This window comes from Apteryx mantelli, chromosome 14 (genome assembly GCF_036417845.1).
Source record: "Apteryx mantelli isolate bAptMan1 chromosome 14, bAptMan1.hap1, whole genome shotgun sequence".
NCBI classification, from domain to species: domain Eukaryota; kingdom Metazoa; phylum Chordata; class Aves; order Apterygiformes; family Apterygidae; genus Apteryx; species Apteryx mantelli.
In genome coordinates, this window is record NC_089991.1 from 15,050,375 (window position 1) to 15,194,553 (window position 144,179).

Consider the following 144,179-nt stretch of genomic DNA (forward strand, 5'->3'; position numbering starts at 1 on the left):
GTACTGAATCTAAGGTGCTCATTTCTGATTAAAAGCTTTAAGATATGGAAAACCACACTCTCTTCCCAAGTTAGTTTCTCTAGTGGTTAATTATCTATCCTGTTAAATGCTGTCCCTGATTTCTATCCTGGGTTTGTGCAGTGACATCTTCCACATATTGCATTTCTGGTGGATTGGTCAACTAATATTCAAATTTTCATCCATATGCTTAACTCTTCTACTGTGAATAGTTCCAACTATTTTTTATTTTCAGAAGTGACTCATAGCTTTCCTAACTTCTTTAAATTTCTCAGGAAAAATTTAGATTAGTTGAGCTTTTCAATGCTTAAAAGAAAAAGCAGCTCTCAAAAATTCCAATAAAATGTGTTGAACAAAAGTTAACAAAAGAATAAATATTGTAAAAAATAGTTTAAAAGGCACTTTGTTATGGAGCTGTTTCTGTAAAAACAAATAATGTCATTGCTTCTCTTTGAAAAATTATTTTTCCATTCTGTTTGGCAAAAACCTTTTTCTAGCCAATATGAAGCTCGGTTCAGTGACTGTGTTTTTGCTAGCTCAGTATTAGCTGGCTAACTCCATTTAGCAGGCAAATCAAAAGCCGAATGCTTCTGCCCACTCACGACACTGAATACATCTTTAGGACTTCTTTAGATCAGTTCAGTGATCCTTAAGCCTCAAGTGACTGTGCCATTTCCTCACTTTGAGGAAGTCACAGTTCAGATCAGAAAAGTATCTGAGCTGGAGCTCCCCCCAGCTGAGAGAGGCGCTGGCACCTTGCTCATGATGAAAAGTCCTTATTCTTAGAACACGTTCCTCTCCAGCACCTGCTAGAAACACGACTTCTTGTCTCTAAGAACAAACAGCTGTCAGCTCTTAGACTGAGAAAAGAGTGATCCATGCTGAAAAAATAAATGACTAATCCTGTTTTGTAGGTTTTATCTGATGTGATAGTCACCTCCATATGACTGTTTCAGCTCTCTGCACAGACACCACCCCCTCCCACACCCAGCGTGGGCCAGTGGAGATGGTTACCTAGTTGCTTAAAAACTGCTTCTTGCAGACTTGTCCCCAAATGTTTTTCAGTCTTACAAAAAAATCTCCAGTTTACTGCAATTGGGCTAGTAACTATCATCAGGCATTCAGTAGAGGCACACCACCCTTGCAGCACTCCTAATTTGTCAGCTCATTCAAAATATTCAAAACGCCAAAAACTAGTGTTTTGTTTTCCTGAATGCAGTCTTGAATTTAGTTCTTAAAATAAGACTGTCTAACATCGCTTAGCTTAATGAAAAGGAAGCAGGATCTGAGAAAAATACAGGGAGCTTGGTGGGAAGAGACGATTTTCACCTTGTAACGAATATTTTCTGACATTATGACAAACTGCTAAAGAACAGATGAGCATTTAAAATACCAGTCAGTTTTTGGATCATATTCTCCTAATCCCTCAGATTAAACCAGGAATTTGACAGTGTGGCACTCCAGAAGTAGCTATTGCTATAGTTTGCCAAAGACTTCAAAAATGCTTTTGTTTATGTACGCCCAGTTCTTTTATAAGCATGTTGTTTCAAAAACTAAGGAAGCTGGTCTGAGTAGGAATAAATTAATAGAATTTGATCATGACTGCTTAAACTTTACGAACAGAAGCAACTGCTAAAGTGATGTATAAGCCATTAGCTGGTGTCAACATCAGAAACAGGTCTGTTCTAGCCAGCGGCGCTGCACAGAGCTGTTGGGAATGCCCAAGAACAGGGTCAAGACATGGATTTTACGTTATGTCAGAATTATGACATTTCAAATTTTAACCTAAGGTTCAGCAGTACATTATGAATAATCCTGCTTTGTAATTTAAAGTTTTTCTATTTATGTAAAAAAAAAAAAAAAAAAAAACCATTCCCAATACCCCCCCAAAAAATAAAACAGAATTTTTGAGGAACTAGTCCCTAGGTTGGTGCACTCTTGAGCGTAGTTCTGAGGAGCCTACATCTTGACATTAGTTTTGCTCTCCTCTTGGTCCTCAATCATGAATTCCTGCATTTTATGAAAAGCTGATAGCATCATGATCAAGAAGCTCTGTCCCCAGTCAAGTTGTAGGATGGGTGCAAGTCTGGCTTTACACAATCTTTTTAACTTCCTGATGCTAGTTGCAGCTCTCAAGATAACCTAGAATTTTATTATACCTTAGTGCTTCTCTTATGGGAAGGATACAGCGGGTAGGAAGAAGAGAGGGGAAGTCTGGCACTGGAGGCTCAGCAAGCAGAAAGCCTGCTGTGGGATAATGCTGAGGAGAGAACAGAGCCAATGCACAGCCTGCCTTTGGAGCGATGCAACTTCCCTAGGGACCCAAAAGGAGACTGAACAGAATTTGCTGTAACCAAGCAAGCCACTGAATCATTAGTCTGAGTGTGAGCCTAAAAAAGACATGCTTAAAAAAATGCATAAGTGTGTGTGCGGGGAAGATTAGTTGTATTCCTATTATGTCTCATTGAGAGTTGTTTATTTTCAAAAAGTTTTAGTCAGTGCTCTCATAAAACTCCATTTTGAAGTTTCTAAACCATTTTGGTCATTCTGATTTGCTCACTACAGAAGAAAATGCCTAGGAACTCACACTCTGCTCTGGCCAAATTGGGTCTTAGTGAAGACACACTAATACATGACAGTCTTGACAAATTTGGCATTAATAAGACTGTGCTGTGGGAAAACTGATATAGATGTATGTAAATTTGTATACAATTATTAGTCTGGAAACGTGAAGCTTCACAAACACAGCACGAACATTTAGAGAATAAATCGGGTCCTAAGAACTAAAGCAAATTAGGATGATGTTGTGCTACATGCTAAACCAATACATAGTTAAAGAATCCCAGCTTTAGATTGTCTAAATAAATGCGAGGGAAGGATGGTGTGCAAACAAATGAACAGAAAATTGAATGAGCTGGACAGGTCTCAGTATATCAAATGCATGGTACCTTACTCTCCATTCCCTGCTCTTTAAACCAGGCTGCCTCTCACACTATAGCCAAAACTAACAATAAAGCAAAAAAGTGTCAGGCTGAACCAAGCAACAAATTCATCAGTTTTTCAGGATGTTTTCAGTTCTCTATTTCTGGCACTATCTGCTACAGACAGAAACAAAAAACATTCAGTTGACAGTTATGTCAAAAATTGCTCAAACCTGTAGATCTCACATTTAGACACTTTGGACTCTTTAAAAAGGGGGGGGTCATTATCATCTGCAAAAAAAAAAAATCACAAAAATAGAACAAAGAATGACATAAAATAAAAGGGCAAATATAATCACAACAGGAGTAGGAGGTGAACCACAGGCTTGTGAAAAAAGTTGTTGATGCAGACTTGGAGTCTTTAAAAGGTTTACTGCTTTTTGTCAGGCTAATGGCACAATTATTTTTAGTAGAAGTGTTTCTATGGATATGCAACTTGCAATTTCATTAATCAGCTCATGCTTTTTGGGGAATCAAATGCTTTGATCCTGGTTCATATGTCTAAAGTATAATGTATTGCACTGTCCTTTATGAGCCAAGCCTACCTCATCTCACTCTTGCAGACACTTCTACTAAATTTAATGAGGAAGAAGAGAAGTTCAGTAGAAATTACACTGCATAAAATACTCTATTGGTAAAAGGTTTTGCTTGAAACATTCATAGAGCCAAAGGTTGTAGCTTTGTTTCTACCTCTTTCAAAGCTGAAACAATGGTCAGCCTAATTCAGGCCACTATTTATAAAATAATGATACAGCAGTGATATTTAGACCTTAAATGTTGTTCACTGGCATGCAGGAAGTGATTATACAGCAAATACCTTGTCTTGACACTGCTTGTGGGAATTAGAAATTTTTGCTTGCCTTAGTTTCTTTCCAGTTGAACCCTATTCTTTATAGAACAGAAAAGCCTAAAGCCAGTCTCTGCAGTCAGGACACTAGTAGGGCTGAAGAAAGATGCTATTCCCTATATGGTACATTGGAAAGGACAGTATTAACTACAAAACGGCAAATATTGTTGGAAGGAGGAGTCATCAACAGTCATGCTTTCTCAGGATTGCTCAGCTCTGAATGCAAAGTATGGAGCGGTATTAGTGGAAAATAAAACACTTTTCCCACAAAATTATGCTGCAACAGTCTAACAGAGCCAGAGGAACAAGTGCTTTAAAGATGGAGAGAAATAACTGATATTTGGTGAGGAGGAAGGTGGCACAGGGAGAACAAGGACAGCACAGCAGGTCAAAAGAGCAGGCTAGGAAGAAATCCTTTGCCCAAATGGAAAATGGAATAGTACAAGGGAAACTGTCCTCATAGAAACTAAGAAAAAAAATAAAACCTTATTTTTTATGCTGCTCATTGGAAGATAGAAGACTGTCACAGGATGAACTGGCAGGTGAGAAGACCACAGTCATTAAGTACTGATGGAAGTTTGTAATTAATAAGTCTCATTCTGTATGATTAGTTTTGAAATGAAAGTAAGTTGTCTTCTGCTTTATTCTAGAATTGAAGTGACCCATTTCAGTACTAGAATTGGACAAGTTAACTATAGCAAATATTAATTTATTTTTAAATTAATCTATGAATTAATTGAACTTCAAAGCTCTACAAATTTTTTCCTTTGAAATTATTTAGTGACTGGTTTATGTACAGTAATTACCTTCACTAAAAAAGTAAATGTTTAATTTAAGTTCATCATCTAGACACCTTGGACATATTGACTTTATGTTAATAGAAATGACAAGCCTACCATAATGCTGTTGGAAGTGGCCCTCTCAGTTGACTAGAGAGGAAGTCAGATTTAGATGATTAAAATTAAGCCAATGAATTCTACTGTAAGTCATTCCCTCCATGAATGGAAATTGAAGAATGGAGAGCCTTTATCTTTAGGAAATCCAGCAAGCTGTATGGACTAAAACTTGGTCTGATAAACATTAAGAAAATGCTGTACCTAACCTTTGCTCAATGCTAGCTAAATTATCCTTCATGAACATCCTTCAATGCATCTCTGATTCAGAAGGTGAAGAATGTTTTAACGTTACTTCTCAAAATCCCAGCATTATGTTGCTGAAAAGCCTTGTGCTAATGGAATGGCATAATCTGCCTGGTCTGGATGTAGTCTTCCCTTCACCTTGTACCCAATTTTTTTTTAATATTATACCATTAGAAAGTGGACTGGTTCCCCATGTCTAATATGCTGCTGTAGCTCAGCAAGTTCTTCAGATTTCAAAGGAAACTGAAAATAGAATTTGGCCTACTGTGTCTCAGCTGAAAATCACCAGCTGTCTTCAAACTTTGATGTTAGCTACATATGCCATTTTTATCACAGCTACCCTTCAGAAATATATAAGAACCAAACATGTACACATTCTGGCCAAAGAGGTAAAAACATCCATGGAAAAAGAACTTACTGAACAGATCTGATTTGTGTTAAATCTGCTTTTCCCCTTACACACTTCTATCTAAATAATGATATATGTCACAGAGATCCAAAAGGGGTGGAGAGTCTCAATATAAAGCCATACACACTCCTTTTGACAGCCTTCAGCACAGAGGACATCAGGTAGGAGCAGCATTGTGATGATGTCCATCTGTTAAAATAGCCCCTCAGATTACCACAGCTGGCTGTGGAGCAGCAGGCCCCAGGGAGCTCTCATTTACACCTGTGATTGCAGTGCCCAGCACTAACAGTGTGATGGAAAACCGCTTTTCCCATAACTGCCATCTGTTTCTTCACCAAGTGTAATTCCACTGACTCAAATGGCCCCTAAAACTTACCATACTTATTTTACACAAAGTATGAAAGTCTTTAGTCACAGCCTGTAGAAATCACTTAATGATAATTCATTAGATTGCAATGACCATTATTTTAACGAGCTGTGATTATTTCAAATTTGTTTCAAGGTGACTTTGCTCTATATCAAAAAGAAAGAAAACAAAGAAACAGAATAAAAGCCTAAAAGCCTCTCCCTATCAACTCACCACAGGCTGCTGTACCCAGTCAGCCCATTCTTTTACTGGTGACGGCTTGAATTAAAAACATGTTCATCTGTTTGTTGAGAACATTTTGTCAACTTAGATTAAGATTCTGTTTTGTCATCCTTACCCGGACCAGTGAGTAGAGGCATGTGTGCAACCAAAGAGGAGAAATAGGATTGGAATCTATAAGACTTTATTATGAGCCAAGTATTGAATTTAGCCCAATCATCTTTTCATTGTGTAAATGGAAGGTGAATGCTCGCTGCATATAGATTTTTGGCTTTGCAAAAAGAATAGCTTTGCACTTAATTTACTGCATGCTAATATAGTCAGAAAGAAGAAGTATTTGTGATCAGCTTAATGTCACTCAGCCTTTCCGCCAAGACAAACATTCAAAGGAAAATTGCACCAACTTATGCACAGACCTGAAGAGTATTAGATCACTTTCTCCAGGTATTCAAATATGGATTTTATTTTATAAATCATTTGCAGAAAAAATTTGGACTTTTTTTGAAACAGTCCAAAGTTCTTCCAGATAAATATGTAACAAAATTTCTTTCAGTAACAGATCAGACCCTTCAGATTAGAAAACACAAGGTAACAAATTCAGGGAATATTCCTCCCTTCCTTCACCCTCCTTTTTTTTGGTTTTGTTTTGTTTTTTGATATCTTAGCTCCATTAGGAGGAGCTCTTGCAGTATGCGCCCTAGATGGGATCCTGGTTTATCTAGTAACATTTGAACTAATTATTACCCAGTAGAAAGGGGCATACGCAGCTTTAAAAATCAGAGGGAATACATTTTAAGAAGTTCGATTTCAACCATACAGCTTACATTAAAATTACCTACAGATAATAGCTCGACCAGTGGAAAGCAACAAAAGCACTATAACTAACAGTACTGCCCGCATTTGTGCATTTCTGGGCACATGCACACCTCCACACATTCCCACAACATGCCAACCCTACTGAAAGCACTCTACATATGTGCTTGAAACATAGACAAATGCCAGATGATAAAGTATCGGCATAGTCAGTCAGGAGCCATACCTTTCTGTGTCCATAGTGAAAATGCATCTTCATCAAAAAGTAACGAGACACCCTGACATTGCAGCAGACACTACAGTAGGGCATGGTCTGGTTTGTCATACGCTTGCTAACTCTAGCACATGCCCTGATGGCGCTGACGTGGCAAAGTTCAATGGACAGTAATATGAAATCATACTCATCCCACTCTTACCGGACAAAACACAGGGATGTGTGCGCAAAGCCTGATTCCTGCACTTTCTCTAATCACAGCACACGTGACCACTGCACATGGGACATAGTAGTGAGACAACGTTCAGCCCAGGCAGCACTAGAACAACAGATGATTTCAGTACTTCCAACTTCAGTAGACTTAACTACTATGCAAAGGCTACTGCTACCAAGCATATCCTCTCCACTGCTTATCTGACTGAAATATTCATAACTAGCTCATGAAAAACAAGTGAATTTCCCAAAATATTAAGCTTCATAGCATCTACTTCAGGTTTCTTTAGATGCATAACTGTGTATAAATCAGGGGACCAAAGCTGGAAGTCTAAGTTCCTTCATACAGTCTACTAGACATGTAAACTTCTTTAGTTCTGACATACCTTAGTTCTTTAAAATGACCTAGAATAGCAAGTGTGAACCTATTGAGTCCAAATTACAAAATTTCTAGATGCAGCAAAAGTTATATATTTCATCTAATGCTTTTAAAATAATTTTCATTAATATTTCAAATTTTCAGTTTTGGCTGTGGTCACATTCAATGACATGTTTATCTGCATGGTGCTTCTATTTAAACTGCAGTTGACAATTGTGAACCATTAGCCTTCTCAGTAAAACAGCATTTCCTGCGCTGTTTGAAGAAAAACAGGATATAGCACTTAATAAAGCTGTCCAGTCTGATCAAAATGTCTAACAAGATGCTATTTCAGCTGGTGCTTGGGTTTTCAAAGTTTCTCACTTGAAGAAACTTACATTTTAAGTGTTAGAATCGAGATTATCAGTAAGGAAAAACACTGTGGGAAAAAACATTTTTCAGTGCTGGAAGCTGTTATACAAATATATCTGCTCAAGTTTTTTTCCTTCCTTTTTTTTTAAAGCTGATATTGTATCCAAGTCTGTAGAAAACTTTCTAGGCAGTGGTTAGTTTTAATTGCTGTCTCAGGATCAGGATTCCCATTCCACAGCATATGTACTGAAATATAGACCTAAGCTAGAAGAGCAAAATACTGAATCAACAGGGAAAACTGCAGGTGAAGTTTGGTTCAATAACCTTAACGTGCATTTTCCATAAGTGATCTCTGATTCACTTGCCTAACCTAGCTTATTTTTTCTGTAATTATAGAGAAAAATCTCTAATATTTCCCTTGCTTTTCCCTATTTGCAAAGGCATGTTTTGATAAAAAAAGAATTGACAACTTGTGAATGGGCAAGTATCTAATAGTTACACTGCCAGGACATTTTCTTCTTAGAGAAAACAAAACAATTTTTCCACCATGCACTATCACCTTGGGACATATAAATCCTCCTCACTGTGCTATGCAGCAAGGTCTACTGCCTGTTATACTTGACAACAGCCTTTCCACATCACCTCAAGTGATGCCTCACCCAGTCTAAATCCCTGTTTCTGGGAGCAATTCAAAATATCTACAGGCTAAGAGGGAGAAGGAAAAATTAGATCTAGTATCTCTCACCACTTTTCCCCCTCTTCAGTTCCTGCCATCTGCTGTATTCTATTAAATCTTCTCAGATTTCATCAGTTTCAAAGATTTAATCCAGAATTTGTGTCAATAGCTTTACCCAATCTCTGATTATATTTTTTTCTTATAGATGTATGGATATCTGGTAAATTAATTTTTTTATATAGGTTTTTTCTTTAAACACGTTTTAAACATGTTTCTTCATCTTCTACAGACCAAAGAGGTACCGACACTCATAGCAAGCAAACTCAGAACAAAGTCTGCAATATCAAAGGTCTAATTTCAAATGCAGGAACATGCATATTTTATCTCAAATATCTGTGCACAATCCAGCAGGATACAGATAAGAAACCTGACAAAGAAAAAATCCTTTTTAAAGTACTTCGGCAATTAGGCTAGCAAGGACAAATAACGAATGGGTTAAATTTTAGGCCTCCTACTGAATTTAATCTGCATTTGTTGATTCACAGCAAATTGTTATTGAAATTTTAACTTATATTTTTGTGGTCTAGTATATATAAATAACAATGTTAATTACTTTCAGATACCCTGTTCATTTTAAAAACTCCAGATACATTGGTTAGACATTATAAATTATTCATGTAATCCAACTTAATGTGAACATCATTTCTTGCATGACAAGTTACGCAGAATGTGAATTGCCTAGATGCTATTTTTCTCTTTGACTCAGTACAATTCCTTTGAAAAATCCAAGGTAATTTTATGCTTGATAATATTTTTCAGAACCACCATTTTCATTAATTAAATAAATGTTTCACAAAGACAAGTCTAATGAGAGATCATATCTTGTGAGACAAGTTAAAAGAATAGCCCAGTCATTTCCATAATCAGGACTCCTCTCTAATTAGATTTATATAGTGAATGCAGTGCTATTGTCAAACATCAAGTACTGTGAAGTAAAAGGTCCAGTCATAGGAGCAATAGAATAACTATAATGTTTTGATTTATGAAAAACACTGGCTCCCTCCAAAATGAAGAGGACAGCAATAAACTACTTATTGACAATTAAAAGCTTTTGACAGAGGATGATAAAGGATAGATTTCCGAGAACCTCCACTGAGGCTTAGAATAAAACAGCTTAGTCACTTCCTAGAGACATTTGGGCTGGTCAGTGACTATCACAGTGAGCAAAGGTGAAGATAGTTATAGATGATGTTTCAAGCTCAGTTCAGAATATGTTTACATAACAGTGCTCCATATTTCACGGGTTCTGAGTCTGAAATGCCTTGAGGACACAAACTAACGATGGGATAGTATTAGCCAACATGTTTGTCAGTATTCATAGCATTTTAGAAAACCAGCTAGTGTTCTTTTTAAACATTTCATGAAGTAAATTATTAGAGAGAAGTTTCATGGTTAAATATAACTTTTGTGCCTCATGGCTGATTTGGTCAAATTGAAATCTCAAAAATAGGAAAGAAAGAATTTGGAAAATTGTGTAAATATTATTATTAAGAACAGGTTTAGTGCCCTCCAGGATGAGGAGGAGATGGGCAAGGCTGCAAGGGAAGTACCTGGGACAACACACCCTGTGCCCTGCCGGAACACCCGGAAGAAGCGGCAGGTGATTGTTGTGGGGGACTCCCTGCTGCAGGGGACGGAGGCATCTATCTGCCGACCTGACCTCATGTCTAGAGAGGTTTGTGGCCTGCCGGGGGCTCGTGTGAGAGATGTCATGCAAAGACTGCCTAGGCTTGTCCATTCTTCAGACTATTACCCACTGCTGCTCTTCCATGTGGGCGCCAATGACACCAAGGGCAAACTGGAGACCATCAAGCAGGATTTCAGAGCTCTGGGGATGGTGGTCAAGGGTCTGGGAGCCCAGGTCATCTTCTCCTCAATCCTGCCAGTGAGGGGGATGGATGAGAGAAGGAGGAGACGGACTTTCCAAGTTAACGACTGGCTCCGCCGCTGGTGTTGGCAACAGGGTTTTGGTTTCTATGACCATGGGACCCTGTTTGAAGATCGACAACTGATGGCGAGAGATGGGATCCACCTCACGAGGCAGGGCACGCGGGTCTAGGTGCTCTAGGTGACCCTGCTTGAGCAGGGGAGTTGGACTAGATGATCTCCAGAGGTCCCTTCCAACCTCAGCGATTCTGTGATTATGAAAACATGAGTTTAGACAGATGAGAAGGACCCAAAAGCAGCCTTCTTGGAGAAATAACTGTAAATTAGCACCCTATACTCTCACACCCTATACTCTCACACCCGACAAAATTTCAGAGAAGTGACAGTAGGAGGAAAGGCTTCAGTGTTTTGTGCTCAAATCATCAGATTTGTATCTGAGGAAATATTTTTTAATAATCACATAACTCTCCACTTATTGAAGGCAAAGAGAGTTTGAAGAAGAAAGGGATAGGTTTGGAAAGATGCTCCCAAAGACAACGATAGCCATACAAGAAAGCATTGGTTTGTTTGAACATGCAGATTAGAGGCTGACATATGGGGCAGGATGTGCAGATTGATCTCTTGATTCTGACTCACAGATTATGGAAAAGATGGCTTTAAGTGAAAAGTGCTTTGAAAAGAGAGACAAGCAGCTTTGGTGAAACAGGGAAGAACAAAGTAGATTAAGAAAGGCATGAGGTGATGAAAGCAACTGGCAAGGCAAATGAGTTTTTACAAAGGTGTTCTGGATATCAAGCAGACAAAACTAAATGTTTTCTGCCAAATAAAACATAGACTACAATAACCAGATGCCAGAGGAAGAAAGTGGAGAAGAGCCTTAGCTGACTGCATAGATAAGAAAAGATGTCCATGATAGCTATCGCATAGATACAAAGGCCTAGATAAAGGTCTGAACAAAAAAATATGACGTGCAGGAAACAGCTTTTTCAAGCTGCAAGTCTTTGGGAATGAACATAGAAAGGGGGAAGGCACGTGTGTGTTTTTGTGTAAAGAGGAGGTGGAGTCATGTGTGAGGACAACTCAAAAACATCAAGAATTTACATTAAGCAGGTGGAGTCATGCTTAGCTGCCACACTAACAGAGGGTTGAAAAGCTTGTGTTTGCAGATAAGAACATCCAGAAACATGGTAGGAAACTAGAAAGATAAAATAGCAAGAGTCTGAGGGAACATACACCAAAAAAGACATGCTTAAGAAACAAGCAAGAGGAGAAAAGAGTCAAGTAAAGATGACAACAGCTAGCATGGTACATTTTTATTACAGTGAAATATAGAAGTAAAGAAAACAAATTTTGCTCTATCACCTTCTTATCCTTGTGGTACACTAGGATGCTTACTCATGGCAATTATAAAAAAAGTTGCTTCCTACTAACTAGGTTAACTTTTTTCCTGCTGTTTTTAATCATCACTGAATGACATGCTTATTCCAAGCCTGATCATCTAATTTGTGCCAATATCCAGTCAAAGGCTTTGACTTCAGGTTCTTTAGTGATATCAATTGATTATGCTGCTTAATAATAAACAACCTTATGAACTAAATTATCAGTCCATATGTGTACGCTGGCAATATCAGGATTTATTCTAATGGATATATCATCTGGGCCACTTAGAGCCATACAAGATGAGCAACCTTGTTCATGATAAATACATAGTACTATCAAGCTGATTATTTCTAAACATTTCATTAACCCTAACCATTTATAAGAAATATCTGATTATTCTACTGAGTGTTTTCTTACACTAACTACAAGAGAAGGGACATCTCCCGAGTGTAGTGAATAAAACAGTAAGGACTTGCAGTGGTAGGCCAGGATTTCAAGAAAAGCAAATCCGTTCCCCCAAATGGGTATTCACAGAGGGTATCAAGATACTCTTGTTTTGTGATTTCACATTCCTGAAAACTTGCAGAACTGTCCTCTATTTGGCTTTAGCATTTTGTAGAAAGGTTCCTACAAAATTGTTATTGCTGCCCATTATGCTGACCCTTGATGAAATTTCTTTGCAAGTGGGAGACTCAAGAAGGCCTGACTTTAGTGGAAAGAGATGATTAGTCTAATTAAATGAAGACTGAAGAATTGTGAGTTTCTATTTGAACTTCTGGTCTCTTGAAAAATATTTTAAGATCCTCAGAGTTCTTTTTTGTTATAAGAAATACACTCAAATCCAATTGCCAGGCGAAGTTAAATTAAAATAGAAACCAATAACAGTCCAAGAAAAGTTTGTGAAACAATTGAATCTCATTATAGCAAGAAACTTATGATGACTTAGGTAGGAGTATCTAAAGCAAGAAACTTGAAATCTTTCAGCCCCATTCACTGTAATCTTAGAGTTTGCTATTTCAATGAGATTTCAAAGTGCTGAACTCATTCTTGAAAATGAACGTAGGCTTCCTGAGACATCAAGATGTTGTGAAAAAAACATACTGTTAACTGTTCTAGATCAGAATGAATTCTTTGACCACAGATATAACAGTTTTGGATTCTCCTTGGTCTCAATGTGACCCTGGCAGAAATATGCAAGGTCTCAGAAAAGCATAATTCCATGATTGCTCCATAATATACTGTCTAGCTTGTACATTCACTAACATTACATCACAACAGAAATCATCTTACAAAAAAAGAAACTATTACTATAGAGTCTAGTAATGACTGTATGCATTTAGAGAGGAAAGTACAGCTTTGGCAAACCACTGATAGCAAGTAATCAAAAAGCAAAACAGACATACACACACTCTGAAGGCAAATATGATTAAAGCATATAAGGGTTCCAAGTTTCCAATACATATTATTTCCAAGCCTATATATAATGTCATTTACAAACTTCAGAAAGAGTTTGTCATTCATCAAAGGTAAACTTTCTGCATTGTCTTTTCTCTGAGAATCTCTTCAACAAGATGATTAATTAGTGCTATACAGCAAATTATTTCTCCCTTCCTAAAGTATTAAAGTTACAATAGAAAAGATATTATGCAATTTTGCAGGAATTATGTAAAACCAGAAGATTGAATCTAAGTAATTATTAGAAATAAGCCACTTTATGTGAATGCATAAAAAGACTTAATACTTAATCAAATATTCCTAACGCTGTTTATAATTGGAATACTTCTGTTCCAATCCTTTTCAAATGTCATTCCAATAAATATAGTAATTAAATTAATCGAGTCTCTTCCTTCAAATCTATGTTGCAAGGAGCACTTGGCAAGCCATTTGGAAACAGAATTTCCTTCACATTGAACCTATTTAATCATTGTGGTGTTGCTGGGTCATGCTGTTGCTGTACACCTTTATAACACTGATCTTAAATGTTTCTTCTCTTTTATGTAGCCTCAGAAAACTCAGGTAAGATGGATATTATTACGCCTGCTTCACAGATGACAAAACTAAAGAGTGAATAGTTCATTGGTTTCTTAACACTAACCAATGAGTTAGAGCTAAAACTGAACTCAGAAATGCTAATCCCACAGCTTGACTGCCAATCACTCTTCCAGGAAACACATTACTATAATGCAGCTCAACATTTATTGTAGTGCTGTTTCATACATTTAAATACAGTCTACACATTTCCTTCAGCACACTACTTAAGAGCTTGCGACTATGGAAAGGTTATGCAATTTAACATATTTTGGGGAGATACCTACTCTCAATGAAGTTACACTTGAAAGTGAGTGCAAAAATGGGAAAGGGAGCAGAAAGGGTGTTGTTTTAAAAGGAAGTTTCATCTATGGTGACATCTAGAGTGACAGCAAAACTATTGGATGACTTCAGTGTTCATACATTTAGATGCTTCAGGGTAATCAGTATAACAGTAACAGCACTTGTGCTAGACAGTTTGTAAAAAGACATTACAGCATAAACAGTTCCTAAATCAACAGTAGACTAAGTTAAACTATGATTTTTTTCAAAGTAGAGTTTAAATAGAATTATAATATACCACATATTATTTATAATCATTTTTTCCAGACTTTTTTGTAGTAGTCAGATCATAATATATTTCAAAAGAATGATAGCAAATCAACATCACCTATGAAATAAGAGGGAAAATTTCCCCTAATTTTTGTTAAACGGTGCTACTAAATTCTCCAAGTAATATTACAGGTCTAATGTGCATTGGTTTTCATGCTATTTTTCCATTTTAATTTTCTTTATAAGAAATACTTTTGACCATTCTATTTCCAAACCACCAGTTTTAGAACTCTCCAAGATTTTTAAGTGCCCTTTGATTTACTACTTTAACACTAATATTTGGCTATTTCACTTTTTGAGATTTATAATCGTAAGGTTATAGAGAAAATAATACAAAGAGAATTTCAGTGGGAGCTGTTATCCAATTAAGTATTCCTTACTAAGCATGGACTTCGTATAAACAAATATTGACACCTAAAGTATTGAGAATTATCTCTAATATTCCATGATCTAAACAAGTCTGTCTTATCTTCTTGTTTTAAGCTTATCTGCATTATTTTAAAACTTTCATTTACTTATCTTCCATTTTATGCACTTCTGACCTATGCAGATCATTCTTTCCACTGCTTGGTTGCATGTAAGGACTGTGGCTAGACATCCTAGCAGAAGCAGGCTAAACAATGTGTTATTTAGGCATTACATCATTTTTATTTGGTCTTATTTAATTCTGTGATGGAGTGCAAACTACTGGTCACAGTAACAGCAATAAACCATAAGACTTTCTAGGAGGAATAGAAAATGCTCTTACTTACCTTAGACCAGAGAAGTAGCCTTCGTTTCACAGGAGCAAAAAGCACTGAGCACTCAGATTTATTCTGATTGCCCCTGGATGAAAACTGAGGAGTGTGAGAAGTCATGGTAGATTGGAGACACTAGAGAAATCAGAGGTAAATTAGAGACACTTGGAAGAAAGGCTATTTGAGGGATTTATTTTCATAGGTCTTTAGCAGAGAAAACAAAACTGTTTTGGCTTTTATATTTGGTTAGGCATCACCATACAAATACAAAGGGGGCTCCAAAACAAGATAACGAATTTAAGTATCAGCATGCAAGTACCTCTAAAAATATGTAAACAAATAAATTATTTATTTTTTAAATATGAGAACACACTTTTGACTCCTATTAATTTAATCAGGTTTTTCCTGTCATAGTTGCTCCAGGAAATTAGTTTTGTAATAATTTAATATTGATCATACAACTTTACTTTTCAAAATGGCAGGTATTAACTACTTTCTCCATATTATAAATCCATATTTTTTCCTCAAAACCTTTTGCTACTCAGGATAAAGAGAGCAAGTAGTCATAAGAGCTGTTTGAAGAGTTATAGTCAAACTTCTCATATAATATAAAACAGATTGGTTTCAACTGTCCCTATAAAATTTTCAACTAATACCTGAACTAACCTGGCTATATATGTCTCCTGAATATATGTTCTGGCACCCTTTTTAACATTCTAATCTATTAATACAATACAACTAATTCCATTTAGCAGGTTTGCTGCTGCTTGAGTAAGTAGACCAGGGGAGCTTTAGTTTCATAGAAAAATCTTACTTGCTTACACTGTGCTGGTTTCTGAAAGTAACAGCTTAAAAGTTACCAATGCCATACTTTAAAGTACGGTAAAGAATCACAGAATCGCTGAGGTTGGAAGGGACCTCTGGAGATCATCTAAGTCCAACCCCCCTGCTCAAGCAGGGTCACCTAGAGCACATTGCACAGGATTGCATCCAGGCGCGTTTTGAATATCTCCAGAGAAGGAGACGCCACCACCTCTCTGGGCAACCTGTTCCAGTGCTCTGTCACCCTCACAGTGCAAAAGTATTGTAGAAACAGTGGTCCTGCTGTCAGCTTTTCAGAGGTACACTATTAGTGAACCTCTTCATTAAGAAGTCACAGTGAACAAGGCTGTTGTCTTTAAGAACAAAATTAAAGAGTTTTTTGAAAAACTAGTGAAGATTAATATATCAGTTCTCAAAGAAGCTAGTCCAGATCAGCAGAATTATTAGCTGCACTATGTACAAGCTGTATGTTACCTGAGGGATAACAAAAGAGAAGTAAAAATGGTCAATAAAAAGTTTTTTATTTATCCTAACTCCAAAACAGCACTACATACCATTCACATCACTTTCCTCCTTCTCTTCTCAGCAACTAAACCCAAGTACCCACTAACTAACCAGTCTGTTCTGCTGCCAGACTTCAAATAGCCTCTGAAGATTTACCATAGTGCCTACACCTGAACACTCTCTTCCTCCCTCCCTCTCTCTCTTCCTCTCTCTCTCTCTCTCTCCCTCTCTCCCTCTCTCTCAATTCAATCAACCTATTGCAGACATGATCTCCTGATAAGAGACTACTACTTAGAAGACAGTATCTCCTTTTCCCACAAATATTTCTATAAACCAGAACTCCTCAAAAATTAGTTTCTTTGCAAAGGACCAGAGGTTGAGTTTCAGGGTTTCTTCAGGAGTCTGAAGATAGATATATAGCTAGTGGAATTTTCAAAGCACTTTTCCCCACCTCATGCATCATCAATTAAGTTATCAGCAAAATCAGTGACTGATATGCAGCCAACTGCAAACCAGTGGTACCAATGAAAGGCAGTTCTTTCCAAGACTGAAGCAGCAAAAAGAGTTCATCTTTATTTTATATTGACCCTAAATTCAACAAGAAGGAACAAATACTCCATCAGCTGAGCAAATTCAGTATATGAGATGTTGACAGGAAAGCAGTAGTTGAAGTGAAGACAAGTTAATTTCTCTTTTTTTCCTTTTTGTGAATTCTTTTTCTATTCCCTGTGTCTTGAATACGAATATCCCTGTCCCCTCTAATGATAGTTTGTCTAATGAACTTTCTTTGTTTTTCTTTCTCGTTAATCAAATCTATTTGCCAGAGAGTAGGAAAAAAAAGTCAATAGGTCAACTTCAAGATAGTGTTAAGTGTAGAAAAATGCTTTAGCATTCAGCTCACAATAATTTTTCAGGGTAAAACAGACATGGAGAAACACCGTATTATCCAGTATCAAAATGAAAATAAGCTTGAGAGATGACATCTATTTTTTGAGAGCGAATAAGATGAGACGGTTGCTATTAGCTTTGTCAGTGTTGGCAGCCTCATGGCCCATGGCTGGAAACTTCCAGAGCTAATCTAAGATGGAGTTAAACTTTTTGCAGTTCTGAGAGAACAGTAGGATCAATTTGCAGACAGAGCTCATTCTCATATTAAGCAAGTATTACCACTGATGTTTCTTTACTGTTTCCACATTAGCACTAAATAAAGAAGGAATAACTGTAAACAGAAAAAAGTCTAGGTACTTCTGAAGTGAATTAAGAAATGGCTTCCTGAGAAATGGGGTGAAGGCCAATCCTGATATGACTAAGAGCAAATATTCAAACTTTCCTCTTTTGGCATAGGATCTTTAATAAACTTTATATCAGTGGTTGATGGGCAAATTGAGAGCAGAAGGCTTGGAAATGTATTTTGAGCACAGAGGAAACCGTGTTGTGTCTCCTCCTCATTGGTATTCTTATTGCAAGTCTTTCAATGGACGCAACTCAAAGACGGGAATTACCTCTAACGTATTTGTGTCCAGAATAAGATTTCTCCATTCCATGTGACTAGCACAGAGATAATAACTACACAAGGAATTCGTTCCATGCTTTTCACGACTGGAACTGATCATGGACTGAAACTGTAGACATTAAGGAATAAATCTTCAAGGCAAAACATTCTCCTTCTGTAATAAATGCTTAATCATTTATTTCTCCTTGAAGTTCTGTATTATTAAATGTTATTTGTTAAATTAAACCCCTAACCATAAAAATACATTTCTTGAAGGTTTCTCAGCCCTGTTGAACTTTTTTTTACCTTTGGATGATTTCCATGTTAAATGACAGGAGAGGTGCCTGAAGACTGGAAGAAAGCCAGTGTCACCCCAGTCTTCAAAAAGGGCAAGAAGGAGGACCCAGGGAACTACAGGCCAGTCAGCCTCACCTCCATCCCTGCAAAGGTGATGGAGCAGCTCATCCTGGAGGCCATCTCCAAGCATGTGGAGGACAAGAAAGTGATCAGGAGTAGTCAGCATGGCTTCACCAAGGGGAAATCATGCTTAGCCAAGCTGATAGCCTTCTATGATGGAATGGCTGCCTGGGTAGATGAGGGGAGAGCAGTGGATGTTGTCTACCTTGACTTCAGCAAGGCTTTCGACACTGTCTCCCATAACATCCTCATAGACAAGCTCAGGAAGTGTGGGCTGGATGAGTGGACAGTGAGGTGGATTGAGAACTGGCTGAATGGCAGAGCTCAGAGGGTTGTGATCAGTGGCACAGAGTCTAGTTGGAGGCCTGTAGCTAGCGGTGTCCCCCAGGGGTCAGGACTGGGTCCAGTCTCGTTCAACTTCTTCATCAATGACCTGGATGAAGGCACAGATTGCACCCTCAGCAAGTTTGCTGACGATACAAAACTGGGAGGAGTGGCTGATACGCCAGAGGGCTGTGCTGCCATTCAGGGAGACCTGGACAGGCTGGAGAGGTGGGCGGAGAGGAACCTCATGAAGTTCAATAAAGGCAAGTGCAGGGTCCTGCACCTAGGGAGGAATAACCCCATGAACCAGGACAGGTTGGGGGTTGACCTGCTGGAAAGCAGCTCTGCGGAGAAGGACCTGGGAGTGCTGGTGGACACCAAGTTAAGCATGAGGCAGCAATGTGCCCTTGTGGCCAAGAAGGCCAGTGGTATCCTGGAGTGCATCAGAAAGAGTGTTGCCAGCAGGTCGAGGGAGGTGATTCTCCCCCTCTACTCAGCCCTGCTGAGGCCACATCTGGAGTACTGCGTCCAGTTCTGGGCTCCCCAGTACAAGAGGGATGTGGCACTACTGGAGCAAGTCCAGCGAAGGGCTACAAAGATGATTAGGGGACTGGAGCATCTCTCTCATGAGGAAAGGCTGAGAGAGCTGGGCCTGTTCAGCCTGGAGAAGAGAAGGCTGAGAGGAGATCTTACCAATGTGTACAAGTATCTGAAGGGAGGGTGTCGAGAGGATGGGACCAGACTCTTTTCAGGGGTGCCCAGCGACAGGACGCGAGGCAATGGGCACAAACTGAAACACAGACACTTCCATCTGAACATGAGGAAATACTTTTTCACTGTGAGGGTGACAGAGCACTGGAACAGGTTGCCCAGAGAGGTGGTGGAGTCTCCTTCTCTGGAGATATTCAAAACACTCCTGGACGCAATCCTGTGCAACGTGTTCTAGGTGACCCTGCTTGAGCAGGGGGGTTGGACTAGATGATCTCCAGAGGTCCCTTCCAACCTCAACCATTCTGTGATTCTGTGACAGTCTAAAGTATTTTGTTTTCCCTGGCCTTCTGATTAAGTTTAGTGAATAATTTCCTCTAAAATAGCCTAGAGGATACTTATCCAACTTATGCAGCTTGCCTTATAAACATGTACTATGTAGTTATTAATATTTGTAAATTTTGGTATATATTTTATAAGAATTATCTGGAAAAGATAATAAAAATTCCAAAGCACAAGCAGTCAGTCACTGGTCAAACGCAGTTCATCATCAGGAAAGTGACCTTTAGTATATAGCAATAAACCTCCCCCAAAGGAAGCTAAACCTCAATTTCAAAGTTAAAGCAAAATGAATTAAAATTCAAAGAATTGTCTCATTGCATGCATGCCTGCTTTATTCTACCAAGAACAAGTTTTGCCAAAGGAATGAATGAATCAGGCAGAGACAGAAATCAAAATAATCTTTTGGATGTCTATTGTTTAATAGTGTGGAATGTTCCCTTGTCAAGGTCACCTAAGTGTTGTATATCACTGCTGAAGGGGAACATTAATTAAAACCACCAATGATGAATACTGCATCTTTAGATGTTAATAAATGAAACTAAATGCTTGTTAGATTTTCCAGAAGTCAATCATCACAGCTTTAAATTAAATAACACACTAAATACCCCAAACTGGCACACAGTGCTTTAGTGATACTAATACCAGAATACAAATTCAACAGAACATCGTTCTGAGCAGAAATTTTTTACTTATTTTTCTCTCTTCCTTTTTATAAAGCTTTAATACTATTTAATTTTTTTCTTTTTATATAATAGATCCATCAGCGCTATCAATGTTCCCATTAATCATATATCTAATGAAGGTTACCTCCCTGTTTTCCCTGGGCACAATGCTGTCATGTGGGTTATGATATTGCTATGGAACACCATACAGTTTCCATTTATGCCTCCTGCCCTCAGAATAATGAATTTTAGAGCCAGCACATTTTTTTCCTCTCCTCTCTTTTTATTTAAGCCTAGACTACAGGATTTTTTTAGGATACTTGTATCCTTTTGCTAAGCTATGAGGTACATGTTCAACAGAGTTCATCTAATTCAACTATTCCACTTTTCATTCTGTACTCTATTGTGATAAGTGCAGGATTTAATTTTTTAGAGCATAAATATGTTTCCTGCATTTCCTGCCATATGTGCAAGCCCAATGACAGTACCAGAAAATGACAACCGCGGTGAACTAAACAGTGTGCTCTAACATGAATAAAACTAGAAGACATGACAACCACAAATATTTAAAGGTTGCATCTATCCCCACTAATAACATGTAGTGGCTTCCTTTCATGCTAAGACTTTTTCCCTCAAGTTTTTCTGTTTCAACTTCAGAGCAAAAGGCCAGCTAGGTCATTCGTTTAGACCTTTAGGAGCCTGATTTCAATTACATTCTCTGCTGTAGACTTTGTGGGCAAGACACTTGGCCCCAATATCTAATATTACTCTGTTGCCTAGCTCCTATTGATTTCAGTGGACCAGTAAAGCATTAAATGATAGTATCTTTGTGAACATGGAGCTAAAAACATCTTAGTCTTCCTGTGATGGACAGTACATCCCATCCACGCACACAATTTATTAGAATACTGGAGCACCAATGAATGTTACAGGTATTAACTCTTTCAATTCCCACAGTGCTCTCTATAATATTATTTCTTCCATGTTATCACAGCACCTGGAACCTAAAGTGAAATCTAAATCCCAAATCCAAACCACTGAAAAAATATAACAAAAGACAGATCCTGCCCTAACAGGGAGATATCTTGCCCTGAGATGCTTTTATTAAGCATTAAGATAGCTTTAAGTACCTCAGATTCTTAAATATCCTAAGCAACTTAAAATATATTGCTTTGTTGGTTAGGATTATTGCACCATGAAATAAAAATAGGGTCTGTTTATAATCTCCCTTCCTCCCAAACCCTAAATACTGTCTCAAAATGCACATTAGGCTCACCTCTTTCATTAACATGCCTTATCTCTTGGCTATTCAACCTCCCTTCTTATTTTGTTAGTTATTTTTTGTTTGTTTTATCCTGACTGTATTCATTTCTATCTTCTACTCTTTCTCTTGTCTTCCTTTTAATGAGAAGGACAAGTGTTATTTACATAGGGATATGAAAGAACAAATAATTAAGAGAAATTACCTGTAGTTTAAAGAGCAGAATAATTAATTATGTATCTCTATATTTGCCTTCCTTGTACATCACCTCCAAGGTTCCTAATCTGATCTTTTATCAAGATTGAAGATGAGCTGGGCAAGCACCCAGGCAACGAGGACATTGCTGAGAGAGAGAAGAAAAGCTATATGGGATACAATGAAATTACACTTTCTGTGGACTGGACTTGTTTCAGAGCATTGAGAAGATCACTTCTATCTCTGTTTCAAATCCTCTAGTTAAAGAAAATCTCAGCTAGAAAGCCTCACTGATATTCATTAGTTTAGAGTGCGATTTTTAAGAAAGTACTTAGGAGAGAACATTGAAGCAATGGAGTTTTGCCAATTACTTCCGTGGTTGTGCTCAATTCTTTAAAGCTCATCCCTAGTCCAGGACTTTAATTTCCAGATACTTAAACTTTCTGAACTGCCACCTTTTACTACACCATTGTATCAGGTCTCTGGCATCTGTGACAATTAACAGTGTTAGTCTCAAACTTTTTAGAAATCATAAAACCTTTTTATAACAGCAAAAGCTGAAAGATAGGAACCAAAAAAGGGGGAAACTGGAGGGGAAGGAAAAGAGAGGTCAATTGTCAGCCTCTTTACTCCCTCCATCCTTCACATACTTATCTGGACCCCTCCCTGGGATACTATAATTGTCCTTGCACATAAACATGTTTTCTATTTTGGACTAAGAACTTCTTTTGATCCTGTCAAAGTGTGCTGAATGATATGCTATTGAATTTCATACCTGTCAGGCCTAGCTCAGCTCTTATCCTTACTCTCAGCTAGAGTTCTCCCAGTGACTTAGAACTGAGAAGCCATGCATCCAGCATATGTTGTCTCGCCATCAACGAGGAGTTCAAACTACCCCAATGAATTCCTGCCCAATGACATGACAAAACAACAAGGACATGGCAAAATCTCTTCATTTACTCACTCAGTGCACAGGAAAAATGACAGAGAGACAGAAAGACCTCAAATTATTCACAAATAGGAATTTGATAGAAACAAATGAAAGTGATTTTTCACTAAATTTTCTAAGCCCTCAGATAAGTCACTGACCATCTGGCACTTGGCAAAATAATAACTCATGAAAATACTTTGGTGAAGCTGTGGATTGAAAAATTACATTCTTTCTCTTTTTTGCTTTTAACTGAGTCATAAACCTGAACAGCTTATAAATTCCGTCACAACAAATGTAATAATGACTCCTATCCTCTTCACCTTCTTAAATTCATTTTTTAATAGCACTTTTCAGCAATCTACAGTGACACGTTGTAGGTGGGCTAGTAGCTTAGAATAACTTCTACATACCTTCTGATTTCATGAAACATTTGAAATAGAAGCCTGTAGGAGGGAAAACCCTTTGCGGATACATTATTTGCAGGTCATGCTGTATATGCCCCTGTATAACTGCAAGATGACAATGATAACAGTGCTAAAATTAGGGATAACATTTGGAAAAAAAATCTGCATAAGAGGTTTAACAGTTTCAGCTTTCCAGAATGTCATGTGCTTTGCAGTTGGTACAAGAATACAGCAGATAATTTTAAACATAATCTAAAATTGAATTTGAGCTACAAAAAGAACAATCAAATAAAATACTGCTGTAGACATATGAACAATAATATTATGTTCCCAGTCAACAGAACAGAATATTTAAAATATATATATTTCTGTATTGTTTTAAAGAACTTGTGAAGTTAGAAATTGAACAGTCAGTTCTGAAGACATAGGCTTAATAAGGCATTTACTGTCAGTGGAAGTTTTCTTTGGTGGGTGTCACAGCATTCATCGCTTTTGAAGTCCCGTCTATCATTTTAGGAGTTTTTTAAAAGCTTGTCTTGAAATATGTTACTGAATGTGTTAATACATTATGAAAAAACATAGTGTCTAAAGAAAAAAGTAACAAAGGATGAGTAAGTAACAGGAAAATAAACATATTGTAATGGAAATTCATAAACAAGAGTAAAGAGGTGCAGGCTAATAGATAATTTAGGATTATGTGATGTAAAAGAAAAATCTCACTGGTAAGTAAAATACATCATTTGTTTTCTTAATTCAGCAAATTTTATATATTTACAGTATTATACATATAGCACTTTTCTGTCAGTTGTTAATCAGGCTGGTTGGCTTGCTTTTTTGGGTGCAAGCCTGTGAGCTTGTAAGGCTGGAATTCTTCCCTAGTGTACTTCTAGACTAGGAGAGCTCCGCTCCTAGACTGCTAGTCCACTGCTTGACTACCTGACACTTGGATTACTGCCTCCTGAATATGGAAGCATTTTATTCATCTTCCATAAAGGGTGCACAGTCTGATATGCTAACTCTTTGGCCATCACCTGCAGACATTGGACGTTGGTACGGTCACAATCACAATTACCTTTATAGATGTTCTTAGAATATGTGATTGCTGCATAAGATATCTGGAAAAGAGGCAATGAATGAAATCAAAGTCCAACTGCTGTTAATGCCAACAGGGGCAGAATGTTACTCCACATGTTACATCGTGTTTTTCAGTAGAAAGTACCTCAAGTTAGCCTGACAGCATTATTTTTTATAAATACTGAACGTCAGAAACAAATCTGAGTTTATGAAGCTTGCAAATGTTATTGCTACAGGCACAAACATTTTAGGATTTAGAGTTCTGAAAATCTATTATAAGCAGCTACCTAGCATTTTTGTAGGTGGGCTACCCTCATATGATAGCAGTCAGTTCTCAAATCAGCTTGAGAATTTGAAATAAGCTCCTTGTTTAAAAATGGAAATTCTAGCCTTTCAAACAAAGAACAAAATAAACATCTCTAAAGCAGAAATACAGCACTCAAAAATCATAAAATATGTATAGATGAAGATGTGAATGCTGTTCCCTGCTCAGAAAATACGTCTCTGGTTTCCTTTCTCTATGATTAAGTCTTACCTGTCAAACTAATAAATGGAATCTATCACAGTAGCTGCTAAAGACCTTCATTTTCAGAAAGTAAAATTCAATATAATACTTGTGCATCAAAGGAAAACAAAATAAATTTGCACTTGAAAAATCCTTCACACAGTGAGTTGCTCCCATTTCATTCATATACCTATAACTAAGAGGGTTAAGAGGCCATGTATTCAGTGTTGGTGAAAATGAGCCGTATCATGATATATTAAAGATGTTGAAACGTCAAATACTTCTCATGTTTTCTTAATATCTTCCATCATATATTGAACAAGAAGGGTAACAAGATAGACTTTCCTTACAGTGAAGGGCATTTAGGTATAGTGGGAGGCCTGAGTGAAAAGAATGTTTCCATTTACTGACATGAAGTTTGTAGAAAAATTTAAAAAATGAGATACCATCTGATATCACAAGGATGGCTGACAGCTCCAACAGATACCAACAGGATTAACTGAATCAGCATAATCTCCTTCCTTTTTTCCTGTTTTACTAGTGAAAATAACTATTCATAGTTATTGTCAGAGCTGCTTCCACTGGACAGCATGTTAATATGGGAGCAAAATAATTCCTCAGAATCAAATAAACAGGCAAAGGAATATATACTACAAATGACCAAAACATTTAAGAAGTGGGTAAAGAAGGAAGTAAAACTTTGGACTAGACTGGTCTTCTCACACCTGGCACAGATAAGCCAAGTACAGAACTTCTATATATCTTGATTCGTATTCTTCATAGAAAACAGAAAATTACGTGCTTGTTGTGAAGAACAGCTCATTTAATCATCAAGATTACTTGTAAGTGTCACTTAATAATGCTACCAAACTGATAGAGGAAATGATGATTTGATTAGAAGTGCCAGATCCGCCTGCAGTAACTCCTGTCATGATGTCATAAGTTTATTAAGGGGATTCAGCTTGATTTTGAGCTAAAGGGAGAGGCACTGTCATCCTATTCACAAGAGGAAAAGATAAATGACAGACTAAGATTTCTCTAGCACTTAGAATCATAATCTGATTTAAATTCCTGCTAGTTAATTTATCTGTGTTATAATAGTGCACACAGCTGAGACCAAAACTGGCATATAGTACTTCTTGCATACATTAAGGACCAGTTATGTACTCTGAGACTAAGAAAATCAGTCGAATTCTGCTAGGCTCCTCTTTTTTTGAGAATCAGTAAAAAATGTTACAAGTCCTTTGTCCATCTGACCTCAAATCTGATCATAAAATACCACATCAGTCACAAATTATCACATTTTGCCAGTTTGAGATATTACACAAAATGGAGACTGTAGACCTGAGCAGTAGAATGAAAACTCATTCTGTAAAACAGAGCATGAGCTCATAAGTGGAAGCCATATGAAAAAGGAAGATATAAGTAAATGAAATAATGCCTGAAATAATATCTTTTTAACAGCTAGATATAAATTTTAGGTTTTAGTTTCATATTTAATTTGCTCATAAAGAAATAGGCTATGAATATTAATAAGGAATTCCCTTTCTTTTAATGTTAAAAATACATAAGAAAGTTTGGTTTACATTTCTACCCTCCCCTAGAAATGTTACTACTCTTCCATTTCTTTTCTATTGAAAATATATGACTTTTAGCAGTTTGTATGTATCCTCAAATAAAACGTTAGATCAGTACAGTTTCTGATTACAGCCAAACTAAGCATACATGCTTGCTTTAATAAATTACTCTTCTACAAGTTTATTTATATCACTATCATTTTTTCACTGTAATTCGTCTAGGGTACTCTGAAATGTTTTTAAACTTCCTGTTCTTTCCTTCCTGCATAAAACCAGTCATTTGCATCATAATTTTGAATGAAGCTCCTGTGTGAATGGTGAGTGATCACAAAAAAAAAACCCAAAACTTATTTCTAAGCTTCATTAGACTAGCCCAAAGTGAAACATTCCTGCATTTATTCCATACCTCCCTTGTTCTCCTTATTAATCCCTATTTTCAGAATAGTGGAAAAGAACCTACTTCTAATGAAACTGAATTAACATTAAGGGAGCATAAAAAGATGAGAGTAAAAATAAAGCTAAAAGGCAGGTAGGAAACCAAAAGGCAGCTGGGGAAGTAAAATGTTACCAATGTTACATTACCAATATCCAAGAATTTGCAAAGACTCCATACATTACCATCACTTTTCCATAGTAGACAGCCTAATAGTCAAATAATAAATACAGAGCCATGCATATTTACTATCACATTTACAAACCCGTAAACCTATTACAAATACATTTCCAGCTGCAAGCCAACAGGAAAAGAAAAAGCTAATTGATTTGGCACCAGAGAGATTCATGATTGTAGCAGCTACTTGATGTACAAGCACAGAGCAAAAGGTCTGAAAAGTTTCCAGGTACAGAAAATATTCTGTGCTGAAAACCTTCATGGCATGCCTTTTATCTAGTTTTATTTCACCACTTTTCTTGTAATGTCTATTTACTCTTTACTTCAGTTTTGTCCTCTCCGAATTGTTTTGCAGTGAGATAAAATCTTCCTCCCTTGGAAATGAGCCATTTATGTTACTGTAGCCTTCTAGGAGCTGAGCATCTGTACATAAAATAATAGCTGAATTTTTTTTTATTAATTATGATATATTTCTCCTTATAGTGTTATAAAGCTGTATCAAGAATAAAATAAACATGGTACAAGAAGTAATAAATCAGATCAGACATTGTGGAAACACATTTAGTTCTATTCTAAATCATTATTGACAGATTTATTTATAGATTAATATGGAATTTGAAGAAGTTTGATCACTTGTTTGGGGAATATTCCTGGAATTGATACAGTCATTTTTCAGTTAAGCTAATATAATTTCATGGAAAAACAACACCACTTCCATTAATCTACTCTGGGACATCGCTGATAAAGGAGCAGTATTCCAGTACTAAAGTGTATGGTATTCTCCAAGAAAGTGAGGGTTAGTGTAAATATAAAACTTCACAAAAAGCTGGAGAAAGAAAAAAAACCCTTTGGTTGAGTCTAGGCAGTGAGTTTTGTACTTTTACAGGTTCATTTCCTGAGGTCTTTCTTCCTCTTAGGCTTCTGATGCAACATAAATCCTCCCAAAGTGAATAATGTGCTTGACTTTATCAAGGCAGCTATTTTCTATGGACTCTTGACTGGTTTCTAAACAACAAAATATTCAAGGCAAGATTTAGGAAGAATCTTAGAATTTATTGCAGGAGTATAATCTAGTAAGGCTAGAAAAGCATTTGAATGCATGTGAAAGTATAGGTCTTTAATTGAATGTGCCAGCAGTACTCTGTCAGTGAGAGGCCAACCAGGCCAGGGAAATGTCTGAAAGAAAGGCTACAGAGACTGTGAAAGATGTCTGAAAACTGCTTTAAAATCTGAAAAATCCTAATGTTCCACTGTTAAAGCTTACAAATACAACAGGTTCAGGCGAAATGAGGCTCTGACTGCAATCTGGTCTTCTGACTATAGCACAGCTCTATTTTATAAGGTACTCTAAAACAGTCCCTAATGTATCTATTCAACGAACCAAAGTACATACTTTATCTGGATAAACCTTTTTGTCTATGTTTTCTACAAATCCTGCTTTCATCAATGTTTGCCTATGCTTTTACACAAATATTGCTGGCATAAATGGAAGCAAACACACAGGAAATATATTTTTGAAAAACAGTCCTGGTATAGAAAAAGTTTCTAATAATAATGACAGTTTCTTTAGGCAGCCAAATCCATTAATGATGAACGTCATTCACAGCTCTCTTTAAAATAACGTTATCTTAAGAAATTTCAAAATTTAATTATCCAACACCTATTTAAAAAAAAACCTTTGAAGACATAAAATAGGAATATGATATGACATACAATATTAAAAACAAAACATAAAATGACATAAATGAAACATTTGTAGATTCATTCCAATTGTACAGATGAACCTGACCCACCATAGATGCTCATGGAAGAACTTTGATTCCTATAACATTTTAACTAGCATATTGTAAATGACATATTCTTTGAATGGCAAAGACATCAAAAGGTAAAGGAAAATGACTATTTATAATGGAATGGAGTATTACTTTGGTCAAAGCAGTGAAGATAATGAAACCATCTGATTGTCTATATGAGCTAGGCACAGTCATAAAGAATTTTATGGCTATATTCTAAGCAGCTGCTCAGGTCTTATCTAATTGGAAAGATGCATTATAGCTAAACTAAATGGCTTAGTGAAATATGTTTAATATTTTAGACAGGAATGGAGCAATAGCATGTCTTAAATGAGTAAGTAAGAAAAGATTCTTAGCTAATAAATTACTGAAGATTATCTAACATCAGCACTAAATTTTACCATCTGAAGATGTAACTGAAATGTTTTGGGAGTTAGTAGATTCACTATAGTGCTAGATATTTTAGTAGGTGAATGTATATTTTAGAAATTTTTTTTTCATTTTCACTTTCTTCATCCTCTGTTCTTAAGTTTAACTTCAGTCTTCAGTGTCCAGACCCCCAAAAAAAGATTCAAGGACCTGAAGTGAACCTTTGCATTAGATGTAGACACTCATGTTTAGAAGTGCAACTCTTGGCACCCACCATCCTGACGGGGCCCAGACACTGTCAGCACAACAGATCCCCAATGCTCCTGATCCTGCTCTTCCCCTCGCAGTATCTCAGTTTCCACCAGGCTTATCAGTATCACCTCACCTTCCTGTGCATCAGCAGAATTAATACACTTTGCATGCTGCTGCCTTGCTCAACCCCAGCTGGTCAGGCTGGTAAATGTTTTTGGAGCATATGTAGTGAAAAGTGTTTTCATGAAATTCAGGTATGACGGTTGCTTTCCTTTTAAAGACTGGTGAGGCCACAAGCTTCATAAAAAACGTGTTTAAAACATTCACTTCTGATACAGGTTCAATGCCTTCTTCAGTCAATGAGCATAATGGCATACCTTCAATGAGCGTACATTAGCCAGCTGCCTACAAGCTAAGTGCTTCAAATGACTTCTGCATTTTGGATTGCAGCTGTCTTCCTAAAGCAGGTCCATAGGCCCCAATCCGGCCAAAAATTCAAGGGGGGCACTTCAAGGCAGCATGTCTCCATCAGATGTGAACCTGCTCATGCTTTGTTAAATTGGGACAACCTACAAACTGGGCATCGTTTTTTTGCAATATCTTAATATCTAATGCAATTTTATTCTTCATTGGTTTAATTGCTGCAGACTTCCTCTAATGTGGGCGTAGACAACTAAGAGGAGCCCCTAAAATGTGGAGATTGTATTGACACATAAAAAAATTTTTTGCTTGATTCAGTACATACCTCCATTAAATTAAGTATTAAAAATTACACACATAGACAACAGTCTCTAACAAACACATCTTTAAGGGGTATCTAGGTTGTGTCTAGTCACAACATTCCTTGCAGTACAAATGAGATTACGGCAGAAAGTGAGTAAAAGCAACAGCTCTGTACCACGCCTGGGGATTTCACCCGTAGTTTGAGCTTTACTTACGCAGCCTGTGAGTGCCACGGAGGTCCTGGGGCCAGGCTGGGGAGGTGAGCCAGTGAGTCCGGGTGAGGATCAGGCCCCCTGAGGGTGCCTGGGGTCAGACCCATGGCGGGGCTGGAGCCAGCTCCACTGCGGTGTCGTGGGGCAGGGACCAACGGCCCCAGCTGGGCTGAGGTGGGTCCTGGGCCTGGGCCAGGGGGAGCCAGAAACAATCTGAAACACCAGAGCATGTGTGTTTTATGCTTATCAGTTAAGTTCATCCCTATTTAGGAAAATTAAAATAGGTACGCACAGGGTCGGCAGTTCATATATGGGAACTGGCACAGGTGAACTTTTCCACCAAACTTTGAGCCAATCATTCCAAACTGAATGGGATTCAGATCTACGAGCAAGATTCAAAAGTAGTTTAGATAGGTACGTGAGTAGTAAGATGATCAAAAATTCTCTCTTCTACATTCTTGAACAAGAGTATGAACACTCCTGGACTTCAGTTAATCATTAACTTAAGGGATTTAGGAAGAAATTCTCCTATTATCATATTATTACTTCACAAAATTTGTTCCACTTTCTTTTGAAGCACCTGCTACTAGCTATTAAATAAATCCAAATCCTGGATTAAGTGAATATTTCTTTGATAAGGAATTGTAGGCAATTTTGTACTTTTTTTTGTAATTTAGCAAAATAAAAACCAGGAGATGGGACTGCCCCTTTTTCCTGTCATGTTTTCACTTTATAGACACTGAGTTGAGGCAGGACCACTGTTGCCATCTAGTCTGGCCTGCTGCATCGATCAGTCAGGGAACGCTACCTGGTATTTTCTGTAACAATCTCTACATTTGCTCAAACTATAACTCATCAGTAAGGAAGACCTTCAGTCTTGTTTCAGTATTGTAGTGATAAAGAGTCATCAGCATCCATAATGTGAGTTGTTTTCATGGTTAATTATCAACACCAATACATTATGCTTTACTTTCAGTAAGAATGTACATCTGACTTAAGCTTCCTATCATTGGATTTTACCTATCCTTTTCCCTGCTCAATTTAAAAGCCATCTACTGTCAGAAATTTCCTCTTCTCCTTCTGCCAAACATTTCCGGATTCTCATGCAGTCTCGCCTTTTAATCTTTTGGATAAATCAAATAGATGGAATTAAGTAAGCTAAATTACCTTGTTTTCAGATCATTCCCACAACCTTCATTTCAAACCTTTTCCGGTGACTCGGTATCTTGTATTTCATTAGTGATACATACACACAGCTTATACACACAAGGACCCCATTCTTGCTGCCAACCAAAAAAATTCACCAGAAATTAATGTCCAGTTGATTCTTAACCACCATCCCAGACCTTTTTCAGAATCACTGCATCTGTTGTACTGCCCTTTACATTTTGAGCATGACCTACGTTCTTTAATCTTAGATGTATAACTTTGTGCTTAACTATGATGCCAGTGACAATTTAACAGTTATCTGAGGATCTGTCCATTTTCCATTTTACATAATTAAGAAAAAGGGTTTGTCTAGTCACAGCCATTATGTTGAATAATATTTCACAGTGCAGAATATGTATGTGAGTCTACTCTGTTTTACTTTTAACACAAAAAAGTAAGAAGTGCAGCCTGAATTCAACTGGAAGCTCCTTGGCAAAGTTACAAAATTCTGGGTAGTAAAAGAGCTCCTAAATAAAGAGTTAGATATTGGAGAAATCAAGCATGAAGTGTGGTAGACAGCTTCAAGCCAGAAACTAGAGATACTTCTCTTTTGTTTGGAGACACTCTGCAACAAGGAGGGATATTGCTGTGAATTTAATTTGCGAATGAATACTGTAGATCTGATTATGTGAAATAACCGATTAATCATTATATTTTCTTTCAAATAAATGCAAAACAGTCTTAAGCCACAAAGAGCACATACTCATAATTATTGTAGGTATTCTTGCAATTCCTATTTAACTTAGATACTAGTGTCATATTGAAATTTGTAATATTTAGTAATGAGATTTTCACTTTTCATATCCACATAAGGCAGAGAGAATAACTACTATATATTAAAGCTATTTGCTTCGTTACTGTAGATGAGCCTGTATAAGAGAGTATCAACAGAACATTTCTATTATTAAATAGGTTGCTATTTACCTTTTTAGTTTCCCTCCTACCACTTTATGTAATATAACATCTAAAAATGCTAACTTAGGCCATCTGTTCTTATTCCTATACCCAGCATACATTTTGTTGTTGTTGTTTCATTCCCTTAGTTTAACTCATTTTAGCAGTATTGAAGCTCATTCTGTGACATTTTGCTACAGGGAAATTCCATGTTTATTTCCATACAGTTTAATAGACCCAATCAAAGAATGAATATGCAAAGTCTGAAAATAGGAAGACTTTTTAAAAAGAGCATGGTGAAAAAAAAAAGGAAATAGTCTACTTACAAATACAGAACTGAAATACTGGAGAGCAGCTATAATGAATGTTATGACACAGAAGCAGTATTATAATTAGCTTCCAGACACTACAAAGGCACTGCCCAGATCAACAAACAGAATAAAGAAATTATGATTCAATTACCCTAAAAAATGAATGGTGCAGAACTAGAACTCTGTGAGTTTTACAGATTAATAGTTTATTCACTGCTGAAAGGAGAATAGAAATGACTAGAAATATTTGCACATTTGGATGGCCTTTCAAGCAAAAAAAGAAAAAAGGCAATCTTTCCATTTCAACATTTTGCTTTCTACGCTGGGGAGAAGGACAAGAATAAGTGGCATAAAGCTGGCTAAGTGGTTGGCATTACCTTTGGGATTCTGATGCCAGGAAGAATTCCCATTGTTAGCAAATTTTCTGTCCCTCCTTTGGAACAGTGTAAAAGAATCAGGGTTGCGGATGTGATCTGACAGAACGTATCTGAAAATTCAGTTAAACTATCCATGAACAACACAAAAGGGTGTAAATAAGGAAATATGTCTTTATGAATGTAGAATTTTGGGCCCTCTGTTTAAAAGAGCCTAGTTTATTTGTTTTCCCAGGACTTCCTTTCACAGCTGCTGTGAAGAGATTTTCTTCCCCCTCTTTCTTTCTGCAGGACTGTGACTGTCATGTCCATTAGGGAGGATTATTTTGAAAAATAGTCTCCCCATCTGCTGTCTCTTTCAAACAGCGTTAAGTAGTATTTTCACTCCCTGTCTACATATTCCACTTGCACTGGGCAGCAGCAGCGTGGAGTGAACACCTACAAAACCTAACTGAGTGGAGCAGTCTCAAATAACAATGTTTGCTTAAATGAAAGTAAGAATGATCTTGCCCTCAAACGGAAATTTATGCTCATACAAAGAAAGAGGGCAAAGAAAGACGCATCCTAACCTGTGGGTTTTACTTAAATTCCTTCGTATCTCCACAATGCTGTCTGCCTGCGAGTAATGCCATTTTTTTTCTCCGTTGCCTGTACTCCTTTTACCAGCGGGGAAGCCTCCGGGAGAGGAGCGGGAGCCGGCAGGAGAGGGCCACAGCATGGCTCTTTCTCGTCCTGCAGGGAGCAAATTGTCTGAGAATCGCCGGGGCAGCCGCCTGCCTCCCTGCCTGGGTACTTCAAAGCCACACCCTGGGAAGTAGGGTGAGCTTATTATTTCGAGAGTGGAAGGAAAGAAATTTCAGGTGTAAAAAAACAATTTCAAGACCAGTAAGCTAATCAGCTTTAAAAAAAGATAAAATCTGTGGATTTTTGATTTCCTAGATCTCCACAGAGGTCTGTGAAAATTCAGTTTTGGATCTAAACTTGGGAGCTTTGCAACATCCCTCTGTGTTTTGCCTAAGATCTGTTTCATAGACCCCAATGAATAATACATAAATAACTAAATGTTCTGTTAGTGGGTATGCAAACATGCTACTGCAGAGACACAACAAGTTGCTTCTGTTACTGAGGCTTTTGCTCCAAAATTATACAAAACTTAATTAAGAAGCATCTCTGAAAAAAACAGCCACTTACTTCATTTTAAATTACCAGTTTAAATAAGGATGCGGGTGCCTGCTGCTAGACATCCAGATATAAAAATACCAGGTTCGCCTTTATTCAGGGATTCGTTCTGACCTCACTGTTGTTGACTGTTCTGACCAAGATGAAAGTGCACAGTACATTAGCTCCTTGGCTTATTCTGTGGGAGAAGTATGAAAAAATAAATCAATATTTGCCGGATGAAAAAGATCAAAAGTTTGGGGGAAAATAAATCTTGCTTTATAGCTTCTAAGAGAGCACTTTTAAGATAGGAAAGTCTGTAAAACTAAACTGATAATTAAAAAATACTTGAAAGCCACTTTCTAATGGTTTCTTGCAGTATCAGTTCAGTAGTGGATCAGTACTGTGTCAGAGGGCAGAACAATTCATTTTCAAGTGGATAAATTTGGAGATTTCCCCATCTTAATTTCTACTAGGTTCTATGTATCTGACAGTGGTAGCTGGTACAGGGATATTGAAAGTTCATCTCTCTTGTAGTAGTTGGTTTAATTCTATTTTTCTTGTTTTCATTTTTATAAATAATATATGCATTAATATTAATTTTAGTCCAAGTGCTTTGAATATAATACATCTCAAGGCCTTCAGACTCCAAACTAGGTAATGCTGCCTTATCATTATTACCACACTATCAATTTTAATAATAGCACAATTGTTTAATAATTACCATTGCTAATAATAACCATTATTATCCTAACCTGACATAATAGTGTTTTGTATGTTTAAATTTGTTTGAACTTACATAACTTTTCAGTTATTTTTGCTCTAAAATGCAGTTTCATTTCCTGGTGTTCTAATGGGATTCTGTTGATACATGAAGTCATTAGTTCTAATCACATTGTAACAGCCCCTCTGATAATAAGGCCTTTAAAATAAGAGTACTGCAAAACTAGCTGCCTTTGAAAATAAAGGCAGTTTACAGATTTTTTTAACCACAGAGAGGTACACCGAGCATGTAGCATACAAAGCAGGCACAAAACAAAAACATAAATAAAATATGAATCCACGAAGCTGCTAGTGGTTGCATTTTAAAAATAATTTTATTATTTTTAAAAGAATTATTTTTATTTTTTATGTAAAAGAAATATTAATTATAGTTTTTATCAGTCTGTTTTAGCTAGCAGTTCTGCATTTTACATTTTACTGTTAGTGTGATTCAACACTAGAGGCGACTGGATGCAGCCTCATCAAATTGGTGGACACTGAACTGGGGCAGGCAGTCAACATGCTTGAGGGCACGGCTGCCCTTTCAGAGCGGCCTCACCAGCTGAAGTAATGGGCCCACAGGAACCTCCCGAAATTCAGAAGAAGAAATGAAACGTGCTGCATCTGGGACGGACTGGCTGGCCCTGGGGCAGGAGAAAGGGGAGTCGACAGTGTGCCCTGGCAGCGATGAAGGCCATCAGGGTCTGGAGGTCATCATGTCCCTTACCCGGTGCTCATTAGACTGTCTGGAGTATTGCATCCAGTTTGGGGCCCCCCAAAAAAGTTATTGATAAGCTTGAACGAGTGTGCAGAGGGCCATTGGCATGGGGAAGGGAGGGCTTCGGCCACGTCGGAGCAGCTCTCCGGGGCTCAGCCGGAGGCGGCTGGGAAGGCAGCACCAGGCCCCTTGCCTCCGTAAGGGCAAGGTGGAAGCCCGAAAGGAAAAGGTCAATAGGGTAAAAAAGTGTTTCACTACAACAGTAATGAAACACTGGAAGAAGTTGCCCAGAGAGGTTGTCAGATTTCCATCCTTGGAGGTTTCCTAGACCTGGGTAGACCAAGCCCTGGGCAACCTGGTCTGAATTCAGTGCCGGCCCTGCTTCGAGCAGGCAGCTGGGCAGGAGACTTCGCGCCGCCCTGTCCCTCCAGGCTCTTCCGAGTCTACGAGGAGCAGCCCATCCTCAGGTTTCAGCCTGCCACAAAGTTCATTTCTATGTGACAGACTTTTGAGAGAGACTTTCGTTCTCAGTACCACCTCAAAGACTTCAGTACTGCTGAAGAGAGGTCAAATACTAATTTCCTACAATTCATAAAATTTTTGATGTTGTATGGACTTTAACGAGCTCCTGAGAAAATAATCCAGTATATCTATGGTAGCCAGTTAAAGACAAAGATGTGAATAAAAGCCTTCAGAATAAGGGAAAATTTTTTTCAGTATACATTTGACCTACTAAGTGAAATGCATGGATGGTATAAATATGTATCACTTAAATTTCCCTTAATGAGTCACTATTTAAAATATATTAGGAAGTTTGTATTTTGGGGCATTACTGTTCTTGAAAATTTACAACCATGAAGAAATATAGAAATCTGCTAATATAGGTAAAAGCTAGAATCTAGTCTGCAACGGAGATAACCATACAATCTGCATTTCAGTGGAAAAGGGATAATTCAGATCTCATTTTATTTCATTATTATACGGTCTGTGTTATTTTTAGATGCAAAAGAGGACAGTATTACAGAAGAATGCTACTATTTATTGTTCTAAAACAAACAAACAAAAAAGGCAAGAAAACAGACAGAAAAGAGGAATAGAAGCATTACAGGTCTTTTGCAGTCCCTGCAATTTGAAGAAATTTCCAATGCAGACACAGTTCTAAGTAATACAAGACCAAATAAAATGAAACATAATAAGAATCAGGATTATCTTAGAAATATTTTCCTGAAAATCATTCCTTAGCAGTGGACTTTCATGTCAGAAAACTGAACTTGAGAGGCAGAGATGAAAAGAAGCTATAGACTTTACATAACATCCTTAGAAATCGCTTTTATTTTCTTCATTTTCTTTTGATCTTATAAGCAATACTCCTAATTTTCCATTACTTTTTCTCCATTTGCTTTTTATCTCATATGCCTAATTCCTCATTACCTTTAATATGCGTAGTTTTCCTCATTATTTTTCTCATCTAAATCATGAAAAATGCATCAGATTTTTTTTTTTTATTTAAAGTGGCATCAAATGTTTTCACTGCCCTTTGACCTACGAAATGAATGGATTTCTATCAGTTCTTACAGATAAAAGATATGTAGAAGATTGTCTTTTTACATTTATGTTTAAAAGCTTGTCTGAACGATTGTATGTTAGTTTAATTTCAGCCCATTATTTAAGGTAAGCCTCTAGCTACAACACAGTATATATACAGCACTTCTGGATCAATCATGGAAAACAGAATTGAAGGGACCTCGTACACCTATTTGACCTCAGTAAGCTGTTCCAGTGCTTCAGGAGTCCTACTATGGGAAATCTTTTCTGAGTTATCCAATGATAATTAATCTAAGAAGCTATGCTAAATCTCCTGTGTCCTACACACCAGAAATACCAGCTAGTCCCTTCCCCATCCCGTCAGTACATGTTTGAAAACTTGATGTAATTCCCCTCAGATTAAACTGAATGACTCCATTTTTGGCATTCTTACTTTGAGAACATGTTTCAAGATTTCTGCTCATTCTTTTTGGACTTACTGAAATTCATCCTGTTTTTTTCAGATACACTTCTACTTCTGAAGGTCTGCTTGAACTCTAATCCTTGTCTCTACACTGACCCTGTCCCACTCACTAGCCCGGCATAGTATCCTGACTGAATTTAGTAAGAATATTATTCATTTTATCATTCAGATCATTAATGAAAATATTTAGGAATAAAGGGTCCAGAATAAGGACCTGAAGAATCCCACTCAGACCTCCTTCCGTTTTAAGAGCAAACAATTGAAAATTACTTTCAGCAAACAGATTTCTAGAACTAGATGATATCTGCCTAGTTTGTTCCTGAGGTTGTCATATAGGACAACGTCAAAAGCCAAGCGACAGAATGTGTATTCCCGGTTTGCTAACGCACATAGTCCACTACTGGGTATCATTTCTTTTCCAATGCCCATTAGTATCCGCTGTATGGAATGTGAACCTACAAAATTACTGATGGTGGGTTTACAGAGATCACAAGAGCTTACTCTGGGCAGAAAACAGGGTCACGGTGTGAGGCTGTGGTTCCAGATTTTGTCACTAGCTTTGTTGTGTATTTGCTGTCTGACCCAGGAAGATTGTTTCCACTTTATCTGACTTTTCCGTATAGATTGTATGCTCTCTGAGGCATAGATCTAACTATGTGTTGTACAGTCAGCATGACTCAAGAGTGGCCACCAGTAGGTATTATATTAAAAGAAACAAATAATAATTAATTGACAGTAAGTGTTTGCAATAGCTTAGAAGATCTATTTACTCTTTGGAATTATCTTAGAAAATCTATGTAAAAAATCCATGTTCTAATCAAAAAGGGATAAAAAATAGAGACTCCAGCAGCTCTGGATGAAATGTATATAGCTCACATTCTCTTTCAAATAGCACTTGTTAAGACTTTACATTTCAGAGAATTTTGTTGCCAAAATATTTCAACAGATAGTGACCATATTCTCACAGAATTTACTCCAGACAAGAAAGAAATGAATTTCATCTCTAAAAATATCAGCAGAACTTAAGTAATAAAAATGATTATTTTGAATGAATAGACAAGAACATCACTCAGTCCTTAATTTAATGGTGTTACTATTAATTATTAACTTATTTTATTTTATTTGTATTCTATGTGTAATCTCACTGGCTGTACACCCCATTTCCATACAGCTGAGCACAAAAGAACATTGACTGCAAGTTTTTCTCAAAAAAATATAAAACAATGACAGTGAATATGAATGGTCAGTCTTGTACCATCATATTCATTAGCCGGCGTAAATTGCCAGAGCATTATGAGAATTTATACTAATTTGGTTTTAATCCCAAAACTGGATCCTAAAAATAGTTTCTTGAGAGCTTCACTTTTCTGTTCCCCTTGCTCCTACGAAAATGCGACAGGCATAGAATTTTTGCAGGATCAGAGCCCAACTTATTTAGCTTCACAATGTTTTAATACTATGAAAGAAAGAGCAGGAAAGGAGGGACTGCCAATACACTGAATGGCTGTAATATATTATTAGACAATGTCTAGCTAAAATGGAAATATTTTTCACAATCAACTTTTTAAATTCTCTTCCATTGAGAACATTTTTTATTCGTGCGAGAAAAACAAGACAAGTAAAATGGGTGCAGGTATCAGAAAAAGGGCATAAATATACAAACATGTCCTGAATAGAAGTTAATACCTTTCAAATAATTTAGTTCAGCATTATATAAAGGAAAATGTGGAGAAAAAAAAAGCCAACCATATAGTTCGAACTTAGACATGGAAAACAGACGATGAATACCATATTGATGACTACTTATATTGTCATGTGTATTCTTACTCTTGTATAGCTAATATAACACTTTTGCATCCAATTGACTAGTTTTTCTTCCCTCTTAAAATGAGAGAATGGACTGCTTCTTTTTTGTAGGTTCTTGCTGTTGTTGTCCTCTTCTAACTGGAGAAAACATTCTTTACAGCCTACTATTTCCATTCCAACATTAATTAAATCATTAATATGCACATGACATTCTGTTGGTGAGGCTGCCTGCAAGACGTCCATGTCGTAGGCTGCCCAGAGCTCAGCACTCTCGATCTGTTCCTGACATTGGCGTTCCAGCTCCACTTAGGCTGCACAAAAACATACCTGTGCCCAAACGCATTCCTATACAGTTGGCTGGATGTTTTTCACCACATTTTCTTAGGGAGGAGGTAGTGCCTTGCTGATGGCAATAGACTTTCAATATTGCAGACATAGGAAATAACACTATTTCAAAATAGATCATAAGATTATGTAAATTGTCTCAAAGAAATACAGAATCTGGCAATACAGAGCTTTTTGCTCTGTATCTGTGAACACTAAATAAAATGCCATCCACATTATTTGTCAAAATAAGTTTTCTATACCAAAGGATTGACAACCATAGAAAAAGTCTGTGAGGCTGGAACCGGTAAAGAGAATGAATGGCATGCTGTGAACAGATACTATATTACCCACCTTGGAGCCTGGCACCGATGAACAAAGTTAGGTTTTGTATTGCTAGATCTCACCTTTATCTTTATTGCTAGATCTCACTTTCCTGGTATGAGATAAACTCAAACACACAGAAAAAAAGTTGTCTTTAATGAGAAAATAATGGTAATAACTGTAAAAAATGACAATCCGAGGTTGAACTATTTTCCTGCAAGTAATGGTCTTTGTTTCATTAATGAAAACAATAAAAGGCTACACCTTGTTGTGCAAAATAAGGCCTGCATTTAGATAACTATGGCATTACAAACAGCAGTTAAACACACTCTTAATTCTCATCAAAGTCTGTGACACTTGAGTTTAGGCTTTATTCTAAGCATGTACTTCAAGCTGCTTCCTATGGTCTCTTGTCAGGAATTTACAGACTTTACTCTTCCGAAAAATATATATATTTGTGGAAAAACTGATAAAATATCTCTTTCTGAAAGAAGCAATCACTCTTAAGATAGCTGAGGTCAGTTATTTTCTTTTTCTTTTTGTCTTGCATTTGTGCAGAAACTGGTGTTGCTGTTCTTGTTGCATTACAGATTGGGGAAAACTAATAACTGAAAGAACCTAGTTTTCCTGGGCCTGTAAGAAATTTCATTCTTCATCTGGGAATAAGAATAATACTGTAGATGTGTACAGTTTAAATGAACACAGTTTAGCATCATCAGGAGCCCCATCGGTTGCAAGAGTAAGCATAAAAAAATTAAAACCATGCTCTATAAAGAAAAGGAAAAGATTGAATTGAACAACTGAAGAAATAATGCATGACTCCATCCTCCATTTCATAACTAACCCTGGTGATATTATAGGATGGGAAGGAAGCTTTCTCAGGGTCAGTAGGAGGGAGAAGGGGAAAGCGGTTTGCTGAAAGAGTTTTGTTATAAGGGAATACTAGATGTTTATAGTAAAAATAGCTTTTGTTACCTGTTGCTGACAGGGGCTTGTAAATCAAAGGACTGTGAGAGAGCTCTTAGGCAAGAACACATTTTCTTTACTGTTTTAAAACAAGATCAAAGCATATAAACCAACACAGTTTCAGGGGGCTTGTGTTTTGGTTGCATTTAGGCTACCAGCATTTTTTCTTGTAAATCAGGTACTCAGAAAGTGATTGCCTGAAAAAGAAATCATATGAAACAGTCAAAATAAAAATCCCTCTAAAAAACATTCAATTTACATAAGAAACTTAAATAGTACATTTCCTGTATTTTAGAAAATAATTCCTGTTTTTATTGCCAGTGTCTAAAATAATTCTAAAAGGAAAAAAATAATTTCCCAAACAGCAGAAGATGTTGTTATTCCAATAACGCAGTAGGCTGAATCCTCTGAAAAATCAACCTCAGCTTGATGACTTTCTTAAAAGAATTATTATTTACACCTCTTTCATCTCTTTTTTTTTTATTCTGACAGCTCAAGTGAATCATTGTAATTGTAATTAATAGCACTGAGACAATGCTTAAATTATACTTTTTCAATTAAAAAATAAAATCCATCTGGAATCCTACATTAATAATCTAGAATATCCATTTTCTACACAATGATATGAAATCTGTCTGACTCCTTCATCCAATATTAAATAAAGGAACGTAGTAGTGAGGTTTTGTTTAAAAAAAGATTATTTTTAGTTATATCACCATAAATAATTAGATTTACATTTGCTGATGCAGACAAATCTGTACTTGGATACATGATGCACTGTGGATTACAGTTCATCTACTTAATAGTGATATGAATGTATAAATCCTCTGACTTACAGTGATGTTCAGTTAAACTTGATTAAAAGTACTCTTCGAACAGCCTAAATTTCCTCTCCCTTAGGAAGTGAATAATCATCTCTAAACTAAGATCTTAGTCTGGCACTGAAGAGTGTACTTTCTATTCGATCCACCTCCATACTGCTCCTCCACAAAATATCCGCGGATGTTTTGTGCACACGAATTAAAAGAACCAGACCTTTAGGTCTTCTACTTGCAGACTCCACCTTGCAGCCCCTTGACTGGCAGCAGTCCCACTTCAGTACAGACCTTGAGCCATGAGCTAGTAAACGGATAGCAGGAAAACACCCACAACCACAGGCACACATACGCAGTGTAATAGCCTATTAAAACATAAGATACTTTTCTTCTATGAGGTGAAACTATTCTCTAAGATTAATTTAATTTTTAGTTGTTTCCATTTTTTGATATACATTTATACATCTATCAATAAGCAGAAAATGTATTAGAAGATAGGCCTGGGAAAAAGTGAGAGATTGTCTCAAAGCTTAGAACATAGTCTAAGAAATGTTTTATACTGGATGCCATTTTCCTCAGGAATTCAGGATAATATCTTTCCCCAGGACTAGAATATGCAATGGGAATCTTGGAGGAAACCAAAATGTTATCAGTGTTATTACTACTACTATATTTTTATATATAGTTTTAAACAAGCTATTGTTTAAAGTTTGTAGATCCATGCAGTTCAAAAGGCTTTTTTTCTATAACTAGCCTATCCTATTTCTGGATGAAAATACAGGTTTCTAAGCTCAAAAGATTAGTCGATTTATAATTAACAATGTCTCCTAAATCATTACTAGACAACTGATCTACCTAGAACTGGAAGAAGATGTATCATTTTCTGCTTTAAAAGACATCTTTAACATAGCCTATAAAAATCAAAGTCACCTCTTACCCAAACTTTATGTCACCGGAAAGATAGTGAGACTAGTTTCAAGAATGTTTAGTCATTTTATTTTTGGACTTTGTCTAAAACGACACATGCAATTACAAGCCGAAACACTAAGGAGTTCAGGATAGGGAACATGAGGTAGAAGAAAAATATATGTAATCCGTTTCTAAATAACCTGGCGATATATTGGCATTGACAGTGTATTTATTTTTTAATTAACATATCTTTTATAGTCCTTTAATTTTTTGCATTTGTTTTTTCTTATCTATCCTTTTGTCTTCTTTATTAACATGCAATGCAATATTTGATACACATAAAGAAGTGATTTTAGCAGTAAGGAAGAGCAAGAGTTTCTTTGGGCTTAAAGACACAGACACCCAGTGAAATCAATGGGAGTTGGGAACCTTTCTGTAACTACTAATGACCCTAGAAAAGCTGCCCACCAAAGTAGGATACTGCTGCGAATATTATTCTGCTCTGGGATGGAATGCATGTTTTTGGAACACTCATTTCTGTGTGTAATTATTTTCAGTAAGATTTTTTCTCCATCCTAAACCTCTAAGTCATATGTTGCACAGATACCACATTTCAACTTGAAGTGCTCAGAAACAAGTTAATATGTGGGACTGATATATCACACAAAAAGTGTTAGGGAAACATTTCACACTAGGGAGTGTCTTCATGTAAATTTGGTCCTTTGTGATAATTTATTATGATGAAGTTCTAAAACATCCCTGACTGATATGAGCTCGTAGCCACAAAAAGTAGGAGCCTGTGCTTCAAAGACAAAATGTGTTCAAATAGGAAAAGCCCATTAGATTTTTGTTTGCTGGAGCAGTTACATCTGCTATACATAAACAAACTTTTCCCTGCAAAAGTTGTCACAATACCCAAAGACTATAATATTAAAATACATTAGGGATAAAACCTGGTTTTGCTTTCTCTTTCCCCAGGTTGAGGGTGCAAAGAATTTCAAGGACAAATTTGCATCTGGAATTACTTATGACCACATTTACTATTGCTTGTGTATTGGTGGATCAGTTTTTACAAACAACAGTCAAGTATTTTGATATCTAAATGACTTCAGCTGTTAGAGCTACTACCTAGGAGCACAGAGAAATGCTGACTTGGCCTTTTTGCTGCTCCAGTGACTGCATCAGAGGCCCAGGCACCTATTTCCCACTGCTGAAGGCAGCTTCTAAGGGTCAATTGCACACATCTGAAAATAAAATAAAAATATAATAGATGAATCTGAGTTGAAAAACTGATCTCAAAATGATACAAGTGTTAATATGCAGAACAGTCTACATGTTTTAATGCATATTTGTGCATCAAAACCCAGTAATAGCTCCTGAACAATATGAATAAAAGGTACAGTTAATACACTACCTACTGGAAGTATATTGCCAAGGGGCCATGTTTCTCTGTACACCGTAATGAACTCTAAGGACTGGAGGATTAACATAACAGCACCTAACTCCTTGTGACATACCCTCTATGTGATAGGAAGACCAGAAAAAAACTCTGAAGACTTGGCACCAGCAGGTCTTTCTTCTGCTTCCAACCCCTTTCTTCTGTTTCCAACTCCTTGCCTCTCTCAAGTACCATCATAAGCTGGATCTCTGGAGAGGATCTGCGTAACGATTTTGTAGGAAGTCATGGAATTTTTTTCAGAAAAAAAAAGAACGTGAAAAATTTGCTATGGGACGAATTTCAGTAAATACACTATAGTGCAAAGCTAATATTCCATGTGTTCCAGCGGCTGCAGTTGCTCTAGCTAACACAGTGCAAGTATTTGCACAGTTCCAATTCTTAGGCCAACTACAAACAATTTTGATTCCCTGATCAAAATATACACAGCATCATCCCTCCAAGGGATACTTTGACAGCAGATGAGGGAGATTACAGCAGTAAAATCACAAAGGTGTGTGTTCACAGGTAAGGAAGGGAACCATGAGCAAATGTTGATACTTGAATATACATACATACATATACTTGTATATATATTTAGAGATAGTGGGAGAAAATCTGGAACGCTTCATAGCTTTTTATCTCAGAACTGGCTGTATTCCACAGGTTAGTGAAGTGACATATAAGAATAGGGCCATTGACTGAAAATTTTAAGAATTAGGCTCAGAACTTGTTACTTTCCTTGGAAACACTGATAAACATACAGTGTCAGTATTAGATCTGGGTTTGAATTATAGCAGAAGGACAAGCCAAGGACCAAGATGTATTTCACTTAACTAATAATGTTGACTTATCTCCTACTGTTGTACTTAAAAATATGGTGTGGTCAAAAATATTTTTATCGGTAGCTTGATACTGAAGGCTGTATCTATGGGGTTTGAGGCTCTGGGACACCAAATACTGTAAATTCCTACTTTTTATGCACAAATTTTGTTCTGGATTTGGACCTTGGGAATTGCTAGACTGGCCCGACTATTGGCAGGTTGGAGTAGAATTGAGGTGTTAAATCCAGTTAAGGCTAGACTAAGCCCAGACCAAAATCTTGATGCTTTTATTCCATTGGGAGCATTTCACTTGCTCTCCATTTGAATGTTATTTAAAAGAAATCTTTCTTTTTTTCTTCCTTGAACTGAGTAGAGGGATGGGCTTCAAATTAAAGCGCTATGAGGTCAGCAGACCCAGCTCCTGATAATTATGTTTGCACCTTAATCTTCTGGTTTGTAAGCAGGCCTGGGAAGGTTTGAGGTTGTCTATATTTGCTTTGTATTTAGGCAGCAAAAATTGGGAGGTCAAAAACTTGTTAGTGTGGGCATGGTCCAAGTGCCAGTTCTAGCCTGCCTGAGGCACTCTTCCTCTTGGATGTCTTGGATAAGGTTCCCTGACTTTGTTACTTCCCTGATAGCAGCTGAAATTGCCTGTTTGGACAATGGAATTTAGGATGCTGGTTCCAAAATTCAGCAAGGTCCAGCTTTTATAGCCACCTATTGTTTCCTTTCTCTCCAGGAGGCATTTCCTGTATTTGTCTAGCCTGATTTTATTAGGGGGAGGGGAGATGAAAACCTTGCATATTCTCCCTAATCCTATCACACACTAAATCACCTCATTCATACTGACTCCACCAATGCTGCTTTCCCCATTTCCTGAGTTACTTAGCAACAACCATCCCTCCCTTTTCCACTCCCCCGATCCATCCTTTTTTTTCTTCCCCTTTGCAACCACGATTTCCAGGCTGTTTAGAAAAATGAGGATGCTCAGCAGCGTAGGGCAAGCTTTTCCTTCCAACCTCCCTTTTTATGCCTGCCAATTCCTTCTCGCTTCCAAAATGAAAATCCAGGCTGCCTGCATATGTGTAATCAAAGGTTAAAAAGCACCCCGGCTGACACCACGCATGTGTTAATCTGTGCTGCAGCAGAGTGCATCATTTCCACTTTGACCTCAGAGTTAATCTGCATTCAAGCAGAAGCTCCATTGCTTTATTCTTTCTTTTCTTTTTCCTCTCGTTTACTCGTTCTCCTGGTGCACCGGATTTTGTTGCATGTGTGTGAGTGGTCCTGTAAATGTGTGCATGTGTACGTGTTTCTCCTTCCCTTAACTGTTTTTATTCTGCGAGTGTGTGTGTGTGAGTTTTTTTTTCCTCCCAATTATATTATTCCTCTAGATTTGGAAGCTGCTGCCTGCTGCCTGAGCTGACATTTTTTGATTATATCTGCAAAGGGCTTGTGCAGATCTAATTTCTGCCCCCCTGCATATTAATTCCCGCAGCTGGGCGCAATGTATCATCCCACCGACGGGACCTGGTAGGGAGGGGGGGAGAACCACTACCAAAAAAAAATTAAAGAAGGGGACGGATCCATCTGCAACCAAGAGGAAAGGGGAAAAAAAGAGGGGGGGAGAAAAACAGAGATGATTCCTCCAAATCCAACAAGCCTGGGGAGCACTGCACTCTTGAATCCTGCATTTTCTCTCAAAATGATGGTGTGGGCACTTGTGCTGCTCTCTCTCATCCAGTGGTAAGATGTGCTTTCTGATTCTGTTTGTTGGGGGGGGAGAGGGAGGGCTGGGGGGTGAAGATGCTGTTTGCAAATTCGCAGAGCTGTAGTGCGAATGCCGAAGGTTTGGATAGTGGCATTACATTCATCTATCTCCTAGCAGCTGCGATCTTTCAGTGTTTTATTTCTCTTACATTGTTGTTGCTCTGAAACGGACAGGGAGGGTAAGCAGCGGGTGCAGATGATGGTGGTACGTGCCGGGTGTTTCACGGAATTTGATGCCATATTAATGAAGGCTTTTCTCGCTGCATTATTGTGTGCTACGGTGCCCGGAGTTAGCATACGCTGTGTTTTGCGGGCAGAATGTCAGTGCTGCCGTGCTCGTTTCCACCTAGGCAGCCGCATCATGGCTGTGCCTGGGCTTCGGGCTCCCAAGCGCTGTGCCTTTTTTCAATCCCTGCCGAGCCGGCGCCAGGATTTAGGACCAAGGACAGAGATCCAAGGCTCTGCACAGCCCTCCCGAGAGGGGCAGCTGAGTGCTGCCTGCATTTCCCCACATGCAAAATGCTTTTAACGCTGATGGAGCAAGCCAGGGGAGGTAACAGAGTGTTTGCTTGTCACAGAGTCAGGCATATTAGACAAATATTTACAACAGCATTTATCCACACGCACTGACACACATACTGGTGGAAGAAAACCTGTGCATGCTGCATATGTGTATTGTATACATAAATGCAAATAGGTAAAAATCTTAACAGCAGAGGAAGAAGGAGTTTCTCTGCGGATGAGTAGAAAGTGTGTGTTGGGGGGGAGTGAGCACTGCTGCAGTGCCAAGCGTTACGCTGAACTAGGCATTCTTGCACAAATTCGTGGACTGTGCATTTCACAGGTTAGATGAGAAAGTAATACTGCATTGCAAGTACCTGGCCTTTCAAGTGATATAGACTTTTTCTTCACAGTTGCACAAGCCCTGCTGTCATTGATACATTAAAGTTAGTACCTGCTCCCTTTTCTGTTATTAATGCTGTCTCCAGACGGGTTCCTTGTTCACATTCACCTTTTCTTCTCCCCTCCTTTCCCCTGGACACTACCACACTAAAAAGTGACTTCTGTTTGTTTGCTTTTTAGTTGGTTTGCTTAAGAAAAATGAGACTATGTAGTTGTACAGGTAGGATTTTATTTCTAAGCAAATTAAAAGGCCAAAACTATTGGCCAGGGAAATTAAAAGTTGCTCCTTTTTACAATAATTTTCTTCACGCAAAAAAGCTTGTGTGAAGAATTCCTGTGGAAAGAAATGCAAAATGGTTGAAAATGGAGTAGAAAGTGAAATAAAACTTGGAGAGCCTACAAGGAGGGATACTTTGTTATCTGGAGTAAGACAGCTGTAAGGTTTCTCGGATTTTGTAAGACTTATTTACGAACACTATGAATAGAGCAAAGGAAAATGAACTTTTACAGGATTTCAAGCAAGCAGTTCACCTGAATAATGTAGAGGTCTCCAGCTGAGGTGACAACACCTCTGTTTAAATTGTTTCATGTGTTTCTCCCTTCTTTCCCACTGGAAAGTGTGTTGTTTACACAAACACAGGATCTCAGATTATCTAACTATAAGACCTCCACTACAATAATCCCAAATAGTTATTTTAACCCTTTTTTTTCTTTTCAGTCATCTTGCAGATTAACATAGCCTGAGAGGAATTTCCCAAAATTCTTTCATGAGCTTTGAAAGAAACTCTTTGTAATGGAAATTAATGTTTTATCTCAGCAAAAGCTTCTGGTTTCTGTTCATAACCATCTGATAGCTGAGATGTTTCCCTCTGACACCTTCCTGACTTCATATTTTAAGGAACAAGTAGTATACAGACAAGAAATATTAAATAGACAAGATTAAAGAGGAAAAAATCTTCTTAGTGCTGTACGAAAATATTTTAGTGAACCAACCTGAAAACAGGATTTTAATTCTAAATCAGGACAACCTTCTCCTTCTGTGGTGGAAGCAGCCTTAATACCAGTTTTGGAAACTTATGGACAAAGACAGAGTTACAAAAGTTGATCCTAGATACTGTTTATTTATAACCAGGATGAAAGCTTAACTTTCTTAAAAACTCATCAAACACTTCAGAGGGAGGGGAATATCCTTGAATATCCTTTCCTTATGTGTCATTTGTTTTGGACATTCAAATTCCTAGAGGCCAAAGTGATCAAACACTAACATACGTGCTCCATGTTATGCACGTGAATAAATACATTGACATCAATCAGAGTATGTGCAAAAGTTTAAGTACTTGCAGAATTTGGCCAAGTAATTGAACAGATAAAAATAGATTACTAATATTTTGCAGAGCTTTTTTCCCATATTGATACAAACAATTTATTCTCTGCAGAAGTCAATTGTTGCACTTCATTGACATTTTAAAAGATTAGAGAAAGAAAAGAAAAGTTAGGGTATCATTCCAGCCTCACTGAAAGCAGTTCAAATCCTAGCACTGACTTCAGCAAACCATGATTTCACTCAATTCAGAACGTGTCATGCTACATCACTGCAATATTTTACCTTTAAAATAATTTTATATCACTGATTTTATCACACGGACAGAGCACATCCTTACAATTGTGCACACTGAAGTACTAAGAAGTGCTTTCATCTAGTTTATTTCTGTACCGCACTGCAAACTTCCCACATGAAGTTCCCCCGTCAGCCTCTCACTCAGCCTTGCCTTTGCTGCGTTGTTCAGTCCTCCTTCCGACTGGAGCAGTGGCTCAGTGAAAGCCTGCATTTCTGAAGGTTGTGCATTACAATACTGGGTTTTAGAGGAAGCACTTTAGAAAAGTAAATAAAATAGTTTAATATTTGCACTCATTGATATGGGGTTTAATTGGGACTAATATGTAATTAAATTTATTGAATTTATAACTGGAAATTAGCGTATGTTACCTGTAATACAGCTCTTTGACCAACAAAGTTTCTGGCAAATTTAAAGGTATAATCTAAGCATTGTTTACATATACATTTTGTTTGTTATTTTTGCATAGTCCTTAGGCTTAACAAACTGTCAGCAAAAATCACATGAACACAGTGCAGAGTAATGTCTGGCTGTGAAATGTTGGACTGTGAATACTTTTAATTTGTTACTTGTCAGTGCCCAAGTAGTCACATGGCAATATTTCTATGCTGCAGCTAGATACCTAAAATTGAAAACTGGCAAGACCTAGCTTAAAAAAGCACAAATTATAACTCATAACACTCATAATAACACCAAAATACTCTTGTACATATGCACATATGTGTATTTTTATTAGCATAGTTACTCAATATGGGAATAAATAAAAATATTTTATTCTTGTAGAGCACTAGCAGTGTGAACTGGGTTCTTACGCTGTATGGTAAGAGATGTAATAACAATGATTAAAAGGGGCATGAATATCCCTGAACTGAAGAGTCATTTAGAATTACTGTAGAGGTTGCTAACATCAGTTTGGTATTAATTCTGCCGCTGTAGTTTCTCAAACACTAACTTCCAATACCTTCACACACTGTATAGCACTTATATTAAGTCAGATGTCCCATAGAAGTCACCTGGAGCACTGTTGGAATAAGAAGTTTCTCAGCAGGAGATTTTTCAAATAACAAGGAATGGTCCTAAGTAAACAAAATATCATGACAGAAAATGTGAATCTATGCGCTGTCCAACTATGACTTTATTATTATTGTCTATGTTACCATGAAACTGAAGGTTTAGTGCTGACTGGCCCAGGTACTCCAGTATTTGTTTCAACAGAGTTGAAAGCTGTCTGGGAGCAGCCTATTCACTCTATGTGAACATTTCAGGGGTGGCAAGGAAGGCAAGGCTGTCTTTGAGATTTTCCTTGCCATGCTGCATTCCTGACTGCTATCAAATACCACGTTTCGTCTTGGGCTACCAACTGATTCAAAGAAGGAACTTGAAACAACCATTACTGTGGTACAAAGTTTACCAAAAACAATGATCTAAACCAACAACAATTTGAACAACTATTAAAAAACTAAAAATCTCACTATCCCATTATTAATAACTTGATAGAGCATAAAATATAGACACTGTTTCCCTGCTGGCAAGTATATAAGTTTAGAAATGTGAGATAAGCCCTTTTATTAACATTTGTTTCAATGACTACACCACTTAGCCATAACTTGCATACCAAAATTCATATATTCCAAATCACTCTAGTGAATATGCCAAGAGATGTTAGAAAGTCAGAAAAAGGTTGAATCTCCGAAAATCTGAGAAGTAAAACTTGCTAATAAAAATGAAAAGTCTAAGATACAATTTTATACCTAACTATAGAAAAAATAGCATTAGTAATGATTCTAATCTTTTAAAGTAACATTTTCCATATGATTCATATTGTATGTCTTCTCCACAGCCTTCCAAACCATGCTTTTGGGTCTTAAGCTTGAAGTGTTGTAGGCTTGTATTGATCCAGAAAAAAATCTTGTTGACTTGGATTGTGGTTGCCTTCTTTTCCTCTTTGTGCTCCATTTGCTCAGTTGAGGTATGTCAAGATACTCTATAACGGTCACTTAGAAATTAGAAAAGGAAGTATTCTTCCTTTTCTAATTCATCTATTCATTCCTATTTTGACAGGAATTGGAATCAGAATTCATTCCTATCAGAATAGGAATGAATAGATGAAGAGAAAGGAAGTATATGTCTGGTCAAAGGAAACTCCTTCCAAGCCTCAGTCCCATTATACTTATATCTTAAATACTTAAGCAATAACCACCACTTTCTCAAAGAACTAAATTGTGAATAGAAAGCATAAATCATTAAAGGATTAGATAAAGCATTAGACAGTGGTGAGTAGTAACCATCAAACATGCTTATAGGAGAGCTGTGCTGATTTTTTCATATTTCTGTCTCATACGCCTGCTTAGGGTGTGTGCTGATCAGTACAGTACCTTGCTGAGATACGTTCAGGTAAGCTCCAAAACAGAGGCAGTTTAAAGGACCCAAGTCAATGGCTGGCACTGTCCTGCACCATGGAGATGTACTAGCCCGTTTGAAGCTCGCTCAGCACCCTGTAGCCTTTCCCTTATTATGTTCACCCACTCAAACAGTAAAATTTTATATATTCCTAGATACAAAGAGTGTATTAGGGTACTAGTTTGTTTAATCATCTGATTATTTTTGCAAGCATTTAACAGAATGACTAGAGTCTACTGTGATTCTCTGCTTCACTGGTGGAGTCTGAATTTTGGCCTTGCAAACGCCTGTAACTGCAGCCACACTCACAGTCATACACAGACGAAGAGACAGACTATGTGAAAACTGCAATCAAGCATACAATGCTACCTGAGGGCTGACTTCATATGAATTTGGGCTTAGAAGATATATATATATAATAAGTGGTTAACGTAGGGATTTTAGAGCAGAAGTTTTTAAAATTTTCATGCTTCCTCGCCTCTCTAGTGCTGTACATATTTCATGCATGTTTATTGTACCATAAACTCCCTTAAATACAGATTTGACTGTCCATTTTCCCAGTGATGTTTGCTGAGAAATCAATGCCCTATCCTATAGTTAATGATGAAAATCTCAGCAATCTTAGGAATCTCCTCAAATGATGGGCCTAGCTTTATCCCCTGCTTGACCCACTGAAGTCAGTCTGTTGCTGACATAAAAGTCAGGACCTACACAGTATGATTTCTTATAGGTAGTTGTGTATTCCTAAGTAAGAACTGGGAAATAACCCAAAGTTAGATTATAACTCAATAAGAATCTTCAAGAAGTGTTTCTTACACTGCATAATGCTTTTACTCTTTGCAAAAAGCTTTCAACCTACATTCCTGCTAACTGATTTACAACAGCTATAAAACACTTTTTTTCTATCAGGGTGAAATTTATTCTGTTTAAAGATTAGCACAATATGTATCAAGTATTTACACTCCACTTCAGCTCACAGACTGTAACGCAAATTAATCTTAAGTGGTGTATAGGTCTTGTGCTGGCCCTCTGGACATAAAGGAGTTTCTCCATTAAAGAACAGGACTTATTTTCTGTGAATGGAAGTTCTGAACAAAATCTAGGAAGACTTTGTGGCAGTAAAAGTGAAAAATACATGTTTGTTTATCTCTTTTTAGACAAGATGTAAAAAACGATGATAGAAATATATGTCCAAGTAACTTCACCAGAATTAGAGGTGTACTTCTGGACTCAAAGCTGGAGGTTGTTTTCCTTGAACAAGTTACATGCACTATATGTTGAATAAAAACACTAAATTCCTGCAGGAAGAACCAATAAAGATCCACAAGTTCCAGAAAAAAAAGTCCAACACCATGGTCAGGTAACTATAAGGATTATTAGGGAAGGAAGAGCCTGTTTCACAGAATGAGACTAAATGCAAACTTATTGAGCACTAATGAAATTAGAGAATACGATTGCACCAATGAATATATCCAAAGTAGAAAAAATAGGGTGAAGAGGTATCTTATCTGAAGGGTAAAAGTGATATAAGAATGGAACAGCATAAACTGGCCATTCTAAACACGCTGATTTTAGACTTTAGACTCAATTCTGATGGCTTAAAACCTAATGTTCATTGCATGTTTCCATTTCACACTGGATTATGGCCCCAACCATAATGATGCTAATAAAAAGTATACTGTGAGAGTCTCAGTTCCCTGATGTATACACCTATGGAGGCATATTATCCTTACAGGCATTTTATTTAGGTGAATTCCTGTGTCAGAAGTGCTCCAGTGCAATCAGTAGAAGCTTTGCTGTTCTCTGAATTGGATCCAGTTTTCCATGCATGATGTCCAGAAGTAATCTGCTTGGTTTGACTCCTCTAGTTAAAAAGAAATTCAGTTTTGCTTTATGCTAGAAGGTGGAGAAAACTCCATTTAATTTTATCTTTGGAAACTAGAAAATAATATTATTTGGTTTTAAACATGTCATGCAAAGTGTTAGAAATTCATTTATATCAGAAAGTGTAACCATCTCCTTCAATGTGAGAGTGAATTTATATGAAAACTATAATATTTTTTTCATCCATATGGAAAAGGAGTAGGCAGAGGGAGATAGTGGGTACATATTTTCACAAGTCCCAGCATCTGCCAACAGGCTAAGATAAACTGAGGTAAAGGAGGGGTGAAAGTGGTAGGTTGAGAAAGCAATTGAGGGAACAGTGAGGATTATATCTACTGTGATTCTGGGGTATTCGTATAGTTGTGACTAGAATCTGATACAGGAGTCTCGTCAGACTGAATAATGGGTATTCAGTCTCACACACAGTGAAATCCTCTTATTTATATGACTGGGTAATATTTTTAATGTAACTTCTGTTACACAGAAAAGAAGAGGAGGGTTTGGTGCTGCTGAAAGCCAGCAGTGGGGAGAAGTAATTCAGAGACTGCATAAGCGTAAGAGAAATCAAGCAAACACCTTCCCATATAAAAGGCTATCTCAACTGCATAATGCTTTACCACAGGATGTCCCAAGTGACACAGAAAAAGTTGGCTACAGAAGCATTATTTGTTGTGCCTTATATAAAGAACATAGAGCACCCAATGAAAGCATCATTGGCTGGGCTGAAAACTTACAAAAAACAGTATTCTTTCTACTCAGTACGGTAGCTGCGGAGCCCAAAGGTTTATATAGATTCAAAAAGAAGAAAAATACATCAAGGGCCATTAAACTCCGTGGCAACACTTCATTACAGGAAATCTCTAGCTGCAGGTTTCTGGAAGCCGAGAGGTTTTACCAGGGAAGTATTACTATATGCTTGACCTGATCTTTTGCTCTTAGCTAGGTTTGTGCTATGGGCATTTGTCAAAAGCAGGATATGGGGCAAGATATATGGTTGATTTGACCCAGAATAATCATTACATTATCCTCTTATGTCTGCAAAGTGATGGCAGGTAATAGAATTTCACTTATTTATACAAGAATCTCAGTGCAACAAACTATTAAGTATACACTAATATGCAAGTCAAATTTTCTTATCTACAAGATCAGTTATATTTTTTCAGATTTTGTTGAAGGACATTTTCACACATAATTATTAACGTACAAGACAATGTGTAGGCCTAACTGTGAAATCTGGTCATTATATATGAAACTAAATGTTACTTGTAAAAGATGGGACTTTCATCTGTTTGCAGACAGGCAGCAAAACATTAAAGGAATCACACTTTAACAAAACCCAAGCCAACGTATACGGATTATTACCATAAACGAAATGTCAATATGTGGCAAGAAACTATTTTAAAAAATGAAGGAGAATAATGAGCATTTTGAAAGGAATGGAATGAGAAGAAGTTATCTATTTTTTATGCTTTCATTAGCTCTTTCCAAACAATGCAGGTAATCATGTATGAAATTGTATTTTTTACTGAATGTCATCTTGGACTCTAGTGTGAACCCTTGAGATGAAAGGCTAGCTGGTCTCCGAGCCATTTACTTCTGGTTCTGTAGAGTGATGATGAGAAATGCATTTTAAAGAGGATCGATCTCATGCTTACAGAAAATAACCCTCTGACAGAATTCCCTGGAAATCAGTGGGTGATACCAGAAAATGAATGTTTTTCTTCAATACTGATTCAATGTTATATTGTGTACCATAAATAGCATGTTCTAGTCATATGAGGCTTTTGTTAATCTGTAGTAAGATATCTTCAGATATAAACAGAAGTCTGACTGCTGTGACAGATTGAGGATTATCCACTAAATTGCACTTCCGCTTAACTTATCCTGCAGAAAAATGTCCCTTAGATTACTTCACCAGAGAAAAGAGAAAAAGAGAAAGAATGAGAACAAGATCAGTTAAGAACAATTCATATTAATGAGACAATTTTAGAAAGCCTTATTAAACTAATCAATATGTTATTCAATATATTATTAAGTACTACTGCACTTCTGGGACCCTCTGGCCCATGCATACTTGATAGAGGAACTGTGCCACCAAACCACACTCAATTATCCCCAAAATGGTCAGATAAAGAGATCAGTTATTTCTTGACCACTTCTTGTAGAACCCATAAAAGGATGCTATAGGACGTGCTCTGCTTTTCCTCTCCACAAACTGTTGAAGACACAAAAGACTTCACACTGCAGATTAATACTAAAAGGGCTTCAACCAGCTGTACAGCAAATACTGGAGCAGGTAAAGGAGAATGGTTTATTAAGAGGGCCGCAATCATCATAACTTTTTGATATCCTGAACTACATCTCTGGTTTCAACATTTATAGGCCAAAGGGCCATTCTACCTAAATTTAGGCACTCAGGCTGCCTCTGTGTGCTGAAAACAAATCTCCTGACCTAAAAAAGTCAATAATGCAGTTCTATATTCAAATCGCTAGCTCATGCTTATTTGTGGCAATGGACACTGTTTTAAAAAACAATTATGAAGTCATGGCTCCAAAGAGATACCAGTCTAAGGGCAAACAAGCACACGAATGTCAGTGAATGAAGAATACCACTAAATAATCAATATACAATTCAAATTACAGTCAGCTTGACTCTCTAGAGGTGCATCACTGATATAGATGAGTCCCTCTTAGAGGGACTTAATACGGAGAATAAAAACTTTACAGACACTATGAACAGAGGGCAGAAGAGAAGGAGATACAGAAGTGATTTATAGAATTAGAATTACACAAAGTTTTGAATATAGTGACAAGAAGCCCAGTACTACTTCAAAGAGGAAAGCAGCACTGGGATTCAGAAAGACAAGCTATGTGATCAAATTAACAAAGATGATGAATGCAGGGCAGCCTTTTGTATGAAAAGAAGTTAGGTTGTGTGTATGTTTTGGAAGTTAGAGAGAAGGGAGGTTCAGCTCTCTTAGGAGAACACAAATGAGAAAATTGATAGTGGTTCTTGGTTATGCAGTAAAAGCAGAGAGAAGTTCCCAAAGTAACTCCCTACCGTAAACAGCTTTGGTGAAGGGAGTGGCGATGCGGTAAGAGGGTTTGGAAGAGAAGATGAGGATTGTGATCCATGTAATGGCATTTACAGCCAAGAACTGTCTTAGCAGCTGAACTTGAAAACTGAGAAAACACCCTTCCACTTCTGTGTAAAAAACTGAAGTAATGCATTTTGTTCCTACAGCCTGTGAACCCAAGTCTGTTTGTGCATTACAGTTTGGTTTTGTAAGGTAATAGATGAATCACTATTTTCTTGGAAGATGAGGATTTGGAAGAAGAGAAGGTTGCCAGTGGTAAAATGCTTTGACAATCTTAGAATAAAAACATAAATACTGCTGCTTTTTTATTGGACCAAAATAACTAACTAGTGTCAAAGACTGCATTGTAGTGAATAAACATCTATGGATATTTGTAAGCATTTTGGGGCAAGGACAATCAACATTACATTCATAATGTTTTCTTATTTTATTTTCCTAGTTTCTAAAGGAAAGGCTCAAAAACCTCACTAAGCTGCTTTAAAGACTTAAAGTATGTGCTTAAAATGACTTAAAACCTTAATAAATCTCTAATGTAGCACATGAGATTAAACCACTACAAATCTTGAAGGCAAAATTCTTAACTTCCAAGTCCAGTGTAATTAATCAGGCTCCAAGCCATATTTAAGAGGCACTCATGGGCAAGATAAAAACACTGTTCCCTACCCCTGGTTGTCTTGATACAGAGCCACAACTCTGCCTCCTTGATGTCAAACAACTTGTAGAACTACAATACCTGTATTTTCCCCATGTGAGGACAGTGTTTCTTTCTTCTCACAACATGCCACCACTGCCTCTAGAGAGCGTTCATTTCTCAGTAAGAGCATTAACCAATTCCAAATTATTCATTGCTATTAACATCCCACCATTTTTAACACTTGACCCTGGGTAGACTCCTCAGTAAGCATTATTTCTATAATGAGTTCCAGAATTTACTATTCAGTCGTCTAAGGATTATCTGTGTGAAAACAAACCATATATGGATTTGATTTGAAAGGGGAATAGGAATAATTTTAACCTTAAAGATTTCAGAAAGTGGATTTTATTTTAAGCTTTGCAATAAAATTTGTCTTTGGCCAGAGACCAAGAATTTTAGCTCACATGGCAACTTTGAAAAAGTTCTAAGTGTGTGAAGATTTTTATAGAGTATTAGAAGAGAAAATTATTTGCAGCTTTAATTATATCATTTGTTAAGGGAAAAAGAAAGACGAAACATACTATATCTGTAAAATCAATTATTCTGTTACGGTCCCCAAAGCAGTATCTATCTTATTCTCTCTATATTAGATAAGCAGCAGAAGTGATTTAATTTGTTGTAATATGTATTTGGATTAAAGAATGAGAAACATCTGTTATCTATAATTGTGTTACCTACATGTGCAATGTTCTAAGTTCCCCAATAAAATAGTAATGAAAAGATTTAATGAACAAATTGGAAGCTTAATAACCAAATTATGTCCGACCATAAATAGTACAAATCTTAAATAGGACTTAAATAGGACTTGTCATTTTAGTTTACCTGCAAGACTTCCACACAGCACATGAAAAATGTATTTCCCTAAGAGAGACTTCATGTCTGCCAGTGACAGCTTGGGAGACAGTGGCTGAGAGGCAGCTAAATGGGTGCAATCCTGCAAGGTTCTGAGCATTCTGGCCTTCATCCAGGAAAGCACTTTTACTTCTGTTGAAATGTTTACTAGCATGGTTTTCTGCATCAGGACCAGAATACTGAGCAGTTAGCAGTGTGAAGAACATAATCTGACAGACGTAAGCAAAAAACGCCAACATTGCCAATACGTGTATTCAGGTTATATCCTCTCTTCTAAATTATTTTACTGGGAATGTTCCCTGGAAAACTGTAGGGCTTGGCATAGTACCTGTTCTTTACTTAACAAAATATTTTCAGGCATATTCGCCAAAGTTCCAAGAGTTTCAGGAGAACAAACTGCATTTAGAAGCTTCCAGCTTCACTGGCTTCCCGGGGAACTGCTTCTCAGCAACACTCTGCCAAGTATTCTGCACAAGTCTGTGGCTCAGAAGAAAGCATTAGACCTGTAGCAAATGAAACTGAAGATGGATTTATCTATATGGGAGATAGGCTTTGAGCAGTAAAACAAACAAACAAACAAACAAAATCCTTCCTTAGCTTCTGCTCATGTTGCATTAATTTTAGAATTTTTCCCTCTTTCCAAGTTTTCAGGTCTCCATCCTCACCTGATGGCCCCATCTGACATTCACTCTAGCCATGAAAAGACTCTTCCTGTTTTTAAAGATCAACGATGCAATTTGGATAAGATCCACCAAGGACCAATGTAATCTCTGAATCATCTTGGTGTTGTCAGGTGTTCTACATTTTTTACTCAAGATCCCGCTGTACCAAATCAAATCAAAGCAATTCCTCTGTACCCACAGGGAACAGGGGGCTGAAACCATTCGCCTTTTCCCGATTACCCCATGCTCAGTTGGCCTGAGACCCAGTGCTGCTGCCCTAAAGTGTCTTCATGGATCTTGCCTCAGGGCTCATGAACTCCACGGCCCCTATAAATGACACGATGTGCATGTGGTGCTGATGTCTCTGAAATGGAGCGCCCAAAGGCTGGGGCTGGGCTAATGCAAGGCAAGCTAGTAATGTCAGAAAGCAGCAGCTGCTTGTCACTGCTTGGCCTCATGCCCGGTCACCTTTAAAGCTTACTGCTGGCACAGTGGCCTTGGTGGATGCTCCCCAGGAGCTCTGAAAAAGGGGCCATGGAAACCTTGGGGGCCTGGACACTGTGTTCTGAATACATGGACATTTTGTTTTACATTTGAAGAAGGCTCTGCAGCACATTTGCTGGATCCATTGATTTAGCCACAGCCTAAAGCTGTAGTGAAGGGGGCGGGGGGTGAAAAATCCTCTTACATAATTCGTCTAACTGAAGGAAACATTTTCACCTTTGTGTCTCTTCCTGTACTTTGCACAGTTCTCCATGGTATCTTCTGCATTCTGCATTATTCTATTGCTAAATGTATTTTGAAACTCTATTTACCTGAGTCTGCATCTCTGAGATCTTGATGTGGTTTTGCCCCTCTAGGAATTTCAGAAATAAGTCAGTAATAGTTGTACCCTGCAATCTTTGTTCTCTGTGAAGTTTTGCTTAGTAATATTTTTGGAACATGTTTATGGCTACATCCACTGCTATTTCTAACCCTAGTAGCCAGTTCCACACATTAATCAAACTCACTCACATGCCCTTTCTTAGCTTCTGCTTGTACTCTGTTACTGTTCTGATTCTTGCCCTCTTTCTGAGTTATGAAGCATCTGCCTTTCTCTGTCCCTGCGTATCTTCTATTTCTGAATTGAGCTCCTAGCAGTTTTCTCTTTAAAAATTTCATTCTTTTTGCAACAACAAACTTCCCTGTTTGATCAGAAGTGGAGCAATGACAATTAATAAAATAAAATTCCAATATATTTATGAAGGAGAGTCAGAAAATGTGTACCAAAATATTTCTGGAGGAAAAAAGAAAAGCCTGGGAAGTATATGTTTGTGTGTGTGTGTGTGTGTGTGTGTGTGAGAGAGAGAGAGAGAGAGAGAGAGAGAGAAACAGGAATTGCTCCTACTTTCTTGGTGTTTTGACTAGCTTTAACAGTCGCACTTAAATATAAGGGACTGGAAGACAGGCTTTGCAATGATCATTATGCCTAATGTCAAGCCCACTCAAATGTCAAAAATCTGAGAGCTACATAGAATTTGCATGTTATGTGCCTTACATTTTTACTTATCGGAGACTGATAGAAGGGGCAAAAATGGAGAAATAAGACACCAGCTGAATGAACCCATCCTGAGTTTCTTTTCAATAAAGTTGTTGAGTCAGCTTATTATTTATTAGTTATCATCATTAAAACAATTCACCAGTTTTCAAAAAAGAATGTGAAGTTCTTGCATAAAAAGCTGAATATAATTGATAGTGAGATTTACTTTCTATGGAGTAGATAGCCAAAGCATATGTTTCACATCTTTTTCTATACCATGGCATTTCTTTCTGAGAAATATTTGTCATCTTGGGGGCATAAATAGGAAAGGAACAGGTTGCAACTCTGCATCAATATCACCCTGGAAGGGCCATTTGTGAATTATAACTGTGTAGCCCTGCAATACAGCATTGCCACTGCTAATAACAGGCCATAAGCTTTCTGCTGAGTTTGCAAGGCCTCAGGACTGAGGCTTGTCAGGCCTGCTCTGACTGAACTTTTCTTGACCTCCCTGCAACTTTGTTTTACTTGGTTTAGCCGTGACAGCAATTTCTCTAACTGACCAGCTGTCTATGGCTAATTTGTTCACTTTTATTTATCTTTGCACGGCACAATCATAGGTTTAGGTAGCAAGCAGTTACTCTGCAGAAGAAGACTCTAACACAATGATGGCGTGTAGAGGGTTGCAAGCCTGGTACGACAGCCACGGCCTGGAGAAGTGGAGACTTGGGATGTAGCATAGAGGAGTACGGGTATGGGGTGATATGAGATGGGGCACAGGCTGGCACTGGACACCCCACAGCTATAAACAACTCACCAACGGTCAGTTAAAGAATTCAGACCTGGACAAAACTGGTTTAGGGGTAACGAAGAGAACAAAGCAGTATCTAACATAGGCAACATATACAGTAAACTCAGATGTAACATGGAAACGCAGACCAGTGAAGAAAGAGCAAAGGTGTAAAAGCATGTTAGCAAGTATATAAAAATGAAACTGGCTGAGATAGTGTTAGCCTCCTTCTTCATTTCTTCAGTGTCAGGGTTAGATCACCTAGAGGGTCTCCAAAAGAATTTTGCCTTCAGAAATGCTCAGTTGTTTAAACAAGAGGAACCACCAGTCTAACCCTTGGACCAAATGTCCTTCCCTGCAAGTGGTTTGAATTTATCCAAAGGATAAGTCTTTGATGGGATCTTTGTGTCTTCACACGGGACCAGAGCCCATTCTCTGTATAACTGAAATGGGGGCTTCCAGTTTATTTCCTCTTAAAGGCATCTAATTTTTGCACACCAAAGTCTCTCTGCAAACTAAACAAACATGTAAAAAGTCGTCACATACTTGAGAGATTTGCTTCAGGACTGCTCTACTGCTCTGAACCAAAACACTAATACAGACACAGCCTTGTGAGGGACACAACACGCGAGGCTTATGGAAGGAGCAAATCTACCAAGTCAGAAAGCAGCAGCAGAAGTGTAGAACTGAAACTTGATTCCTGATAGTCTTTTACCATGCAAAGATGGAAGAGGAATTCTGCAGATAAAGATCTATCAGCTCAGATGCTACCTGATGAAACCTGGCTCCTCTGACAGCTCTGTGAAAACCAGTTTCTGCCCCTAACAGTTACACTCTACAACATGAGTATCCAGAGACCTTTTGTTTTTTTTCTTACTCTGTTGCCTGATAATAATCACTCAGTCTTCTGAGATATATTGAAGTTTAATCCATGAATGCTTTTGGATATGCTTTTCCATTGCAAAGTGATCTCATATCAGAAAAACTTAAGAAGTAACAGTTTTGGAAGAGATTTTTAAAAATATTTCATTGAATAATTTATTTGAAAAATATTTACAGAATGTATCAGATCTTCTCTGCAGAATACCACTGATATCTACCATGGGAAAAGGTTCTGCAGCTCCTTTCATGGGGCACTGCGAATAAAAGAAAGTTTTTCTTGTTGCCTTCACTGGTGGGAAGAAACACAACCAGCCATTCCCTCTGAACAAGGCAGCTAATATCCTCTTATTTAAGAATGGGAGACTGAAATATAGCTCTAAATGCACTACTGGATTATGTCCTGACCTACTCTTTTGTGGGGAAAGTTTTCTTCAGCTCCAATATGAAGGAAGAGACTTCCTACAACATAAGGTACTACTTTGTGGGATGAAAAGGTCAGAAAATTGCCACTGAATAATCCTGTCTGGGTGCATATAAACAGAGAGGTGCTGATGATCCTTATCCAGAAGCTAAGATATGCACACACCCTCAGAATTAAGGAGCTCCGGACATGAAGCCATCCCAATAATACCAACCACAGAGGAAAGTCCATTAGAATTCCATAACAAAACCAACACAGGCCACTTTATCGGAAAAAAATAAATTACATGTGGGTATATTCAGACACACTTGTTGACAATTTTCCTGCTCAGCTGACATAGAGACATTAACTTGCCACTTACACTCTTAATGTATCACACATCTACCCTGTGATCAGGACTAAACTCCACAACCACCCCTGCACAGTCTGTTTCATGAGCATGAGTGCAAACAGTGTCTTGCATGATATAAGTTAGTTTATCTGGGAACACATGGGTTACTACTGGTTACCATGCATTAAAAATGAAGTGAAATCAGAAGCATTGTTAAAAAAAAGAACCCAAACAGTTTGGTTTTCACTATTTGCTTACACTCATTTTGTGAATGAGTTTGCTTCATGATGAGTTAATTAAAGAGCTGTGTGTGAAACAACCATCCTCTGTTCATTCAGCTCTTTCTTCAAGACATGTTTCTGTCTGATAAACATTTCAGTAATGATCCTTCCATGATCTGAAAGGAGCAAGAAGTAAGGATATACTCAGAATAAACAAAAAAAGACATGCTATACTGTTTTTAATTATATATTTGACTGTTCCCCTAATCATCACTTGCTTTACAGAAGATAGGGGCTATAATGTGGCTGCTAAGTGTGATGACAGTATGATTCCCAGCAATGCAATCTCATTTCCAGCAAGGCATGATCAGTGATTATTTTTTCCTTCCTAATACAATGGTTTGCCATCATGTCTAGTCTTTAGCAAAGGCAAATAGTAAGGAACATATTTGTGCCTATTTATGTTGTAAAACTGGTATGCAGAGACGATATAACTTATCTTCACCAACACCTTTCAGCAAAAAGCACATTTACAACATGAAAATAGATTTGTTCATAAGCGATGAGGTTAAGATTAGCTAAAGTCCACTCAGGCAGGAGATGCAGTCCAAAGGTGTCTCCGGGTGACAGAAACACATTTGCATGCAATAATACTGTGCTAGCATAGTGGAATAAGATAATTCGATGCCCTACTTGAATCAATTAGCAGGAGTGGGAACTGTAGGAAACCTGAGGAGTGGGTTTACTTCAGCAGGAGCTCTGCTGAGCAAGCCTCAGGGGTGTTCATTCGGGCACAGGCAGACCTGAGGACAGGACTTGTGAGAGTGGGGATGCCAGTTCTAGGAAACAGGGTGGGGTGTCTCTACTTGGATCGATGTCTTAAGCTTGATTGATAATCTGCAAACTAAAAGGAAAAAAGAGAAATGTTGCCATCATGGATTGCTAAAAAACTTGTTTTGCTTTCCTGTATCTCTGTCTGAATTTACGAACAGCTTAATTAGGCCATTGACATTCCACTGTCCAGAGTAGACACTGTTGACCCTGCAGTATCTTTGCTCTCGCACAAGATCAGGATCCCCATGAAACTGAGGCTGTACCCTCAGTCAACAGCACAAGACAATCTAATAGCTGATAACGAAGGAGACAGGTTTGGAGAACAGGACTCCTACTGACAAGCATTACCTGTAATATCCTTGGCTACAGAGGTGCCTCAGCACTGCATGTTTACACTAAATTTCAACACTAACAAATGATTTCCTGATGTAAAATAAGTTACTTCTCACTTTCCTGCACTTAAGCCATAAAAGGAACACCCTAGTTCAGCCCTGCAAGAAGACGAAAAGACTGTAATCTCTTCTTTATTCTGTGCTCTGCGTAGGGATATTCAAGTTCTAATTCTTTATGTCCAAATTGCATTGTCATTTCTGTTGGATTATATGCTATTCTGAGATCAGTATTATGTAGTACAGATGCAGCAATAATCTCCAGATCAATGACTTTTTTAACGTTACCCCATAAAGAATATGCGAAAAGAAAGGAAAAAAAACAACACTTTGTCTTCCCATGAAATTTTTTTTAACCTTGTTAATGGTAAAAAATAGAATCATGTCTAACAAATGGCTTTTTCAAAGATGAGGAAGGCAGATCTATGGCATTTATTTGTTTCCTGATCTTAACTAAGAAATCCATTGTAAAACTGGTGGAGCAAGGGAACTTTTTTTTTGCCATTCTGATTGCTTATAGCTTTGCCTTTCTAGTGATATTTATGACAGGATTGTCAGGCACAAATCACTAGGTGCTCTGTACAGTGGGGTATTATTATCCCAGTGTTTATCAAATGACTTGGCTAAATACAGCAAGTAAAAGGACATAGGTCCTTTAACCGGGATAAGCATCCAATGTTCCTGATTCCCAGCCACTACTCTGTTGTGTTTTGCTGTGTACTGAGAGATACAGAAGATGGGAATGAAAACATTCACTGAGGGATTTCATTTGAATGAGGATTTATATTCTGTTTAACTTGAATTTTAAAGATCACATCTAGGGGCAAATAAAAGGTATTCTAAATCTCAAAAAAAGGTTCAGGAGGGTTATTCAATATGCAAAATTGCTGAAATTTGTGGCATCTCACATGTTTGATTTTAAACATTGACAAACAATGCTGTGAAGTTGACTACATCATGAATGATTGATCCAGAAGTGATTTCTCTCTAGGTGAAATTGCCATGCTGACAAAATACAGAAAAAAAGTTGTGCAAGTATTCTGTCAAAACATGAATAAGAGTCCCTCATAGGATATTACAGAACAAGAATCTTTATTTTTTCATTTTTCAAATTTAATGAGCAATAGCATTGTTTTTCTGAGTTATTGTTGTTTAAATAGACGGTTGGAGGGCACTTGTGTTTTCCTAATCTTAGTCACTGAGATTAAAATTAAACTCTTTGTGCCTCTTGTTGAATTATAGTGAGATTTCTACCTTATTTGGGAAAAGAAATTACATATAATGTAACAGATGACAATTTGATACAATAAAATGTAGCCAGGAAAGATGATAAGAGCTCACACTAAAAAACACCTAGTCAGATCACATTTCAGTAATGGCCATTAACTTAACTCCATTTCTTGAGCTCTGCCAGCTACAGCTGAAATCTACAGGAGCTGAGTAATAGCAAAAGGAGACGATCATGCCCAAAGTGCCTCAGACTTCACATGCAGAGATGAATAGAACAGTTTTAAAAAAGAGAGAGAGAAAAAAAAAAAGGACAAAAAGAAGAAAAAACAAAAAATAAATCTTCTAAGGTTCACATAATTCCAAGGCTACAACTTTTACAATTAGATACAAGTAGAAGATAAACCTAAGCAAAACCTATGATGCAGAAGATAGCTGAGATTATTTCTCCTTTTTCCGCTCATTTCTATCTAATGCTTACTTTCCCTGTGGAACCTCTGGCTGCTCTTAAATGCTTGCTGTTTAAATGTGTAGCGATAACAACTGTAAGAAGAAAAGAGATATGCAAGTAGATTACATAATCTCCAGCAAATAAAATGTAAGAAAACATATTCATACAAAATTTCAGCTCAAAAAATTTGAAATAATCGTCTTAAGTTATGGGGGCTTGTCTGAATCATGCGATCACATCCTAGACTCCTCCAGAGTTCTTATAAGTATAAATGTTGCTCTTCCAGCTCAGGCTGTTCAGAATGATTGATGTGTGCTTGTTTCAATAATTGTCTTGCCTGTTCCTTACTGGCTATACATGTTGTTTCATTCCTCTGCTTTTTGCTAGCCTCCCTGGGGGTAGCCTGTATTTCCTATCTTTGCCAGAAAGTCTCATATTGTAGTGTAATTCCATTTTGGTCAAATATATCAGTCTACCCTGACAGACCTGAAGATGGAAGTCCTTTATCAACTTACTCAGCCAACATGCCTCAACTTTCTGTTGCAGAAATTGCTTCTAGATTGTCTAGAAAATAGACATTTCAGTCTCCATTCCCATTTGGTTCTTTGCCAAGACTGCTAACACTGTTGTTTGCTTCTGGTAATTTTGGTGACAATGGCCATAAGCCCATTTAGTTTATACTAGAAATATTTAAAACATGACAATGACCTTCATGTTTATTCTCAACTTGAATACAGTCAATTGCATAGATGCAACTACTCACAGGCCAATTTTTCACTACAGTGAATTCAGAGTAGAAAACACTGTAAATACTATAAACAAGGGTAGCACTCTCAATAACTACACTCCAAACTTTTTTTTAAAAAAAGCACTTCACAAACTTATAGGCATCAAACAAAATTAAGTTGAATTTTTCATTTTCAACTTTTCTATGTAAACACTCCTGCTGCAGTCAAATTCAGCTGAATCCGCATATATGGAAAATAGATGCATTAAGTGCAACTACTAGGGGCTAAAATTTATGATGTGATAACGAGCAGTAGCTAACGTGAGTGAATGTCTTGGGGTGGATACAGAACGGCTGCAAGATAAACCAGTCTGCTAAGATTGACAGTTTTACAGTGGCTAATAAAAAACCTGAATGCCATGCAATATTTTAGCAGAAGTCAGCAAAGAGATTTAAGAACTGGACTGCGTTACTCGAAATGGCTGACAAGTGCCAGTGAGGATGATGTGAGCTGCTGAATGACTGGAGGAAGGCCTGTAAAACCCATAGTACGACACTTGGTTGCTGTTTTGCCAGATACTATCTCACGCAGTGCAAAGAACAGTGCAAATATTCACGGGAATTGGACTAGGCTTAAAAACTCAGTGTAGGCATAATTTTCAAAAATGACTTAGCATGGATTGCTTGACTGCTGGCAATCCAGGGTCTTCATGTACTCTCAGTCATCTGCTGGGAGCACTCATCTGTGCTATTCCAGTGATTCCCGCATTTAGAGCACTCATTCTGCAATTTGTGGGCTCAGTCCCTACTTAAGTGTTTCAGCTATAACTATTTTTTGTGAGAATTGCAGTATTATTTTTATGCTTTTTTTCTTGTTCACTTCAGTACCTCTGTGACTTAGGAATGACCGAGAAACTGAGCTTTATTTTGTTTTTAAGCAGTGCTCCTGGTTGTGAAGGAAAGCTGACAGATGTGTGCCGTTTCTCATTTCTGACAGCATTTTCTGTTATGTTAGCAATCTAGGACTTTAGTCTGATCATTTTATGAGAAGTTTACGAAGCACACCATATTTCTTTTTGAGTATTTTAAATGATTTGAACAGTTCAAGGAATGATAGCTTTAGAAGTAGCAATTGTCTAGCAAATAAACGATATAGTACAGGTGACTTACCTAAAATCCAACCTACTGAAACCATTAAATAGGGCTAAAACCCATTCTCTTTCTCCCTCTTGCTGAGGGTTTCCCAAGCCTCCCTCATCACATGACTCTGTCAGGTGGCCAAAATGCAACTAATACACCCTTATGACCAAGCCTCATCATGTACATCACGTAGTGGACATCTACTTTCAGGCATGTGATACAGCTTCACTATCCCGTGAGATGATACAGGTCTGAATTTTTCTCATGTGACAACTTCACTTTTATTTACCTAACAAGGGAAAGGTTGGCACATACAGCCCTCATGAGTCTCCACAGGAGTCTGCATATCCTAGGCCTTTTCCAAGGTTGGATATTTCTGCTATAGAAAAATCCTAGTTTAGCAGATACATTGGAACTACCTGAACTGCCATTTTGAATTTCTTTTTATTTAAGAATGATATGAATTTCTCTGTTTTGTAAAGTTAGAAATTATTGATTTATTTTCCAGTGTGACTTACATGATGTGATAGATATATTCCTTCCCCAGAAGAAATATAGAAATATCTTGTTTAAGTTGACATCCAGTTCCTCCCTCTTGAAACCTGGGTACCAAGTGGTTGTGTGAGTTACCTTAGGAACTTCAGACTTAGCTAAGTCTCTGAATATGATTAAACTGCTGATGAGACTGTTGGAGCACACGTTCCTAAGAGCCTGGGGACATGATGAAAGACAGCTTAGCTGGGTGTAGTGCCATCATTCTGCCCAGGTGCTGCTGCATACTTCTGTGACAGTGAAGACCTCAAGGAAAATAAAGTACAAGTAGCAGCTTCACAGTGGAGGGGATATAATCTTTGATTACAGAAGCATAGAAACACATCTTATACTACTGGATGTATGCTTTACAACTCAGTAGACTTATGTGGGTGTAAAACTGAAATAAATTGGTGTTCACTGATTCAGTGTAACCTTCCATATTTCTCTGTAGAAACACTTCAGCTATTGGCAGATGACTCGTGTTTTTACAGACTTAGTCTTTATCAAGAAGAGTTCGTGAGTACAATAACCTGCACTATCAAATCCTCCTAATGCAGATCCTCTATAATACAAAAACACTCCCCGTGCTTCCTCCCTATTTCCACTGGGACTCAATCAGTGTAAAACTATTGTAGCTAGACTATATCCTTTCATAAGACTCTCAGAGCCTATTCGTTCTCGAGTCCAAGACCTGGGCCTGTTCCGCAGTAACCAAGCTTTTCTGGAGAAACTGAGATTCTAGCATTTTGAGTCCCCTACGGCTCTTTTGCAACATAGGTGCCACCCAGTACCAGACTGCCACCCCATCAGTGCCACAGAGCTCTAAGAGGAAGGAGCAGGACAAGAAGACGCTTTCTCTCTCCAATTTCTTAGTTCGTAACTATTAGCACACTTTCCATTTCCCGCTAGGGAACTTCTGACCACTGACTGAATCTCCCCCTTCACTCTCTAAGCAGAGCATTATCCAGGGCCAGTGAGTTTTTCTGGCTGATGTAGGTAATAGCAAGTAAATTATTTGGGAGGAGAACAATCTTTACATAACATAATTTACAATTCTGAGAAAAATGAAGGTTGGGTATTGTAGTGGACATACAGTAGTAGAAAAGAAAACATGCATCATTTTTAAGGGAAAGATAGGAGGCATGGTCCTGGTCCAGCTTCAGGATTTAAACAATACATATAGACAGAATAGAAATGTGAACAGGGAGAAAGAATTTGGCCCATGGCTTTGTGTAGACATTTTCTATTTTAATTGAGGCAGTTTTACTTAAAATATGATCAGCAGTCAACAAAAGAGTATACAGATATGGTTACATTTCTGCAGACACTGTAATCTCCTGCAAATACTCTATTCTGTACACGCTTGTACATCTCATCTGCATACAGCATCTCTGTATCTGCAGTGGGAACTTGGAATATGTCCTTCCCTCCAAATGACTGTATTCTCATCATGAATAATGTATGACATACAGATTAGGGTAATTTTTTATGCACATCAGAGAATGAATTAAGTTGATTATTCATTAAGTTAAACGGTGCTGTTAAGTAAGACAGCAAGCTTTGTTCCAGCCCTTCACTAAGAGGTAGAAAATATCAGTGTTTTAAGTGGAAGATTTATTGCATGTGTGAGTAGTTTATTAAATCTTTGCTGCAGGCTCTGTAGTTTCTATGGCCTATTTGGTATCAAAAATAAAATTGGTCAGATTTTTTTGACAAATAAACCGGAGTTTTTAGTTGGAGTTGAACTAATTAGTTGATGGCTATCCAGTACTATTAGAGGTCTTTTGTTTAGGCACTCTGTGGCCATTCTCATTCTGCTTGCAAACAGCAATGCAGCAGCAGGCAGAATCCCACAGGGATAACTGACTCTTTTGTGAAGTTTCTTAATAGAACACTTGGAAATGGTTAAAATTTGCTTCCTATGTTTAGAAAAGTTAAAGGACAGAGTCACAGCAGGTATAAACCAACATAACTTGCTTGAAGAATTATAGAGATTTTGACCAGCTAAATATATGACCTCATGTCTGAACATTGAAAGACTGAGCATTCATGGTAGGTTTTTGCTTCAGAGAAGTGTATCATTTTCTTTCTACTACTTGCATCATCACCCAAACAGCTCATTAAATGCCAAGTTGCGAAAATCATATTCCTGTGGAACAGGAAATATTTACCTTATTTCAGAGCGATATCCCTTTTGAATGATTTCTCACTAATGAAATTAGATGTTCACAATCTGTCCCTAAGTTTAGACTGCAAAATTATTGCTGCTGACTGATTTTTAAATAATCTGTAGTGGATCTTGACTAACATATGGTAGCGTCTTTCCAAGAAATACTACATATGATTCTTCTGGAAATTACGTAAGAGTGTCTCTGATCTAGAGATGTTGTGGAACAGCAAACTCTTCCTACTCAAGTTACCAAAGAAGTAGACAAATGAGAGATACCATGAAGACTGTCAAAAGTTACAGTGTTGGCTTCATGCAAGCAATTAACAAAAACATGGTAGTTTTGTAATAGACAATCCGCCTTTATTGTGAACTTTGAACCGAAGAATTTAAGCCAAAAGACTCCAAAAGATAATAAATATGACAGTTAAATACCATTAATATAGTTATTCTTTGGATTTTGCTAAAATGATGTTTAATTTTATGTAGGTCTCAATCTTAATTCCAAGGAAGTGAAAGCAAAAAAAAAAAAAAAAACCATACTGAATCCAATAAGAATAGGAAAGGATTCCCAAACTGTAATGTGGACATCCATGTTTTCACACTGCTTAGAGGGCAGTATATCAGCACATTAATAAAAACTTTGAATAATAGGCTTTGCTATGTCTTCTGGACAAGGTTCAGAAAAGAAGATGGAAAAATACCTTTCCCTAAGACATTAGTGATTTCTCAGCAGAGATATCCTCTGGGACTGCCTGAAGTAATTGTCTATTATTTTAACATATTTCCAGTATAGAAATAACACATTTAGCCTTAAGAGTTCTGTAAAAGAGGCTGTGCCAATGAAACGGAGCATCTCTTCGTTAGTTCTTCATCCCTTGGTAGGCGAAACCAGTTCTACCACGAGTAGGTACCTCTGCCCATGGAGGTTAGCCTTGGCCCGTGAAGAGCAATGATTAAGTGCTGCCCATACAGTATTGCAAGCACTGTACAGATGGTGTACACTAGCAAGGATCTGGAGAATCTGGCCCTGAACAATTAGTGTAATCTGTTTGTGTTTAAGTTAAACCTCACCAATGAGCACTCAAAAGAGCTATATAAATGTTATAAATCAAGTAACAACTTCTCTAATACAGAATTAGGATTAGTACATATATTTTATAGTGAGAAAGCTAAGAAACATGAGTTAAAACTGTTTTTAACCTCTTCTATGGTAAAAAACCTCAGTGACAAAAAGCCAAATAGACTGTACATTTTGTATGTAATTGTGGAGTGAGTTACCAGTTCCTAGATCTTTACACACTTTATCAAAAAGTGAATTAAAAAAAAAAGTGACTCAATCTTGTGCTGTCATCCCCACACAAAGCTTCCTGTGGTCTAAATTAATGCACTCTCTGATCTAAATTAATAAATGCTTATTAACATTTAGTGATTTCTGTCCTCCAACTGCTTTGTAAAGATGTATTTCAAGCAATTTGACACATGCAAAAAGTCCCCCTCAATTTCAGGCACAATCATGGTTATATATGTAAGTAATTATAATCATAGGAAGATCATACAGGCTCAGCCAGCAGAACTGAGCAGGGGGTTGGGCCAGACGACCTCCAAAAGCCTCTTGTAACTTGAATTACTCTATGATTCCACTTCTCAAATTCATATTCTGATTGCCTTAAGCCCCCTCTTTTCCAAATGGGGAAAATGGGTCCATGCAGAATGGTCTGGCCCATGTCTTGCAATAGTGCTAATGTGAGAAGTGGAAATACCTCAGAGAGTGAGAGTGTATCAGTGTGTGAAACAAATTTACTTTCAAAAATTACATCATAATTTACAAAAAGGTAAATAGATATTCCTTTGCTTACCTGTTTGATCGCTAGATTTGGAAACCTCTAGCAGTCATAAAAATAAAAACAGATTTCAATATGCATTTCGAAATAATCTGGGCTTTATCAAATTTGTTGTGGACATTAAAAGCACTTGCAAAATTTAGGCCATATTATCAGAAAGACTAATCTGACAATCTTAAGGAGATGAATCAGGCTTTGTCATTATAACTTTCATTAGAAACAATGGCACTTGCACAGATAAAGCCCTGCTCATCTGAGTAGAGATGCACCTCTGCTTGTTCTGGCTTGTGTACAGTTTTACACAGATGGACATTTCGACAATTGGATATCCATGCTGATTTATAATCCTCTTGGAATTCAGATAAAAGCTGGAATTCAGTGGCCTTTTTCTCTAGTTACATTGAGTGTGTTCCCTCTCCTCTCTTTCACACTAACCTCTCATAAAACGTTTGCTGCCTTTAGAGATTTGGAGTGCCAGAAAGGCTTGAAATGGCAGATGAGCAAATAGCTATTTCTTTCCTATAAATCCTTATCAAGGGGAAATGGAAGCTTTAGCACTCATAGGCTGCTGTTCTTTAAGGTTGTTCTAGTCTTGAGACAAGTCCTAGAAAAAGATCTGCTTTTTCATCCTTTAATTTCACTGTGTCCAGTATACAAGGCTCTACTAACTAGCTCCTTGACTTTCAAGGCTTGCTCATCCCCTTCACATTCGGGGATGCATTGTCTTTGTGCAAGGATGTGTTTGCTTTACTTTTTCTTTTCCCTGTAGAAGAACAGTTCTGCTTGGGAGAAGGGATGCTTAACTGGTTATATGACAGAAGTATGGCTTTTTATACATAAAGTTAGGTTTTCCATTCATTTTTTGCAGAGTGAAAGCATACAATCTAGTGTCTCCTATTGGCAATGACTCTGTTTAAAAAGCTTCCCTCTCCTTCAGGAGGGAGAACCCAGCTTCAGTTACGTTCCTGTGAATTGCAGTTAGAGCTCTGAAACCCCCGAGAGCTGAAAAACAAATGTCCTTCCCCAATTTAATTATCACAGCCTGCTTGTCACTACCAGCAGAATACTACGTAGCACAATGCCAATTAAAACTCAGCTTTTGATTGCTGGTAAGAAACTGCAAGTTCAGGCCTGTGCAGCTCTGAAGCTGGGCTGGAGGTGCCGGGAGGCGGCAGCCGGCGCTGCTCCCCAAGCGCCAGGACGGGGCAGGTTAGCCCAGCGTCCCCAGGAGCTGCCAGGCTGAGCCCCGGGCAAACACTGACCGGCATCTCTCCTGCATGTGCTCGAGAGACTGCACAGACTGGCTGAAACAGGAGTATAATTAAATTTTCTGCTTTTGACTCATTTATACCCAAACCCCACCCACTGGTTTAACACATTTACAGTATCATTAAGAGTTTTAAAATCCAGCAGTGTTCAAACTTTGTCATAGAAGCAGGTCAGGAAAGAAGGGCACTGGCATATTATGCAAAAAAACTTACTCAGAATTGCCTAGCACCATGCTAGGCATTCAGCTTTAATTACTACTGACATTCTGCAGTGAAAATATCCATTGATGTCATATTCCGAATTAATTTCTATATTCTCCTCTGGAACTGGAGGCACTGATTTTAAAGAAAGTAAAACATCCATTAAACATAGTCTATACATTTCTGATTCCGAACTTGGCATTTTTACTGCACTAAGCAGGTTGAATTATACTAGGTCTGGTGTTATACTGCTCAGTAGCAGAAAAAATAGCAGACAGACTATTTTTATTCTCTCTGGGTTCTAGTTAGAAAAAGTAAAAATGAAAACCACTGGCAAAAATTTGTGCTGAACTTTCCAAATGCACAATAAGCTGAAGTTCATCAGAGCGGAGAGCGGCTGTGTGACAGTTTGTTTGAATGAATCTAATTATTGGTCTTGTCAGTAATGTGTTGCATCAAATCGTTCTCTCAAAGGGAAGTAATGCAACAGCACTGTGTACATACTAAGTGATATTTTGGTGGAGAGTTGCATAAGCTAAGTGACAATTAGATTTGTTTCATAATAGGTCCCACCTGAGTCAGGAAGAGAAAAAATAGACATGCCAAAGGTGATAAGCACTGCTGTTCCTTTGAACAGACAGAATATGATCTCAACTGTACTAACACAAAATTTTGCTAAGTGAGCTGTAACCTCAACTGTTATGTGACATCCTTGCTGTGAGTCTCCTTATATAAAGCAGGCTATTTTTCAATATTTTGTACAGTACTATTAAAACCAGGATATGCGTGCAATGTCAGTCTCCAAAGGTGTTGCCTGTAAATTCATATATTTCAAGACTTTTTTTTTCCTCATTTTTATTTCTTTAACAGTTCCACCCAAAAGGGAGATGATGATTATGAAGATTACACCTCAAATAAGACTTGGGTTTTGACTCCCAAAGTCCATGAGAGTGATGTCACTCTTATTTTAAATGGCTTGCTGGAAGGATATGACAACAAGCTGAGACCTGACATAGGAGGTACGTTGCTTTTCTTTTTCGCCTGCTTCTGATTAAGTGGGCTGATTAAGAGAAAGAATGTTCATGTTGTATTATGTTACATAGGAAACAGAATCTATTCAAAGTAGTGACAAAAACAAAATATGATGTAGTAAAACATCAGTGGCACGAAAAGCAGCCATGCTTTTGGAAGCTGGCATCTATTGTTAAGATCGCTGAGTATATCCTGAGACACCTCTCGAGAGCATTCGAATTTGCTGAATCAGGCTGCCTGACATCATCCATCTGCATAAGAAGTTTGGAATTTAACTTTTGAGGAACTAAAAAGCCAGTTTTTATCTTCTTTATATAGCTAAGAGATATTGTTAGACAGTCACAAACAACAGATCACAAAAGGAAGGCCAAAGTAAGGATAATGTAGCCTGATTCCTGCATGATGGGATGGACACAGACAGAGCCACTATTAGCAGCAGGTTTGCGTTGACCTGTGCAGCACCTGTGCTCACTGGCTCACGGGGCGAGAAGTGACGGGGAATGGGGTACAGCAGAGGAAGCGTTCACAAAAGATAAATTTAATCCAGTAAGGCTAACCTCCCTGGATTCCCCCTGCAGCCAAGGTAAGTAGACAGACTCCAACTCGGACTCAGAGGGAGTCTTGGCTGCTCTGAACCATCTTTTGGAGGAACCTTCCCCTTCACTGGTTAGTGAGGGAGCCCAGAGAGAAAAGTCTTCCCATGTGGAAGTCGGTCAGCCTGAGAATGCCCCAGGTGTGCACAGAGCAGCCAGGCGATAGCTCTGTAGAAAAGGATACAGCAGAAATAATATTATGGAAAAGAGAACTCATGGATGAGGCAGGCAGAGAGCAGCAAGGTTAATGAGGGAGGCTGTTTCTAACAAGTTTATAGAGGCTTATGAAACATGGAAATTTTCCACCGTGAGGGATAACATGAGTATTTAACCTTCAATGCATGTACATACTGTAATTTAGCAGAGGAATTTGCCTCATTCTCCCAATTCAAGACTTTAGAGAACAGAAACAAACTAAGCATTCGTAAAAAGCATCTGGAAAAAAAAAAGATCTTTTAGCCAAGGTGTAGGGGAATAATATAGTCACAATAGAGTAATTTCAAAATAAATGAATCTAATAAATGAATCTTTTATTCCTGTTCTAGAGCCCTGAATACTGCTGTTGCTTTGGGCTCATGAAATTGTTAATTACCAACAGCCATCTCTGCAGGCAATAGCAGTCATGTTGTATTTGGCATTATAGCGTAAAATGAGTGATGCAACACATCACAAGAGGAAAAAGTTTGCTTTCGCTGATAGCGTTTTGTCAAATGTGTTGCTGTGACCTGACACAAAATGCACATACTCTCAGTCAGATATGACTCACTCTAAGGTAATGACACTGGTTTCAGTATTGGTTCTTATAGCGTAAGTGCATTTGTTCTGATAGCACAAATGATATAAGAACTTGTCCCAAAGGGTCTCCATCTAATTTCGACCTTGAGACATCACTGCCAATTTATGTTTATCCTATTATTTTTTTTTGGAGATAGACATTTGAATGTGAGGCAACTGTAGCCATACAACAGAGGCACTTCTGCTTGTGTTTGACTCGCATGTAGTTCATTTTGACCTTCGCTCACACTAGTGATTCTTGTTGTTTCTCTTGCAGTTAAACCGACAGTGATTCACACTGACATGTATGTAAATAGCATTGGGCCAGTGAATGCTATCAATATGGTAGGTAAATGATTGCCACACTTTACTACAATTTTAATATTCACTTTATAACAAAGTCCGCATCATTTCTGAATATCTGAATATTATAAAGCTTCTATTATTTTTGATGTTGTGCTTTATCTGCATTAGTTTAAAAGTCTCATTGTATTATTATTATGGAAGTGAGGATTATATGAACTATGAATCTATATAAAACGCCAACTAAACTGTGTGCTGAAAAAAAAAGGAATAACAACTTAATAGTTTTACCACATGCTCACATTTCTATGACTGTGCTGTACACTTCAGTGCCTTCTGAGAATCTAACCCTTGTAAAACTGAGCTTCCAGATTGCTACAAATCAGGCAAAAACAATCACTAGCTATACTACCAATCTTGCCACCAAGAAATCAAAAAAGTCCCGATCCTCTCTCCTCTCCTCTTCCTGATATTCCTAAAGAGGAGTTAAATTGTATCTCCATATGAGTGAGAGAGAGTGGTTTAGCATTACCACCACAGTTCCTACTTCACTTTTGCAATTTTTATGTGTAGAAAGAAATCTCAGATTGTTCTTTTCAGGTGTATAGTTCCCTTTCCAAGTACTGGCTTGCTTGTGGGGGTCGGGGAAGCAAGTCTTCACCACTTTTGACATTAACTGGGGGGCAGCAGCAATTCAAGGACAAGTCTGCTTGAGTTTTACCTGTCACAAATCCAAGAGAATAAGTAATTCGTTTCTAGTTTGATCAGACATGGGTTGAGGTGTGGGTACACAGGACTGAAAAAGGGACTTCAGTGACTTACTTGCATTTTAGGCCAACCTATACTAGGAAAATAATGAAAAAGAATAGGTTTTAAACAATAATCTTTGGTAGACAACACCCTCAAAAATTGCCAAAGGTTGTTTTTAATCAGTTCTAGTATCTTCTATATTTCACATGTGTTTTTTTGTATGAAGTCAAGGAAAACTTATCAGGAGTAATGTGAAATGCTGAGTGCTATGTTTTCATCAGTATTTCTGGTTAACACAACAGGAATATACAATTGATATATTTTTCGCCCAAACGTGGTATGACAGACGTCTGAAGTTCAACAGCACTATAAAAGTGCTCAGATTAAACAGCAACATGGTTGGGAAGATCTGGATACCAGACACTTTCTTCCGAAATTCCAAGAAAGCTGATGCCCATTGGATAACAACTCCTAATAGGATGCTCAGGATCTGGAATGACGGCAGAGTGTTGTACACACTAAGGTATTTACGCCTGACTTTACTTCCAATTTCTCAAGGGAAAGCCAAGGAAAAGTGTGTCGATACCCAAGTCCTGTGAAGTCAGGTCACTTGATATTAACCCAAAGAAAAAACATATTTTTTTTCCTATTACTTATGGGTACAATCCTGAAAAGGGGAAATATTAGAAGGTATTACTTGCATGCAGTCTATTTAGAATGTTTGATATTGACACAGTAAAAGAGTTTCATTTCTACATATAGATTGCACTGTCTGGCTCACAAATAATCACATTCTTATGTCAAAATCAATATAAGCATGGTTATAGCAATTCATCTTCATTTTCATGTATTTTTTATTGTTTACCAGTAGTTTAGTCACTATTGCCTTTTACTTTTGTGTTCTGTTAAATTGAGGAATTTGAAGTATCTTTGAACTAAGCAGACAGTATAAGAGATATATTATGTATGTCAAAGGCCTCTATTCTGAACTGATTACAGTTTAGCTAGATGAAGCTCCACCCTGCAAAAGCATTTGATTCCTTAAACTTCTTGTGAAAATAAGGATTCTCTTTTTAGCATTGGTCATTTATGGTTTAATCAAAAACCCGCAGATATGCCCTGTTCCAATAATATTTTCATGAATCTAAACTTGATAAGCTCATCTCCAGATTACTCAATGATGCATACATTTTTTTGAGTCAGATTACCTTTATAAACTATCTTTTCAATAATTAAGTTACATGTATGCCTACATTTAAAAATTACATATGCAATATGTACTAATCTAAATGACATACTCCCAGTGACCACAAGGAAAGATGTTTCCTACGTTTGAAAAGCCTATATGCATTTTTTTTCTTACATGTGATATAATATTTGGCTCTGTGTAAAACAGTAAAGATAAAGACAGTATCTGTTCAAGAGAGTATATAATTTAAAATGAGAGAACATAATCAAAGATGTTAGGCATAGGACCACTGAGCTTCAAACTGCTTTTTTTCAAAGTGTTTCTGGTTTTCTGCTTTTTTTTATTGGATGACAAAAATAAAGTTTTGAAGGAAAGCATATTCATTATCATTTTAATAAACAGATATGAAGCTTTGGTTAAGAGACTTTTTAATATTGCAAGAACTGCCCGAATTACAAAAAGAGTTTTATTTCATAGTTATTTTACATTCATTACACAATGCATCGTCAGAAGAGATAAGAGAACGACTGGAATTGAAATCCAGTGCAAATCAAAGTCAGTCTGATAAAGAAGATGCTAGATCTCCTTTTGAAATGTTAAATTGGACTTAGCTACACTACCTCCTCTTCAGACTTCATTACCTTTCTCTTCAAACCATTCAGCTTCTCTCATTAGGAGGAGATCTCTGATGACAGATCTTTAGAAACATGGTTATCTGATATTAATGTATAGTTAGTTGTTCTAGTGAGTCACAGCAAGCACCAGTAATGATTTATCCTATATCCTGGATCAAGTCAAAAACGAAATGTGATAGTTTCATTGCAGATCTGCATTAAAGAAAAAATGTAAAAACACCTTTTCAGAAAACTGAGAAATGTAATGTTCTGACAGATGTGCATGTGAAATCTTGCACAGAGCATGTGAGAATCTAATTATTACTGTTAGTATTAAGCAACAAACCTTAAATAATTTCCTAAACAAAATAGTAAGAATCTCATCATTTGTGAGGCATATTTTGCCAGTTGTGCCTCTCAAAGCAAAACTATTAATTCAGACTAAGGTTTTTTGTCAAGCAGAAACATGAGTGAAACTGGTTAGGCATGTGAAAGTTGGGGCTGCCTTGTCTGGAGTGACCATGAGCTGGTGGAGTTCAGGATCCTGAGAGGAGGGAACAAGACAAGTAGCAGGATCACAGCCCTGGACTAAAGGAGAGCAGATTTTGGCCTCTTCAGAGGTCTGCTTGGAAGAATTGCATGTGATACCACCCTGGAGAGAAGAGGGGTCCAGGAGAGCTGACTGATTTTCAAGGATCACCTCCTCCAAGCAAGGTCCACCCTGACCAGCAGGAAGTCAAGCAAAGGTGGCAGGAGACCTGCATGGGTGAACAAGGAGCTCCTGACAAAACACAAATGTAAAAAGGAAGCATTCAAGAGGTGGAAGCAGGGACAGGTGACCCAGGAGGAATACAGAGACACTGTCTGAGCATGCAGGGATGGGCTTAGGAAAGCCAAAGCCCACCTGGAGTTGAATCTGGCAAGGGATGAGAGCAATAAGAAAGCTTCTACAGGTATATCAGCAGCAAAAGGAAAACTAGGGAAAATGTGGGACCTCTGCTGAATGGGGCAGGAGTCCTGGTGACAAAGGATATGGAAAAGGCCACAGTACATAATGTCTTCTTCACCTTGGTCTTTACTGGTAAGACCAGCCTTCAGCAATCCTAGGCACTTGAGAGAAGAGAAGTCTGGAGCAAGGAAGACTTACCTTCAGTAGAGGATTTCGACACTGTCTCCCACAGTATCCTCCCTGACAAACTGATAAAGTACAGACTAGATAAGTGGACAGCGAGATGAACTGAAAACTAGCTGAACTGCCCAGCTCAAAGGGCAGAAAAAGCATTTTACTGTGAGAGTGGTTAAACACTGGAACAGGTTGCCAAGAGACATTGGAGATATTCTAAACCCAACGGGGGACAGTCCTGGACAACCTGCTGTAGTTGATCCTGCCTTGAGCAGAGGAGTTGGATCCCTGGGATCTCCAGAGATCCTTGCCAACCTCAGCATTGCTGTTATTCTGTGATTACACGAAAACTGGCTTTCTGCTCATGAATGAAATCAAGTCATTTCCACAAGAGAAAAAAAATAAAAACAGTAGTAAATCTGAATCCATCCCAGATTCAAACTATGTTAAATATATTCACAAGAGAAAAAGCAATATTAAAGGAAGATCTTATCATTCTTTTTGATCTGTATTATGATTATCTTGAAGTGAAACTTAAGATGGTGGAAATGAGATGAGAAAGAAAGTATAATACTCATAGCACAAAGAATCAGTTCTACTTTTGTGTCAGAGACAGGACTTCCATTAATTTCAGTGAAAATGAGATTTGTTCCTAAATCCCTAATATAGTTTCCTTTGGACTTCATCAGCTTGGCGGCTAGCAGCCAGAAGACCCCTCTACATCCTATAGTATGAGACACAAGGAGATATCTGCATGGAACACCTACACGGAAGAGACAGGAAGTAGAAACAACCCATAAAGTTGCTCATTTGGACATCAAAGAACGAACAAAGAATAGAAAGCTATATTTTTCATGGAATTCGAGGAACAAATAAATAGCACTCTACTCTTTTTTTTCCCCTCTCTCATTCCCCTCTGCCCTCCTTTCCAAAGCTGTTTCCTCTCATGGATTATTTGCTACAAGTCCATCTATCATGCAGCTCATGACAGGGCTGGGGATATGCATAGGCTAGCAACAACGAAGGTACTGAATGAAAAATGGTAGAGTTTTTCGTAGGCACATCAATGGACACATCTCATCTAATTTTGGTTTTCTGAAAGTACATGTCTCTACCTGAAAGATACCTACATCACCTACATGACCTTAGCTACCATAGAGATTCTCCTAACATTCTTTGGAGAGAAACACACATTTTTAGTACATTCTTCTTCTAACTTAGTTTAGATACCTATTTTGAAATGAAATGAAGTATATCCTCAGAGTGCCTTTTTCCTACTAGCTATGAAGGTAGTCTAGATGACTGTCTTGGACGTAGATGTCTAAATTTGGACAGAGGACTCACATCTGTCATTTCTAAAATAGATTTTTTTTTCATGTTAAATATATCTCCATAGTGCATTATGGCATGTTGTGACATAGAGATTTGTCACTGCTTGTATGAGATGACCTGCATATTCACATATGGATTTGCTAGTCATGAGTAATGCTGCCATTTCAGATGCATAGGAACAAAACTTTAATACCTTATTCTATTACAGTCTTGAAAGCAGATGATAAGTGCCTTTGTAACTGAGAAACAAACACTGCTTATCAATAACCATGACGTCTTACTGTGTTTGGAATAGCCAAAATAATATATACACATTGATACTTCTGTTTACGATATCTATTTGCATATTTCATAACCTTGTTCAATATTAGTAAGAATCTTGTTTTGCAAGTACAGATTTCTAGAGTGTGTTCTGTATATTCTGCTCTCTCTCTCTCCTTAGGCTGACAATCGATGCTGAATGTCAGCTGCAGCTACACAACTTCCCCATGGATGCTCATTCCTGCCCACTGGAATTTTCAAGTTGTAAGTAATACACCTAGAAATACATTCAATCACTTTCCTATCCCACACTGAGTTTCTTATTATAAATTTATGTTTATACAGTCAGAGTCAGCTAGGGTTATATTCTTAACCAGACATAATCTCATGTTTTTCAATTTTATTTTGACCTTATTTTCACGCACTTGAATCATATATGTTCACAAATATAATATAGGAATGTTATATGAAAATGGTATAACTTATGGGACATGTACGATTAATTTATGCTTATATCTTAGCATAACAGCAGAAATTTTTACTTTTATCATCTTACGGCCTGATACTTTCTCTTTGCACATGGGAGTTTTAGTATTAGCAATACTTGGAGTCAAGGATGTTCGACTTCTGGCAAAGAGGTCAAGGAGTGAATTCCTAGTCCAGCTGAAGACTTTTTTGGCAGTAACTGAAGGTTGGGCTAAATTGCATCCTATTATGTCCATAAAAACAAAAAAGTAATTTTTGAAATATTTACCTGAAGTGCTATTTTAATTTATAATAAATAAAATGTCATGTTAAATAAAAGGCACTACTAAGTAGTTTGAAAAAAAACCATCTGTAACTTGCAATGTGCTTCTCCAGACTTTTCCCAGAAATAGAAAATAGTAGTTTTCCTCCCCAAAAGTACAATAAAATCCTAGCAGTGACTATGAAACAAAGCATTCTGTATTTTCCCTTGCAATAAGATGGTTACCCAAGAGAAGAGATCATTTACCAATGGAAGCGCAGCTCAGTGGAGGTGGGGGACACCAGGTCCTGGAGGCTTTACCAGTTTTCCTTTACGGGATTAAGAAATACAACTGAGGTGGTGAAGACTACTTCAGGTAAGACAACTGATCTGTTTACCTTCAAATTAATTTAGGATTTTATTGAAGAAAAAAAAGAAATCTGATTGTCTGGAACTCAGCACTGGCACTTCACAGAACAAATACAGGCTTTTTAACACCTATGGCATGACCCAAGCTTTAGTATTTCTGAAGGAGAACTCACAGGAAGAAAAATGAGTTGTAGTCTACTGTCCATTCTTGGATTCTCCAAGGTTGGATTTCTGAAAGAAATTCCTAGAACTGACAAGAGAAAGCCACTACCGGCAAGGGGTGGGGAGGCTAGACCATACTGCCTAGCCTGCCTCAGTGTAAAAAACAGCATAGGTGAGCCACTAAGGTGACAGTGATAAGCAGATGTTGCTTTTAATGTCTTACCATTCCATTCTCCGTCTCCCAAAAGCAGAATGCAGGTCTGGGCAGAAAAGAAATTCAAAGTCCCAACCTCTTTACTACAGCAGCTCCAAGTGTATTTTGTTCCTTAAAACAGGGCACATTCAGCTCTCATTAAAAAGAACAGTCTTGCAAGCCAGAGTCTCAGATGATTCTCCTGCATATTTCTATCTCCTTGGAAACAAGTAATGGAATTTAAAATGATAAATGAGGAAGGACTCAACTTTTAATAAAAATGGCAATTTAAATCCCAGTAACTAAGCAGGAAAATAAATTCTCCTAGACATATATATTGTTGTATTTGTTGGTGGAAAGGAAATCAGTAAATATGAGAGGAACTGCATATTAATATTCTTGTATGTGCATGATATCCCTTGTCTTTGATTTCTTACTTTCAAAAAGAATAGTGAAATGAAAGCAGTTTTTCTTTTCAGGTTGCTTTTGATTTTTACCTCTATGTTACTGTTCTGGCAAATATATTGATTTAAATTCAAAGACCTTTGTGCTTATTCTGACTTCAGAAATATCCCCATCCATTAAAAGAAATAACACAATTATTTCTAAAAGGTCAGCATTGCTGTTATATTCAGAAGGAGAGTGAAATCTGCTAGAGCTGAGCGCAGCCTGCTGTGCATTACACTGGAGTGCAAACAAAGAGGTTGAGAATTAATTCAACATCCAACTTGTGAATCACTGGATATTAAGCACTGATGACATGTTTAGTCTTATATGTAGGGTAAAAACGGACTGAAGCCTCCCCGTTGTAGCCACATTTGCCTTATGGCATCTTCTGCCATTCTAGCTGAGGAAGATATTTAGTCAGCTATTCAAGAAAGCATTTGACCTTTCACATTTGCCCAAGGAAAAAAATAAAGGTGCAAAAGAGGACAAGAGAGGAGCGTGCATGGGAGCCATAGCCACTAATAACTACCATTATATGTGACACGGTGGAATTGCTCTCAAAGCAAAAATATAAACAGCAATGCATCTCAGCTCAGACTGCCCCTGCAGCAGGCACAGAACAACAGGCAGCAGTGAGCCAAAGTGTGGTTCAAGGTCCCATCCTGCTCAAGCTGAACCCTGCCTTTACTTCAGACTTAATTTGAGTTTCTTTTATTTGCTGTTTTTCTTTCTTTTTCTGCTTGAACCATTCTCTAATAAACTGGTTTTGGCCAGAGATAAAAAGCAATAAAATCTCAACATACTACAAGCTTCAGATCCACTGTTCCAGCACATCTTGCACGGGTGAATCAAAAGCAGTTCCTAATATTCTGCTAATGCGAAGAGAGTACTTACTGAGAAATAAACTAAAAATAAAAGACAAACAGGAAAAAGACACATTCCCGTTCAAAGAGAAGCATTTTTCGGGGGCTAACCACTCAAGTTTGTATTACTTTCCTGGAGTACTACCATAATGTTGTGCCAGTTGTTTTTAATATGATGACAAACACCAGCCTTTTTAATTTGCTTAAACAAAAATAAGTAATTAGCAGTTAGCATGCACTTTAAAGCAGCAAAGAATCACTCTAGTTATCACTAGATTCCTAAGAAGAAATGCTCCTGAAAGCTACTTAGCCCTGCTGAGCTGCTTTCAAAGATCTGCTGGGTAAAAAAAAAACTTGGAAAAAAGTCCTGCTTGTATGCTTCTTCTCTGTGGTTATCATGTTTGATTTTCCTTGCTCCTTTTGTTTTTATGACCACAGATAGGCATGAAAATTTGCTTTGATTTTGATCCAGGTGCATTATCTAAGCAATCACAAGGTGAAACAACAAAAGAGGACTGTTAGTGAATCTGGTCTGTCTCCTATAAATATTGTGATAGAGCTGGCAGGGCCTAGACAGTGTTCACTGTTTAGCTAGGTGTGCTGGGAACAGCATTAAGTTCAGTATTCCTCAACCAGTCCCATTTGCTGCCTATAATCACTCTCTTACATACACACATATTTTTAACAGTTTCTCCAATAGAAAAGACATAGGAAAAACGTTCCAAGCTCTTAGATTTATTTGCAACCTATGTGCAGCCTGCATGTGCCCATGAAGTGCTTGAATGCCCACATGGCCAAGGCGAGTCTCAGGGCTTTGGGCAGCTCATTTCCTGCTGTGGGTGATGGGGTTTAGGTGCAAACTAAATGATAGTCCCGCTGGCAACATTTCGGTGAGGATGTGAGCTTAGGTACAGTGGAGGAGATGATGGAAAGACTAAGGAGATTTTGGAAAGAGGAATTTATTTCCCAAATTTCTTCCCCCAAACCAAATTTAGATGACAAGGGAAACCAGAGCAACCAGAACACAAGAAGGGGGAATTAGAGCATATGAGATTTAATGGTTAGAGAGCAGCTGGAGCCTTGGGAGTTACAGCATTTAACCTGGAGCCCACTTTCCACACCTGCATTGATTGCACTTCAGATTGAACTCGTCGTTCTGGCTACACACCTCCCAGGGGCCAATACAGCCAGCCCTTCGCAGGGCTCCCGCCCGGCTGGGCCACTGCAGGAAAGAACCAGAAAGCGTGCTGAAACGTGGTGGTTACGAACTCCAATACCTCACGTTCTGCCATATCATAGCAGAAGGTGTGAGATCTGGGCTGAGCTATGGACAGAGAAGGGCAAGTATCGTTCGTGTATAAGGTTCATAAGAGCTGACAGACTTGCTGAAGTGACCACATTTATCTGCAGCTCTTCCTGTGCGTGCCCCGGCAGATGTTAGACAGCACAGCTGTAAGATGTAAAAGAGCACCAGATGTTGGAGCTGTGTCCCCGAGCGGGTAGAAAATCCTGGTAACAGCAGCAAAAAGCAGCTGAACTATTACAACCCCCCCCCCCCGTTTCTCTTATCTGAAATGAGTCTCCCTGAATTGTTACCTTGTTACTCTCCCTACCGAACTTAATTTTCTTTGAAAGTCACAGACAACCAAGCAACAAGACATGATTTAGCTAACGGAATCCAGTGTCCACAATAGCTGGGACTGTTAAGAAAAGGTACTAGCAACTCTCCAGTTGCAGATATATGAATATTTCATTAAAACGACTAGATAGTCTGTACAGTAACAACACAGAAATAACCAGGCATGCAGAACTACAGCCAGTATTCCCTCCCAGCCTTTTTTTTTTTTTTTTTTTACAACCTATGCTATGTAAACAGCAGTGATTTAGTTCACATTATTTGGAATAAAATGCATAGTAGGGGATAATATTATCTGAGTTAAATAAAACAATCCAGTTGACCTTGTGTTCATATAAACTGAGATGGGTTTAAGATTTATTGTATCATTGAAGTAAGTCGACGGTCACTGCTCAAACACTGCTGATCTTGCTCATTTAGTAAGAAACTATCCTTTCTTCTGCGTGAACTTTTTGTTCACAGTACAAGGCCCCATCCCCACAATGGTACTGCAATTCTCCAATAAAAAGGGACGAGCTGGTGGAAAAGTATTTCCCTTGTCAAGGCTGGAGTGCCATCAGTGACTGAGTCTGGGGAATAAATATTCAACTTTTCCTGAAATTTGGATGGACAAAGTCATGTGTAGTCTTTACAAATCAAGCTGTTATTTATTTTATAAAATCCTACCTCAAACCTAATGCTGAAGAAGGCAGTTGTTTTACTAAGACATGTTCAGAGTTCATGGTATATTTTATATATCTTTATTTAAGGATGTGTGATTTATTAGAAGTATGATCTACATGTTTGTACTACTGTTAAAATGGTTGGTAAGTGTGGCAGAGAGTGGACAGTTAACATAGAAAGAAAAAGAGTTGTATCATATCATAACCAGCAATAATAAAGAGAAGAAAAGCAAAAAGGACTGCTCCTGCACAGGACTTCATTTTACCTCCACATCTAATTCAAATGAATATCACTTATTTTTGCTTTAAAAACAACATTTTCTATCTTATTTCTTTTCTGACCTTTTAGATTCAGTGTGGATTAAAAATATGTGAGATGGGAAAATAGTTTGGCAAGTTGACCACTTGTGAATCATGTCAGCAAATGTTGCTGTTCTCCACTTTTTAGATGTCAAAATGAAAATACTATAGAGCTCAGGCAAAATCACATTATAGAATAAAAATGTGTCTCAATGTATGTTGTTTAGGAGGAACTTCAAAGAAGATTTTCTAGGGAACTCTCGACTCCGATTTGATGAGCAAGAAATTTAAGGTTAATTTTTCCATTTGTTACTGCAGTGCAACAAGCAATACAGCAATTTACATTTTGCAGTACATAATGCACAATTGGATGACACCAACCAGTGAGATGCTGCGCTTTGGGAACAGTCTAAAACAGGAAAATTCCAAAATTTGTAACTTGTTACATTAAATAGAGAGAGAGATTCTAGGAAGGAAATACTCAAATGCACAAATACAAAAGGATCAGTAGTTGCGTAGAAAAAAGTCTGGGAGCTGTAGTAGTCCACAAACGTATTACGATGGAAAACGAGATACCATTGCCAAAAATCCTACTTTTTCTGGGATAGGTTGCCCAGGTTGTTCTACGTAAAACTTGGAAGTAATATTAACCCTCCTACTCCATGAGAAACTGATGAGGAATAGTTGCTCCATTCTGCTGAATTAAAAAAATTGTTCACTTTTCAGTGTGACATTTTAATAAAAAGAGGGAAGTCCAGCAGAAAGCAATAAGTTAAAGTTTTAGAAAACATGGAACCTATAGAAATGTCTGGAAGGATGGAGCTTATTTGGAAGAAACAATTTGGTGATCAAAGGACAGCTGATGCTACGGTTCTTTATAGGGTTAGGAGAGAAATAATCAGCTGGTTTGCATCAAGCAAGATATAAGCAGGGAAAATAATCTAACACACCCTTTTTAAACCATAAGAATAATCAGCACTAGCACAGACTACTTAGGGAGATTGTAGAATACTTGAAATCAAAGGTTTTAAGAAATAAATTAAGTATCTGTGAGAGAGAGTCTAGAAATATAGTGATCATACCTTAGACCAGGAGGAAAGGACTAACTTATATCTTGAAAGTCTTTCCATCAATAAGTTTCTATGAATTTCATAATGTTACCTGACAAACTTTAGTCCTACTGCTTATTCAGTGTTTTTGAATGTACATCAATCCTGTTACTTGATATTGAACACTGTACTATGCAGAATAGTTTCTGAAAGTGTAATTACTTGGGACAGATGGAGCTTCTGTTATTCACAGTTCATTTCTGTGACTGGATAGTTCCTTTTCTAGCCTGGACATTATCTAGTCCTTATTCGCAGAGCCAATCCTGAATTTTTAATTAGGTAAAGGCATTATAAAAATAATCGAGAAATAGCAGGTGAAGAAGTCGCACAGTATCCCCAAGACTGGTGAACCAATGCCTGCAAATTCCTTTTTTAGTTTCTTACTGTTCTGTGTTTTGCAGAGCTAATAGGAACTGTGCGGTAGAGACTGTGTATTTCTCATAACTGATAAACAGTGTCAAATTGGTAATGAAATATTTATCTCGTTATGCATCTTTTAAGCCACATCAATAGACGTGTGGATAGTTTCTGCTTATCAGGAAAATGTGGTCCAGGCTATTATTTTGTGGAAGAAGACATATTTCCAGATTTTTATACTTTATCTTAATGTTCTTTGTAATGAAGCACACTGTTGGCAGGCAGGCAGCCCCCAGAGCTCTTGAAATGTCCCCAACAGCCAGGAGTCTTTTCTCTATGTTTATTTAGTCAAATATGGTGTGACAGGTACACATAATATTTAAACATATCTCTGTTGGGAAATAGCCCTGGCATTAAAAATAGCCATAGGTGAGACACCACTGTGCCTGGAAACCCCTGGCAGGCCCATAAACAGATCTAGTTTTCAATATGGACTGCTCGTAGCATATGGTATTGGCAGGGAAGTCCCTGCGAGCATTGACAAACAGTCCCTGTCTGAAGGTTTTGATCTAGTGAATAGGTGCAAGATACTAATACCTGCATTTTGCATTTGGCAGCATTTAAACATCTTTGTGCTCACTTCGCAGAGGAGCAAATGATGACATAAGCTGTAAATCAGCTCCAGCCCGCTGTGTCTTAGACTGTCTTGTGCATCTTTATTGTTCTCCTGATGGCTTAGGAGGGTATTTGTCTCAATATTCTAGTTTTTTAAACAGTTATATTCATTATTACCTTAGACATACCAGCTAAAAGAATACTGTCTCTCTAGGACAGTGAAACATTTAAAGCAGCAAGCAGACACAATGGACTGAGAGGCTTTTTTTTCGTTTGGTGCTTCAATCCTCAGCTCCAAGCTAATATCCTTAATATCTTTAGGATATTCTTAAAACATCTTAATAGGTGTATCTTAAGATTCTATTCATAATACTAATATTCTTGTCATCTCTCAAGAAAGAGAACACCAGTGAAGATTTTTGTTTATAAATTCTTCATTTTTTCTCATTTAAACTCTTTGTTATTCTAATAATTTGGGACTATTCACATGAACCAGTGTTTAACATTACTGTACCTAATGCGTCATTATTTGAAAGAAACTGCAATGCAGAGCTCAGTTATTTAACTTTCACACCGCACCCTTATGAAGGGTTACAGGTGATCTGTGAGCAGAAGGAGGACTTTTATTGTGGTCGTGGTTTGCATCGCTTTGACAATGCAGTCGAGGAATAAAAGCAGTATAAGGTAACTAGTCCTGCATACGATTACTTATGAAGGATAACAAATGTAGATAACAAACATTTCTCAGATTAGTCAGTCATTTGTATTTGCCCAGCCATCCATCAAACCATAACAATTAATGAACTTGCTTGCTGAAGTTACAACTGTTGTAAAGTTTGCTCACCGAAAATAATTAGTCTAGTTCTCAGGATCGCGTCTTCAAAGAGAAAAGATGTAGTACGATCTCCTCCCCCCCATATCCGCTGTACACTCTACATTTCCTCATCCAAGTTGGTTAATTGTGTGGCAAATGAGTATTTATAGATGAATTCACATGACTGCATGAACGAGCTAATTCAGGGAGGCAGGCTTTTCCCTCCCCGCCTGCCACGCAGCCACCTGAGGCCTGGGCCCGCGCGCCGTTTCGGCGCTGCACCGTCGGAACAGCTCGATCCACTCGCCCTCGTGCCGTCCCTCGGAGAAGTGTCCTCGGAGTCGGGCACGGGCACGGAGGGCCTTCACGGCCTGGCCGGGACGAAAGTGTCCCCTCGCCCTGGCTCCTCGCCCGGCTGCCGCGGGCGCCAGCAGCCCTCCTGCAGAGACGGCAGGGTGCCGGCACAGCTGCCCCCGTCCCTGCCTCCAGCCAGAGCCCGCTCCGCCCAGACCCGGCCTGCGGGCGTTTCGGGAAGCACCAGGGGCCCACCCGAGTGACGGCAAAGCTACTGAAAATGCCCTGCTAGCTTGACAGGCTCCGTCTGGGAACGCGCAAATCGCATATCCAACAAGAAAGCCTGTGGATCCAAGTAATACATATAATTGGTTTTGCATTTATACAGTTTCAGGCTTATACGTTCCGGTTCACCTGCTACACGTACGGAGTTGAAAGGCTCCTTGATAATGATCCTTTCCCTTCTGGGGAGGGTTAAAGGCTTTCTTAAAGTTCCCGTGACAGCGGTTCAGCCGTCGGACCCTCCGTTCTTCCTAGACTTGGTCACGCCGCCCGAGTCACCCCAGCAAGGTGCGACCACGAGGGTCGCGGGGGACGGGCTGCTGGGGCACGAAGTGCTCTCAGCGCCGCCTGCCCCCTTCAACAAAGGCTCGCGAGGGCCACGTTTGCCCTTCGGGAATTGGTCTTTCTGAAGATTTCACGTCTGACCGCGTGACTTGCGACAATTTAAACTGAGCTTTAGAAAGGGCAGGTAAGGATAAAAAAGATTAACGTACGAGAAACCAGAGAATAAGGGATAATGTGGCATCTGAAAAGCAATTCCACTGAACCTAATGCAAGGTAATTGCAAGAGCAGCGATGCTGAAGGCAAGATTGGTTTTGTAAAAATATAATTTTATGGATTTACAAAAACAATGACTTCAAGAAAAATGTTTGTCCATTTAGTTGCATGAAAAATGATTAGACGTTTTAGGAGATTTAAATTGTTTAAAAAGAAAGAAAAAACATATATTTTTAATGCTTTTGATTTCATGACAAAATTGGCAAATTAATAGACTGATCCTATCACTTAAAACATGTCCTGCAAATAAATTCTTAGACATCATACAAGCATTTGTGTTGCCTATAATGCCTTTGTGAAAATATTTTCATAAGTACTAATGACTCTTTGAGACACAAAGCATGTTAACATCCCAGCTCCCTTTTTAAAATTTCTGTTAGGTAATTTTTTTTTTTTTTAATCATATCCCATCCACTGATTGACTTTCACAAAAACTTTTGCAATATCACAAGAGAAAATCACTGTAATTCTATTGTTTGCGACCAGAGCTAGATCTAATTATAACGAATTGTGATGAGAAATCTTTAGTTCAAAAGGATTAGATATAATGGCTAAGCGGTAAAAGAAAAATGGATATTCACAATTACTTTAGCAGTATATTAAAACACGTCCTAGAAGAGTTTTCTTCATAGTGAATAGGCATGCTGAAATTATTGATTTACAAAAATAAGTGTTTTATTGTGTCATTTAAATAACTGAACTTCAAGCAATAATAAATTACAGGTTTCCAGAGCACTTCAGCCTTTAAGCTGTAGCATCACAAAGCAAACTCTGTAACCTTTAAAACGATCAGCATAGCACCAATGTTTTATTTTCTTACTGATGGGTTTTTCTCTAAATCCTTTTTGCATTCAAAAAATAGGTTTGTGGTAGAATGATTTTAAGATGATTTCTTTTACATTTTTTTCCCTCTTTTTTTCCCCTTTCCATCATCTTCCCTCTCTTTTGAGGACAAAAACAAATTCAGGAAGGATCTTTGAAGGTGATGACAACTTAATGATGATGGTGTGCATAGTGTAGGGATTGTTCATTTGAAATAATTTTGGATTTGCCTGGGGCATTTATATGTTCTAAATAATAAATGCATATGCCTCGGAGGTTGTTCTTGCACAGTTAAATCCCTTCAGTCTGTAAGTGAAATGTCTAGCTTCTGAACCGTATGTCATTACATAGCATTTCCAGTAGCCTACTCACCTAGGATGCTGTTTTGTTGCGGGGAGGTGTCACTGTATTTGAATAGATATAATTGAAAGGCTGATTGGATGTAAGACACGCAAGGCTCCATAACAAGGCTATCAGAGTCACAGAACGCTCATGGGAGCTAATAATACTCCAATCCACTCATATATCCAGTGTAAAAAGCAAATTGAACTAATTTAGCACCACCAAGTTTAAAGAGGCCTTACCAGTCAGCTTTGACTTTTAATTTTTCTATCAATGAGAAATAAGAAATAAAAAGAAATAGAAATAAAAAGAAAATAGACCAGGTTGTTAAATGAAAATGTGCACAGTATGTGCAGACTTCTAATACTCTATGCAATACTTATGATTATATATATGTGGTCTAATTCACTAATACAATCTTGTGACTTTGACAGCACATTCTCACAGAGGAACATAGTAGTAAAATTTTTAGCATAGTAGTAATATTTATATATTTGTCATTATGATCTTATGTTTAATAAACGTTAACCCTCCCTTTTTATTGTTAAACCAAATTCTTAATTGTAAATAGCGTGTTTTAACATTGCCTTTTTAAACAAGGCATAATTGTCCTCATTTTGATGTACATTATAGAAATTATAAATATGCCACTTAAAAAATGATACAGCCTGTTAAGTGAGTTCTTTGCTACTCTCAAGAAGACTGCATAATTAAGGCTAAAGAGCTGCAGGATAAAATTTATGTAATAATACTTTCTTCTTCTGTCATGCCCTACATAGGAGAATCTTAAAATATTTTTCAAGATTTAATGCATAAAGTATCACAACACCCTTTGTGTGTCTCAATGCATGTAACTAGAAATCATCATAAAACTAGTCAGCAAATTGTTATCATTTTCTCATATATAGCCCTAAGAAATGAGAAAATGATCAGAAAACTTATGGGAATTGTGTTCTTGTTGGCTGTAGCTTATCATTTCTTCTTTTTTAACCTTGAGAATGTAAGTTTGAAGAGCAAGTAATCAGTTGCATTGCTGTGGTAACAACCAGTTATAGAAGGTTGCTTCTGTTCTCTGAGTGTATGGGTTAAAAAAACAACTTTCATCCCTCACCCCTGGCAAAAGAAAACTCCCTAAAACAAGCTCACACCCTGCCTTTTCTGAGGACAGATAGCAATAACTATTTCAGCTTACTTAACATCTCTCCTATTTATGCAAAATTTAAAAAAATACAGCCAATAAAATATACAGCCAATTATTTCCTGCTGTTATCCAGTGATATTTATTTAAAAACAAAATAAAACAACAACTCTGAATCCTTCAAAGTACCCTTGTAGTTCAACAAAATTTCATTTCTTATATTACCACAGCAAACTGCTTGACGGAAACAAAGCTATTAGGAATAATCAAAAAAGGTAAAAAATTGTAAAGGAAAAAGTTAATGTCTTTATTGTACAAATACAGCAACAATAACCAGGGTAATTTATGAGATTATTCAGTAACTCCTGATATATTTGTTCTAGAGCTAAGGATTTTGGCACCATTTGTTGCTGTTCTGGGAAAAGCAAGATTACTGAATTTGAAGGAACCCAACTACTTTTATTTTGCCTATTTTCTTTTAATCATAACTGTAAAAGCCATTTGACTAGATTTAGCAATATTGCAGAAATAAGCCCTAGACTTTCAATACGGATATAGGAAACAAAGAATTCAACTGGGGGAATTTACTACTAGCAAATAGTGCAAATATTAAAAACTCATTACGGCTCTATAAGGCCAAGAAGAAAAGTAAGAGAGGAAAAGATCAACCCTCTGAACACTGCAGTGTGGAAACATGATGTTTCTCCCCACTTGTGAACTGGTTCCTGTTACGTGCCGAGAGCAAATCCTACCGCTCCCCCAGCGAGGAGGCACCGCGGAAACCTCTCATCCCACACAGGCGATGGCAATTAGTTCATATTAGAACAGAGTCTCCTAAGTCAGGCGAACATTATTTCAGGGCTTGGTAATGACTAAGCCTGCCAATGTTTAACTTCCTACCGGCTGGCTGGTCTCAGATAACCCAGCTGGCACACCGCGAGTTGTGGTAACCCCTGTTCTGCGCGGAGCAATGGATCGTTGTATACTTGCGGTAGCTACCGCAGCTCCTGGCAGTTACGTTCTGAAACTACCCAGTGCAAAAGCAACCGCAAGCACATATTTCCCTGCTGAGCTTGCCAGCTTCGGTGCCCAGCTCTTCTTCATTAGGCTTCAGAATTCACCATATCCTGTAGACATACCTCTACGCTGATGAATTGGGAGGAAAAAAATCTCCACCTACTCTCTCTCACTGGCCCACCGCACTCATTGTTATGTCCTTAAAAGTTTAAAAAAGATTTGTGTTTCCTGGTATGATAAGAGATTTTCTCTAGGGAAAATTTAAAATTAAAAATGAACAGTTCTGTGAGCAGAAGGAAGATTTCTCACAGATTTGCATCCATGATAGAATTCGCTAGTGTTTAAGGAATATATAAATGCCAATTTAAGCATTTTCTGCTGCTGAAGCATTTCTCATAGGTCCTCCCTAGACAGTTTCTCTGGAGTCTAACTAGAACCAAATTCATGCCTTCTTGGGCAGATGGAGTGGCTGACGCAGTGGAAAGCAGTAGAGAAGCATCATCTGACAGCCCCTCCGATCCCTCTACCTGTCTTCTTGACACCTTTGCAGCTTCTGTCTTACGCAGAGTGTGCTTATAACTGATCAATGTATTCAGAACTACAAACTAGGATGGCCTGAGAAGGTATTGATTACTCTCAGCAGAACAGGATAAAAAGCAATATGCTTCTCAAAGTTTTAACAAAATGTTAAACAGCACCAGTTTTGAGGCTTATAAAAAAGAGCCATTTAGTTTTTGTTTCACTGCTTACTAAATTTCCCAAGCCATGGTAATTCCAGCCTCCAGATGGGACTCAAGCTCCAAGATTCAAAATATCCCAATGAGAATTTTGGGAATTATACTGAAACCAGGAAACAACTCAAATCTTCTAAGAATTTTCAACCTAATATCTGTCGATTTAAGAATGGCAATTATTTTATGCACAGTTCAGATAAACACATTGGATTTGGAGTGCAGAATTAAAGAAATAATAATTTTCTCATTTCAATCACTGACAATCTGGATAGAGATTCTCCAGCAGACCTGAGACCAAAAATATTGCATAGCAAATGTTCACAAAGTGATCTTTGACTGTAGCTTAGGTTGATTTTCCCCATTTTCAGAGGTGCCAAAGTTATTAAATTACAGAGCCTACACTTTTTAGGCTGGTTAAGTGAGGGTGCTTTATTACACCTGTACTAGCTAAACTCAAAGATAAATGCATGATACTTGTTAATATGACTATCTGAATGCAGTACCACAGTGACTACCCAAGCACATGATTTTAAATATTACACAAAAATAAATGGAAAGGAAAAAGTAGCCTTTTAGAAAAAGCAGTAAGGGCTCTTATTTTTAGTATTTTTAATAATAGAAAGCTGTAATTCTAATAATTCACTTATCTAGGGAATAGAAATTTGGGGGGCACAAGCTCTCTTTTTTGTTCTAGATATAATTTCTATGATAGTGGAATTTCTATCCAAGATCAGGGTTGCTAGTTCATGGTAATACAACAAATAAATAAATTGTTTAATGCTGACAGTCGCTTAGAGAACTTTGTTTACACCTGTTTTCACATCTTCAAACATTGACTTTGCTTTGCTTAAAAAGGTATTCACATGGAGTAGTTAGGATCAAGAGATGGGGAGGAAACTACATCAATACTACATGTATTTTTCAATAACTACTGTCACTCATCTTCTTTTGAACTTATTCTACTACTAGAAAGAATAAAATGCTTAGGATTCATCTTGCTGGGAACCTTTGGGATGCAACTTGAGAACAACACTGCTGTCATTTTCACAGTTAAAATTGGAAGTTATCAACAAAACTTGGATTTCTCCTTGTCACTCCTCTGAAGTGCTTTAAATGCTCTCTTGGCTCTGGCTACTCCTTCTCTCCCACCCACCGTATGTGCCTCTGAGTGGCAAAGTGCTCGCAAGGGAAAGGTGCCAACAGACGCTGAACCTGAAGGGCGGCCGGCTGCTGGGCAGAGCTCATCGAAGGGAGAGCACTGCTCTCACCTGACGGGGATGTTGGTTTCTCAAAGGAAACCGGATGGCATTTCCACAGCCACATCCCTTCTAGGAAAGTCATGGGCTCCTTCACAACAAATTCTGTTATGTTGGGTGTAAGAAGTTATCACTTGCAATTTTATTGCTTCACCTGTTCAGTTTTAAGTGCTCTGCTCTTTTGTGGCATCTGATTTCGCCTGATTTAGAATCTATATCTACCAAGCTAGCAGGCAAGATTATGAATGACTACTGTATTATTTCTACATCTAACCCATCATCTCAATCCTTAAGTATTTTATGACAGCAGCCTCCACAGAAAGATAAATGCATAAACCCATTGGGTCACTATTTTGTGCATACTAACCTCTTCTGATGCCTAGTCACATTTGCAACCTTATCTCTCTCTACAGAGTAAAAAACACAGCAGCTACTCTTCTAAAAAACAATCTAGGACACACTCCAGACATCTAGATACCAGGATTTTCATATTCCCATGGACATATGTGAAATGTTTGGTATGGCCTGCATGGTAAAGCTCTGTCTACGGCTTCCTCGCCATAATTTTCAAAAAATGTTAAAAGTGGAAAGCCTTAAAAAGACATAACCCATGGGATTCACAGTGCTGTATCTTCAGTTTTTAAAAAAGAGTAAGAGATTGCACTTTATGGCCTGAAAGCATACGATGTGATCATATTCACACTGTGATGTGGAATGGAGATTCCCAGGGGAACCTGTTTTGTAGTAGCTGTGAACGTTATCCTGGATGTGCCTATTTGAGAAATAAATGTAGTCCAGATCCTCAAAGGTCTTCTTAAAAAGGGTGAGTCATTTAAATACCCTACAGGATTTGGACCTGAATGATTACATACACCTGGAAGCTCTACCTTTATTCCTGCAAAGCTAGTTACGGAGTAACTAGAATTTGAAGTTGGCATCTGTAGTCTCAGGAGAATTTTTTACATCCTAAACTTGATCCGTTTGACTTGAAATGGTGATACTAGTTATAAATTATTCATGTTTCATTGCTATCTCCTTTGAGACCTGATCTTTAAACTAAGCATCCTCTTCATCTCTGTTCTTTCCTTCAGGCCTGTTGCATACAGGCCTGTGGCTTCTCTCACTCTTGCTCTTGGTATTAACTATAATTTTAGAACATCATCTCATTGTTTGCCATTTTTCATGATTTCTCTCTCACTGACACCTTTTACTTCTGAACTCTACGTTTATTTACTATTTTACTATAACCTAGTTCTTTCTGCTTCAGTGCCTTTATTCCTTCTTGTTCTTTGATTTAAAAAACCATTTTTTTCCTTCTAAGAGCTGAAGAGATTCTGGGTTTGACAGATGCTTTTTCTTTCCTCCAACAATTTTGCTTTCCACCTGATGTCAATAATATCCTCCTAAAAAGCTCAAGAGTTTAAAAATACACCCAAACACATTTGCCATCTCCTTTCTTAGCATATAAATAACTGTTCTCTTAAAGCTAGTTTCTTCCATTCAATTTCCTCACCAATCACACCTTAGACTATTTTGCAACACCTACTTTTGTCAGTGTATGTTTCCGCTGTTACGTGTTAGCTGTGATTGTGAACAAGATTAATTTGCACATTGCTGAAGGTTTGCACCTGGCTTCTGCAAGGCAGAACGCTCGAGAAAACAGAAACAATGGGGAATCTACCATCAGAGCAGATATTGTCCTCAGGCAAACTGATAGCTAGGGAATGAGGATGCTGCTGCTTGCCTCTTAAACATCAGGCCGCAGTAGCATTTTCTAGAGGAATGGCTTGAATTGGAAACAAGTGAATTTGTGATTTTCTTTTTTAATGGTCCTAAATAGGCATATACAATTCAGATGAAGGAAAAAATCTATTCCACACTATTCTGCATTTCAAAACGCATCTGCTTTGGATTTAAAAATTTTCACAAGGCTACAGTACCTTTAGAAGCATAATCCTGTACGTTCACTCTAAGGAGCAGTAAAATTGCTTAAAAGTTTTAACCTAATTATACTGTGGACACAATAGTTATAGTAGGCAAGGATTTAATTTGGAAGAGAAGATACCAAATATTGCATGTTTTGCGTGATGGCAGTACCATGTATTGGGAAGCGCAGCGACCCAGGCAAATACACGCAGAGCTGAGGTAGCTGTGCGGGTTACGGGCACAGCCGGGAAGTTTCCTTGTCCCCGACAGCCTAGGAAACCCAATGCCTCTGACAGGCAGCTGCTTCAGAGGGGCAACCAACACCAGCGCCCCGTCTCAGAAAAAAGAACTGTCCGTTTCACAGGGGAGTAACATAGCCCTAGGTATAAGCAGAAACAACCAACACCTGGCCTGTAAGCGGTAGTACCAATGCTGGGAACTCTGACAGCAGCTACGTTTGGCTACAGGGTCAGAACGGTGTCATACGGCACTGGCGGACGGGGCCAGGGCTCAGCCATTCCTGGTGCACCAATAGACCAGACTTTGGTTGCAAATGGATAGTGAGAGCAGGAGCACATCACTATTGTAATTCAGAAAGCACTGACAACTACTTAACACTTCACTAACAGCTAAAAATGGAATACAAACCTTCTCCCTGATCCTCTCCCCTTGCCTCCTGCACAGACACAGACATCTTCAAGATTCCTTCACTCAAACAGCAGCTCTTTGCGTGCGAACTAAACCTTCAGGTGCAAGGGCTAAAAACCACTGAATCCGCTGAATCAGCTGAAAAATGATTTGAGGTGCTGCAAGTATGGCCCCATAAACTGGTACTGGGACTGGACAAAGCCTTGAGCAGGGAGATTATTTCAGTTTCACAACAAAATCCTCATTCTGAATGCTGCAGGTATACTGCCATTTCCTCCTGCTTTTCTATCAGGATTTTTCTTCTCTCTTTATTCTTTCATGTTAGTGCAGTGGTGCTGAATGCTAAGAAGCCAGTGCTGAGGCTGACAATTTGCTGTTTTGGTAATCAAGCTTTATGTATCAAGCAAACTGAGTTAGCTACTTCTTGTTACTGCAGATGAATACTAACATAGGTACTGGAAACATAAAGATCAAGTACGAACATAGGCACTGGAATTCCTACACAGTGGTACCGAAAAGTCTTAATCAAGAAGTTGGTGTTAGAAGACAGTTTAACAAAGCGTGAACATCCTCTCTCCCTGCCTCCATATCTGAGAATATTAGATGTTGTTCAAACACAGAGCATGCACACGTTCCATGGAGCTTCGAGGGGAAGCAAAGAAGGGTTGGGAGAAGAAAAATCGCTTGCCAACAGCCCTACAGCTGTTCAGTGATAGGGCTGGGACTAGAACTGAGATATCTTGTCTGCTGCTCTAGTGTCCTAATCAATAATCCACACTGCTTCTTTGAGATATTTCTGGGCTATGTTGTTTTTCAGAAAGCCAGTTTATTTCTCAATGTGTAACTTTGTTGGGCTCTTGTTCTGGAAGTCATCTTCTTTTACTGAGCTGCCCTAGCTCTCTGAAGTCCCTGACATTTGGTAGCTGATCACACTGAGCTCTGAAGAAAGCTAGTTTTGATCTGTACTACTTTTGCTCCTTGATGTTTTGCCTTCCAGGATCTCATACCCGTGTGAGTTTTAGTCTTTTCTTGGTTACTCAGATTGGTTTCCTGGGGGCTTAAAACAAAATATTCACTGATGAAATCCTCTAAAATATTTAAAGGAAGCCGAAAAAAAATGGAATTGAGGTCCTAAAAAAAAAAAAAGAGAAAAGAACAGTGCTGGAAGTGGAGCACCAGAGCATGCTGTATTCCTCCCGGCATCCCCCCGGCTCTTTGTTTACGGTGCTGCCTTTCTAGTGATGGCCCTGTGCATTCAGTGGAAGCGAGATGCTGGTGCTCTAACGGTACTTGCTTGCATAAATACTTCTGCTGAGAGGTTCAGGCAGTCTGAATCTGTAAAATCTGAAGCTTCCCTACAGAACTTTGCCTCCATGCATTCATGTTTTCTCTCTTCTGGAGAGAAAGTAGAAGAAAACATCAAGTTTTATTGCAGCCCTAGGTTATGTAATATTGCCTCTTGGCTCTGAAAATAACTGGAAACATAAAGATCAAAGATTAAATGCACTATACACTCAAATTCCTCTTCTCTCAGAATGAAAGGCTGTCAGAGGAATTTCAGAATGACCTTTGCCATGCAAATACAATTTAGAAAGATGTAAAAGCAAATCCAAGAAACAGTGTTGTATGAACAGCCGTAGTCCTGTGCAGCCACTTCAGCAACGAGAAAACGCACAAAGTTCATTAAACATAGTGCTAATTTCAGAGAGTTTGCTAACAAGTTTGCAAGTCCATTGTTACTTAGACCAGAAACATTAAATCACTTGTTTTTTAATACTGTGGAGTTCACCAGATGGGTCTACATCTAATTTCCAACCACTGCGGAAATGTTGGGAAGTCTGCAAAAGGGTATATAAACAGCATGTCGGTTTTCCAGTTCAGCAAGTACTGGCAGCAGATCTGTCACCCAGATTCATCTGTGGACCTCAGAGTCCAGCTGCCTGATGTCAGCTGAACTGAGACGGGCACCTGGAAGGGAATTAGCCCACCTCAGGTCTGAATTGCCCATTGAAAGTCATCTGTTTCTCTTAATTGACCATTTGCTTCTAACTTTGTAACTGCAGGTACTTAACGTTAGCAGTGGTTAACACAGGCCTCAAAGTGCTATCTTCTTTTATTCCATTCCCTTTTTTTTTTTTTTTTACATATTATACTAAACTATCACTGGAGTTCTCCATACTCTCTTTTCATGCAGCTCCTTCCCACAGTTGCCTAGGAAGCCCATATATATAGATCCATGGTGCAATCTAAATTTTGTGATTTACCACCCCTGTAAAACCAAAATAACCACCATTTTGTGCTTTTTTTCCTTGATGCAAACTATTGAAAATTTCAACATGATAAAATTTAATGCTTTGACTATTTTTATTTCATGAAGTTTCATAACCCTGGCAGTGTGGCTGATCTCGAGTACCAGGGATACGGCATAGTGCATATTCTTTGAAGTATAGTAACAAACCAGTTATCTCCAGTTCTCCCTGTATCTAAGAGCAGCCACAGTTGGATCTGCCAGGAAATGGATATGCCATCTGGATACCTTGAAATGAATGAAATACGATGAAACAATATTTCTTGTTTACTCACACTGGTGATTTCACTATACCTCAAAACATTTAGGGTTAACATGATAATAAGTCAAATATTCAAAATAAATCAAGTCCTTGCTTTAAATACGCACAGAGCCCTTAGCCAGATCCACTATTGTTTTGAAGAGGAGAGCCTTTATTTAGGTATTCAGGTAACAATCAGACATCTAAAATAGCCAAGGACACGGGGAGCCCGACTGAGTCAGGCACAGCAAGATTTGCAACAGAACAGCACCCCAGCTGGCTGTGCTGCTTTGAAATTCTGGCCCTCTACTCTTTCACATTACTTGAAATTTCTGTCATCCTCACATTTGCTTAACTATTTTCTCTGATATTATATTTATCACAGTAAGCCAAACATGTTATTTATTAAAAAAAAAAGAAAAGCCCTAACTATTCCTAACTGCTCAGAGATGAGATGCAGGGCTTTCATCCTGGGTTGATGCTTCCCAGGGAGGAGGGGAACAGGAAGGGGAGCAGAAGGTTCTTTAATTTGCAGATTATTTACACACTGGAGCATAATGGTTCCCTCCCAGCAGTCGCAATCTATTACATCATGCTGCTGCCACAGCTGAACACTAATTGTGCACACTAAAAATCCTAAAAAGCCAGTGTAGTAGCTTAGCTGCTTAAAAAACAAAATGATAAGTTGTTTGTAATTATGCCCCCAACTAGAAAAATTTTAGATGAAAATATATAGGGGCAGTAAAGTTCACTTTTCCTTCAAACTTCACAGATGGAGCATTAGAAACATATGCACTCAGTTTCCCCCACAACCTCAACAAGTTTCCACATACTGATATTTTTCAGCAAAAAAGAATTCTTATGGTGGGTCTTGTCTCTGTGAATTTGCAGGGAAGGTGGGAGCAACAATAATAGATGTGAATTACTGCCTAGGGCCATTACATTCTTTCCTGCTATAATTAGAAACTAATGAGAACTGGAACACATTCTGTCAAGTGAGCGGAGAAGCAACACTGCACGCGGAACGAGCGGCCAAGGACCAAACCAAGCCCAGAACTGTCGGCAGAAAGTCACGTCATACACGGAGACGTTTCAGTTGCTCAGAGAGCTGCAATGATTCACCGCGTTTTGCAGGAGCTTCATCAGCTGGGGTTGACATTTCACACAAACACAAACTGAAGCCAGCCCCCCTTCTCCCTGTTCCCGCAGGAAATCGAGGGCTTTGACGTCAGACACGTTCACACACAGACATACACGTGTTACTCTCTAAAAACAGAAGAAAAGAGGAAATCTCCTCCCTCCTCCGCCCCCTCTCCGCTGCTGTACGATGTAGTTAGGATTCATCCTTTGGAATGTAAATTGAAAACCCAGCTTGCAGCTATCTGAATCCCGGAGATAATCTTATATAAATGGACTACAGCACAAGCTTCATCAAAGTCTTAATGTTGTTTTACCTCATTACGTAATCAAGCTATAATCGTGGCTTAGAAATGGATATTTCGAGTGGGGCTGGAACACCTTGGCCCGGATGCGCCGCTGTCACGGGGGCGACCACCAGCTGCCTCGTCCCCTGCGTAACACCCCGGCGCAGCGAGCACGCAGCAGGCACGGCCGCCCGCTGCTCCCAGCCGGCTGTAAGCCAGCGGCTACGGCGCCCTGGCAGACCCTTTCCTTCTTCTCCCCAAAAGCTAAATATTCAGTGTATTTTATTTAACCTCCTAACTCCCTGTGATACAATACTGGTATTTGGTTGCTAAACTCAAAGGGAAAGAGAATGCTGGGCATTTCTGAAAAGGAAGAGAGCTTGTTTGGTTTTTTTAATTGGCTAGTCATTATGCAGTTGAAAAATGGATGAAAGAACAAAAAATCGTGAAGGATGGAAACAAAGCAAGGGGCACTTGGCAAAGGGATGTGGGGGGCAGTGCTGCAATTCTGCCTTTTCCCCAGAGTCTTTCCATTTCTCACTGTAGACATCAATAAATCAGATCAAATTTCTGTCCTACCTTTACGAAAATTCACTCATGTGCCAAAATGATCAAATATTTTGGCTAAAAATGATTTTACTGTGATACATGTAAAAACACATTGCTTTGGAGGAGCTAGTATTTACATCTCCTTATGTGATAAATGTCAAATTTTAGAAGTAGTGTTTCGATAGTGCTGAACTACACAGGGCTAAGCACTTTCTAATACCTGTTCAGAGAAAAAAAATCAAAAATAGATCATTTCAGACTTTATACAATAAAGTCATTTGAATATATTAAATCTGAATCCTAATAGAAAACTGCGTGTTTAGAAAGGAGTATTTTGTTTTCCTTATACCACGACAACAGTGCAAGACATCTCACTGAACAGCATTTTCAGGTGTAGCCGGTACCCCTACCACAACAGTAAATGCCAGCACTACTCCAAATACAGGTCCTGTCAAGGACCAACTTTGTCATTCTTCCTGATTTGAGTGGCCTTCCTAATCACAGCATGAATGTGGTCTTCTCTTGTCTTTCTTTAACTAAGATTCATTCAGAGTGAAAGTTTAGTTAGTTTAGGATACTAACTGACAACTAATTTACAACTATAGCTGCTAAGTTAAAGGACTTATTTATAGAAACCCTATGTTACTATTTTGATAGAATTTTCATGTACCATGACTAAAAATATGAAAACATATCTTTTCCATTAAACTACTATTTATTAGTTCATTCTTACAAAACATAGTGTGAACTGGGTTCTCTGCATAACAGAAAATGAAACCGTTGGCTACGTTAACAGAAAAGAAGAGAGAGAACAAGGATGTATCTATTAGTTATAAATTTATGAGGAAAAGAAGATGAATTCTGCTGCCACTGTTGTTCTCATTAAAAATTTAGGTAGCTTATACTCATTATGTGTAGTGCAAAGGTGATAATACTTGGGTAATATTTCTATCATACAGGAGTTGGATTTATTCTCACAAGTGCTCCTATGGTATTATGGCCATAGAAGTCAGCTATGGCATTTGAGTGTTTGTATAAATCAATATGGGGAATAATCCTAGAAAACAAAGACTCTCCTGTGGAGTTATTTTTTTATTTCCTGTTTCCCTATGTACAGTCCATCCAGACAGATGAACTGAATAGGGTTTTCCACATAGAACAGGTCATTTTTTATGTATTTGTTTATATCAGTTAATTTGGAGAAAAGGTTCCATTTCTAGCTATATTTTCATATGGTTCTCCAAGCAAACCTTTTAAAAGTTCCTGACTGTTTGCTCTTTTCTGGTTTTCTTTTTAAAATTAGGAGAGAAAAAACTTGTTGGCAATGTGGACAGCTGGTGTGTGTCTGGGTCTGCAATGCACCATGTGGCTGCTATTGGCTGCGCTACCAAAATTGTGCCTACTAGTTACCATACAAGCAGTGACCTGCATTAATCCCTGTTGCTAGTCATTTGATCAGTCCTTAAAGAACAAGTGATAGCCTGTATGAGAAGCTTGGGGACAACCTGGCTCACACATGACTGTTTTCCTCTTTTCTTTTGTGGCAGTTCCCAGCTCTGCCATTCTGACATCTTCCACAAAAGCACTTTATAGAGGAAAAGTACAAATTATAAAAAGACATGATAAAGATACTTTGTAGCATCTTCTTGCCAGTTATTAATTCATCACCAATATGCTCCTATAGTATTTTCTCCACAGATTTTTACATTTCAGGCATAAAAAGTGAGAAATTATGAGTATTAGCAGAATTATTAAAACACACACGGATGTTCTTACTATTAAAGGATAGCAGAATACTCAGGGTAACCAAATACCCAAGGAAAATCTCGTTCAGACCCTGAGATAGGACACTGCCAGTTATGCTGGGAGAAGAGCCCATACGCTTCCGGCAGCACGAGGCGAGGAGCTACCACGTTTCGGCACACAGAGAACTTCTGGGGGTTTTAGATAGCAGCCGGTCTAACAGAGCAAGGGAGTCTGAGAAGAACCAAACCACCTACATTACAAACCTCTACTGCGTGAGCATCCGCCTGCTTTTGTGAAGGGCATCTGCCCTTCACAGGGGCGGGTAGCTTGCTAAGAAACAGAAATAGCATAGGACTAGTCAGGACACAGTCGTCTCATAAACTCTAATAAGCCTCCTTTCTCTAAGGACACATTAGTTGTTTTCAGAAGCTTGTAACTTTGCCACATCTGGGCATATTTTCACAAAAACGCCAACATGTAAATAGGCAAGCCCTCCACCTAATTTCACTTCTTTGTTCCAAACTCCATCTAGTTAACAGAAATGAAACGATGAATTTTATCCACTTCAAAACTCTGACAATGAACTGCAATGACACATATGAATAAAATCAACTTGGCCAGGTGACCAACATGTAATTCTTAAAGTTCTTCCAGAGTTATTTTAATATTTTAAATATAGCAGTGTTTAAGCAACGAAAAGAGATTCTTATAATAGTATGTGTGAGACAATCTCAGCTATAGGTGTTGCTACCTGAACTATAATTAAGGCGCCAATTTCCTGTGATGTTAGAAAGCTGTTCTTTTCTCTAGCATTTGTACTAGCTTCCAAATCACTTCTGAGTACAGATTAGAGGCTTGTTTCCCCAGTACCTCACACTTTGCATAGTCACTTAAACATGCATAAAAAGAGTACTAATGGGTATAATTTCCCATTCGCTTGGCACAGGTATAAATGATTCCACAACCAGGAAGCAATGAAGAATCGCACCCACTGTGCAGATTAAATCAGTTAAGCGCAGTGTACATCCCCCTGGCTATACTTCCTGGCACTACTAATTCCTTCTATCAAACCTTTGGGACTTAGGCCAGGACATAGACACAGATGGTTCCTCAAATCAGGAATTCCCTTCCCTTAAGGTCTAACAGAGACTGAATCCTGGTATTCAAACACACAGCTTAGTATATGATCCAGGTATGTGGTAGGAAGCACTTCCCAAGATCCAAAGTTAGTACAGGCTTCTTTGATGCTGTGTAAATTAGGATGGCACAGCATCCTAATTTTAGAATGGCACAGCATCAGTTTGAAATAAACTCTTTCGTAATGGCTTACTAGGGTCATGATCACTGGATATGGACAGTGTGCATCTCCTTTTCAAAGTGATTTCAAGAAGTGATTTAAGGCCCATGCACTTTTCCATGTGTAGCAGGCGTTATTGCCACCAAGAGAAATCTTCAACTTCCCATTCAGAGCAGCAGTATTAAGAGGCTGTTTCTCAAGTCAGAATCTTGCCCTGTGTCTCCTGATCTTCAGGACATAATTGGTGGGAATATGCATCTAGTAGAAACCATGATGTGAGTATTTATATAAGAGGGCAAGCATAATCTGGTTAGCATTTTCCCAAGGGACTGCATTCCAAATACACCGCACTGAAGAAACTGATTAACTGATCATCATATCTTCAGACGAAGGAGACTATATCTATCTATATATACCTACAGAGATGAATAAAGATGAATAGAATATATACTCTACATATGAAATCTAAATGTATTATTAAGGAATAGTTATTTTGCCTTTCATCTAATAAGATTACTTTTTCCAGGGAAATTTTGTTTTTCTTTGAAAATAACTTGAACTGATTTGATCTTTTTCATATTTGCATGAAGAACAAGCATTCTCAATGTAAATAAAATTTGGAAATTATTGAGGTATTGTTTTATACACTTATATAGTAACTATACATACCACAGAATGGGCAGGGCAGGGCATGGAAGTAAGATCTCTGGTGAAAGGCCAAATAATCTAAAATCTTCTAAACAGGATGCCTAATGTTAAATACTTAAGTATGTTGTCTTACTCACAGAGATACTGCCAGATCACATTATCATTCATTTCTAGAAAAATCCAAACATATGTTAGCCCCTAAACAGCAATCTGGCAGTGTTAAGGAGCCTCCTTGCTACGTTAGACAATACTGGTAAACGAGAGCCAGAGATCAGGGAAGGGGGACAAAGTGATAATGAAAAGATTAGCAATTCACCAAGTGAGAGCTAGTGACTGACACTGTGGTGAAGATCATTTGGTCATTTTTGACTAAAGCAATGTCTTAGTTTGACAGCTTCATACAGGCATCACACCAGTAGAGCAAATTGCCTCAGGCACAGAGATAATCTGAAAGTAATAGAGTGTATTTAAGCTGGTCCCAGTTGAAGAGCAGAGAGGTCCATGAATAAAGTCAGAGAAAAAAAATGTAGATAAACACAGCTGGGGAAAGATTCTCTTACAGAGGTAATGGATTTCACTCATGAAAAGTGGGATTAAAACAAAGTACTGTCTAGTTCATGCTCTCTAGTGCGCTTAATGCATTTTATGTTTTGGATGCATATTTTATGGCAACCAGTATTAGGTCCTGAATTGCATATCTTAGGTCTTGCATTAACTGGTATACTTCTATAGTATTATGTGTTTAATTATTTCCAGAGTGGTTTCCCTACTCAAAATCCCATACATTTAAAAGGCCCGCAGTTATACCACCCCAACATCACTTACAGAAACTAGGGAACACCCAGCAACCTTTCCCTAGAGTATTCTACCACTTCAGTCCTGTTTTTTCATTTGCTGTATTTAAGATTGCTTATATCACCTCAAGGCTGGAGGAGATATTCAGTACATTACAGAATTACTGACCTGCCTTATTATACCATTTCCTATCTTATGCTTGTTATTCTTACCTTACCTTGAGAAATCATCTTATCTTAATTTGAGAAAATCATCAGTAGACCCCACTTCCCAAACTCCCAAGGAAACAGATAAACAAAAAACCTCACTGTGGAATTAATATTATTCCTTTCTTCAGTAAGATTCTCTGAAATAGTGGAATTCACAACACAACAGAGTGTTTGTAGTACCAATAGACCTTTGGATCTGAAGGCAACATTTAATTCAGAAGAATTTACGTATCCTCAAATAATTCCTCAGACTGGTCAGCGCCACGCTGCCTGACAAGTTATGTTGGACATTTAAGTTTTGACTTCCTCTGATTTAACTTCTGCATTAGTAGAAACCTTAAAGTCCATTAGAGTTTACCTGATTTCTTTTCATTTCCTTAAGAGTTCAGTCAAGTGTTGACTGCCATGAGAAGTAAGGTCTGGCAGGATACTTCTGTGGGTTTTGTCTATAAACATCAGGAGTTGATATAAAGTGTTTCCTGTGGAAATCTCTGGAGTATTTGGGTTTTTTTAAGCATATATCCATTAGGAAAGAAAGGATAATTATTGTATTAAAAACAGAATGGTATATCGCTATGAATGCAATGACAATAGCAAAACCCATCATCTCAACCAGGTCATTCCAACAGCATGGGCTAATTCTCTCTGAAAAGTCGAAGTATGGTTTGGGCATCTGATTCATGTGCAGTTCAGAAGATTACTGAGGAATATATATTTCTTATGTAGTCCATGGAGAAAGATGCATCTCTTGGGGTGCTGGACAGACAGCTATGTGAAATAATTTAACTTTATTAATAGAAAAGACACAGATATCCTTCTTTGTGTCTACATGTCATCAAGAGTCCTCAGTATACAGAGAAAGGAATTCTTATTCAGGACCTTTTATACTATGTAGGTTACTGTAGAGAAGCTCTAATTTTCCATCCTCCACAATTTGTAAGGTTGGAAAACATTATTTACATTTTACAAATGGTAATTATATTACTTTTATGTAATGGTGACCGTGTTACTTTCACCCAAAGGTAAAGTCTTGAAGTCAAAAGGAAAATTTCCATTAATAACTAGCAATTTGAGATTTGAACTGAACCTAGGTGTTATTTTTAGTTCACTGTCCTGTTGCGGCCATCCCTTGAACCTCCCAGAGCAATAACAGTCCTGATGCATCTGCAGTTATAGAAATATTCTTTCAGATTGCCCTCGAGGGTGAACTTCAACTGCTGTTGGCTCAGCTCTGCTGAAATGGGGTCTTATGGTTTTTTTCTCCCAGAAGATTGGTACGGGTGGCTGAGAACTATGCTGCTTCAACTGCAATCTCACAACTTCAAAAACTAAATAAGTTCCTTGGAAAGGCCTTGCATACAGGAAGGAGCAATGACATTTGTGAGAGGTGAACAAAATCTAGAACAATTACATCACTTTTAAATTTTCTGGAACATGTTGGCAGAGACATGCTATTTCTAAATACTTACAGTTAAGATGGCCAGCACCAAAAAAAACCCAGAGGGAATTGTGTTCAATGAGATATAAAACACTTCCACCTGGAGTGTCTCCAGGATGTGTAAGCAAATACCCTGTCACAGGGCACAGGTGTCTCTCTGTGGAAATGCACTGGCCACTGAAGTGCATCATTGGCATGACAGTGACAGTTCCAGGTAATGTTTCATCACTCCTGAATGGATCAAGGACTGACCAAGTTTGTTAACATTTTAAAAGCTCTTATGTATTACATTTTGAAAAAAATGTATTTTTATTTTAAAATAAAGCATAAAATATTTTTAAAATGTTACTGTAATAGCTTACTATATAAAAACACTACTTACATTAAGGGGAAAATCCAAAGACATCTCCATGGTTTTCTAGAGAAAACTTGATAAAAACAGTGTTTGTGAAGAAGGTCTACAAAATGGAAAGACCATTTGAGGCTACTGTACATATATATATATATATTCACCTGTTATTCACACCCCCATTTGGCTTGGGTCACGTACATTGTTATTGAAGGAGTCTCTGCATGAGGTCTTCACAATATGTCCTGGTCTAGGTTAGCTGGATTTATCTGTTCATTTTCTCAGCACAGATACTGTTTTGTACTTGGCTCTAATATCTATAAGCAACAGTGCTGGCTTGTGTACTAGATCCTGATATTTTCTGTTCTTTTGAATAAAAGATTCTAGAAGATGAGAGTGCTAAGAACTACCAAAAATGTTGGCCAGAAAGACTAGTCCCAGTGCAGGACCAAAAATGTGGACTAAAAACACTAAAAAAGTAGTTACCTAGGATCTGATATATCAGCTCAGCTATTCCAGAAGACAGTCTATAGCAGTTCCATCAGCTTCAGAAAAAGAAGCAAGAGCAGAAAGCAAACACAGAAGAATTTTTATTTCAGTCCTGAACTAATCTTTTGTACCTTTTCATATTCTCATATATGTTTTGATTTATATTTCACCTCTTTCTTCTGGCAATTTGTTGTCTCATTAAAGAAATAGAATAACTCTGAGCACGAAAAAGGCTTTCTCCTAGAGACTGTTTGCTTTGATGTAATGCATAGCTACTGCTTAAAGTAATTTCTACCACAATATAGCAGAAACAAAGCCAATGTTGAAATACCAAGACTATTAATAGTATACATCAAGGTGAATCAAAAAAGGAATTAATTCCCAAAATTGACAAAATAATTACTTTCCAGAAAGTTAATACATGATCCACAGAGATGAAGACTAATTCATACTGTAATGCTACAGGTTCAATTTTATGGTATTCCTAATCAATATTTTTGTGTATATATAGGACACGCATATAATGCAAACACATCTGTAAATTAAGGGAAGAATCAGACTGTAGTTATTAAAATAGGTTGCTCACATTCAGTAATATCTACTTTACAGACTACACGTATATCATTTGTTTTAAGTGTTCGGTTTAATAACAATATAATTAAATTACAAACAAGTTAATGCATGGGATATGGACATTCGGATTGAAAAAAACAGAATAGCAAAAAAAAAAGCACCAACTGAAAAATGGTGTCCAAAGTTGTTTTTTGTGGCCAGGTTCAAAGGGATTATTCTGGGAAAACTAAGATTTTAACTATATCCGAAAACATAGAATTCTATGTTAAGTAAAGGTACTGATCTAAGCAAAACACACATTAGCCACAGAGTCTCTTTGTCCTCTCCAAGAAAGTATCTAGATTTGCAAATTCTCTTCTGTCTCAGTTCAAGACTGCTCTGGACTGCATTGCACAGAATTGGAATGAAGTCTTCTGTAGCCTGGAGTTCTGTAGTCCTTTGTGAATCAGGATTTCCTAGGATAGCTATAACTTGAAGTAAAGATGAGATTTCTTTTTGTTCAGGAAAAAAAAAATGAACCTTTGCTCTACTCCTGAACACAGCTAGAATTACTTAATAGTTTGACAGGAAAAAAGAATTTGGAAATAGAATCACAGAAGCGTTGAATGGGAATGAGGTGGAATACACTCCAGAGTAACATACAGCCTGGTCCCTGGGCACTTTCTTGGAAAATGTGGGTTCAAATTCTCTTAGAGGAGACATTAAAACAGAAGATCTGTAGACAAATCAAAAAAATTACCGACACAGCCCTGCCCTGAAGAATAGTTGAGGACATGAATAATTGAGAAAGTACAACTGAAAGCATGCATTATTTGCGAGCAGCAGCAGAGGCAGCATGGGGAAAGGAGGTTTGCTGGACCACCACCAGGCACTCAGTTGCCATAGTAGGACTATACTAGGCATTTGCAAGTTATGAGGAATGACTTGGTAAGAAAGCAGCCTGCTGTGCTATGCAGGAGAAGTTACCCTTGAAACTGGAGTTCAAGTCATCTAAATGAACCTGCAAGAGTGTTTACTTCCGCAGTGTGGAAAACCCACCAGTTCTTGAGCTATACCAGCTCTGAAGAAGGGATATGCATATATTTGCCTTCAGTACATCTGGTGAAAAAGTCTAATATACACAACTCAAAAACAGAATGTACCCTAGCTAACATCCAGAAAGTCTACAGGGGTTTTAACACAGTATTCTGTCTCTGTGTGTTTTTATTTTACAGGAGACTATGTAGTCATGTCTGTCTACTTTAACCTGAGCAGGAGAATGGGTTATTTCACTATTCAGACTTACATTCCCTGCACACTTATTGTTGTGTTGTCCTGGGTCTCTTTCTGGATTAACAAGGACGCCGTTCCAGCTAGAACATCATTGGGTGAGTTGTTGCATCTCCCTGCTTTTATTCAAGCATCATGATGGAATTGACACCTCTGCAGATCACCAGTTTGTAAATGTGAGACATTAATTTCACATGAGTTCTTCTTATCACTTAGACTGATGTATTTGTTTCCAAGGTATAACATAATCTAAACAATATTTGCATCTCTTCCTTTTTACTGTGTTGAATCCTAACTCTGTATATTGTAGATTGGCTGCAATAAAAATTAGTTTCTTTGCTGATGACAGGAGTACTTTTTCCAGAAATCAAAAAGATGAGGCACATTTCTGGGTTTAGGGGCAGGGACATCTTGGTTTTATTCGCTCTATTTCCACATCATGGTGACCAGCAATACAAATGAAATCAATACCAAGAAGGATTCAATCTGTGTCTGTCTGTGTGACACAGCAGTAGAAAGGGGACAGTATAGTACCCTGACTTCTACTTTAGGGACCGTAGGTCAAATGTAGCCTTCAGATCAAGAAAATCAAATGAATTTGTTGGTATTATCTGAATTCCTATACCATGTTGTCACAAATGTGACGTACAGTTAATCAGAATTAGCAATTTCTATACAATTAGCAATTGTTCCACAAACAAACTAAAAGAGAGACCAAGCTAAGTTTGCTTGTGGAAAGCAGCTGTAGCCATAACAGAATTAGCAAAGTAGATTCATGTGACTGTGGAAACAGTTAAAAACACTTGATTTCTACTCCTACATTAAATCCAGGTGAATGACAATCATTTTATTTTTTACTTCTGCGTTTTTATTTCTTCACAGAACTACAATACAGAGCACGAGAGTTAAAATGAGAAACAACATTCTCATTCCAGAGCTCTTTTGAAAGAACCACAGGACTAGAGGACCACTGGTTCCCATGGCAGAATTTTTTGAGCATTTTATTGCCTTTCTTCCACTCTTCCTCCAAAAAGAGGTTATAAAAGCTGCTATAAAGAGTAAAAATTAATAAATGTATGCAGCTGTTATTTTTAATTTTACTTAGATGTACAATACAGACATCTCTCTTGAGAACTAGTCTATTTGCACCACTGAGGAAGTAAAGGGGCCAAAAAATCAGTGGTATGAAATCTGCCATGTATAAATGTGATGGATTTTAGCTGTTCTGATGCATTTTTAATGTTCTTCATAAGAGAATACAGGGAATAATGTTCTGAGAGGAGAAGGGATGGTAAGGCACGGAATAGTGCTTCTCAGTTACAGTGGCATACCTGCAATCACATACACATTTCCTCTTGCAATTCCAGCTAGATTAAGTGCTTTCTTAAGAATTTGCATGAATTTCTCTCATGTAATGCCTGCAAATGTGTTTCTTACTGACAGTGTTATCACTATCCAGCAACTAAAAATAAAGGAAACTGATCCCAATAGCACAAAAGGTTTAAGGAGATTGGGCTTGAGATTACTTTGAAGAATGGACTAAAACGCTAGGCATATTTTTATTCTCTCTCCACCATGGTTTTCTTCCTCTGACACAACAAGTTCTCTTCCTTCTCAGTCTAAATTAAATTAAGTCCCTAAACTAAAGGGCTCCTAAAAGCAAACTAAAAAAATAAATTAAAAGTAAATTAAAGTCATTTCTTAGAATCAGGATCCTTCTAATCAAAGTGTCCTGCAAGGGCAGCCCTTGCACCGATCATGCAAAGATGGTTCATAATCCCTCTTATCCCCTGGAGCTCTCATTGAATCCACAATGCACTGCTTGGGATGTGCTTTTTAACATCCTTACTATACGTCAGAGCTCCAGGCATCCTTCGAAACCAGTCAGTGTGAGATAACTGACAAAATTACTTTGTCACCTAAAGTAATAATATTTCTGTTGTTTTCTGTCTATCTACCAGGTATCACAACTGTCCTGACAATGACCACTCTAAGTACAATTGCTCGTAAATCTCTTCCCAAAGTCTCCTATGTGACAGCAATGGATCTTTTTGTGTCAGTTTGCTTTATTTTTGTTTTCTCTGCACTGGTGGAGTATGGAACTTTGCACTACTTTGTCAGCAACAGAAAGCCAAGCAAGGATAAAGACAAAAAGAAGAAAAATCCAGTATGTACCTTTTTTACCATCATGGTATAAAACTCAGTTAGGTTTTATGAGAGAACATTTAAATCCCACTTTATGCTTGTATTATTTTAGACTTTGCTATTACATATATATTCTTCTTTGGTATTAATAGAAATGCAAACATTCACCTTGAGAATGAAAAGCTCATTTATTAAAGTTGTCTGGATGCCAGAGAAACTAATTTCTTAGCATCAGGATCCTTCTAACCAAAGTATTCTGCAAATCACAACCACCACCCAAATCAGTATTTATGTTGCAGACAGAGCTCTTGCTGTGATCCTTCTAGCAGAACCGCCAGTTTCACTGTTTTAGCTTTGGCAATATTCTCTACCTTTAACGGGATGTCTGTATTACTGACTTGATTCTGTTTTTCTTATTATCAGGACTACAGTTAATCTTTTATATTCAAACTAGGGCATGTGCTTTTTCTAATTCCCCCTTAAGCATCTGTTTCCTTCTCATTGTTTCCTTATCTTCTTTTTCTTGTATTCTCTCCCTCTTTTATCTGTTTCTCTCCCCTAGAAAGTGATTTGGTTAGCAGTTTGCAATGTTACTTGTGGGTAGATGGTACACAAAAATAAAAAATATCTATAATAGCCACAATAAGGAATCCTGGAAACAGCCTCTATAGAGGCTGGGAGGTTTGCCCAGACAAGCAAAAAGGTTCTTGCCTATTTAGTCCAGGACAGACTTCTCCTTACCTTTTGCAACTGAGCTGAAAAGTCTGTTGCCTACAATCTGTGGGTGGGCTGAAAAGAATTAGTGTAAAATACTAGAGGGAATAAGAAGTAGCAAAATCTCTTTCAAAAATCAAATGTGCCTGTGTAAAATGTGAAGGACACAAATGTTTTCTATTTGCAGAGAGCATTTTCAAGTCCATTTCAGGCACCAAGGAAACAACATAGACACTTGGATTTGCTCTCCTAAAATCTTCAAGGACTTTTCAAGATATTAGCAGAAAAGAACCAATATAGAGAAATGTATTAATTAGAGAACATTTTATTACACATTATTATTTCATCTTTAAAAGATTGTTGAGAAGCACATTCTAAAAAATAATAGATGTGCTCTACAGTGGCTAAACAGCCAGAAAGTCATCCATGAGGTTACAGAGAAAGAATTCTCATCTAAATTTAGATATGCTAAAGTTGGATTTTATCACAAGCCTCTCTTCTGGTCAATAGAAAGAAACGGGCACTTCTGGAGGGTGATTCACCCTGCCCTTTTGGGGATGAGATAAATAGCCATCTCTGTGCACCTATGTCTTCCACTAGCAATAAAAGGATGATTTTCTCAAGTTTAGATGTCCTACCTAGAGATGCCCATATTAGCGCAGCTTAGTTGTATTTTACATTATTATCTGTGAACTTCTGGGGACAAACAGAAAACAAAATAATGGCCTGGATCCTAAATCCAGAGTCTAGATAACTTAAGAGTAGAATGTTGAAGACTACCTACAGAAAAAGGAATTTGGTTTTAAATGTGCATTCATAAAATGTGAATGGTCTTCTCTTTCAAAATTGCCCAACATAAAAGATTGGAATACCCAGAGACTGTTGAAAGATCTAAAAAAAGTTTGATATCTTACACCTTTGGCCCGGATGTAGTTACAAGAAAGTGAGAAAACAAAAATGTGTTTTTTATATTATAGATACTTGTGTAAATGACTATTACCCCACCTTTTCTATAAATTTAGACCTTTTAGACTTACTATGTTTTAGAAACATATTTTTAATTTACATTATTTTTGTCTCTTTCTTTCTTTTCTTTCTTTAATTTAAAAAACCCTCTGATTCTCTTTTCTGTCTACAAAATGAAAGCTTCTTCGGATGTTTTCCTTCAAGGTATAATGTTTTTTGGAATAGAAATTCACTGCATGCGACTGCTGAATTTAACTATTAGAGCTTATATGAGTGTTGTTGTTGTTTTTTTAAATTAGACACCTAAGCATTCTACTCAAGGTAACCTCTTAATTAAGTAGAATGGTTATATATTTCTGAACAGTTTGTAGAGTTGATTCAGCAGCCCAAATATTGATTCACTATGGTTTTGAACTTACCCTAAGTTCAAGAGTGACCAACATTATTGGATCACATGAATTAAGAGAGTTTAATACGTCCAAAAAATCTGTGCTTCTCTTTTTCAATTGCCCATGGGATCCAATGCCACCAGCTACACCAGAAACCTGCAATACACCCTTTTAGAACTCATCTCTAAGCCCTTTTCTTAACCTTTGTGATTTTATTAAAAATTACAAACCCAAATCTATTCTGACGTTGACCTGAACAAAATTCAATGTCATCATCTCAAATGCTGTTCTTTATGCAAGAGTCAGAGTTTTGAAAGGGTTTAAGATGCATACATTTTTAATGCTGTCACTGGATCAGCACACTCTTAGCAAATTAGCAAATATATCTAGCTATGTTATACATCTGAATCTTACCTTCATTCAGAAATGCAGAGATTTTGTTCTAAATATATCTTTTATATATATATATACACATATATATATAAAAGAAAGTCAATAAATTTACATACTCATGAGATGGAATTGCTGTTATTTTACCCTAATAACTATTAGCCAGAAATTCTGAGGCCTGTCTTTGTCATCCCAGTGTTCACCAAGTGCTCAAATGAGTTTTAAATGCTTAATTTGCTCAACTCATTCCAAACATAGATATGTACAGTTACTGTAAAAAACTTGGAGCAACCATCCAGTTGGTGAACATTAGCAGATGCTGAACTGCATATATTCGCACAAACTATTGGAGGGTTATGGAGACTCTCCTAATGTTATTCAGACGACCCAGTTGCTGCTTTTTTTTCTTATATATAGTATTTGCTCATGTCTCAGCATGAACCAGTCCTGTATTAAAGAAAATCCTGCATTTCCAATTGATTATTTCAGTTCCTTCCATGTGCAACACCCAAATTGCCTTCATGTATCAAACAGCTATGTAAAATATAAAACACAAGCAACTCAAAATACCATCAGTTACATTCCTGAATGTTTCCTTTAACCTCTACTGTTTACTTAGTTTGGCATTGGAGCTAATTGCCTACAGCTGTTAACTTTCTATTGATTTGTGCTGCTTACCTCTAAAGTTAAAGTGTATGATGCAACTGGTTTGAATAAATTCAAGATAGTATTACCATTAGAACTCCTCAGCAATTTCCCGTGTACCCCATGCAGAACCATCATTCACATGTTGACTATTAGTCTCTACTTCCCTGGTAGTCTGGTGATAATAATGGTGTCTTTCCCTCCCGCATCTTTTTCTTTTTCTGCCACTCCATCTTAGGCGCCCACAATTGACATCCGGCCTCGATCAGCTACTATTCAAATGAACAATGCTACACACCTCCAAGAAAGGGATGAAGAATATGGGTACGAATGTCTCGATGGCAAGGACTGTGCCAGTTTTTTTTGCTGCTTTGAGGATTGTCGAACGGGAGCATGGAGGCATGGCAGAATACACATCCGCATTGCCAAAATGGACTCTTATGCCCGCATCTTCTTCCCAACTGCCTTCTGTTTGTTTAACCTGGTGTATTGGGTATCATATCTTTACCTTTAAAAGCAGAATGAAATCAGTGATATGAGCCTTACTCACTGAATTTCTTAGAGAGATGGTTTCCTTTCTAAGTCCACTTGAAGTATTTATGATGCGCTTTATAGTGGTCTGAATTCTTTAGTGCCATAACCCGGTAAATATTGATCACACCATTTGTCCAAAAATTGCCATCAGGTTATTGTGAATTAAATGTCCATTCAACACGTTGAAATAATTTGAAATAAAAGTCATAGAAACAGGTTATATACAGCTATATCTGTTGGAATAGAGACAAGCAGAGCAGACGGGGCAAGGGGAGCATTCAAACACGAGCGACTGAGACTAGAATTCCCAGGTAAAGTACTGTACAGTTTGTTAACATTGGCTATAATTATGCTATAGCTTTATTCTCTGTGGGCTTTTCTTTTTGGAAGAGTCATCTCTCACTTTGAATAGGTATTATTAAGCTAGGAAAATAACTTCTACTCCCACCCAGACAAAAAAAAGACCCTTCCCTTTGCCATCCCTTTAAGAGCACATGTACAATGCTGTAAATATTTCAATACCTTATAGTACATGAAGTCTAGTGCATGCATCTTTTGGGGGCCAAAATAAATGAAACAAAGGTACCATAAAGTATTGTCTTTTATTTTGTGTCTCTGGATGTGCTATTGTAATTGAAATGTGGATAAAAAACATATTTTTTTCCTTGAAAAAATACCCCCTTCCTTCATGCATGGAAGATCCAAGCAGACAGCACTTTCATGTAAGACATTAGAGAAGCCTTAAGAATTCAAATAAATAACATGTAGACAAATCTGTATGGCCAGTATAATAGTTTATAAAGTATACTGTATGTGTCTGCTGCTGTTGTAGCCTTCATTTTCCATCGATAATGTTGCTATATTTCAACTGAATTTCCAATACTTACGCATTGCAAGATCAGCTACTAAATTTAATTCATGTGGTTCTCTTGCTCTTTTCCCATGTTGAGCTTTACTTTTTTTCTCACACAAGAATTTTTTCTCTTTCTTTAATCCAGTCCAAGAAATAACTTTTCTTCTAGACATTAATTTTATATACAAACTTCAAGTTCATTTTGAAACATTATATTTTCGTCATGTAGACGTGTACGATTCAGTGCCCATTCATTTCCTTGATCAGCAATAGTAGTTGTCAGTGCTGCTTTTCATTCCGTGAGTACCTTTACTAAAACAAACCCTTACCACAGCTAGCACACAGTTTATAGATAACCTTGAAAACAAAAGGGAACAGAGGGCATCTTGGCTACTAAATCATATGTATGCAGTTTGTGTGTATTTAAAACCTTTAGCCCATCTGGGTGAATCTTGAAATCCATTTATCCACTGGTTTTCAGAACCTGTATGATGCTCAATTATGCAACCTTAAGCACATGTAAATATTACTGACTTTTTTTTTTTATTTTCAAAGATGTAAAACTTCACCTTCAGGAAAGTGGGCTTGAAGATTGCAATGGGAGATATATAACTTATCATTATAGAATTATTAATAGCTAAAATGGAGGAAAAGGAGAGTTTTCCAATGTTTGTATAGTTTTGGAAATAATGTATAAAAAAGGTATAACTCTTGATCATCAATTGCTCCTTGTCCAATGTATTTGAAAACCTTTTAATAAAGGAATTGCACACACCTGTGGACTTTTTCAATAAAATTGCTGCACTCAATTCCACAGTCTTCTTGTGGTTAGTTTGTTAAAAGCATGCTTCAAAGGACTAGACTCATCTCTAAGAAGTTGATTCATCAGTTGCCTAAGTATAAATGATTATAATCATCATAACCCTCTGCATTGTCTCATTTTGTAGTCAAATGGCCCATTCATATAACTTTCAAGGTTGGGGTCTAAATCTTTAAAACCATCTTGAAGATTACTCTGTTCTTCAAAACATCACTGAATTGGAAGTATCCTGATAAAGAGACTACTTTTGCTTCTCTACTTAAAATACCAAGTGTCTCCTCTCCCTGAATGGGTGTCAACCCCCTTTCACAAGAAAATGGGTTTCAGCTGGTGCCAGACAAATAGTTGAACAATCACTTTTTGCAGTGGTCAGTGATTTAACAGCTTTCTATTAGTTCCTTCCAGTCAATGAGAGTGGCTGATGTTATACATTTAAGATTTCTATTTTCACCTGGAACTTCCCCATGTTACCAAATAGGTTTTATACAGTTCATTATGAGTTTCTGCCTAAATCAGGCCTTTGAGTCCCTCAGGCTGAGTGTATTTCAGTCAACATATTTAGATTTTTTCTGTCAAGATCTGTGAAGTTCAGGATTCAGGCGCTCAAAGTATTTTTCCCTAGTTCAACCATCAGATTGCTCATGCCTATACAAAGTCTGCAGCACTGAAGAATAAGACGCAATAATGAAGAGCAAATTATTAGGAATATGAGATCATATCACTCACTTGTGCAAGCTGGCCTTCTTCTTCCAGCAAGGGATAGCTCCCATGAATTTAGTTAAAGATTAATACATCCCCCATCAATAATGCAAAGTGCACAAAACAGGAGAGCATACCAAACCTGCAGTTAAAGACTGTGTCCTTCCTTCACTACCTATCAGCACACAAAGAAAAGGAAATAAGCCCTTCACCAGTCATGACCCAACACTTAGGATCCTGCCAGCCTTATTTAGTTGATTTGTCACTTACCCCTGGAGAAGACTAACTAGATTCAAAAGGAGAGTTCATGCAGAAACATGTAATTCCTGTTGAGGAAGCAACATCAAAGCACAGTCTGGTGCTGACTGTGCAAAAAGTAAAGTGTTCCTCTGAACAGGGACTATACTGGCTATTCAGTACACAAGCAAAAGATGACCTCTGTATTGTAAAGTCAGGCTGCCATCAAAGCAAACAAAGCAAGTGAAATGGCATTTGGGTATGATGAGGGTTATTTTGCTCTCAGAAGAAAACTGTTGAGAAATATATGTATATATAGAGAGATATAGTCCTGCACACACATACATATAAAATTATATATATTTTTTATATATATAATATATTAACCACCCCCCAGCTGAATTCTAGGGAATAAATTTCCTCCTGGCTTAACGGAGGTGCTAAAATGTTTTCAACTTCACCATACCGCAGACTCCTATTACTGCACTGGGACATGCCTGTGGATGTTCAGGGGGCCATTAAGAGTTTTGTCAAGTGTATAGTAACAGCACAATTCTTTACATGCTATTTGTGTAGATGCCCTGACTGAGACAAGGTATTGTTGTCTCAGGGATTATGTCAAATATACATATCAACAGAGAACACCCTCAAAGCATTCACAAACCTTAATTTCCATTTCGTAAATAAAGAGCTAGAATTCAGAGAGATAATGTGACTTAACAATATGTTCTCCTGTTACTAATGTTAGGCACTGACGCAAGACAGAATGTATTTTAACTGGTCAGTTTTGAATGATTTTAACCTCTGTACAATACAAAAAGGCTCGCACTAAAGCCTCCTAAAGGTGCAGTTCCCACCATGGATGATACACACACACACACCAAAACAAGTGGCCTTTTTCTGAATCCACTCACCTACCCACACATCTTTGATTCTGTATTTCTACCTCATTTTTGCACACTGTCAGATAAATCCACGTTCCTGCTTCTCTGTAAAAAACAAGCCCCATTACAAGCATTTTTTCCAGCGTACAACGGCTGGGCTGGCCTCGCTTGGTCCCCGTGCCCGTAAGGAAGGGCCTGATGAGGGACAGGAGGAAGCTGTAGAAATTGCAGCTGTAGCTAGAGCCCAAAGCAGCACTGCAGAGAGGCTGCGTACCCCAGGGGGGCTTCTATAGCCTCCTCTGGAGTTTTGCCAGCCCCTGTGAGGTTCCCTGGATTGAAGGGTACAAAGTATATTAAAGCTCTGAGAGGCAAGTTTTGTGCTACTTCTCTTATAATTCTGTACTCCAGAAAAAAAAGTAAAATGCTCACTTACAGACAGATATATACCAAAGTGTTTTCTCAAGATCAGCATCACTCCTGAACTTCAGTTCTACCTTAAATCACTGCTTTTGCTTAGTTCTCCATTATTCCCCTTTTCCATAGCAGCATAAAGGCAGGAGCCGCAAAGGCTCAGTTGTGCTGTTCAAGGACATACTTCAATGTTCTGCACTTTTTTGCAAGAGATGAAACATATTTTTCACCTTGACTCTTGTAGGATTTACGTTTTCAAAAGAAGCTAAATAGGTCCAGTATCTATTCCTCTAACATGACTGTACTGGTCAAACACACTATGTGTATCAGCTACAATGACACAGCTAAAGCAGCAAATATTTGAGATATAGGAGATACCAAACCCCTTCATTGTGAATGGAGCCCTATTAAACTTTACAAACACAGCAAAGGTCTCCTCCCTTCTGTACCCCCAAAGCTGTTCAGTCTAGAAACATGGATAGAAAAAGGAAAAATAGCTTTAAAATACTCAAGCAATTGAATATTGTAGGAAACAGACCAAGCAAGCTTTGTTAATAGAACAAATTTTTGTACATAGCATTACTATACATGGAACCATAGCTTGAATGGAAACAATAGAAGAAAGGCAAAAACTAGTTTCAGATTATCTGCTATGTTTTGTAGGATCATTGGAGAGATGAGCTGTAAATTGGGATTTCAGGTTCGCCAAGGTGTTTCTCACACAACGGAGAAAAGGCAGGGTAAGTAGGAAGGTCTTCATGGGAGAAGCTGGTAGATGGGCAATAAAAGTAAGGCGTGATGATGACAAAAGCTGAAGTCAATACTGAGCTAATCTGCTTTATCAGCCTGCAGAGAACTGAGTTAGAGAAACGTAAGAATTACATACTGGGAACATGAAGGGACTAAAGAGGCAGCCCAGAGCAACACGGTAAGAGCAGCAGTTGAGAGGCAACACAACCAATAGGAGAAACAGTAACTGTCAAAGGAGAAATAATGACAGTCGCAGCTCTCTTCTGATGTGACTAGAGCATGGGCAGGGTTTAGGCTTCACCTACACGGATGGAGGTTTGTGATGCTGCAGAAGAGTATGAATGTTGTTTAGAAATAAATAGACGGGTCTAAGGTAAGGACCTAGTGAAAGATAAAGCCTATTATAAGATAGGCTAAGGGACAGGAGGCAGAATCCAACTGTAAGTGTGAACACTGGAAGAAAAATGCAAATAAAGAGAATCCGTCTAGATGAAAACTAAAGCCCAGGGGAAAAAGTGATATTTTAAAATGCAAGTGTTGTCTTTCATACAAAATTTCAATTGCTTTGCGAAGAGAATTTAATTAAATCTTATGCAAAACTTCATAGGTAAATCAGTTTATTATACCCATGATAGAACTACTGTTCCATTTATAAAAATGAAAAGCCAATGCACTTTCCTTACTTAGAATAATCCTGTAGATGAAAAGATCTGGATTTCCTAGTTATATATTATCATGCTTTTTTCTTTTAAAGTCAAGATTTACAGTGAAAAATGTATCCTTTTAACAGGTAAGAGAAAGTTCATGACCTTTAAAGGATCTGGAATACCAGACAAGAACTAAAAGCTTTGCTTACAAATCAGCATGCCTGTTTGAATAATTCATTCCAGAATGTTGAATTACTTCAGAGAAATATGTAAAAAAAGTTTGCTTTTCTCATAGGGGAAAAGAAAGCACAGTATGATAACACTGGATTAGATTTTCTCATTTGCACGTACATAAAATTCATATCCATTATCAAAATGAGAAAGGGGAGAATAAGAAATGAAGAAAAATTAATACAGCTTTAATTCAACCAGTATGAAAGTCCTTAAAAATATTGATCTTTCAACCAGACACATGCTTTGTGATCCTAGCATATTGAACTCTGTATCTGATGAAATTTAATTTTTCTTGCCATTACTCTATTTTTCTTTAGAATTTTCAGATATGTTCTTTAAGACTAGCTACAGATTCACTCATTTTGCTGTGAGAAATGAGGGACAACTTAACCTTAATTTACCCACAGAAGAAAACAACTTCTCATTTCATTCCTAAAATGATACACAAAAACCATACATACATCTATCCAGATGATAAGTTTAAAAGATGCCTATAAAAGTAGTAGCTGAGGCTATAAACTAGCTGCTTGGAAATCAGATAGACCCATTAAATGGGATTTAACATAGCTAGGTACTTTGCAGGATTTAAAAAAAAAAAAAGTAAATTCAGCCTACTGCACAGCTGAAATCAAGATGCCAAAAAAAGTCAAAAAATCACATTTTTATTGAAAAGTCAATCCACAAGGTCCCATAAATTCTCAGAATTAATTTTAGTGTTTCTCTTAAAGTCTAGAAGTGAAAGACTAGATTGATGAGTTTAGCAAATCCAGATAGCTTTTCCCTTTCCATAATCTCACAGATCTATCCAGATTTCACAGGTCTTTCTGGTTCTCAGATTCTTGTTCTGCTTATACCAGTACTCCTTAATCTGCTGTCTTATTAGATTTCCTGTAGCAAAAGACATTTTCATTTTGCTGCTTCCAGTTTTTACCACTCCATCCAAACATTCACATGAATTTGATAGCTTTCTTGCTGATCTAGCAGCTCTTGATCTTTCTTGCATGTGTAATGGTTCTGTCCCACAAGTCACTGTCCTCACAGCTTCACCCAAAATTTCTGTGATTCCATTTCACTTCAGAAAAATTACTGTGCTTTGAAAACTATCACTTTTAAGGAAACACCAGGTGAACTTCTATAGTAAATGGACTTAATACTAGGGAGCTAATAAGTAGATAAACATATTGCTGGCTTTAAGCTTGCCTTTACCTTACTTGTTTTCAGCAGAGCTGATGCCAGCCCTCGTAAGGCCTCCTCCCCTCCACACCGAATTGCAATAGCCCGGAGCGTAGCCTTACGTGCACAGTCTGCAAGCCCTGGAAACATGTAGTGGTGGCCTAAGCCTCCCTAGAGCCTCACCCTCCCCATGTAAGGGCACTCCCGCCGGTGTCAAACACCTAAGGCATGTCTTCTACGACTGCTCGAGCGCCTTGAATATTTCTACAAAGCAAACATAACAGATACAGCTGTAATAAATTCATCCAAACCCCAAGTAACACTCCATGAGCACTTTTTGGCTGCTTTCCCCAATTCCAGCAGCTTTGCCAGTTTCTCAGGGATCTGCAGCAACTCTTTTGAAAGTTATACATTAGGAGAACATACCCTGGAGGACTCTTGAGAGACTCTCAATGTCAGAAAATCATGGATACAGACTAGATAAGCATGAGCTCACCTTGATACAGGATCTTGACAACTAAGAGAAAGTAGTTTACTAAATCTTATATTTATAAAGTCTGAATCAATAACAAAACATTTGTTCTTCAGCTCAAACCCTTGGGATATGGAAGAAATACCAGCTCTGCAGAATAAAAACACTCACAGAAGGAAACTACAAGAGCAGCTTAAGAAACGGTCTTTTAGCTATTAGAGTGTATTTCCCCATTTATTTCTACAGATTATTTTGCAGAAATACCACAGCAGAAAAATTGATCTGTATTGAAAAATATAAATATCAAATATGTCTCTAATTTTGATTTGACATAATATTTTGTTTACTTTTAAATTTACTATGTAGGCATCATAAGTTAGACTTTGTTACAGAGGTGACTGGGCAGCAAGGAGTGTGACTGTCTGCTCTGTTCCTGTGTGGGTCCCGTGAAAGATTTGGGCAGCAGGTAATAGGCAGTTTTCTTGTGGAGGGAAAAAATCTGCAGTGGCATTAGCTCCAAATACAAATTTATTCAAGGTCAGTAGGGTAGAAAGCAAAACTATGTGTAAGAGGCCACCTTGCAAACTCTTAATATGCATGGAGAGATTTGTTTCAAACCATTCTGCATAATCTGACATAGTTGATCAGAACTTCCTCTATTTAAAGAGGCATCTTGTTCTAGCATATTGGTCTGTGTTTTAAAAAAATAACATTTTAGAGATTGGAAGCCTTTTCTGTCCTTTGGAGCATTCACTTTGAAGAAAAGGTAGGGCAGTTCCTCCTTCCAGCTGTAGTTGACCTCATACCCTACCACTCGCATGCAAAGAAACAAACCCAGCACCAGATATATCTGACAGTAGGACTGAACAGAACTCTCAAAACTTAAGCTTGGTTTAATTAAAATAATGGCTTTCTTCCAAAATGTTCCAAAGGGCCTCCTACCTTTCCATGAGCCATTCAGCTCTCAGAGGAATGCTCCCCATGAAGGAGGCTGCAGCTTGTTTAAGGAGCTGTGCATACCACCACCATATCTGGCTCATTGCCTGGTGCCTTCTCACTCATGCTTACTGCTACAGTGATCATAAACCAATGCAGTGGCATAAGCTCCTGGACAGAAGGTAAATCTGGCAAAATGTGGAAAAGGGAATCTGATTAGAATAGTCCAGTATTAAACAGTAGCACTTACAAATGATTCAGTGTTATTACCTAGCTATGAATATTTGTGGACTGACTTTGGTTTTTACATATAATTTTAATAATCTGAAATTTTTTATTAATTACTCTACATCACTGTTATTTAGTTACTGGCTGCTTCTTTTAGTAATGGTAAAAAGAATTAGTGCAAGATGGTACCGTGCATCTTCTCCATAACTGTGTATTTTAGAGCTACTGTTAAGTGAACAAAAATACAGGCTGCCTGCCTGCCCAGCAGAATGCAAGTGGTTAGCTCTGCACTGTAAGAATCATCGGGTTCACTTTTTGCATGACCTTGTCCTTTATAAGGAATTTAAGGATAAAACACTGACCTTTCTGAGAAGTCTTAACATTCATCCCAAAACTGAAATAAGAGTTTTGCTAACAGCTATGGGAAAATTTCCTAAGGGATGAGCTGGATACACACTTACTATGTGAGCACATAATTTAGCCTTTATTTTCCCTATCCACACAAAGAGGAACAACAATAATGCTGTTGTAGAGATGAGCAGTTAATGCAGACACCTGGGCTTTGATTATGTAAGCAGGCTGAAGTTCGCATCCCATGCACATTTGAGATAATTACAAAAATTCTTCTGAGGATTTTGCCAAATAAATCCTAAGTATCATGTTATTGCTCCCTCTATCTTCTCTCCCACTCAGCACAGAAGGGGCTAGCCTTAGTAGATTTGAATTCATGGAAGATTTCTCTTTTCATATGTGGTGCAAAGGAAGAGTTCAAGGAGAGAAGATCTCCTTTTCAAAGCTGCCCTCATTTTACCCTGTGTTTAGGAAAAATACATAGAACGGAAAAAATGGTATTTGGGGAACATTTAAAATGGAAAAAATTTAAATTAACTCTGCAATCAACATATTTAGGTAAAGAAAGAGAAAAATATTGGCAGCCTAGTTCCTGTACTTTATTTGGTCTTCCTAAAATGTTAGAAGATTAAGTTTGTAATTTAGAAGACTAATCTTAGACTATCTTGACCAATCCTATCAAAAGAACACTAGTTTCCTACATCTTTCTGAGTGTTAGCATAATTCAGCAATTCTACCCTGTCTGAATAATTTGCCACAGTTCCAATAAATGGATCCTGATATTGCCTAGAAAATGTGTTCACCAAGCATTTTGAAAAACAAAAAGGGAGTGTACCAGTTTTATCATTTTAGCAACAAAAATCTTATTAATTTTTATAGCACTATTTAATTCATAGGTTGCAGATAAAATACTGCCAATCAAAAGTCATTCAACCTATAATAGAAAAACAAAACACATTTTATCCTAAACAGATAACAAGAGCCTGTTTCTAAAGAGGTTCACTAATTATTATCAGCTAAGAGGAATTATATGTTTTTAAAAGACTTGCAATACAAAAGGTATCCTTTACTTCTTATTATTCTCATTGGGAAAAAAAGACAAAAATAATTACACAGCAAATGAAGGTAAAAAGAGAGCAGGTGAAAGAAGGACATCTCTGAAAATATGCTAAAAGAAAGGAACGCAATTTTAAAAACCCACTAGCTACACTTTTTAGGAGTTAACAGACTTTAACAAGTTTACATTCCTCTTTTCCCTGTAATTTGAAATATATTATTATTCAAAAATCAGAGCTATCAGAATACTATGTTATGTACATCAATTAACGTATCTCCATCTGAAGATAGGTTAGCATCTGCAGGTAGCTCTGTATAGCTGTATTTTTATTTAGTTTTGTCTCATATAGAAACATACACAGATCCTCTTTCCAAACTTTTCCTTAAACATCAAATCTTATATTTTTGGATGAATCTCATTTTGCCTATTCCTGAAAGTATATTTAGACAACCAGAACTTATGAGGAAAATAAACCAGGTGAGAACGTTTAAAAACATATCTATTTACTCGTATATGTAGACTTCAGAATAGTAACTTTCTGCTCCATGCCCATTTTGGTAATTGGCTTGACTCCCACCTGCCCGTCTCTGCAAGCGTGGGTGCACCCAGTGAAATCCCCACTGGGGCACCAACCACACAAGCACACAGCTGCATGAGAATACTGCAACAAGCTTTGGCAAAAAGCCCCCCAAAACCACACAACTTCTTTTGTGTTGTGTTGTGACTTGTTGCATTTTGTTGGGAATTTTGCTGGCAATCCCCAAGCTCACAGAGATAAACAGGTGGCAACTTGGGCTGAGCATAAAAGGGGACACGTAGCCAGTTACAAGGTCTTTATAAGCTAATGGCTATTTTTTCTGTTTTCAGATTGGCAGGCAGGTAAACGAACCTAGCAAATTTTCAGTTCAATGATACACTTTTCTGATTTTGCCAGACTTTCTTATGTAAAGCCAAATGTTAAAATGCATAAAATGAAAACAATATTCATTGGTGTGTATCTCTCTCACACCTGTAAAGTGTTTTACCATTTAACAATGGTTCCCATTTGGGAACACCATCTAATTCAGTAATCTTCATCTTTAGTTTTATTGTACTATATATTTTGCTATAAATATTGAAAAAAAAGAAAAGGTTCCATTCTATGAGATTCATAAACATTACCCAAATATTCTTCATAAAATATCATGCTACCTGGGTATGTCCTGAGAGCAGGTGAAGCACTGTCTAGCAAACTGCCTAACACCATTAAGGAAGGAAGCAGCACAAATGTCACCTCAAGACAGCAGCAGCCTTACTTGTCTCGGGTAATTTTAGTATTTTTGCAGGTTGGGGGATGACATATACAGATACAGTGCACTATTTTTTCCCTTTGATTCTAAAAAGTCCCCTTTACCTCATTTTAACACAAATCTATGACAGCTAAGCTCTGTCCAGGCTCTCTCAGGTTATTTGTTAGTATTTTAAAATTAACAGTCTTAATTTCTGCCTGCCAGCAGGTAAGTATGATCTCCTACTTCAAACAACACACATATGGGAAGCAAAAATCCCAGGGTTTAGTCTCTATCACCCCATAATGACTCCTTGTTGACTGAGATAGTATTGTTAAACAAAATTAATGTTTTTCTCCATTTCAAGAAACAACAACTAACAACTGAATGCTCCTCTAAGCAATCATACTCAGCTAATAATGCTGGCTGTACCTTAAATTAACTTGTACAGGCTATCTTCAGAGAAGTTCCTTTTGTTACCATATAAACCAAGGATGCATAGCCTACAGCTGATCTGTAAACCTGTATTCACATCCCCTGACTTTGATCATTTTGAGACTGAAATGCATATTTGGAGTCTATGATGAACAGGAAATGTAATTCCAAAAGCTTTTTTTCCCAAGAGAGAAGAAGGAGGAAATCGTGAAATGGAAGTGGGACAAAAGGAGGATGAATCAGTCCTGCACCCCTAGGACAGGATGACAAGAGGGTCAGGGAGCCAGGGCACCTGCAGCAATTTTAGACACCACTGCAGAGCTTTCCTCCTATATAAGCTCCATGATCAGTGAGGAAAAGTGGGTAAATCTGTTCACACTCTGCCAGGCAACTCTTCCTACTAAGAACTGTCCTGACAGTACCAACAGTGGGGAGGTGGAAATGCAATGGCCTTTGGTTCAAGCCTCTTCTTGCCTCTCTTTTTCCACTCTTTTGGTTGATTTTTTCCCTTCTGGGCCTATTTCAGAGACTCTGGGTGAACTGAAAAGTCAGCTTGAGACACAGGTCTCCTTTCCTACTGATATTAAAACTGTAAGCAAGTGATATTAGATGACTTTCAAGGAGACATCTAAGGTTGCTAATGTGTAACAGAAAAACAACTTTCTAGATTCACTAGCTGAGGAAAAAAAAAACAACTGTATTTTGTTTGTAGAACCACTACAAATTCACTTTTTCACTGGTTCAGAAATCTTCACTTGACTGATGCTATAAATCTAGAAGAAAACTGAATACCCCAAGAGTGGAGCAAGGAGTATGGCCAAAGCCATCTTCCCAATGCAAGCAGAATTCAGGAGATCTGGTACCATTGAGAAAGAATATTGAACTTTGGTATTTTGACCTTAGTTCCCCTCAAACTATGCACAAAAATTGGGTTAAAATAAAACAAGGCTTGTTACTCTTAGCTGAAAAAGAACATGGTTTCATGATGAGTTAGACAGCATAAAAATCAGATGAGATACCAAGCCACAACAAAATGTGAACAGTATCAAAATAAATTGCCTTTATATCAGATAACATAAGTGAATGACACTAATTTCCAATGAGTGTTTTTCAAGTGCTGACGTGCATTTCACATTCTACTGAAGTTACCCTTGAAATAGCCACTGCTGTCCGTGGAGTGTCAAAAAGATGAATATTCATTTGTGCTTATACTTCAGAGATAGCCACAAATGTAAACGTACCCCCATCCTTCTCACATCACTGAACAGAAATCTGCATACAGTTTACATTCCACTATGCAGATTTCATATTACTATACACATATTGTTTGTTTTATTTCTCTCTGTAATATATTTCATGTTTTCAGTCTTTGGCCTCAGTTCAAATGAGAGTACAGAGAAAATACACTGAGTATGCTCTTAGCTTTACTTCTCAAAGGGATTAGGCACATGCGCAACTGCATCCCTGAGCTGGGGTTGTTGTATAACACTTATCAGGCCTAAATTTCAGATTATAACAAAGTTAACAGTCCCAGTAGAAAGTAGAGCATTTTTGAGATTATTACATCTAACTAGACAGAGGAATACTATCATCCTCATTTGACAAAGGAGGAGAAAAAGACGACACAGAGAATGTGAAGTCTAAACCAAAATACATGCAAGTGTTTATACCAAGATGTAAACTGAACTAGAATCCTTTAAGACCCAATCTATGCCTTAATCACAAATCTGTCCTTTCTATGCCATAAAATGAAAAATCTCTCCACTGGCCTGTCAGCCAGTGACAGAGTTATAAGAGGATTAAAGATGAAGGGTTTTACAGAAATTTTTAAACCACAGATCTTACAGATTCTTCACTTTCTCTTTCATGAAGATTTTATATTTGTTCTCACTTTGTATTTCGGTTTTCCTAATCTAAAATGAAAGTCATCGAGACTGAAATGTGTGTTTTGCTCTTTATGCACAGAAAACACAGCAAAGAAAGCTGTCAGTGAAGATCAAACTGTGAAAAACAACAAATTACTTAGAGAGAGCAAAGAGAAGGTGTGAAGAGGGTTCTTGCATAAGAAGCAGAAATAATTAAAAAGAGCAGAAAGAGTATGCAACAAACCAACCAAGCAAACCAGTCTATTATGCAAACATGGAAGTTTTTCAGTTTAATTAAAATTATGTGAAATATCTTGTTATCCTTCACAGAGGAGTAGTTAATGTTTTCCTGCAAATGCTCCTGAGTAAATGAGCAGCTTTGGACAGATTCTGCAGCCCTTGTCATTTCCCCTGGGACCCCTCATGGAGTGAAGAGTGACGCAGTGTAAGCAAGTCCTAAAACTAGTCACAGTGATATCAGTTAGGCAGTGGAAGTTCACCTCCATGTTCTTGGTATGTTAAAGTCATACAGAGCTTTAATAAAGCTCGTGGGAGGGGGAAGAGGGGTAAACAGAACTTTACTGTGGATAAAAACGTGTTAGCATACCAAACGTCTGAACCTGCAAAACTGCAGAGAAGGTATCTTAAAGGCAACGTGGTACAGAGCCTTTTACCTCTACTGACTTCCTTAAAAACTAACAGGCTGCATAGGTTAGACCTTCGCAGTGCTCTGACACAATGACTGAAAACCTGTGAGTGTTATAAATTTTTTTAAACCTTTTCCATTACAAATAATGCTCATAGCAGTCCTGCTAATAGTGTACTTCATTGCCACAAGTACACTAGGTCAGAACGGAGTCATATTGGTGGCACTAAATAGTTGTAAGAAGCGAATAAGATGAAACACTGAGCTAAACAAACACAGAAGTAAATCAAAGAGTCTTTGGCAAAAGACACATGAAAACATCTCAACTTCCGTGTTTAGGATTTAATATTTTGAAGAACTCTCTTACCTTAAAAACAGAAATTATATTCTATATCCTATATTCCCAAATCTTCTATACATTTTAATGTGACCCATTTACACCCATTTGTTTTCTTGTACAAAGTCCATTGGCAAGATGCTACTGGACTGTAGGGGAAGATGAGAGGTGGGACAAGGCATGTGGAAAGAACTCAAATTGCTGCGCTTCCTCTAAGAGTTGAAAGAGATGCCACTGTTCTGGGGAAGATTCCCAACCCTTGAGTGATTTCAGCCTGAGAGAAACCACAATTGTGTTTGGCCCAATTTCACCTTGAGACTATTATTTTCTGGCCTTGATGAGAAACAAAAACATGCATTGGAGATTGGTCAGATTTTCATAGACGATCCCCTAGATGCTATGTTTCGTTTCAGGAGAGGTAGACTTATAACTGATTATAAATGTTTACCTAATGCTGACACCATGCTGGAACACCTTCACCTTTACATTTTACAAAGCATTCAAATTTGATCTTAGAGAATTACGTAGCCTTTTGAACCGCCAGGTTATCCTTTCCAGCCTCTTGTTGGCAGTCACTTTTGTGGTTGGTTTGTCATGCCCCAAGCCAAAAATAAATAGCTCCCAGCTCTGAACGGCTGGCTGCTTAAGCTCTTCCCCCCACTCTCCTTGCGTTTTACCACATGGCCCTTCAGAGAGAAGCTGAGAGAGGTTATATCATGTGTTCACCAGCCAAAATCCCTGATCTCTTTTTTCTTAAAACCACCTTGAAGCTTGGAAGATGCAGTGGAACATTATCAGTTGTGTACCAGGGCTCTGCAGGATAAAGGTGAGCTATCGCAAGCCAACATTTTCTGTTTCTCTATTCTGCTTGTAATTGTTCATTTTCCAAATCGTACGCCTTGTTTGTTGCTTCTCCACTTCACAGCATTCCTATACATTCATATCTGAACATAAAAAGCAAGCACTAAACCCACAATCCGTGGCTTCCCCAAGAGGAATAGCATTGTCAATATATCTGTTTTGTCATGCAATATCTGCAAACACAGATATTTGCCAAAGCTTGGCATATTTGGTTGAGGTTAGGTTTTATGATTCATCTTTTATTTCTGACATATTTCTTTTAGAAATCCCTCCCCACAACATGCCACTTACAATCTCTATAAGGGAACTCTAAATAATGATAAAAGTCAAAAGCCTATAAAGACATAGTCTAAGGGTGAACACATACCTGTCAATCACAAAGTGATAATGGAACAATAATCTTCTAACAGCTGCAAAACTAATTTGGACTTTGAGTGCATGGTTGGAAAAAGACAGTCTACTGTTCATTTACAGGAAATTTAACACATGCTTAAGAGATAATAAAATAGCTCCATACATTTTATCAATGTCTGAATAAATTCTTCTTTAGGGAGAAAAGGGAAGGCACATATATTTAGGCAGATATCAGAAAAATAGGTGACTGAGAAAAATAGCATGAAGCAGGGAAGAGAGAAGGTGACTTTAAGAAAATAGTGTCTCCCTCCAGCTTGGCCAGTGTTCAGATACCCGAGGTGGCCCAGCTGGAAATGCAAGAGTTGTCTGGGTTGCTCTCTCTGAGATATCTTACATATGATAAATCTGGGCCTTTGTGATTAAAACACCTACCTTACTCTGCACCTGATTCCAAAGGTTGTATAGAACAAGAAACACGTACTTGTAACAAATACAAGTAATACAAGTGCTACACTATCCAGGCTGCCTGTCTGGGAGGATGCAATCCTAAGAAATCATCTTCTCTTCAGCAAAAACTTAGTGTTTAAAAGGCCAGCATTGAAATAAAAAGGCTCCCGATTTCATCCTTCAATATATTTTTAAGGCAAGCTTTCCTGCTATTTGGATTTTGCAGATCACCTTGTGTCCCCCATGCAACTCCACCCCACCACCACCCCCCAGAAAACCCCCCAGTAGTGTCAAGAGGTGTCAAGACCACTGGTTTTGCTTCTTCCAGATCACAAGGCTCTATTGTCCAAGCACCCTGTTGCCCCTGCCGGAGACTGAGGAGAACATCCCTGCCTCTTTCTTCCTCTGGGATTTGGAAAAGATGTTAAACTATTGTGTGCATCTCTTTGGGGTGACAAGCTCCTACAATTGGGAGGCAACTCCATGTCACCCACTACTGTCTCAACCACTGTTTTCTTCTGCAAAAATATGAAATGCCATTTTGAGCGTGATAGTTCCAAAGACCCCAAGATCATGCTGAGGTTTTGTTTTTCATATCCCTCTTTTTATACTTGTGCAAGTCCCTGAAGCTCAGACATCAGTTTCTAACATTGCAGGCACATTTGTTTTCAGTTTTCTGTTGAACGACCCCTGCTCCATTATATTGTAATTTAACAGTGCTAAATATAGATCAGTCTGATGCTACTCCAAGGTCTCTGTTGAAGTAGTACCCTGAATCTTCATCCTGCACAGCAAACACTACCTAATAGTCAGGTTTATCCCGCACGCCTTGACTTGATCAAGGGTTATTCAAATGAAGCTAAGTTAAAAGATGGCACATATCTGAAAGTTTTTGGTATAGACAGCAAGTGATCTAATCTTTTATTAGGAATATAGAAATTTTCAAACCTTATCTTTATTTGGATATCTTTATCTGCTTCTCTTTTTTGAGCTTTCAACTCTGTTAGTCAATAGGAGTCTAACTTTTAGAGTCATCTAAACACACTAGTCTCCAGGGAAAAATATTACTATAACTGTCATTAACAACATTTTCAGATTAGTGGCTTATATTCATAATAAATCAGATTAATGATGCAACCAAATGGTATCAGTTGTCACTGTAAATGTATATTAATAAAATAAATTAACAAAATATTTGCTTTAATTTTCAACATCTAGTACCAACAGTAAATCGTTGGGTGTTCCAGCAGTAAAGTCATACTAAAATATCCATATTTCTTATTTATGCATCAGGAAATGTCCTGTTCACTATTTCACTTCTCTAGCTTTCTTGATTAAATTAACATTCTGTACATGCTGCACACTTACTACTGGAGCAAGTCCAGCGAAGGGCTACCAAGATGATTAGGGGACTGGAACATCTCTCTTATGAGGAAAGGCTGAGAGAGCTGGGCCTGTTTAACTTGAAGAGAAGGCCGAGAGGAGATCTTATCAACGTGTACAAGTATCTGAAGGGAGGGTGTCGAGAGGATGGGGCCAGACTCTTTTCAGTGGTGCCCAGCGACAGGACGCGAGGCAACGGGCACAAACTGAAACACAGACACTTCCATCTGAACATGAGGAAAAACTTCTTCACTGTGAGGGTGACAGAGCACTGGAACAGGTTGCCCAGAGAGGCTGTGGAGTCTCCTTCTCTGGAGATATTCCAAACCCGCCTGGACGCAACCCTGTGCAACGTGCTCTAGGTGACCCTGCTTGAGCAGGGGGGTTGGACTAAATGATCTCCAGAGGTCCCTTCCAACCTCAGCCATTCTGTGATTCTGTGATTATTTTCAGTTGTTTGTTTTGAACTCTTAAGTTAATTTAGTGAACCCATGACAGCTTCTTTTCTAGTTTCCCCAGTCCTGATGTAGGCAACCTTATCTAAAAACCTCAACAGAAAAAAAATGCAAATCTATTTCCTTAAATGCATTTCCTTAAATAAATTCTATTGTGATGTTATGAATGGAACAGCTGTAGGCAAATATTGTGATAACAATTTGACTTACGCTTTTTCTCCCCCTAAACTATCCATGCATTATCCAGTTATTAGGAGTTATGAATTTCAATCTATAGAGAGCTCACAAAATGCATATTGTCTATTCAAGTATTCAGTCCTTGTACTGTGATCAAACTCACATTACATTGATTCTGTTCCTGATTGTATGATCTGACCTTTGTAAACTATTTCCGCTTGCTAAAACTATGTTTTGATTACGCAAATCTTGGCTACTGTATCAAAATTTGCTTTTAATCAGCATCAACACAAATCAAATCACACTTGCAAATGAGATTATGAAGAACCAATATGTGAGAGACAAATATGGCAGATATAATATTCTACTTAAAAGTCATCTAAATGTTTAGAAATAATTTTTGCCCACTATACATTAAACCCTACTTATGAGGCGCCAGGTTTCCATTTCTGGAAAGGATACTGCAGACCATATAGCCCTATTATTTCACTGCTCTGAGGCTGGTGCCTCTCTCAGGATAGTAGCTATTATGCCAGAGGAAGGAAGACAGTCACTTGATATTTCACATTCTTCACAAATCAAACAACTGAGTACAGTTCAGGAAAAATGCCCTCTTTTATACTGTCAAACTGATTTAAAAAGGCACGTTGGATATCTATGAATGAATGGCTATACTAAGGAGGAGGATAATAGTATGAAGTCCAGAACAAACTCGATGAAAAAAGGGGAGCCTGGAAAATAGGTTAAGTTATATACAAATTATCATTGCATTACATTGTAATACAGCACAATTTCCATTCTCCAGAAGCCATGCAAGACAGAAAAAAGGCTGGTTTCCCTTCTTTTCCAGGCCCCTTCCTTCACATCATCAGTTCAAGGGTGAAGCCGGCATAGCTAGCACAGACCTGTGGCCCAACAGCTCAGCAATGGTGTTTCTGCTGCTTATGCTCTCAAGATCACCAGAAGTTAAAATAAGTGTAATCTTAGGCCTTATTGGCATGTGTTAGTACTGTATATTTTATATATAGTACAGTATATATGTCTGTGTGTTTTTCAAAGCACTAATAAAAATAAGCCCATGAAAAAATAAATGAAAGGTTTTTTCAACATGACAATTTTCTTCAAAACAAAAAGCGGTAATGTTTCATTTTGAAAAATGTTGAAGTTTTTCCATTTTCTATATATTTCTAGTCTCCTTAAGGCAGAACAATAAGACTTGACTCCTTATTCAAAATTTATTCATAAATTAACTACAGAAACATATCTGATCTCATTAATGGAATCACTGTAGTCCATTCTGCTCTTAAAATCACTATGTTTTTAGTTAAACCCAGAAAATAAATATCAGGACTTGATTTAATGTGGAGCAGTGTAAGACATGGATTTATTGAGATTTCATAATTCCCAGCCTCACAGTAGCAGCCCTGACTTGCACCAAGATCATAAGGTTACTCAGGGATCTCACTCATCAGTGCGGAAAAACTTACCATGGGAAAATCTCCTCTTTCTGACTCTCTAGCCTATCTACCTCCGAAAAGTTGTTTTTCCCACAGCAGAGACTTCTCAGCTGTTTCTGAAGTAGCTGTTGAACTCTCACACAGCGAACAGGCACAGCTGAGGCTACTCCAATGTCCTGTGCTGTAAACAGTGGCAGTTCTTGCACGAAAAGCTGAGCCCCCTCAACCTCAGCACAGAAGTGGAAAGAGAGCTGGAGACAAAGAGTTCTTACACCTGCCTAAAGATGAGCCATCCCCTCTCATGAAACCCTCTAGAAACAAGCAGGTTATGATTATTTTTGACTTTTACCAAAACTTAAGGTTTAGAAATTTGTTTTCCTTTCTGTGGATGTGAGAGCAAAATCTTCTCAAAGTTTTCAGAAGGAAAATGGTCAGATTTCTCAGCTGTGCCACTACGCTCCCAAACCCCTGTGACTGGAGCGTCTACCCTCAATCTTTCAAAGGCTTACTGCTGAAAACTTAAACAATAATTATACTTCTGCCAGAAATCTTGACCTCAATGAACCAGCATTATTTTTAAATAAACAATAATTTGTAGGGAGTATCCAGTTCAGTCTTCTCTCTCACAGACATTATCCTATTAAACAAGTAAATATAGAAATATAGCTGAACGCAAATCTGCTATGCTCCTTTCTTCTCCATCTTCAAGGCAAAAGGTCTTAACCTCATCCTTTCCTTAATTTCTACTATAGGCAAAGAGTTTTGCTGACTCAAGAAATGCCTGTAGAGTATCTCTGCCCACCCAGAGTTGCTTCACACAGTGCAAATATATTTCAAACTTGAAGCACTTTGCACTCATATACAGAATAAAATAGCTCTAGGTGGACTGCAGATTCTCTTGGACTTCTGAAAGATAACAGAGATACATGGTACATGCTGCTGCAGAGAAGTTAGCGTTACTCAAATTTGCAATGAGACTACATCAGTACTCTCTTTAAAAAAAGTAGGGCTCAAAGCCGTAAAACATCTAATTAACCTTTCATTGCAAAGGACAGACCCTCCAAACCAAGGTTCATGTAAGTCAGTCCTATAGAAACTGGCACTGCTACTACCTCTGTAGTGGAAGAGCAAACTTCACAGCTCTCAACTTTTGGGACCAGAAAGTTCAAATACTTATAGAAAAGTGGTTTCAGGAAAGCTTCAAACTCTGGCAGTGGTCCAGGGAAATGGCCCTTTGTAATTAACTGTATATGAATCCATTAGGGAAGGACTAAAATTGCAAGTTACTGGGCTGTCAGTGACCCAGAAAGGGCAGGAGAGTATTGACAAGTCTGCCTGGTGCCTTGCATGGAAGTCATGCTGCAAAACGTAGCCTAGTCAGAACAGCTAAGCAGTAGTCTTATGTTAAATGTAGCTTTGTCAGAGACACACCTGCAGTGTTTTTGGAGACAAAATTGTAATTTTTTGCAAATGTCAGCACAAGAAGACTATATTAAAGCTAGCTAATTTCATTTTCTTTTTTCATAGACGGTGAGCCCCACAGCTCCTACTGCTGTTGGTGGGAACTGCAACTGCTCCAGGTTTTCAAATTCTGGTCACTGAAAATGACCAAAAAAAGTTTTGGGCCAAGTGCCCAGTAACAGTTAGATATTAAAAGTTATTGCAGATGCAGGATAGAAGAAAGGGACCTGATAGAGAAATTATCACTAACAAGCACTGCCAAAAAGATCTTAAAGATTTCTGGAAAGTTGCCAATATGACTCTTCAGCACAACGGATATGAATTAAAAGCTATTACACCAAAAGGATGGGGTGTGATTTTTGGGGAGAGGTGAAAGGAAGCAATGAGAAAATAAAAAATAAGTTTAAAAATCGCAGCAAACTGGTCTTGCATCATGCTGTCTTAACTAAGTGCAATGCATATGCGATACATAAGCGCAAACACATAAAAGAATATACAGTGCTGACAAGAGAAGGGCTTGTAGATCTAAATAAATGTTCAACACAATAAACTGAATTAAAAAAGACAATATTCCTGTTTGCTTCTCCATAGTCAGAACTACTGCAAATAGCATAGAAAGTCAGTTTCCCAAATTGTTTTTTCATGGTCTCTTTTAATCCCTTTTCCCAGAACTTGCACAAGCAAATGAAACTGAGATTTGGAACCAAGTCTAGTAGAATTTATTTTTTAATGTTTAATTTTGAGGAAAGAGGTTCAATTTTTAATTCAGTTTCTGAGGACAGTGTAACTTTGTCTCCTTCATTTCATTACTAATATTTGAGTACTTTTAATCTAAGTAGTGTTTCCTATTTCTACTTCCACAGATACCAACACTGTGGCATGGCCAAAGAAACAAGACTAAATTCAACTGCCTGACCAAAATTCAGATGATTTTATTAGCGCAACCTTCTCAAAAAGTGTAGTTTGCTGCAAGTTTTCTCCCTCTTGTCCAGAGGCAGAAGCTGGACCTCTCTCTAATGGTTTCCTTGCCTACTTCTGTCTGCTGTGTTTTTGAAGTCCCTTAAGAAAATAACAAATAAAAAAAATATACCAGCTTCCCAACTTCAGGCCTTCAGCCTTTATTACTCTTCCGGACACATGAAAGGATTCTGTTCTCTTGAAGGTGACAAACTATACAAGCCAGTCTAATTCTCAAAAGGTATTTTCAAAGAGATTCATTAAAAAAGAAATAAATAAAGGAGAGAAAGTGGCAGCTGTGTAGGAGGAATGGCTGGCAGAATATATCAATCCTGAAACCCCTCTAAGAGAAAGCGTTCGGTAAAGCAGGAGCTGAATTCTAGAAAGAGGTGTCAGCTCTCAAATATTATTCTTTTTTGACATTATGTGTTAGAGTTTCATTCCCTTCCATGTTTGCCAAGTTCTTGTTCCTCTGTGTACCCAGACCTATTTTTCAAATGCCTTGCGAGGGATTTAGTTCTTCGGATGTGCCTGGCTTGTTTTCCACCCAGACGCTCCCCCGAAAGGCACCTCCCAAGCTTTTACACCTCCTTATCCTAAAAGATAGCTTTCTGCTGGCTCACCCTTACCTCTTCCTGCACAGTTCCAAAGTGACCACGGCTGGGACAGTATATGGACAGACAGATGTAGTATATGGACAGCACACAGACAGATAGATGTAGCTGCAGTCAAGCTCACTTCAGAGCACTTAGATTCCCGCTGGAGTTCACTTATCAGCCAAAGACATTTCAGGAAGAAAGCCTATGCATCTTTATTCACACTGCCCTGTAAATATCACTGTCCATTTGAAAGAAAGAGGGTCTTTAGGAATATTGTCAAATCATGTAAATCTTCACACAATATACAATCTACTTGGTGGCATCTTTTTGAAAACTTTTTCTATATGCTTAAATAGCAAGTATTTTCATAACTCCTTCTATACACTTATTCTTCAATATTAGACTACTTCTGCTGACAGGTGCCATGCCTTTGTTAAAGTTTCCCTATTAGAAACACATCTCCTTTAAGACATAGAGAAGCAGAGAAGGGACTTCTTTGTTTTGGTAAAGGATAAAGCAAAGCAAAGCAAAAGAAGGAAAATCCCATGTCTTTTCCCTCATTTAGGCTGACCAGAACAAAAAGCAAAAGCAAAAACAACATAGATTCATAACATAACAAAAAAAGTAAGAATGCAAGAAAGAATCCCAGTAAGTTATATAGTACATTTCCCTGCCCCAAAGCAGGCTCAGCTGTAGCTATGCTACTTCCAAGAAATTTTTATCTAATCTGTTCTTGAAGACTAGTAATGATGAACACTTCACAAAAGACATTGTGTTTCTATGCTTCATTATTTTTAGTCTTAGGAAAAAAATTACTGTCAAATATGAATTTCTACTTCTATATTTTAAGTTCATAACTTCTTGTGACTGTGGAAAGTAAGTTTAGCATCATTTAGGAGCTTCTTCAGGTGCTTGCTGCCCTCAGTCCTTACACTGAAAAAATTCCCTGCTCTTTCACTTAATCACTCGCCCTTGTAGGGGTCTGGGGGGTGGGTTTTGGTTTTCTTGAGCTCTAATCACTCTCCTAGATCTCTTGATTTGCTCTGTGTCTTCCCTGATGGGCAGTATGCAAATGCAGATGTGGCCCTCCAACTGAGGGACTGACCGCTGGCTGCAATACAGGCTGCTGGAATACAAGACCTACCTATTCCTTCCCCGTCCCCAATCATGAGCCAAAGTCTAAACCAGTTCTCAGAGCCCCAGGCATGAGGACAGAGAAAAATAATAGCAGAGAAAGCAGAAAGGAAAGAAGCAGAAAAATAGAAGGCTACTTTCTTAACTCCCTAGTGCAAATGAGGGACTCATGCTCATCTCCTTGCTTCTCAAGGAAAATGCAGTTTGGCTGCCTAGGTCTCCTCCCTGCTGCCAAGGCATTTCATCCCGGGGTACCTAGTGCCTAACGATGGCACAAAAAGCTGCTAGCAGCCACCCCCACGTAATGTGGGGTTCGGAGTCCTATTGCAAATTCCAGCGTGATGGTTGCTGCTTTCATACTGAACGAGCATAGTCAGCCAAAATTGAGCTTGTAACTTCTCGATCATTTTCCTGAGAGCTGTTAGCTACTTGTTCAAATAAAAAGGTAGTCAGTTACTTTTTTCATCCTCAAGCTGTCTGTAATTTTCTTTATCAATTGAAATGTTCTATCTTTTTCCTCAGCAAACAATTCTAAGTCTGTGAGTCTCATTTGGAGTAGTTTGTCAGAAGTGCTTCACGTTCAAAATATGTATGAGGTGTTAATAAACTAAGTCATGCAATGGAATTTTTAAAGTTTCTGATTAGGTGCTTTTTATAAATAACCAATACTGCTTAAAGTGAGAGTGTTCTTTTGACTGCAAATTACATTTCAATTGCAAATGCATTTCTGCGGACATTTTGGCTTAGCATTTATATCTAATGAGTATACATTAGGTAAGATTCGTTTCTTGAATATTAGAGAAAAGTTAACAGGAAAAAAGGAAAAAAACATGAGATAAGCATTGAAAATATCAGAAAGTTCTGGGCTTTGCAGGTAAGTCCCAGTTCTTCTAACTCAGTAGCACAAAATAATGGCTAAAATCCAATGGTTTGTTAATCTTAAAGTTTCAGTAGCTTACAGGGAGGGCCTGTGCCTCTGTTGGGAGAGGCTGCCAGCCCGGCTCTGGGTCTCCTGCAGGGGCTGCAGGCATGTGTCAGAGCAGGGGCTGCGAGGCCCGTTAACATCTGGGAACTGTGAAAAAGGCAGTGTTGTGGGAAAGTCCCAGTTGCTAACTCCTGCTCAGTCACTGCCTTCAGACTTCACTGACTCATCTCTGCCAGTGATGAGTTCTATTCCTGAGGTGGATAAAACTAATTCTAAAGAGTAATTATTTTGCCTCTGGAAAATGCCATGTGTCAGGCAATTTTCAGGGGAGAATGCTCTTAAATTACTGAAGTTGAGAAGAGACCTTAGTTTTCAATAACAAAGCATAAACATTTTTAGCAAGTAGCAATTAATATTAGTTCAAATGCCATCTGGTGTGCCTTCACTTTAGTTTTTGGTTATGAGAAAGTGTATCAATGTATTTGGGAAGTCAAATCAAAGACAGTCCCCTGTCACCCTTCCTTTCACACTGTAAACTCCTGTCCCAAGGCATGGGATTAAGACTGCCTAAAGAGACTTTCCTGATAGGAGTCTTCTGTTTAAATGTGGAGAGTATCAATGAGATGTTGAATTCCGCAGTGCTGAGCAGCATTAGATAATACTCATGCACACTTACAATGCACACAATCAGTTGTGAACACAGATAAGCCTTGCAAAAACATGGCATGGTTTGCAGAACAGAAGCCATGTCATGATTAGAGTAAATGCTTTTTTAATCTAGTGTTTTACATACTTCACCTTTCATTCTCTCTTAGTGTGATGGCATTGCACTTCATCTTTCCCACTCCTTGCTCCTTGTTACCTTCAACTCATTGACAAGGACGAGTTCTTCAGTCTCTTGGGATCTCTGAATTTTGGCAATGCACTCTAATGGGAAAGGACTCTCCTCTACAGACTGGTATCATGAATGGACTTTTAAGCTTCGGAAACTTCCTACCCAATGTATTTGAAGAATCTGAGGAATTATCATTTACTTTGGGATAACTTCCTTAAAAGTACTCATAATATTTTTCTAAAATCTTTTCTTTTCTAAAGCCTTTTCTAAAACCAAGCTGGATTAAATTCAAAAAAATAAA

General features: G+C 37.9%; 1 protein-coding gene across 1 annotated transcript; it reads left to right on the plus strand.

Annotated features, from left to right (window-relative positions):
• Positions 1-46,983: 46,983 nt before the first annotated feature.
• Positions 46,984-118,510, plus strand: GABRG2 (gamma-aminobutyric acid type A receptor subunit gamma2). Its single transcript, XM_013953658.1, has 10 exons — positions 46,984-47,090; positions 75,040-75,188; positions 76,846-76,913; positions 77,924-78,144; positions 82,322-82,404; positions 83,106-83,243; positions 112,693-112,845; positions 114,709-114,914; positions 116,753-116,776; positions 118,235-118,510. The coding sequence occupies exons 1-10, from the start codon at positions 46,984-46,986 to the stop codon at positions 118,508-118,510; spliced, it is 1,425 nt and encodes a 474-aa protein (XP_013809112.1).
• The last annotated feature ends 25,669 nt before the right edge of the window (positions 118,511-144,179 follow it).

Excerpts from the sequence above, each read along its gene's own strand:
- GABRG2 (XM_013953658.1), top strand. The coding sequence starts at position 46,984 with ATGATTCCTCCAAATCCAACAAGCCTGGGGAGCACTGCACTCTTGAAT. Across the intron at positions 78,145-82,321 it reads AGAGTGTTGTACACACTAAG|GCTGACAATCGATGCTGAAT; the intron begins GTATTTACGCCT and ends CTCTCTCCTTAG. Across the intron at positions 83,244-112,692 it reads GGTGGTGAAGACTACTTCAG|GAGACTATGTAGTCATGTCT; the intron begins GTAAGACAACTG and ends TTTATTTTACAG.